A 144179-nucleotide genomic window follows, 5' to 3' on the forward strand; every position below is an offset into this window, starting at 1 on the left:
TGTTGCCATTGTTAACCTATCATTGTTTTATGGTAAGGCATTATATTTTTAATCGAACGTAAATACAAACCGTACATAAAACAGTGTGTAAAAAAAAAGACCCAGCTGATGAATTGTTTCGAAAACATGTTTTGGTCGGTTATACTATGAATTATCTTCTCACGTATAACTCCAGGTTACGCGGAGTACCAAAATGTATTCGCTATTTATTGGCGCAGCGGTGTCAATGCAAAATCGTACGCAGGGATTAGTCGACAGGCCATGGGACAAGAATTGGTTATGTAATAGGTTTGGACGGAATAGCGATATTTTCTAAGCTCGACGCTTCAGCGATTATTCAATTACAACTATATTAAATCATACTAATCGATCCGTATGAATAGCATATGATTTTAACGGTCCAATCGCATCGCGAGACGTTAGTTGACCTAAATCTTTTGTGTCACGTGGATCCCTGCAAAAACAGACAAGAAACCATGAAACCGCAGATCACCTCCAAGCTTACGAACACAAATTGTATTTATTATAGATTACAAATGTTTTTGTACGTTTTGTTCAAGTCCTCAGATATCATTAATTGTGCGCATCACAGCAGAGATGACAGCTTCGTGGGCTCTAATTCTGCAGACGGCAGAAAAGTTTCAGCTTTTGGTCGCTATACGTTCGGAACGGTCTTAAGAAATATTGTATGTCGCTTTGGTCGAAAGTTTTATCGACCATGTAATTGGACTGAAAATTGACCACGGTTTGCGTTTCCCATTGTCGGAACCACATGAGGATTCCGTTGAAAAATCGAGCAACTTCATACAAACACGGTTTATTCCGTTTTCTAATCCTGTTTGACCGTACCATTATCTCGATATGCGAAGCGCATAAAACCGTCGATGTCCCTTCGCACAAATCAGACGTGATACGTTTTTGCTGCAACTGTGCTTTCCTTCACGGTGCACTCAAATTATAACTACTGGTAGACGGTTCATCGTTTCTGCGTTGCATCAATCAGCACTGCACCGCTCTACAGGTTTCGACTCCATAAATGGCCCCACGGACGCGCATAAGTCACCTAGATCGGATCGATTCCCATCGCCGGACACGTCTTTTCAATTTCCAGTCGAATAGTAATCGAAAACGGCCCGTGATGGAACAATAACAGTAGAATAAAATCTTGACCGAAATCATCCCGACTTGTAGCACATGGTGCGAAGTATGTAAGAACGGGGAAAAGTTTATCGTTCCGTGTCCGAACTTACGTTTATCTCGATTTATCTATTTAGATCCATCTTGTTGTTGGTGATATCGTAATGCTTGTACATCAAATGTACATCATGGGCTACACGAAAAATGTAAGCGAAATCGGCGTTTTTATTACAATGCTGATACTGTCAAAGCTAATTTTTTGAACGTTGAAGTTTTTCTTTCGGACCTGATTAACAAATGGATCTCATTTAGAACGACCGGAAAGCGTTACCATTTGGTCAAAATGATATTTCTTCATCTTCATCGGTATGGCGTATGTATATATCTTACATGTAATGATTATAACGGTGTTTACGATTGCATACCGGAAGACCAAAAAGCACGATAAATATTATTTGTATCATACATAGTCTCTCGTGAGTATTTATTAATCTTAATAATATACTTTACCGCATGCAGTTAATCAAATCTAATGAATCATTCTGTATTGGATGTGTTTACTTATTACAGTATTACTATTACAAATTATTAGTTAGTATATACGTATAAAATATAAATGTTATTGACTCAAGGCCGCGGTATTTTCACGATCGATATAATTTAAACTCGTATTAGTTAGGTTACGCATAATTATTTTTAATAATTTACGCAAATCTAAAGTGTATTAAAAAACATCTGCTAAGTATAATTTTTTAAAGTGACTTGGTCATTTGTCGAGTATGAAAATAATTTATTTTTATTTTATATCGTAATGATCACCGATCTTAACATTTATATTATTTATTGAAAATGTAAGCAAATAAAGTTGTATGCCGTCTATTTATACTATGCGTATAGATACAAAAAAAAAAAGAAAAAGAATATACTGTGTAATTCATTTTCTGCGGTCAAAACATAATTAGAACGTACAACCAAAACGTGATTTTCATATTTATTCTAAGCAATGGAAAAAACGAGGATTATACTTATATCTATTAAATGCCATGCAGATTAATATAAATTAAAAAAAATAATAATGCAAATTACACTGGTTTCAACGTAGGTATAATACCTACTTACAATCGAAATACGTACACTCATCAATTAATTATTGTATGCATGCCAATTCAAATCAAAACACATATTCGCTTCGCATTATATGAAGCACGTATATTATGAGTATTCTTTTATTGTTATTTATTCAAAAATGCATTTGTTACTTTGGATTCTTCGACGACTCCATTATTAATATTGTCCGATGTACTGATATGAACTTGATGACAATGGACGTTTAAGATTTTCGATTTGAATGACGTTAGACATTTGTATTGCTTTGTAATATTTCTCATCCATCGCGGTCACTATGAACGCTCCAGTTTACCTGTAAATGTAAAATAATCTACTGGAGCAATCACCCTCCCCTCCACCTCTTCGTTGTGAAAAAAATATAATTTGGCGATTTTCAGATGTCATGATGATTTAGAATATATATATTTAAAATTAATTAAAAATATAATTAATTTAAATAATTAAATAAGTTTTAAGCCCGAGGATAAGCCAATAAAGTGGCTTTTGAATTTTAAAAATTGCTTCTCTCCGTTTTCCTACTGGTCCGTACCGGAAAATAATATAATTTTCGTGCTTCCGTGTGTACCTTATTACACTTAATAAACGCCGTATCACGTTTAAAACGACCCTTGGAAAATATACTCTACCCAGTTTGGTATGAAAAAACGTCAAGTAAATAAACAGAAATCTGCTCTAAGAGTTGTGTTATAATTTTATAGTAGATAAGCAGTTGGCAAATTACGTTTATATCAGTATTGATAATCGGAACGAATAATCGAACATGGAGAACGAATTATTTATAAATCAAGGGTGTATTATTATTATTGATTGTTGTTATCACACTAGTGATAGATCGTTCGTATATTCTATGATTTGTTTTTCTAGACAGTAAAACGTTGACCATTAAAATCATTACTTATTAATATTTCAAATTTCTTGGCAAAAGCTGCGATACGCGTACGATATACGTGTACAAACTCGATTAGATTCACATGGAATCACATTGATACCGAGTATATATATATATATATATATACCTATATATTTTTCAGTTTGATTTACCACGGCAGATTTTTTTGATTTTTTCATCAGCTCTTTTCGTTTACGGTTAATTATCAAAACGCACTCGTAACACCTTTTGTCGTCATGGGAAATCGTACTCTTTTTATATCTCTCACTCTCATTCAGACACACACACACACACACACACACACATACACACCAGTCATATTTACCATTTCATGTTGTCCTCGGACTTATAACAATAATTATTATTTGAAATGTGTTTGTCTAAAATTTTCTCAGCTGAGGCAATATCATTTATGGTAGGTGGTAGTGGGGTGTCGCTGATTTGTGAACTAATTTTAGGCAGTAGGACGGCAAGTTCTAGGCGGTGGAGTGGTAATCGTCAGCTTGTATTTACCTAAGTCTGTAACTAACCTAAAATGCAGATACTGGATCAAATATGACCACCCAACTGATCATCGAAAATGTTTCAATAAATTTCAAATGTACACTTATTTCATATTTATAACTCGATTATACATTTTTCGAGTATATCAAATTTTTGTTTTTATTTTTGGGGATGATCTAAAAAAAAAAAATTTATTTATTCTTGGGGAGAGAGGGGTAGTTTAAAAAGCTTAAGAAACACTTGTCTAAATCGTTTCTAACACGAATTAAATTTCGTTGTCAGTAGATACGATACCATACGAGAATTTCTATTACTCTATTATACAATTATATAACTGTATTTCATCAATTGTTAGGGTAAAAATAAACGTTGTATTTGTTGGTACCACAGACTGTCAGATAAATCAAAAATCCCGATATCGACGGGTATATGATTATACTATTAATTTAGGAGAAACGTGTTGTTTGTGCTTTAATACGGATAATACTACACAATTTTACCGGATGTAATTTACAGTTAGTTAACAATGCACGTATAGATATACGTAGATCTGTTAAATCTGATAAACTTCTATAATTTATATTAAATATCGTGAATAGGTTTTTTGTTTTATTTTTGAATTTACAATACTTCCAACTAGCAAACTCGAAAGTTAATAATATAAATTATGTTTTACATTTTTTTATACAACATGATTATAATATTTCATACGATTTAAGAACAATGCAAGATTATATCCAAAGGAGAAATCCGGCTCAAACTGTACTTAACTTTTTTAATAAATCGCAATATGGGATCCCGCAAAACCATTTAACATAAAAGGTATTTCAATCAATTTCGCCGAGACTACTTATAAACGCTCCTTGGTAGGTTTTATATCTTCCCTTCACAATAACTTAAAACTAATGACTACTACCGCATTAACCAAAACAATGAATAAACGATTTCATCAAAATTTAAGCACGCATAGTAACATATATGTAACATAAATGTCCACCATCGCTTTAACGAAAAACTTGCCATCCAGATTTAAGTGAAAATAGTATAGAGATCAATTAAATTAATGAGGTATTGTAAATGGATTCCTTCTTCAACATTTTATTCCATTAAATTTAATCTTTGGTATCAAATTTGCTCGATGTAATTATTTTTTTTTTGACAAATAATAAATTTACCTACTTATAAATAAAAATAAAGTTTTTGTTTGTTATAATGTTATTTGATAAACATTTTGTAATACAAACATAAATCAAAACATTTGATGGAATCAGAATTCCTGAGAGTGAACTTTTCCAAACATGCATTGTACCAAATATCCAATCAATGGCTTCATTATGTGAAAATATAAAGTTCATTTAATTTCTCTGGTAAAAACGACACACATTTCATTTGTTAGAAAAATGTGTGGAGTACTTAGAACACATTTTTGAAATATTTAAATATTATTAAACAGCAATCGTGATTAATAAACGTTATCTGAGGTAATTTTTTTTATGTCAATTTTCACCTGAAAGTTTCCCCGATGACGTACATTACTACGCTTATGTTAAAATTAATTTTCTTATAAATAAAAAAAAGAAAGAAAAACATTAATAATTTATACTCTTTTGCTTTGCTCAAAATCTAAAATTACATTAATTTAAATCTTACCTATATTTCAAGATTAAAGGAGGCAGGTGCCTACAAGGACATTTCCTTGGAACCCAAATGTTTTAGAAATCTCATTCAAGTTTAATTATAATTATTACTCTTTTTTATTCAATAGGTTTGATTAATATTATGTAATATTTTATTATTTTATCCATATTTTTCACCTTGAAAATAATGATTTAGTCATGAACGAAAGCCGATGAGCCCATAATTTAGATCAGTGATGTCCAACCTCTTTTCCTCGGATGGCCACTTTGGCAAACAATTATCTTAGAGCGGACCATAAAATATAAAAATACTTATAATATTAATATTAATATAATAATTTTATTTTGTTATACATAATAGTTATACAATATACATGTAAGTACATATTGAATTTGTTTTGAAATATTTTATTGATTACTGTAAAGATTAAAGATTGTGATATACGCTGTAAGTACACATTAATTTGATGAGTACACTTTTTTAAGTGTATGGATTTTATCGTGAAATTTCTATTTGAAAATTCTCAAAAATAAAATTTATAAAGTGGAAAAAAATCGTATTTTATAATCATTTTACTTTTTTTTAAAATATTTTGTTTCATTAAAAAAAAACAATGTAATGGGTCACATTGAATACCTTCGTGGATCAAATGTGGCCTGCGAGCAGTACTTTGGGCACACCTGACATAATTTTTAGATCATGGTTATTGGTAAAATAGTAAACACTGTTATTAAAAAGGTTTGATGTTAATAATCAATAACTTGAAATATTAAAATGATAGGTTTAAATGTTTTTAAGTTTTAATCGATATAATTAAATAATGTATAAAAAATTTTGAATAGACATTTTGAAAAAATATCAAAGTATTAAAATGAAAAAAAAAAATGTAGAAAAATTAAATGTTTTCACTTAGGTCTGGTAGAATAAGCAGTATTAATACCATAAATACCATGAATGTTATACCATACATTATGATGCGATGGATAATTATAGATACTTAGGACTCGTAAATCATAAATATTATATATTATTATATAAATTAGTAATCGAAATTTTTTTCTTCCAGTAATTGTGATCATTATCATTTGTAGTCTAGCTTTTAAGCTATTTATTGCTGAAGAAATTATATACTGCATATTACAATTATTTTGAATATTTTTAAAATAAAGCCTAAATATCGATGCACGGAATTATATAAAAGCAACATTTTTACTTGATTATAAAGTAATAAATACAACTGGAAAGAAAATAGATTTAACATTATTAAATTTTGATGGCAAAATTGAAAAAATTTAAAAGTAAATAGATTCCGAGTAGTACTACAAAAAAATTGAAAAGGTCAAAATGTATGATATGACTAAAATGAGAGATGGATAAGAAATTAAAAAATAAATCAGATTAATTATTAAATACATATAAAATAAAAACAAATTATTTTGTTTTTTTTTTCATTTTACAACTTCTTTGTCCAACATCGATGTAAATAGTATAATAAATATAATAAATCATGTCAAAATAGAAAAAATTATCTTTGACGTTACTATTTGAGCGTTTGAAACATTGCCAGGGCTTAACCTAGGTTACATTGGCATTCAATGATATTCTGGTATATATTTTATAAAAGACACATATTGGAGTGAATGTTAAAAAATAATCTTTCCATTGTATTTCCAGATATTATCATGTCTTATAGGATTATTATAATACGCCTCACTATTTCTATTGTTGATTGTACTGTAGAATGGTTTTTCTCGAAAATTAAAAGCAAGTATACTTATTTAATTGCTTCGAATCATTTATCATATTTAATAATATTAATCTACTGAAAGAAACGTTTTATAAAATACCAGTATTGAAAAAAACACTAAATGGTTTTGCTTTACAACAAAAAATAGGTATTCACTCGATAGGAATTGCATTCTTTTTTAAATCATTATTTGTGTGTTGCTTTATATTTATTTGAAATTATTTTACTATAAATATAAGTACCAAGACTATTTAAGATAGATACTGAACATTTTATTTAAATCCAAAGATAATTGAAATAGGTAGTTTCATTACAAAACATCGTTTTTTTTTTTTTTTTTTTTTTTTATATACAATGTAAAGATAAGAATACTTAGTTAATATTTAAGCAAATTCGTACATTAAAGAATTATACCAATATTTAATTAAATTTTTATCCTATTTGGTTGTTACTTATAGAATATAACGATGTTTGATGAAATAAATCTACATCGATGAGAGGACTAGTCATCCGTATTATACAATTTATAAAATAAACGAACACTATCGGAACATTTCGGCCTTATGAAAGTAGTACTTTTTATTATAAATAAATATTATCTCTATAATTTACGTAATAACGATTAAATAAAAATCATTCAAGTAACATACGAGTAAAAAATATTTTTATCTGTATTAAGCTCACGACCAAAATTCCATCACGAAACAATATTACCTTCGTTCTGACTTAAGCCGCGCAGTTTTTTGTCTCGATAAATGCAATAACTATAAATCCCGATAAGAATTATACAAAAATTGGAAGTAACTCAAAATATTTAATCGTTTTAAAACGGTGCTTGTTAAAGATACAACAATTGTGGCGGTAAGAGAATTATCGATGCAATACAGCAGACAAGTTGATACATCGACGTATGAAGAGAAATGATAGTCCCATTGAAGTGAAGTGATAGATTTGTGAGTTTGGGAGAGGGGAATAAAAGAATATGACAGGACTCTTGGTGGGAGATGGTAAACTGCGCCAAAAAAAAATTAACATTATATAATCTGCGGAAAAACTGATAAGATACATTGTACGAACTGCGACAATTTATTTTATATATATATATATATATATATAACATACATACCAATACGATAACTCATATATGTTTATCATTTAATTAGATATAAATGTAATATTACAACTATATAGGTACGCTTTTAATCAGTGACTTAACTTCATGATCGATAATAATTGTACATCGTTTGCTATCTTGTTGCACATATTATTTTTAATAGATTTAAAAAAATTGAAAATTTAAATAATAAATTAATACTACATTATTTTATGTAAATTAACACATTTAATTATTTAGTTAATATATTAAATGTTAAATTAACACACATATTTATTTAACACTTTGTAACATGTATATATTGTTTTTAATAGATTTAGTAATCGTGTAATCAAAAAAATGAAATATTTAAATAATAAATTAATAATACAATAACTGTTTAGGTACTCTTATAAATTTATTTAACATTTTACCGTTTATTCTTAAAACCTACTTTTTTCAAAAATGCATACCTTAAAATTCGTCCATTTTTTTTTTTATTTGTCGTTGTTCGTTTATAAACTTGTATTTTTGCATTGTTCTTTTATTTTTTTGTTCTACTCCACCTTCTTTACTTCCAATTTTTATATAAATGTCAACTTGAATATTCTGTAAAACTTCTATAAATTTATATAGTGATAGATGATGTTCATAAAAGTAATGCATTAAATTTCGAATAGAAATATTCATAGACATTATTCGTTATAATATCTGATTTAAATGCCCGCAAAATAGGAGAGAATATTTCTTGCATATAAGTTCCTGTTAAAAAATCACAAAATTTTACTATTTTATCATTAGATGGCATATTTGCTATTTAATAAAAAACAAATGAATCTTCGACTTCATCAGTTTCGAGGAATGGAAGACCAAAAATATAATTTAAAAATGTTCCTTCATCTGTGTCTTCTTTAATATAAAGTTTAGATAGGCCAAAATTTTATAATTTTCTATACCACGCTTGACTGATATAAAAATTATAACCTCAAATAATAATGTTTGGCCACATACTGCGGACCGCTTCGTGAATTCCAATCTCAAAATAAATTAAAATAAATTACAAACATATTTGGGTTAAGTACGAAACCTACAGTCAAATATACATTACATATTTTATTAAAGAAATGTTCATAAGTTGATGTACTTTTATTGGAAAGCAATGCAAATACTAGAGACGTATACATACCACTTTGAAAACCATGAAGTACAAAAAACTGACAAAAATATTTAGTACAGAACTGGAATGTTCTATCCATAAAAATGTTTTCCATAGAACACGAGTATTTTAAATTAATGAGACATGTAAATATAATTATATTTGTTTCCTTGTTATTAATTAGCAAAAAATGTTCATTCTTGTCAGTCATTATATTCATATTTATTAGAACTTCATGTACTTCATTATATATTCTTGGGAAGTGGTGGGTGATATTTAATATTTTATTACATAAATGTCTACAACCAAATGAAATATTATTAATCAATAATTGTGTATCGTTTCCTATACTACGAAATTCTTTTCTCATTATTTTAGATGGAATTTCGTTTATAATACTTTCGGACATTTTTTGTTTGATACTATTACTTACGGCTTGACGTTCAATTGTAGGATCTGATTCATGATTATAAACAAAAAATGATTTTTCTTGTAGAGTATCATTTTCGTTGTTTAAGACCAATAATTTGGTGACTGCATGTTTTCATTGAGCACGTACTAAATCAAACTTGTGATAATCTTGTACTTGTGAAGTAGCCGATATTTCGTACATCCCGTTAAAAATTAGATATTTCTTACAAATTTATCTCAAATATATTAATTAAATTATATCTGTACATAATAGCACATAGGTATATATGATGCAAATAAATACCTATTTATGTTATCGTACCGGTATGTATATAGTATCTATTGTGACCATATTCCTCCAAAACGGCTTAACCGATTTTAATGAAATTTTGTACTATACATTTTTTTTTTTTTGTTTTTGTATATACATTTGATAGATCTGCGAATAGGTTTTTATCTATTTTTTATTTTTTAAGTGCTATTGTTTAATAAATCGTAGTTTAATTTAATAATTTTTGACCCGGTAGATAACTGTGCAATTCAAAATGAATTATTAAATAATACTATTAAAAAACTATTAAAAAACTATTAAGAACTATTTAAAAGCTGTTAATTTTATTTTTGGTATTAAATGACGGATATTGCATAAATATTTTAAACAACAAAATCCCGCAACAGGTGCCAAAACAAACAAGAATGTTAGTTCGAAGGATTATTACGCATATCGGTTGATGATTAGATGTGATCAGGACAACGTTATTCTACGATATTATGAGCTTTGTCAACAATGTATAGTCGATATTCATGTAGTGTATGTATGTATGTATTAATCGAGCTAATGATTACGATACTTGCGATTCAATCAAAAAAAGTTGCATGCGGAGGGTTCTCAAAACAATTGTTAGACATCCATAATGGGAAAGTTACTACAGATGAAACGAGATGCATACAAATACCGACCGATTTCTGCACAATCATTGATTCACAAGATGCTCTCATTGACCAGATATTTCCCAATGTACACAGACATTACACAAATCATGAGTGGGTGGCAGAAAGAGCAATTTTAGCAGCAAAAAATGTGGACATCAACAAATTGTATCTCAAGATACAACATTTGTTACCAGGGGACTTGATATCATACAAATCTATTGATCCAGTTTACTGAAGCTGTAAATTATCCAACAGAGTTTTTAAATGCATTGGATTTACCAGACATTCCACCGTATAACTTACAACTGAAGGTTGGATTTCCGGTTATTTTGCTTCGTAATTTGAACCTACCACGGTTGTGCAACGGCACGCGATAAGTCGTTAAAAAATTAATGAAAAATGTTATTAAAGCTATCATTTTAAATGGCAAATTCCGAGGTGAAAATATATAATTACAGCGAGTCCTTATTATACCCACAATTTAAACGCCTTCAATTTCCAATTATATTGGCATTTGCAATGATTATCAATTAGTCTCAAGGCCAAACGATGTCTGTCTGTGGCTTAAATTTGAGCACATCATGTTTTTCACACGGACAATTATACATGGCGTGCTCTCGAACCATCCAGTTTATTTGTGTTGGCGAAAGATGGGATAATAAAATATATTGTACACTTTGTTGCATTAAAGGATTGATAGTGTTTTTTACTCATATTGTCATAATTAACGATATATATAATTTTAAAGGATCAATTTTAATAAATTATTAAAAAAATAAATTTTTGATGTTTTTTCATTTTTATATTTCGTCGGCGTTCACAGCACTCCATACCTATTTCACTTATATACCACATCCTTACACACCTATATTAAATTAGTTATTTTTTTTTCCCAGCAAAATATTCTCTAGAAATAATTTATATGACAAAACAACATTTGTCGGGTCAGCTAGTATATTATATATGTAAAATAAATTGTCGCACTTTGTATATGTTAATTTTTCTTTGGCGTGGTTTATTTATAGAATTTTAGAAAAGGTGTAATTCTGTCGCAGTTTACATTCATCCCTCTTGGTGAGCTACAAATCCGGAGATAGAAGGGTGTTTTTAATGGACACTTGTTTTAAGTTTTTGTTCACATAAGATTTTGAACTGATTTAAACACGCAGCATAAATTTTAATTTAAGCAAACGGTGTTTTTAAAAATAACATTTACAATTAGTGCACTTGGTTCATATAATTTATGGACGTTATTTTAATTTTAACTCACCCAAGAAATAAACAGCGTTTTATTTATCGAACCGATGAAACAAATTAATTGAAATCCTTGATTTTTTCTCGAGAACACAATATAATGTGTAAAAAAAAAATGTTCACTAACAAATGAATATTGATATACATAATTATTAATAATTAGATTAATTAAATTAAACTTGATGAGAAAATTTAATATCTAATAGCAAATAATTATTTATTAATAATTGTAATTGCAAAAACTGTTTTATAGCAATATTTCACAACTTATGAGTCGTGACATTTGTTTGATGGATCGAATCACGAGTGTAAATCATAATTTGAATATAAGAAACGTTTGAGATGATTAAAAATGTAAACACTATTCAAAAAGTCATCATTAATTACTATTAATAACACCGATACAACTAAAGTCCGAGAATATTACGTAACAGCGTAATATAATGAGTTTAAATGTACACGAAAATTACATGAAAGTTATACAGGGCGTTGAAAAATATAAATATACGTTTATTTATATTCATTATAGTTATGAGATATTAAAATATTGATTAATATGTTAAAATATTCAATGTTGTTACGAAAATCACTATGAAATCATTTTTGTTTTACTAACCTATTTAGTTTACGGCTAGATAAGAGTAAAAATGCGCAAAAGCGATAAACGCAAAAAAAAAAAAACATAATAAAAAAATAAAAAACCACTAATTCCTGAATATGAATACTATAGATCGATTGTTCATGGTACACCTATTCGCGATGTAGGTTTGAAGTCGGAGTGCACACGTGTGTCGGATATCCGGTAGTCTTTCAACTAAAGGGAATCTGACGTCCAATAGCCTATTTTGATGAACTCGGTCAACATTTTTTTTTTCACATTTAGTGAATATGCTTTAGCCTGGTCCGACGTGTTTTTTTTCCGACAGACAACTATATGTCAATAAAGCCACAGATTAATCTGTTATTTAATTATTTTTCATGTACGGAACCGCAAAAATCCTATTGGCGATAAGACGACAATGTGTGCATAATCAAATATGCTGTGTCTATTTAAAAGGTACAGGTAAACATTAAAATTACTTTAAAAACTGCATAATACTTAGTACAAATGTACCAACCTAACCTTGAGTAGGTGCTTAATCAACGTCACTTTATTACTGACAAAAAGAAATATAAAAATAATAATCGAATTTCGTTCGTACGTTATCAGGTGTACTCGTGTTAACTTTTCGATTAAGGATTTACTTCTGTTGCAATTGAAACGTCTGGAAAAATATTTAATTAGGCGCCTTTGGGGGAAGTCGTGACCAAGTAACATAAGGCGGCTGTTGTATAGATACAGTCTTTGATGGTTTCACGCTCCGGGCAGGAAACGACCATTTTTAGAGAAGAAAGAACTGCCACTGGCTCCTGATCCCTTCTACTTACCAATTAGTTTAATTGTTAACAAAAAATAATTATGGTGACGAAAATAGCTCGGTTGTTTAAGTCTTAATAAATATATAAAAAAAAACTAATAAAAACCAACTGCCCTTTTTTACTTGCAAGTGGTTCACAAAATATTATATTAATTTACATTTTTATAGTTTATCATTATTTTTAATACACTGTTAATAATATTCCTTCTGATACGTTTATTAATTCGTAAAGAATTATGTTGTGACGTTTACTATTTAATTTTACATTGATGATAAGTAAATGCAATCAGTATCAAAATAATCTTAACGTTTTAAGAACATGTACGTACTAATATAGTTCATGGGAATAAGATTTGCAGCGTAAGCCATCACTAGGAATGGTACATAGTGTGTTTGCATTTTACTGCAACAAGTCGACTGGATTACTCGACGAGTCGGTCAGAGACATCATGCACCGTGACTCAAAACGTATCGACATTTATCTCCCAAACGGAATACGTCCGATAAAATTAAGGATTTTTTGTGGAATCATCAACATCGTTGTGTCTTAATGTGCTGCAGTCATGTTTTATATGCATACATACCCTACGTAAATGTTTCAATAGCAGAACGGGAAAAATGTTATGTACGTATATGCGCGTACGGCCGATATTTGAATAGAAAAGCCGGAAAGAAGAAGAGGAGAATACATACAAGAGGAAAATAGGGAGGAATAAACTCTTTGATACTGCGATGATACTTGGAGATACGATGTAAATTAAAAAAAAAGAAAAAAAAAAGTTATAATAATAAATATAATACGCTGCAGCACAATGCACATAATATACCTACTCCGGATGATGCATAATAATCTTGGACTTATAATAAGCCGTTGCTTTGAGTAGAGCTCTGGGGCGAGCCATGAGTGTTTTCTAGTATTAAATTTTTAAGTAATGAATCACATTTCTTTCGGAATACACAGTTACGTATGCGAAACTCGTTTACAAGAAAAAATAACATATTTTTTTTATTATTCAAACTAGTACCGTCAAAGATATATCAACGTATGCCATTTTTACAACCGTTATAGAATATCATAACTGAAACGTCATTATATTTAATAGAACGTAATAGAACGACCTTTGTCATTATAATATTATAAATAATTGACAAATAATAGTGAATAAACAATTATTTACGATTTTGTTTTAAATAATATTTATCACAATTATTAACATGCAACTCTCAACAATAAATTTATTTTATTTTATTATCCAAGTGAATCACTAGCCCTCTTTAAGGATTTTCTGCGCAGTTTACCAATATGATAATATTATTAGATCTAAAATAATCGCATCGATATGATGCTTTACGTATTTCAATCAAACAGTAAAAATAATTTGTTATTTTAAATAATTATAGGCGTCTACATTAAATGTATATTAGAGTAAATTTTACTCTTTTCGATGTTTAAGCGATCCAGTACAGATTATGACATTTATATTATTGTTTAACGAAATTATTGCTTCACTGTATCAGTCGTTTTGATGTGCGACACTGCTAAGGTTTTTTTTGACTCTTTCGATAAAGTGTGATTTGTGCAGGTATACTTTTGCTTACCATAATACTATATTCAACACTAATTGTCCGAATAGGATCCTTCTTAATGCTCTGTGATAAAATTGTCCTTTGCACACCCAAACCTTTTTGCATTATCATATAACGATCGCGTGGTAATTAATTTCTTCGAAAACCAAACGATCGTCCGTATTTTTTTCCTACGTGTCAATAACAGTTTTCCTGTGTGGTTTAAATAATTGTTTTCCCCAAACTATTTATTTATTTTTTCATTTATTATAAAATTTCACTTAGCGCTTTCAACTGTGATACGGATCAACGTGGTTAAAGTAACGAAGAAAAATAATACATGTGTCTTTACACAGCATATATAAGCGGTATTGATTCGCGGATTTCATCGTCACATAGCGGTCTGAAACGTAAAACATTTAGTTTCGTATTTTATTCCAACGTATCGAATATAATGAAATATTATGTATATATTACCTTTGTATAAATTAATAGGTTTATGATACAATAATTGTCATAGGTATTTCATATTATTGAAGCTGCAAACAAATTAACTGGTGTCTGAAAACCTATTGGCCGAGGACGGCTGTAACACGACTGCGCTCCATGAAATATTGATTTGTTGAAATGTCCCTTTAACAATTTTCCAATACGGTGTTTACAATTAATTTAATCCATGGCATGATAAAAATCGTTCAAATATTTTTTTAATAAATTTATTTTTCCAATATATGGACTAAATAAAGACATGTATACTCTAAGACATATTTGCCTAATGGAAGACAAATATAGTAGTATTCACTTACCAAACTAATTCCGGTATATTAAGTATGAATTAAGATGCATTTGCTCTCATATTTTTTCTGGTTCCTCATTTTTATATTCACCAAAACGTTATGATTAACTCAAAATAAGACATACTTTGCAAAAAGGTTTTTATATTTCTTGAATATACTGTTTTTTGACATCAAAATCAACTAAAATTTAAGTAGTTAAATAGATTATAACATTATGTTTAAAATTGACAAATATAAATTGGTTAATATCATTGACTTATTCTAATCGTGATCTTGATTTTGAACAAAGTGTACATAATCTTATTAAAGAAGTCTTTCCAAATATCAAAATTATGGCCTATACGTTTCATTTAGACCAAGGTTGGTGTAGAAAAATTCAAAGCAATAGGAATTTATATTAAAACTATACGATTCGGAGTCGGACAAATGTCATTGGTTAAAATATTTTTTTGCTATTGATTTTTAACCAGAAAATGTATTCAGCGATTTCTCTTAATGTTGAATTGAAAATGATCTTATGGATAACATTAATTTTCCTGATTGTATATTTGAGAATTATATATAATCTGATATAGTTTTTCCGAAAATGTTATAGACCAGTATACCTTTGGAAGAAGTTAGAATGACCAAAATTATTCCACCAAAATTATAACTCGTAGTTTTATACTTTACTTAATAATTCTAGTAAAAAATAACGAGGAAACAATTTGGCTTTTATTAAGCAAACTTGAGAAAAATTATAGCGAAATTAAGTATCTATACAAAAATTATTGTAAAGTAATAGGATCACGATTTTATGCAACAAAATCGTAATTCGTAGCTTTTAACATTGGTAATTTTTTTAGGAATATGTAATCCGTAATTTTACGAAACCTCTGTTCGTCTCGTAACCTTACCGATTTTATCGAATTATTTGAAAATTTTCAAAACATCAGTACTTATATCTAATGGAGTGCAACCGTGTTTCATTTAATGTCAGTTAAAAGGTAAAAAACGAGTGCAATCGTATTGCATTGGCTGATGCGTTATCTCTAAGGCTCTACGACCCTCTCGCAGCAACATTATGTGTACACATTTCATAGCCTAATTCAAACACAAATACCTATGACACGTGTACATTGTATTTACATTGCAAAATATTATAAAGTTATAGGAATATAAAAAAATGTCCGTTCATTGGGTGGTCCGGTTTTGCTATTGTTCTATAGCGCTCCAAACCTACCACACGCATCCGCGTCTAGATGTTTACGCGACGACAATACGCTTTTCGGTTTCTGCACTCTCATGTGCAGACGTTTATGTTTCCGAAACGATAGGCCCACACAGTTGCTTGTACAATATTGTTCTTATATAGGATCGCAGCAATGAAACTCTCTCGATTCTTCAAATTTGTATGAAATATTTATTACACTCGCGCATCTTCCTCTTTACTGCAGTGGAATGAAAACGAAAAGTATTACTTTCATAAAAAATTCACATACGATTTCCGCGTACTGATCTCGTATTAAATAGTAAACGTATTTCGCATTCGTTCAACGAGGAGACGAAAGGAACGCGGATTTGATACGGGGGGGGGGGGGGAGACAGGAATGGAAATGGTATTATGCGGACCCGTATCGAGAGCAGTTAAGCGTATACGATTTTTAACTCTGTGTATAAAAATATTATGATCAAATAGTATTCAATTGGCATATACCACTGCAATGCAGTTTCGTTGGGTAACGAATACTTGTATAGAAAATAAGGAATAATTAATAATAATCTTGTAACGTATGTTCCGCTATGTTCCACAAGTCTCGTAACACTCTGGCAGCGTTTTTTTTATTAAAATATCCTTAACAATTCGGTAATTGTTCATTACGATCCAACACACAACACTGCAAACAGTTCGCTTTTTTATCTCCGATTGGCGAAAGATATTATTATTATACGGTTTTGGTTCGTCAAATATTGTTCGGTGAAATGGATTGTTGTCAAATTCCCCTACTGATTATACTCTCGACTGTGGGAACAATTCGGTGATAAACGATTACTTACGCTTGTACGATTGAGCACGTTTTCTCTACCTGATCCTTAAAAACATTACGGATTGCGTATGACAATGAGTGAAAAGCTGCCTACTTGTAATACAGTAAAAATATTGTTACACAATATTTATCGATGTGTATAATTTATAATTTATTTTTTATTTGGATAATAATCGGAATTGAATATTATTTCATATTGTTTTATAGATCGAAAAATATTGGCCCGGAATATAAGTCACGGTAATGTTTGTGAAATTGTCAAACATAAGCAATGATTTACGAAAACAAGAGTAATGTTGAACGTTTTCGTGATCGTCAGTAACAGCAACGTTGCACTGAGTTCGGGTAGGCAGAATTCACGAAAATTTAATAGTGAAAAAGGACCACGCGCAATCGTAACGGGCCCGAACGATTCACGGACGCGACAACATAAGGGTGTTTAAGGGACACGTTGGTGTTTATTAACATTAATGACCGGCGATATTTTTTTCTTCTTTTGCGAATGCGTCGCGGAGTTTCCTCTGAAACCGTACGATACCATCTTCTTCTTGTCACGGTAAAAAAATAGATTTCCATTCCTCTCTCTCTCTCTCTCTCTCTCTCTCTCTCCAATGCCAGCGTCTTCATATGTGAATACGAGATACCATAGCCGGCGACAATATCGTGAACAATATTGGACGTTGCGTGCACTGCAGGTGCACCGGAGCGACTACTTGAGATGCGTGACGAATGCTGCGACCGTGAGACTTTCTTATTAATCAATCGTCATTTAATTAAGCGTTTTTTTTTTCTTTTTTTCATCGTTATTATTTCATCTCGAACCGATCTCTCACGGTAACGATATACCTGTGCGGTATCCACTCGGTGTACGCCTACGAGCACGATGACGTGCCGTGGACGTCACACCGCGGCGATGCGCGTGTCCATCCGAGTGCATTATAACGTCAAAGATTCTCAAATACAATCTAATAACAATAATAATAATCATAATAATTATAATAATAATAATAGTTTAACCATATTTATGGAAATTATAAAAACGATTAAGTTCTGTTTTTTTCTCTCTCTTTTCTTCTTTCGAACGCACATTAACGATTCTGTCTGCGCGTGATACGGTGTGCGATCTTACGGCACGGAATCTTTACCTGGATTGTTGTATTCATAATCTAATCAACATGCCGGTTCGTATTAAATATGTACGCCGTTTAAATCGTATCAAAATTAACCTGCGCTCGTCCGAACGAAAAATAAAAGATGAAACGAATTAATCCAGCTGTTCCGGATTGATATATTCGTAATCGTGCAGACTCGCCGTTGGTGGTGATGACGATATCCTCGCGAACCCGTTCGTCGGGCGAGACAACATTGCTATCGGATTCTCAGGTGCGAGTTCGAGTTATGAAAACGATATATCAAAATTAAAGACCGGATATAATTGCATTAAAAATATCTTAAAATTGCGCTAAAAATATGTATCAAAATTGCAGTATAAATATGTTAAAATTGCAATGAAATACATTACAATTACATAGTAAAATCATATCAAATATATAATCATTAATTATTTACTTAAATAATATTATGGAAATTTATATAATATTTACAAAATATATCATTTTCTTAAATTAAAATTTATAATTTTATACATCTCTAAATTGTGTTCTTGAAAATTGTATCGTCGTTACTTAAAATATGTTTATATAATGAAAAAGTACGTTCAATGTCGACACTTGTTATCGATGCATATTTTAAATAGTTTAAAACTAGGTGTTATATAAAAATAAACATTTTGATTTCTTGCCATAACCTCAGAATAAGTTTTAATAGTTTTATATCCTGCATTTCTTTCTAAGACATATTTTAATTTATCTTTAACTATTTTTCCATTAGGACCGGGATCATTAATAAAAATATTTATACTAAGTATTTTTATTTAGTGTTTATACTATATATGTTTAAACTATTAAGTAATTGACTATTTTATTCTTTTAAGGTTGTGAGTTTAGTGAATAACCCAGATAAATATAATTTTAAAAATCCTAAGCTACATTTAACTACATGTACAAATTTACATAGTAGTTATATTTTTTTTATAAAATCACTTTGGAAATAATAATTTGTATATTTTATCACATGAAGTATACAAAAATTGAAATAATTGCAAAAAAAATGTGCATTATTAAATTAAATAGAAAGACTGCAATTAATCTGATTCGTATACATATTTGATCAGATTTGATTTACTGGGTATTAATAAAAAATTGCACTATCAATTAAATCCGTTCTTTAATCATAACGTTGAATGAGACAATACGGCACACGTCGCGTTCACGGTAGCCGAGAAGAGTCGACGACTAGGATAACATTGCCATAAATCTGTAGACCGTTGATTACAATATCCCTGTATCCGTGGTTAAACGCGTTCGGATGACGCGATCGGTGGTCAGAAGGGACCGTCAATTGTCGACACCGTGCGTTCACGTCAGAAGTTCCATCGCTCTTCACGCGTGACAAATTTGAAGTAATATGCTTTGTGTACACACTTGTCGTAGAGAAAACGAATTCACAGACCGTGCAAGAAAACGTATCCCGAACCAAAATCGTTTGGAAGGGACTAACACTTTGTATTAATAGCTTAAGAATTAAATACAAATCAGTAACGTAGTGTAGCAGCATTATAATAAAACGTGCAGTACGAATGTGCGCGAAAAATAAATGTTTTGTTCACTTTGACAACGTCAGATATTTTCTTTGTTTTCTAGCTATCTGTAAGCAGGCACCATAGGCGTAGCAATGGGGGGGGGAGTGATCCATGCTCCCCGAATCGGCCGTATCAACGTTTTTGCATGATTATGTTATTGTTTATTTTATACGTTTGAAAAATTCGTTGAATTCGCTTTTGCTCTTAATTCTTCTTAATTTGTTTAATAGTAATTTTATCATCAAAAAATCCTAAAAAATTACAGAAGAAGAAATAATCCTAGTTTTTTCTTCAAAATCTCATCGACGCCTCTTATTATTCGATTGGTTAAAATAATTTTATTAAATTAAAAACACTTTAAACCTAATATAAAATTAACTGTTAATTTTGATTATGTTTTTTTAGTATATTGGGTTTACCCTCCCCCTCATCCGTTTTAAAATCCTGGCTACACCACTGGCAAGCACCCCCAAAGAAAAACTTTTATGTATATCACCCATGTGTAGGGCCGCATTTAGGAGGGGACACTGGCTACAACTGCCCCAGGTGTCAGTTTTTTGGGGGCACCAAAATTTTGTGATCGGAAATTTGCTCACTTGTGAATTATTAAACTTTTAAAATTATTTAGATATTATTATTTTTTTGTTTTTAATAACAGTATCATAAATCAATGTTAATGTATTTAATTTATTAATATATATTATTAATGTATTTATAGCAATATAGCTATCAGCGATACAGAATATTATTAATATACCTAACATTAGTTCCCAAATTTGTTGTTATCGCGTGCGGCGTGCGGTGGCATGCCTACTACATGAAAATAGCATTGATTTTAGAATATTTAAAAGATTCATGAGGATCTATCTCCTATATTTTCCGTGAGTAGGCCCCTTAGGGGGGCGCCAATTTTTTTTTTTTTTTTTGCGTCGGGACACAAAATGTCTAAATATGGCACTGCCCATGTGTAGAGACAGTTCGGATGCGTAGGTCGATTAAATATTACATGATTATTGTGACGGTAGGAGGAAAAAACATTTAAAATTAAAGCATAACAAATATTCGTTTCGCACCTATCGTCGATCAATGAACCTTTACGATATCATTTCAGTCCAGTTCCGTCGATTTAATGTTATAGATTTACCAGCGGTACATTCAAGACTCTTCAAGGGTGGTTTGATTTACAATAAAAATAATTAACGTAATGAAAAATATGATAACGTATCACATTGTTAATTATAGCTACCCAACGATATTCTTATGGAATATGATGCTATTGTACAATTATGTTTCACAGTAATAAGGTATTGAGTTTAAATATAATCTTTTAAGGTAAAAAATCAGTAATGAGAAGGTCATGGAGTTCATGGGAGGGTAAGGTATGAAACGTGAACCTACTAAATGTGAGTAGTACTTTGCAAAGTTCAACGGGACGAATACGTTTTTGAAACTTCAATAACCGTTCAGCGACAAAGGAGAAAAATGTGACGAAAAATAATTGATACAGCGGTGTTATCGTAGTACATCGATCTTGTGTCATCATGATATGTATTTTTCTTAAATGATAGCCGAAAATAAGGAAGATAAATATTTTTAGTTTCAAAATCGTCCAATCGTCCCAAGGATTAAATTAGAGGTTATTTAAGCTTTTTTTTTTTATAAATATCATATGATAGTTATCGAAAAAATTAAAAGAATGTATAGTATAGAGTTCTTTAAAGCAAAAAAAAAAAAAATATATTGAGCCACATTTCTTCTAAAAAATTAAGCTTAGTATCGTTGTGTCATAATTTATCATAACTAAGCTATCAGTTGGTCACGATCGAACCACACGCGTTTAGGACCATGAAAATTAACTACTGCCGCCGTGATAACGATCATGTAATGATAAACAATATTAATAATAATACTACAATTATAATATTATGGTAAGTTCGTGCACATATATTATAGTGATGACATATGAATTTTTCAATTATTTGAAAATGTTTGTAAACTCTAAAACAATTTGTATCGAATGAATAATGGAGTATTAATATTATTACGACGAACAGTACGTTTTATTATGATTAAACACGTTTGGAGTGTTATAAGTAAAAATATAAAATGTAAATAGGGTGATATTCATGTCGTAATAAAAAAATATAATGTTTACAGCCATACCTTTTGCGAGATAAAATAATCATAAGCAGCTGAATTATATAACTGAAAAATCCATTACAACATTGTTATTGTTATCTATAAACCTGAAAATGTTATAATAATAGGTTTACTTTTCATTTTTTCCATCAACATAGGACTACTTCAATTCTGTTTAACAATCATCTGATTTCATTATGTAAAAGAACAAATAAAATACAAATATTTATTTTATATTGTTTAATTTTTAACAGAGATATTAAATTAAAACCTGCAATATTTTCATAGTCTGTTTTAATATGGTTTAATATTTAACTGGTCGAAATATAAAATTTTTTTGTGCCAAATCGGTATTATGAATTACCTATTTATAATTATTTTTAAAATAAATTCTTTGAATATTTTAATTAAATAATAATAACGCTCATTGTATATATATTTTCGCAGAAACATTTCAAAGTACGAATTCCTTCGAACTATTACTCATATTAATTAATTTTAGTTTTAAAACAATCACTTATGTCGGACAATGGAAAACTTTTGCACTTTAATTTTTCAGTATGAGACCTATGGCATGAGTTTGATTGTTATTCGCTGTCCACGTCCCGAGGTTCCCCATTGTTCCCGTTTAATACGAAGAGGTTACTCGTCTGATAGGGCTAACTTTCGACGACGGTCGTCTGAAGAAAATGTACCCCGATATAGATAATTTGTCGAAAAATAAATCAAACAAAACATAGACGTATTCGATGAAGATATTTCGTGCTAATCTATGAACCATTCCTGAGACATTTGCATTTAGACGTTTTTATAAAGACCAACGATCAATGTTAAACATAGTACTTATAATTTCCAATTCTTTCGAATGATGCTCGTGGTTTGAAAATTTACCGAATATACATGCGATGTAAGTCGTCAACACTTGCAACGGGAAAAGGTCCCAGCACTATGTTTTGTCCACGTACTAGATCGTACATCATTTTTATGTATAAAAAAAAAAGGATTGAAATAATGAATATTAAAGGCAATTACCGTTTTAAATTTCTTGTTACAAGTATTCTTCCATTATGTATTATCATTATGTACTATCCATTATGTATTCTCTTTAAATAATAAGAACCGTGCCCCAGCACAAGCTTAGCTTATAGGGGTTCTGCAATTTTTAAGACATATTTTTGTAAATATTGTATATTATGTTCTATTGTTGTAAATATATTATTATTATTATTATTATTATTAAGTATACACCATGGTTGATAAAAAATGATACTGAGAGTGCGACACGTACGACCATTTTCGTTGTACTGGATCTGTCATGCAACTGCACTATCAATTGGGTGCATAGGGGTAACTGTGTGTTCGTATTAAAAATGTGCTACGAATCCAATATCGAATAATGTATTTATGTTAATAGCAGAACACAGAAAGGTGCGATGATCACGTGCGTGTTCTCGTGACTTTTATCGACCACGTAATCCCAAATCCCTTCTAAGTATTAGGCATGTGGTGACATATTGGTGTTAGATTACATATACATTTAATATATGTACGATGATGTCAATATGTTTTACGCGATATTTATTTGATAATTCATCCACGTCAATGTTTTAGTTTTCTTTCTTAATAAAATGTGCATCTTATGTTGTGTGCAAAACATAAAATAAGATACATCATTACAACATTATAAGTAACATGAACGATAACAGTGATAGGAAGCAATCAAGTGGCAAAAACCTCTGTGGTGAGACCCTTTTTACTTCATTTTATTTTCTGATTTAATAATAGTTAGTGTAATATGTAATTATTTCCTTAAGTTATTTTTATAAGAAATCTCAACATAATTTTCGATTTAATCGACACGTTCGGTTAATCATCAGAAAGAATTTCTGTGGAAAGGACTTGTACTATTGATGGTTATTATGATGTTTTTGGCTAATCAATTTATATTATTTATTATACGACCGTTATGAAGAAAGTTATTAGAAATGTAATTAATGTTTAGGTAATGATGTGAAGATTAACAGATTAGAACGACTGAATAGTACGGATTCGAGAATGCTTTGTATCTCCTCAAATATGGATACCTTTGATCCAATTTGGTTGAATATTATTTTGATTTTAATATTGTCCAAAGCTTAGTGCTTACTATTAATTATCATTGTCATTTATATTATATTCTTATTACTCTTATACTAGATATTATAATATTTATCCTTTACGGGCATCTCGCGTTGAACTTGGAACATGGGTATATATAACGACCGATAAGGTAGAGATCGCGTGTCATCGATCACGGACGATTCGAACCAATACGAGAGGACGACGATACGGTGATACGAGGACCGATTAATCATGTACTCGTGGTGTGAGTGTAAAACTCGGCCGATTCGCGGTCTTGGCGTTCGCGACAAATACAATTACCACATTAAACTACGCGAAAATATTTTAATATCAACGTGTAAACATTAACTTGAATCTCGGCAACCGTTTGCACCGCATAAATCCAACCTTGTTTGCGCAATATTACGGCATACCTAAAACAAATAATAATCCGACCGCAGTATCTAACTGACAGATACTCGGTTGAATAGCAATAACTATCTCACCGCTTGGTTCGTAAGCCATATACATATTGCACTGATAATAATTATAATAACACTACGATTATAATACACATCGAAACGTATAAATTACAAAACAAAAAAACCTTAAAACCGTTCATTCTGTTCCCGGGTGGCACTAAGGATTTAATTTCAACGTCACATTCATTAGTATTGTTTTCCTTTCTTCTCCTCTCTACTCCTGAGCGTCAAACTTGTTCCTTCGGTTGTAACCACTTGTCGCCGGTTCTTCGATGCACGAAATGGACGTCAACTTGATCAAACATGAATGGATTTTCCGTCATTCCACGGTCACCCAATTTTAGTGCGTGAATCAAACGATTGTTTGGTAACTGATTTTGAAAAATATTCGTATAGTTTTATTGCATGTTAAGGTTTTTGTCGTCATTGTCAATAGAGAAGGATCATGTTTTTTTTACAAATCATTCAAGTTAAAGATTACGAAACCTTTAAGGTGTTATAAAGATCATTTTATGAGAAGTGTAAAAATGCATTTAATTATAAACATTTATTAATGGACCAACTAAAAGCGAAAAATAATCGCATGCATTTGCATAGTAATGAGTCACTGCCACAATATTATAATAATATAGATTGAGTTATCTTATTGTATTTTATATAAAACTTAAGTAAATGAAATGTAAAAGTAATAAAAAGATCGGATCCCTTCGAACTATGAATAACTCATTTAAAATAAGGAACCGTTTCTGAAGTATCAAAGGCGCCTAGAAGGAATAAAGATGATATTAATACATATGGTTTAATTATTTTAATACTATACGCCATCTAAACACAGATTATACTTATTTTCAATACTCGAATAATTATAATAATTTTCTAAATTATTCTTACCAACAATTACAACCGACGATTAAAATATTTGGCTCTGTACTCATCTATCCCACAAATAGTAAAAGTAATAAATATTATTTAAGTTTCCCGGTATGATTATCATAAATTTTAAAGCATTTGTAAGAATCAGTCAACATAATTGCGTTGCAATATTTACAAGCATTATTTATATTTCATTACAATATGCAATTCGACGGCAAACAAGTTGTTAAACTCTTAAAATTATGTTCGTGTAATTCTTTTTACTTCTTAGAAAAAAAAAAGAATAAAAATATATAAGTATCTTTATACAGGAATCATCAAATATTTAAAACAAATATTATGCAATATTAACCGACGGTCATAAATTATAGAAGTGCCTATTAAATTATTCACAAGGTTTTCAAATAGTTTCGTTTTATGTTCTTTTTCTTTATTTTTAATTCTTTTTTTTTTTTTTTTTTTTTTTATATAGCGTTCGATGTGTATACTACTGGTAATTTGAAAAACTACTTAATGTGTCATACAAATTATCATTTATAGGAAAATTCATGTTTGCACGTATACGCTTTCCGATTTCTTAATCCTCCGATAGGTCTTAAAAAAAACACTTCTGGGCAGTTCTGGTAAAGTCACTGCGTGTTCATATGTTGAAATATTTTATCCGATAAATGCGTTATTCATAATTTTCAATCGACCATTTCGCGTGATTTAGTGGTACGCCATATTTTATAGCGGAAACCGTACTTACAATAATAACGTTTTAAATATTATCCATTGATCGTATACGTTTTGTCTATTCGAATGCTTCAGCGCAATATCCAGTCCATAAGTACTTAAGTCTTCTCGTAAATACATTTAACTGTCAGCATCGTTTATAATATTAAATTCATGAACTTTCGCATTATGACGCCATTAAAGTTTCTCGAATGTTATTTCACATTTATGGTAAAATCCACTGGAATCTTGCTCGTAAATTAGCTCTGATTTGACAATCCGCGATCGCAGTATTATTAAAAAAAGAAGAAAAATGAAACTGAAAACATTAATCAGTTTTATCGTCCAGACGAGCGCAAAAATGTGTTAAGTATCAAATTCTCATTAATTTCGGTGCGGATGTATGTGCGGTGCAAGAGAATATTATTTAGATTCGTGTTAATAACTCGACCAAGAGAAATAAAAATCAAAAAAAAAAATCTATAATAACAATATGAATGATGAACTACAACGGGAAAAGACGGGAAATTACATATTATTTTAAATGGAATAATTGTATGCATTATTTTCATCTACTCTACTTGAAAACGATTGTTTTTGAAATTAAGGATGATCGATAGCATACGCGTTAAGCGCATCGCACGCAATTGTATTTATCAATTACGTTACGCAACCACCAAGTTAACAGCATGCAGTTGAACCAGTTACTCTATGTTTTTTCACTAGTCTTAAAAATACATTCGACAATAAAATACTGTTCGTTATACGAAAAATTGCAGAAAACGGGATGTTTTGCATGAACGTCATTGATTACGATAACAACATACTTGTATAATATTACATAAAATTGAATTGGATATGATCATTACCGAAAGCAACACGTATTCGGTAAATAATTATCGTAACGGCTCCCAAAAACTCTAAAGGTGAATATCGTACGGTACAAAGGGATTGCATTTTGCCCGGTGCAGAGGGTTCTATTAAATTGTCTGAGCGAAATAATAAATTCGATTATTGGTTACTGTTTGTAAGTCAACGGTGGGAAACTTCAAGTTAGTAGACCACCACCATTCTATATTTTTATAATCTAGTAAGCCAGAAAGAAAAAATTAAAACAACGACCGATCTACACAACGTATACGATACACTGTTATGTAAAATAATAAAATGAGTATTAAAAGTGGATATGTTGTATTCAGACATTTAGTGATCAAAGTATAAATAAATTCGATAGCGGACGAAATTATAATAACATTCTACAAACGGTATTATTATACTACTCGTATATAAATTACAGAATTATAAACAAATTCGTAACGTTTCCTCAACATTATATCGAATAGCTCTTATTTTTAAACTGTATAACAATTTTAAAATGTAGTTCTGAAAATATCAAAATGGTACGTAGGCTGGATGCGTTCCCTTGGCCACCAGTTGCTCATCCCTGATTTAAGGTATCAGCACGAATTTTGTTTTCTGTCTTTTCAAAAAGTTTTCTACGACAAAGTGCAATGTTCGTTTTATCAAATAACATTATTACTATAAAACCGTCTCGCGTTCTTAACAAAAGTACACGACTGTGAAACTTAAGTGTACGAGAAATCCTTCGGTCCATTTATCCTGGAAATAATAATATTCGATCTACTTAAAATATCGCTCCACACACATATATCGTACACTCCCACATGCGTGCACGAACACATAAACGCTTACGCACGCATGCACGCACTCGCAGGCGGATAATTTATTGCGTTTAATATTTAACGATAAAAGTTTCAGGACGTCAAGTACATAATTAAGCTACATGTTTTATTTTTACGGCCGTTACGGAAAGATATAAACTTTTGGATTTATCGTCTGTGCTGACGATAAGGGGGGTTGGGGTGGGGAGGGAATCTCGTGGTTGGTCGGGGAACAACGCCGCAATGGAATGGTAAAACACACGATTTTTCATTGCGTATTCATCTTATTAATTTCGGATTCGTATTCTGTTTTATTTATTCATTCGGTTCATGTATTTATTGTTACTGACGCTTTTTTTTTGCTAAAAATTTCAATAAAAAAAATACTGACAAACCAATGGTTAAATGGAAGAAACAGATTAAGAAAATTAAAACAGTTCGGACAGTAGTAAAGTATATAATTTCCGAAAATGTCCGTTGATTAGTTCCTTGGAAACAATAAATGTTTGTCCATGAATTGTCTTAATATGAATTATTACCAAAATCTCGATTGATTCCTATGCATTCATGTGTTCGATTAAAATGGTTTCTCTTATTCAAATGCAATATTATATTATTGTTATTGTGATTATTATTATTATTATTATTGTTGTTAATTTAAAACCATGACTCATGGAACATTATTCTAATGATACATTAACATAACGTATACATCGATAAATTGACGAACGTAATATATAATGAATTTAAGTGTTTAAATTAAACGACAGTTAAACATTTACAAATATATTTATCAAAACGTCGGACCCTCTCCGTGTTGTTACAAATTGCATTTACAATTATACATTATTTATTGTTGGTACACGCTTACAAATAGAGCGAGAGTGACCACTGAATTTATAATTAATTTCAAAATTTGCGTATTTGTATAGAACTGTACAACCGGTACACATAGGTGCCTACAATTATTTAAATTAAGTGAAAATATTATAGCGTTGGACTAAATTAAATTTGAAAACTGCGTAATGTCTAACCTTTGCCGGTGGGTAAAAATGTTTTACTACCACTGTAAATGTTAAATTTAATTCGATATAAAACATTTTATTACGTTCTGTCCCATAATTAAATGTTACGTTTAAGTAAAGTATATTATATTTAACGTACAAATATATGTAATATATATTGCTCGAATTTTCATACTGTCATAACTCAAAAAATTAACGTCTGAACGTTAATACCGGAACTTGTAGGTTTTAATCGAATCGAACAACAAAAAAAAAAAAAAAAGGAAAAATTATGAATAACTGATTTAACAAATCGTGACTTTAACCCAATGCTGTTAGTGAAAAAAATATATATATATTTAAATTTCGGAAAACGTATAACTTCGGCGCGTCGACATATTGAGCAGGAACAATGGCCGACAATATAAAGTTTTAATTTATTTTATTTTTTCCACAAAATGAGTATTTCTTTACCATTGTAAATTTCGGTAAAGCAATTATTTGCGTGCCAAATGATTTACGACTGGAATTCTACTGGTGATATTTCACATTCTGAAGAGCAACATTGTATCAAACACTCGAAACCACCAACACCGTGACACTTGGACCATTCATTAGTTGTCGAGTAATAAAAACGAACGAGCTCTTTTAGTTATATCTAACCGGAAACACTATTTTGCTTGTTTATTTTATTTTCGCAATCGACACAATATTACGAATATAAATGTACGCGCGTGCGGGCATGTGTTCGTGTACCCGGGCCCCGAGCAACGATGCAAGCATTGCGTTTTACAGGTGTGCATAGTCTATTAAAGCGAGATGATGCATTGACTTCGTACGTACGTCCGATCGATATTGCTCAATGATATTTTTTGTTTGACATTTCTGCAGCTTTTTGTTCGTTTGACTAAACTCAATTGGTCGCAAACGATCGTCATCTGTAAAACGTCAAAAGTATAACGTTCCTCTAGTACGAGGTCGGTTCGAAACCGCAATTCACACACCAGGGGCGGCTCCAGGGGAGCACTAGAGGCTGCGGCCCCCTCCCAAGCCCGTATCGTATATATAAAAACATGTATATTGTTAACAAAAAATACATATTATAATATGGACCATGATACGACACGCACAAGTATGTAGATAGAGTCAATAGAGGTATAACCGTTGAAAGAAGTTTCTCCACACTTTGGAGACTAAAAACCTGGCTTCGTTAAGGATGACTGAAGATAGACTATCAGCATTATGCTTAATTAATGTATATCATAAAGTAGATATTTTAGATCAAATAGATCATATTATTGATATTTTTGGCAATTTTAAAAATAGACGACTTTGATTTGTGTTGTAAAAAATTTTCTTTTCTTTTTGTTATAAGATTTGTTAAAAATTATAACTTAGCCCACCCTCCCTTCTAATTAAGGCTCTGGAGCCGCCTCAATTACACATGGAGACAGCGATGACACTCGATCACTACTACACGTAACAACAATACGCACGTCGTAGTGTTATATCAACAGCGAAAAAATCTCATGATGCGGAAGAAACGTTGACGTGCGAAAAATTAAAAAAAAATCAACTACCCCGTCCACTTGTCCCGTCCAGTGTTTATTCATTTTGTAACATTATTATATCACAGCGGGTTGATCTCGCGTTAACGAAGATGATATCGTAGAAATCACGTGGGCGGACCGGAAATGTCTTCTCTTCGGGTCGAGTTCCCCTGTTTGCAATCTACAACGTCGTTTACCGTTTCCCTCCTCTCCCCACCATCCGCAATAACAGTAATGACAATATACACAAACGTTGCAACAGATCAAAGTATTTAAATGACACTCTTAACTCTGGTAAAAACCATTATTAGTACTGTAGGACTGATACTGGAAGCGCCAAGTGCACGGAAAAACATAATATTATCATTATCTTATTATATTGTCATAAACAATTATCATCACCGATCACCATACCGTAGAACTGTTCCTATTCTTTAAATAAGACTCATTTAAGAATGTTCTGTTAATACCAAAAGTTGTACGTCCATTAATGTTTATCAAAACAACTAAACCCTTAAGTTGTTTGTCAATATAATGTATAAGTATAATATGATTTGTGAATGTGATAATATCACTGTTATTGTGTTGTGAATTAAGATTATCAAAATTATAAAGTTCGCCACACACTGCAATGGTGGTGGTTAAATACTTTTGTATTCGCGTTGTCGCGAAATTGTGCCTGCCTTCACATAATGTATGATAACCCCACACTGGTAACCTTATTAACAATAATAATGCTATAATAAATTGTATTAATTTTATTACAATCATGGTTACAACTTACAATGACAAACATGTTTTATCATTTTATATTTGGTTGGATTACGTTATTTGGCTGGTAAAAATGTGATGTTAGGCTTAAATATGGAGGGTTACATTGAGGCTTACATTACTTGACTGGAATAAATTGTAAATTTTTCCGATTCTGGTGGTTTATGTTATGGATTACGTTAATTGGCATTATTTTGCTTATGAGGATTACGTCATTTAAGTTTAAGAAAAATACAATTTTATACCAAAAATACTCATTTGTGGGTTACAATATTTGGCCAGAATGTGTATTGTGTCGAGAATAATATTTAATTATAACCTCACTTTTGAAAATAATGAGGGTTACATCACTTGGCCTTTCCACCGACGATATTATTAAATCGTTCTATTAATAGATGAAAATATTAAGAACAACATACCGAATTTTCAATTTTACTCACTATACCTGACGAATTAATTTCTTTTCAATCGTCAATAACTGATAAAACGATAGTCGTAGTTAGTGGAATACTTCAAATAAATACCTTTCACCGATTCCAATGTTAAGCTATGGTCTAATCACTGAAAAAATATTGAAATTAAGTGTACCGATTCAATATATATTATATATTCATATTTATTAATCATATAAATTCATTAAATCGTAAATGCAGTGATCGTCTTACGTCGTACGTCTTACTATACCGAATAAATGCACCTTTATTATATTATTATATATTATAATAAATATATGCAAACCTACTACAACCGCACAAGTTGTAATATAAACAAAAAATAAAAATCCAAAAACTGCTCTTCTGTGGAGATTTGTTTTTTTTTTGTGACATAGAACTTTTTGTCACTCGGCCATCATCGTACGTTGTGTAATTATAATATTATCAGTTTGATGTTTATTATTTTTTTTTCAAACTATGGTTGTAAACAAACGTGAAGGTATTATATATTTTTAATCGAATAAAAATTGGTTATCTGGATTTTATTTTACTATAATACGATCAATTATAGTAGATTCGTAATATTATGGTTATAGGGCGTGTCACGAATAATTGACAATTATTACCGGAAAACGAAAAAATATAAAATATACGCTTGTAGCTCCCGCACAAGTCCGTCACTCGATCGATAGAAACGACTGTGGAGTGAGGTGGAAATATTATTAATATCATTGAAAATATATAATCAGTGTTATTATTAATAACAACGACTGTTAAATTATTATTATTGAACTATCATTGTCGAAATAACACTACGAATACTCTCTTTTGCCGAGTATTTTATAAAATTGTAAAATGAGTTATAGGCGTAAATCATATACCACCGTGTGCAATGAAGCGAATGAGAACAGAGTGACTTAGGATGGTTCGACAAATGCATTAACTTTTTTTCTGTTTATTATTTTTAATTTTTCCTTTTTTAAAAAAAAAAAATAAATGCTTAGGTCCAGCACTACAACAAACTTGCATTAAAAGACTTTTTTGATGTTTTAAACAAATTTTAAAATTTTAAATTTTATTCTGCGGTTTGAAAAATAATCCAAAAAAGTCATTATGTTTACATTATGTCAGACCAGATATCAAATTTAAATTTATTTAAATCAATTATTGACAAAATGCAAAACATAAGAAATTACAACTAGTTGAAAAACATCAACAAAATGCCTATAACTAGTGAACTTTCATACTTTCATAAATAGCAAGAAACATATCTTTTCATTTTCATTAAATTACATTAATTAATGTAAGTACAATAGTTATTAATAATATTTCAGAAATTTATTTGTATGGTGTATCAATGACAGTTATAAGATGGAATATAAAAAAAAGAACAGATTAAATTGAATTTTGTTTTTATATTAATTACAAAAATCGAATTTATTATAGTTAAATTCAAAAAAAAAACATTGTTAAAAAATATTTTCAATGTATATGTATGTAAAATATGTTTAAATAGGATTAATTTTTTCACAGATGAAAGTTAATAGTTTAACAGTACGTAGTTAAGTTAATTTTAAATTAAAATCTTATAATTATATTAATTATTATAACTAATTTAAACTAATTAAGTATATTAAATAGGTACACAAAATATAAATTATATTAATAATTTATAGAAAAATTACACATCAAAATAAACAAAACCAAATGTTTATTGCCTGAATTTTCTGTATACATTTTTTTGACTCTATTTTAGACCTTATTATGTAAAAGTTTTAATGTATCATTATGTTATACATTTAAAGTGCCCAGTTTTTATAGCATTATTTCTACCTGCTATACCTAATATGCCCTTAAAATTTAGAAATTAAGAAAAAAAAAATAAAGTTTCATTTAATATATATTTTTGATATTAATGAAAAAAAATGCACAATAATTTATAAATATGCCACATAAATTTTAATTAATTTAAATTCATTAATGTATAAACCATAAAAACATAGTGAGTTACTGTGCTATTTCCCCATATTCTACAATAATATATAAATTCAATAAAATCCGATCCCTGTTTATAAATTACCACTTGCATCATATTAAATTTGAGGTTACTTAATTCATATTTTTATAACATTTTTATTTTTGATTGTTTAATCAATAAAATATATTAAGATTTACAAAAGTACTCTGCATAATGCAACCCATCAGTAAATGCTATTATATTTTTAGTTGGTAAAGTGAATGTGGTCAATTTTGTAAAAAAAAAAAAAAATGATTAATGTTAGAAGTCCGATATTTTTTTAACCTTTAACTATTGCATAAAACATCATTAACATTAATGTCAGATTCAGGATAGGGGTCTTTAAAAATTAGTAGTAAGCAAAAAATAAAAAAATAATTGAAAATTTTAAAAATGTGCACATATAAGAGAAAGGGTGAACAAATTGGGATCCTTCCAACTGACATAATTGTAACTTTTTTTTTCTTAAAATAGGAAAGAAAACCACGAAAATTCTATAAATTATATGGAAAATTTAATTTTCATCTGTCTTACTTTATAAACAATAATTAATACAATGTAAAGTCCAAAATTTGTACTAAATTTGTTGTTTTATTTTTTCCTCTTGTTTTTTTTTTTTTTTAATTTTTTAATTTTATTCCTACTATTTATAGCACACTAGAATATTCTAATATACTTAGAGTGTTATTCAAAATTGGTAGAAACACATTGAGAACGAGAAGTTCTCCGAGAAGGTCATACCTTGAAAAGTTCCTTGAAAGAAATTTCATCAATCACATTCAATCATATTCTAAAGTTAAACAAATATTATTATAAACCGATAATTTTAAGACTAAATAAAGTAATAAAAAAATATAATAAAATAGAATTATTATTTTCTTCATTTTAATATTGTTTGCTAATGTATAATTAAATTTAAGAAACAAATAATAATTTTGGCAAATAATCATATACTAATCTTAATGAAATCTTATGTTAAATAAAAATAACCTACAAAAAAAAAAAAAAAAAAAAAAAACAAAAAAATGATGACTTTGCATTATTTAATAATATTATATTCATTATTCAATGATTACATGCATATTTTTGGTTTGAAGGAACCAAAGTTGGAATTTTAGGTTCAAACATTTAAAGATATTAGAGTATATAAAATGTTAGAACCGTACCCTAATTACATTAAATACATTATTTTCTTTTTTTCTTCGCTTATAGTTGATAATTTATCGCCATATATGATTGTACCATACGCTATATACTAAATACTTTTATTAAATATTTTATTGTACATTTGTAATTATCAGACTAATATTTAATAGAAATATTAAAAAATAAAACATTTTTTTTAAAATGAAATAAAATATTTTTATTCAATAATCATTCGCTTATTATGTTTAAGAACCCCCAAACAATATTTCACCACTCGTAATATGAAATAAAGTAATATACTCATATAATAAACTACTCATATACTAATATAATAAAGTAATAAAGTAATATATAATAAGTAAAGTAATATACTCGTATATGAAAATACGATTATTATCGAAGGAAATCAATATGAAATGTGTACCATACAATTTATTACAATTATAAATATTAAATGGAAAATGTATTAAATATTAATCGAATAAATTAGCTTTTTATCATCCTACTTCAATAATAATGACACTGATAGCATGTTTTGTTTATGTTTGGATTAAATTTAAAATGCACAGAATATTTTAAATCATGCACATTATTCCTCGAAATAAATAATCGTAATCACCGATTGTATCTTGATAGAATGTACAATAATTGTACAATAATATTAATTATTAAATTAACATTTTCCAGAACTTTAAAAATTCTTAAGAAATTTATGATTAAATTTCAACAAATTATTTTAAATCCATAATTTTCCTAAAAATTTGATTTACAAAATTTCCATTTTATATTTTTTTTCTAACTGTAGAATATAATTTATAATTTTAAAATTTGAGTTATAAACTGAAAGTTTCTAAATAGACAAGTGTTAGTGTATCTATGTTGTATGTCTACGGTGTATCGAACTCATGATTCATGTGAAAGGTTTCGTAATTAATCATTCGCGCATAAATTAAAAACTAATTGGCATGATCCAAAATATATTTTACTTAAAATACTAATCACTACAGTGTGTTCCTCGACTGAAAGTACAATCATTATAGGTTAGTTTTGTTGTATTATGTTGGTTACGCATTTGTACATAATCTAGATTAGGAAGATGTAAATCAAATAAAACAAAAAAAAATAAAAATGAAAGACTTTTCAATCAAAGACTTTTCAATCAAAGACGCATGCATTATACACTCGTAGTCATGACAGTTTCCTTGTACTTATTTGATATCAATAAAAAAGAATAATATTTAACTCATTAAAAAGAATAAAAAATATAAGACTACATTACTCGTTCGAAAAAAACCGGTTTCGAATTATTATTACTAGCTGTTCTACACACTCAAATAAAATAAGATATTCCACAGCTGCCAAAATCTGAATTTAATACACTAGATAATCCGTTATTCACTGTAACGTACCATTAAAAATAAAACCTTGAACAAAAACATACAAATGTATAATTACTTATTTTCCCCCACAACGTATATCCATTCTTTTTTTATTATAATGATCTTTTTAGATTATTTATTTGAATACCACGATACAACTGTAGCCAATTTTTGTGAAATTAATTTCAGTTCTTAAGCGGTCGGTACTATAGTAGTATAATATACATTGTCTAGTATTGTGAATGACTCTCACAATGCTATTAACGTAACAATATATGTTTATAATGTTATCATACGTATGTCTTTCGTATAATTCTTTTTGTATTCCGAAACACGTTTTGATTCTGGATGACTGAACTAAACGTATTCCTCATTTTCTAAATATATATTAAAAGAAAGAAATTATTTCAAGTTAGAACTCTCATCAATTCATTATTATTTTACATTATTGATTACGATTCCTAATATCTCCGTCGGGACTAAAAGATTTTAGAAAATTAATTTGAAATCCCCTCTCCCACTTTCCGTCTGATCACCAATAGTCTAGAATCATCGACAATCGTTGATATTATTCAAGAAGACTAAAATGAGGGTATCTATTTATTTTATTTTTTAAGAGCAAGTGTGATTAAACGTGCAGTACGGTTTTAAGTTTTACAAATACATACGAAATACTGATCCTTTAATATTAATATAAAAATAATGATATTATTTTTGACAACGTTCAAAGAATATGATTGTTTTATCAATACGATAATGTTAAAATATCTTACAACACATTTTTTTCGGGGAACGTTTATTTCACAGTGACGAAACCGTATTTTGAATACATGATTAAACTTAAATCTTTATTTTTACATACCATTAGCATAATTATATTTCTTTCCAGAAGAAATAATCCGGACAACATTACATATTGTCAAAGTATATCCTCTAATCGGTTATTTAATATTCAAGAGAAAGTACTAGTATATGCGTAGAAGAAAAAAAAATGTAGTAATCTGTTTAACGTTTTACCGCCGGTAAAATCTCGCTACGTATTTGAACGATCGATAAAACGCATAATTCACGTACCGACGGCCGAAACAGTTTAATGTGTAACATACACAGAAACTAATTTTCATAACCACAGAGCAGGTTCAATAGTGTGTTCCAACCCTATTTAAATGAGTGCGCAGAACCTAGGGTGCGTCAAAACCGTTCCCGGAAGATCGGACAACAGAGGTGTTGGAAGCAAATGTGTGTAACAGTAATGTATGTCAACACGTTTTTTTCCCCTGCGAAATCATTACTCGTTCCGGGCTAATCGTCGGGAACTGATCGTTACGGACATTATGTTACAGAGGCTAGCCGAGTCCCATCCGAATTGGTCAAATGTAAACGTCGTGATCGGCAATCGTGGTGCTGAAACGACCGGTACCCGATCGTCGAGTTACCGGAACGAGTCGATGTGTCGATCAGAAACTTATTCGAGAAGGAAGGGGATGAAATGTCATTCTCTTCGCTCAAAATCACAACATTTTACAACGATGAATGATTTTCAACTCGTCGTTCATAGGCTAAAGATGAAATAAAACCTTTTTACGCTCGATCGCCACTCAAATGAAGAGCATTTTTACGGGCGGGTACGGGTAGTTTTACGGGGGTCGCTGGCGCGGCTTAACGTTCGGTCGCGGTCTCGAGATCGAATAGATGACGTATCGCGGACGCTGTTGCGGCGAAACGTTTCCGGGCGAACTCGGATCGGTCCGGCACCGTACGATACCAGTCGACGATCGTTGCGCCGCGCGGACACGCTTCGACACGCATCCGGATGCGATTGCGTTGACCCATTTGAATGCGGTTACGGCGCGATCGCCGTGCACGCCCGGAAACCGGCGGAATATCGAAAGCTGAACACCGCCGAACAGCAGCTCGTTTATAGAAATAAAAATGTTTTTGGAAATATCAAAACGCCGATCGTCGTCGCATCGCGTTTACGTGCAATATCCAAACGGATTTCGGAATGCTGCTGACGGACGCGACAATTCGTTTGTGACGCATTTCGGGCTGAATGGAACACTAAGAAATCTCGTTTACTACAAAAAAACAATAAATAAAATAAAAAAAATTAGTAATAATTGTTAACAATGCGTGTTTTATTAGTATTTTGTGATTCCGGTACGAATAATATTTTATGAACATCTTGATTGAAAAAAAAAAAGACTGAGTTACATTAACGTTGCTGTTGTGTTTTAACGTGATACGAGTGCCTAAACTAGATGGTCTGTTAAGGTTATATGAAAATCCCGTTGGCGTTCTTAATCGTAATATTACATTTTTTAATTCGAGTTTCGAATCCAAATTTACCGAAAATGCCGTGAAAAAATTATCCTGGAAAATAAAGAAAACGACCGAATTTTGTAGCAATGCGAGTACCGCACAGGAAACTTTAGATACAAAGCGCATCGAAATCTCAGCCCTAGTGATGATATATATTCAAAACGCTTTGCTGCTGGATATTTTGATAAAAACATTTTGTACCTTTAGAAATGATTAAACAATAATATTACGCTGGAACGCGATAATGCAGTCGCACGTGTTGAGAGCAAATACCTAGTGCACGTTTTTAAAAAAAATATTCCACGAACCGGATTCGTTCTTCCCAATGCAATGCTCAGTTTGAACACCACATACCTACACTTATAGAACGTGTTATTTATCGAAGAGCATTACGTTTTCAACTATCGATTTTTATCCATATTACGTTACTGTTTGTAAGATTTTCGACATATACTGAGATACGGGAATGTTTTGTCAATATCCTCGTGTATTTAATTTATTTCAATACATTTAAATTACTATTTTAATACAGTCAATACTCTTAATGACTATATTTAAATACGCAGTGCGCGATGGCAATCCATTACGAATTGTGTACACTATTGTTTCGAATAAATACTATAGTTGTGACACAACAAGAAAATAATATATTATAATGAGCTGGTGTATTTACTCGAATTCTCTTACATATATTTATTATTATTACTATTATTTTTCTTAATGCGCGATGCATGTGCACGCATTTTTTATACTCGCAAGCTTTTGATATAAAATCTTGCTATAGAAGTATAATAAGTGATATTATCAACGGAGAAGAAGGGAGCACAAGAGAACTATCTCGACTATTTTTTTCAAAAAAGTACCGTGTGCTTATCTGGGGGGGTAAAACTTGTATGTTATTATTTATTTTTTATTTGCTTTTATTGTTCCAATTCGAGAACCGACTATATATCTTTTTAACATGTAAACTATAAATCTATTTCACCAAATATTTGGTAATATAATATTAACATTTATAATGTGCTTTCAAATTAATATAATACATTTTTGAACGCTCAAAATATTTTTATGAAAAAATTAAATCATCAATTAATTTTATGGAGTAGTTTTTCGATAAAAATAAGTATTTGTGTATTAATAAAATATAAAACTTCAAAGAAATTAAATTTATTTTCAGCTTTTCCTCGGATAAGATAAAATATTATTTAAAATACATTTAAAAATGAATCTTTAGTAAAAAAAAAAAATCCATGCTGTTGTTAGCGAATTGTAATATTATTGAAGGCAAAATATAATAATTGCCAAGTTGTTGATTTTGTTTTAATCAATAAAAGTTTTTTCTACAAAAGTTTTATGGTTTAATTTTAATTTAGTTCAATTTTATTTTGACTGGAAACTCAGATTTTGAGATTCGATATTAATCAAATAGAACTTTGATATTTTATGGGAATAATTATTTTGAAAAACGAAATTAACTGCAATGTGAAAAACCACAGTTGTAGTTTTGTATGTGATATATTCATACATTCAATGGTGCTGTGGAAATAAAAATAAAATTATTTATTTTATTATAACTAATAGAATATGTTTTTAATTTGTTCAACAATTAAAAATTGGAACACACACACATGCACACTCGTTTATAAAAACAATGCGATATCAGAAAAATATTTTGATTAAAGAAAAAAGAAATAACGCTCAGTTATAAATATATTATTTCGGACACAAATCACTAACACTTATTAATTAAGTAAATCCTATTAGCTATGATATAAAAATTAATAAATAGTTAGTATCACATTATAATGAATACGATACTACTTTTAACTATCGTCAAGTGTAATAAAAAATAAAAAAAATGGCTTATTCTCTGTATTTAATTTAAAATCATTTTATCTTTTTTTTTTCAGATAACATAAATAAAGTATATATTTTGAAACAAATGTAAAATGCGTTTAAAGTTTATTATTTCCTAAAAACTTTCCGCTACAACAATAATAAAAATTACCTCATTAATATGCAATAATATAACCATAAGTAAAAACTGTTATAAAAAATCGGTTTTTAGAAAAATGTGAGTATTTTTATTAATTTTTTTTTTTCATTTTAAAATTAATATTACATACATTGGCGTGAAAAACGAATGACCGGCGGATAATGAAAAATATAGCATTATCGGGGAATAATTTATTAATTTACCATTATTAATTAATTTTTAAAAATATCTACGACGTAAATTTAATTTAAAAAATATTTAATATCAGCTTTAATATAATATATTATGGTATATGTATATTTAGGGTGAATTTCAAATATTTTCGAACGATTAAAATATCGTAGGTGCCAGAACTGGATTTTTTGTAATTAAAACACTCTTTTCCCACCCGTCCTCGTCATCTCATCTTCTTCTCTTTCTTCGTCCACGTCATTATCCCCTACAGATGGTTCGCACGTGATCGGAATATCTGTTTTCTTACCAGCATTCACGAACCTTGTTCACTTGCAGGAATGCGCGTCTGCTGCCCAACGTGACGTATGGATAAATATTTATGTAATTAATTGTTAACAATATAAGTGAGTAAAACACTATTATGCTACGCTTCTCCGACAGTGTCGTTCACCGCGTTACCATCGTACGACGGTATACTTTCTAATTTTATGAATTCGAGCCCATAACGCGTTATTTGTTATGTTGATTTCGAGGTAAAGCCGTGGAAAACTGTTGGGGGAGGAAAACAATAATCGTTTTCATGACGTTCCGGTCGTATATTTTTGCCGATGACATTTAAAAAAAATGTACGTTGCATGATCAATAAATTGATTAAGTTCGAGTAATATTTCTCCGCCATTATTAAAGGATTTCTGAAAATAATTTATAGTTAACCATTAAAAACGGCAACTAAACGAAAATAAATAGAGAATTTATTGCGTGTCTAAATTACGAATGGAAGACAAATAAAACAAACAGCATACAATCATTATTTAAGTAAGAAATAAATGTGACATTATACTTTCTATTTAAGCTAGAAGTAATAATAATCTAATACAATCCGTTTTTTTTAACGAATCGTATAAAAAAGCAAGCAAATTAATTTACGAACAAAAAAACATTTTCTAACCATTTTTAAATATATTATTATTTATTATGAAAGTAGAATTGCCCACGATCTGGTCTATGGAATATTATAACTAATTTTTAAGTTATTGCTGATCTAATTTCATGCTATTATTATACTCAAACGTTTACTTCAGAGTTATGCCAAAAAAATATACTTTCAGCATTATGTCGAAATTAATTAATGTTGGAAAATATTATATTCTACTGCTCGACTAAAATAGGTCTACCTAGTTATTTTGTTTTTTTTCGAGATAAAATTTAAAATTATTTTTTCCATCATGCATAACAACGATGGACGAGTAAGCGTACAAGAGAATAAAATAATAATATGCTTGCAAAAATGTTGTTATAAAATAATAACACAATGGTCACAATATATAATGCATACTACATTATATTATTGAATAGACATTATTTAGTAGTTGAGTCTAGTAGCGTTGTTAGATGTTCCGTATACCGATGAATTAGATTTAGATTAGACGTCTGATATAAATAATTATCGTAATGAAGTCCAAGTCTTAAACTAAAGTATAATTTGACATTGGATAATTATAGCTAATTTCCCAACCTTGTAAACTTATTTATTGGCACTACAATAAAAAAAAATAAAAAAACGAATAAAGAAAAGAATATTTTTAACACAGTGTATAGTTATGAATGTTTAATTTATGTAAAATTGTTGATGTAAGTAGAAGAACTGGTTTTGTTTTCATATAAATAATGGTATTATTATTCTAATAACCATATTATTCATTAACAATAATCAAAATTTGTGGAGTTTATTTGAATTAAATAAGTTATTTAAAAATCATGATTTGTAAATATAATAAAATTTTATGTTCAACAATATTTTATATATTTCCACACGACCGTCATAAAGTAAACATATTTTTAAACATATTCGTATATATATATAAGATCGTATATTTAATTTCAAAACATTTATTTTTTATGATTCCTTTTAAAAGCCAAAGTAATATAAAAATTTAAAATATACAGTTTTTTTCAGCCACTACCTACTTTTATGAATAAAATATTCCGACATTTTTATTTAAAATGTAATCATATTTTGTCGGTTTAAAATAGAAAAGTTAATCAAAATTTCAGACACTAATGAATAATAATTATAGGTTGTTGATTATAGCTTTCCATAATATAAACGTATATTTATTGAAATTTAAGTATACTGAACATAAAAAATATAAGTTGATTTTCAGAGAAATAATTAGATTTTATTTAAAATATAAAACACATTAGATATAAATAATATATATATATATATATATATAATTAATAAAACGAAAACCAAGTTCACGATGTGATTTACATATTTAAACTTATCGTATGATAATCACAAAAATTAAATAGTTTCCATTTAGATGAAAAAAAAATATGTACTTAATTAAACGTGATAAATAATTGAAAGTAAATTTCTATAAAAAAAACTTGAACATTTTTATTGCTTTTTTAGACCATTTAATTAATATTTAAACGCGTATGCACGGATAGTTAATTTAAGAAATCGATGGAAAGATTCGAATTCAGTTAAATTTTAACGTTATCGCAACAATAACAATAAAGTATAGTTATTGCTGTATACCAATATTATATAGATTACGTCAAAACTATTTTATAATTTAATCAATTTAATGATAACCTTATTATAATCTCCATAATTAATGAAATGTAATTGAATTGTGTAACATCGTTCGTCCGTATAATTTATAGGCGATTGGTACAGGTATGTATACGTAGTTACTTTCACATTTTTGGTTGCTCAATGTCAAATCGAATGTTATAATAAATATAAAGTAACTGTTCACGAATTCACCAAAGATGTGTAATACTGCTAGGTACGCATTGTGCATGTATATTGAATATTTAATGTAAATTGGTAGTAGAGGGAGAAGGGGAAATAAATAAATAAACATTGATCAAGTTGGAAAGTAATGTGAATGTCAACAGCTCATATAATGTATTTATCGATTTCCTCTTTTTTTTTTTCTGTTTGGAAGTTTACTAATACAAAATACAAAGCGTAATAAAAATGAGCTATTTTAATACTACATAAAACTTAATACTCTTTATATATATGTCAAATATTCGAGAATGGTTTTATATTATTAGGGCTATTAGTAATGAAAATGTTTACTTATCAAATGAAGCACAAACCAGCCTAACAAAGTTTCAGTTTCCTCTTTAGGAGTAGAAAGTTAATGGAAGTACCGTTAAAATGGTTAATGTCTCTTATGACACTATATTGCTTTGGTTATGTTTTATTCCGTTGCTATGGAGTATGTTTATTGGTTAATTAGTTTAAGTAGCAATCACGCAAAAGTGGTAATTTTATAGTTATTTTTTTCATTTACTACACTAATTGCTCAGAAAAAAGAAAATTAACTGAAAAACGCTTTTATCGAATAGGAACGTATTTGTCAATAAACTGTCAACGATCGGTTATAGAAAGATCATTACACTAGACGTTATAAATAATTACGATCAATTGTTTGTTTTATCAAAAATGTAGTATATTTTGTCAGTATTTAATTTTAAAACGAATCAGTGGTTTTTTTTTTCTGAGAACAAAACTCATAACAATATAATATAATCAATACAAAACACTAGACGGACATTTGGCTGACGATTTGTATTAACACAAACCACAATTGTAAATTATTTTTTGTTTAATCGATATTTTCTGCGGTTTATGGGAATAATGAATTCATATTTTTTTTTTAAGTTAAAACCGGTACTGAAGCACAATGAGACACGGACATGAATAATATTTAAATTATAGATTAAATTGAGGTTATAAAACTATCAGAAAAATACATTTGACCGATATATACTAAAAAAATTTTAAATCGTTGTGAATTTTCGTTATTAACAGAAACATGAAATCCAATTTCGGTGTTAACGATGATCCAAATAAATTCATTAAGATGCATGATGCAACACTTTGCAGCTTTCAAATTTAAAATGACAACACATTCTCCTACATATAGCTGATTTGACATTTAATTAATGATTTTAAGTTTTGAGTGGTGAAAGTTATGACGGTCAATAACAGTAAAAGCTAGTCTGGGCGGGTTAAAAACAAAGTAATCAAAAATTCTGAGTATCGTACTATTATATTCGTGTTTATTTATTATTATTATTATTATTTTTTTATTTATATACATTATACTGCAGTATTTTGAATTAAAATACAAACATACAACTCCCGTACTTTTAACTAAACATAAAATAATAAATTTAATAACGCAGCGTTTTTGCTTGTGTTGTAACTTTATTTAATAACAAAAGTTTCATGGGAATAAAATAAAATAAATAAATAAAAATAAACAAAAGACCAACCCTGCAGAAATGGTTGCCGTTGGATACGGCATACTAATCATTATATAAATAAGCCTTTGAACAAATAACGTTACTAATTGCATTCCCGATATCGAATTAATTATATTTTTTATGCGTACACATCGTACTATTATATTATATATCACGATCCGTTCGATGACGAATAAAAAAAAAAAAAAAGAATGACCGTATACGAATTCGACCGCATTTGGGTTACGTTTCATTATTATTATTATTACGATTGTTGTTCGTTGACCAGTTGTACATTAATTGATTGGCAATTACGGTCGATTAGCCATCCGACAGTGTTTCGAACGTCGCAGACGCGTTTTGAAAATTCAATATCGCCAACGGTCTTACCGGATTTCCGATTTCGAAACGTGAACGATTGTCGTCCCTAATAGCGGACACTAACCGTCGCAATAAGTTTTGTCCGAAAAAACAACGTTCTCTGCCGGTGGCGTCCGATGGGTGGACAAGTCGTAGACCACAGCGGTCGGTGTGAGTTTACCTCGTCGAACGCGTCTTCACGACGACGGCTGTGCTCTGCGCTGAAGAATCCGCCGACCGTGTCACATGGTCGGTCTCATCGGCCGATCCTGGAATACGGGATTTCCGCGTGGATGTCGGAAAAAACCGGTGGGGGGGAGGTTGTGGAAGTAAAGATCACGAAAAGGATCTTGATGGTTTTCCCTTTCTTCGTCAAAACGGCACACGATCCAGCGGAAACGCGTGCGACCGACGGGACCGTGTCATAGGTCAGTTGTTCGACGCGCGTTTACGACCATGGCCAGCAATAGCCCCGTGGGATCACGTCAATCGCGCGTCCTGACCGACCTTCGACCGTGCACGTGATCCTGTTGTACGTACGTGCGCACCGCCAATTCCGAGGTGCAGGGATTATACGCGGTCCGTCTGCACGCACCACCTGTTGAAAGGCAGCCACCGCCGTTGCAGTTCGTACCGCGGCCGTCTGCACTCGCTTTCGCCGCACGTATCCTTTTTCGCCCGAAAAGGGATTCTTCGTCACCTCGTCCACCCCCGCGCACTACCACCGAGTGGCCGTCTGTTCGATCGGTACAGTGTGCCCGAAAAGGATAGGGATAAACGAGAACGTGGCGAGATAATGAAAAAAAAAACCGCGATCTCGTCGTCGACGTCGGCAGGTCCTGTGTAGGGCCGTTAACCCCATTCATCGCTTTACCCACCTTCGTCATCGCTCACGATCTCCGTTGCCCATCGAACGGTTTCCCGTTGTTTTTTTTTCGCGGTATCGTAACCCTTGCATGGTTTTATTTTACTTCGCCAGTCCCTCGCGCGTGCATCAACTCACTGGACACGAGTTTGTCTCCTCCACGAACACCGGAATCCTTTGAAAAGATTCTAGTCGAAAAAATAAAACCAAATGTAAAATCATATGTAATTCTCGGCACGCAGGCGCGTACGTAGAATTATTATAACGAGCGATTTGCAGTCGGAGCTTACTCTGCGCACGGATTAGTCGTGAACTGTTCTTTCAGAACCAGTAAAAAAAAAGAGCTCTCGGATTTTTTCCAAATATTACGATTTGCCATTTAATAGTCGACGTGTATGTTGCACATGCTTACACTTGGTGAAACGAAGATCACTGCGTCCGACATTTACTAACCGATTTCACGTACAGAACAAATTATAATTCTGCCGCTGAAACATGTCAACGTCGTCGATGACAATTACTTGTTTTGTGTCATTATCTCTACGTCAGGATCCCTCGATATCATAATATACGTGTACGTATATCGACATATTCCAGCGAACCGATTGATATACAATTAAAACACGCGCTCGGTATTATAGTTTCGACGTTTTTTTTTTTATTTTTTTTTTTTATTCTAAACTTTTTATATTGATAAACGTGCGATAATATTTATAGAATCATCTAATAATAATAATAATGTTCTCATCGACGGTATACACGCGGTGACGATAACGATGATAATGATTGTTATATTAATAATAATAATTACAGTTGGCAGAAAGATATTATTATACAATTGCACCGACTGTTTATTATATTATATTCGGTGTATAATAATTAAACAATGACCAGTGAATAATAGTGGTAGTAGTTGTGGACCAATGATTAATGAGTCCGGTGATGAGTTTTTATTTTTTATTCGTTTATTTTTATTTTTATTTTATTATTGTATAATCGAGAAATAATGTCAGTAATTACCGTGCGCACTTAATGCCGTGGCGATTACTCACCAAACTATCAGAGTACACGTACACAGTTGTACTCGTGGCGTATTAAATTCGTGTTGTCAAACGAGGCATTATATATTATTATTTTTATTATTATTACTGCTGAGTATGTACAATATCACGTACCGATTACTATTATAAAACAAATCATCGTTGTTCAAGTATTTTTATTAAACTTGAAATAAAAAAAATTAAAAAACTCTTTACTATTGTTTATGGATGATTATTTACATAAAATGTATATACATACATTTGTGCGTGCGTGGCACGTATATGCTAAATATTTTATTACAAAAGCAATTAATAATAATGATTATATTAAAATCAAATTTACTGAACTAATGGAAGAGTATACATTTTTAATGATGTATCATATATTTGTTTTGTGAAAAGCAAACCATAAAACAATTTGATGTTTTTCAGTTAAGATATTCATAAATAAATAAAACGTCATTAATTCTGTTTGTATAATTTATACGTAGGAAACGATTCATATTTAGATTTAATTTGTATTATAATGTTCTTATTTTTTTCAGTGTTTTTTCATAATGATTATATTTATATATAATATGTTGTTTTACTATTAGCCTTCAAAATCTCATGAAAATCGTATCTAATTACAAATCGTCAGTGTACTAATTTAATGCAAACTTACTGTTAACAAAAAATCGGTGTGTGGTAACACGAGGAAAAGTAAACCATACTGGTGGTAAATACATCCTAGTGCATAAAAAAAAAAAAAAATAAGTCCATTGCGAAGAAATGTCATCGATCAAAAAAAAGCTCTGTATGGTGTAAAGGGTGGGCCACCGAAGCGTGTTATCCTATTTATGTATAGGGCTTCTAGGTATAATAAATGGTATATAAACGAGCATTAACTCATGGTTTAAAATATTTCAATAGTAATATGTAAATTATACAAAAAGCCAATTTAATGTTCACCTCATTTTCACGATTGTATCGTGGAAATATTTAACATTTAATATATATTTATAAACGCATATATTTGAAAAACCATAAAAATTGTAATATATGTGTAGAAACCCATAAAAAGGAAATACCATTGTCGTTTTATGAACTGGTGGATTCGTTATTTTATGTTTTACATATGTATTATACACGTTTATACATATACATACGTATATATCTATCTGTAACTATATCTTAACGCTTTATCAACATTATAACGTTATATTATTAGTGTTGAATTTGGTAAACAGAGAAGCAAAACAAATCTCGTTCGATATAAATCATTAAATTCGAACGTGCTTTATTTATACGTTCGTATATAATCATTGAAGTTTAGTGTATAAACAAACCAAATTGATTTCGACAATAAACACGTTACGAAAAGTTTCGTGATTGACGTTGCTATACTACTGCAGTGCGGAGACGATGAAATAATAACAGTTTCGTTATTTTCCCCAATAGAGTTAGTGTTAAATAAAAAAATAAAAAAATTAATTGATCCACCATCGTTGGAACTACATTTTTTCTGCGCTACAACGCGAGCTTGGAAATATTATTACAATACCTATCTTTTGTGTAACCGGACGCGCACACAAACGCTTTGACATTGCCAGTCGGTCGGTTTAGACCGTGTTGCAAATATGAATCGCACATAATTATAATAATATTGTTACATCAAATTCGTGTGGTATTAAAATATACTGTAGCGAAAGGGTTCAACACGTAGCTTACAACATCACTATTAATTATTATTTGTTTTTAATTAATGTCGCGTTGAATTTAAACGAATTAAACTGTTTCACGAAATCAGAAAAGTTTAAATTGCTATCACATTTGTTTAATCGCAAGTTTTACGCAACGCGGTTGATTTAAAATTGTAATTAAAATTATTCAGATAGTGACATTCGATTTCGAAACCTCATCTCATTTTTTTTTTTTTACTTTTTGTCCGTCGTTATAAACGTTGCAAATGAAATGCATTCATGATGCTATTATTTTGTCCGTGTGACGTTCCGATTACCGCTCGATGGTTACATCGTTTTCTTTCGGTAGTTCTTCCTTCGTAGTTATTCTACTTTGATGTGAAATATTATTTCAAACGGGTACGTTTAGTGTATGAAACTTAAAATCACAATCACATTACGAAGCTTTCAAGTTTCCTGTAAGAATGCGCTAGCAGACAATTTAGGAGAAACATAAACGCCGGACCGTAGTCCTGATCGACCAATGGTCAAATTGTATACCACGTGATACCATGAACGTTTGTGACTGATAATGAATTATTCATACATTATATTGAGAAATGTATTACATAGGTACTAGAGTTTCGTGAACTCTTATTATCGGATGACTTGGTTTTTATTATAACCTATCTTTTCGGTTGACCATTACGTATTATTATATTATAATATACCATTATTATGTGACCGATTACGTTTTTATGTTCATCGTAATTTTTAATTCCGTTTGCTCGGTCATTAAATTTAGATCGATATTTATAGGACCGTTAAAAATATCTTTGGACCAAGACACTGCGGATCGTTGAACAACGTTTACAAAACAGGTTGTCAGGCGATGATAAATTAAAAATAATTTTTTCCTGTGATTCGTAAATAAAAAAAAAAAAACGTACTTTATGCTATGTTATAAAATAAAAATAATATTATTCTCTTGGCCAGAATATTTACAAAAAAATCCAATTTCATGTTTTATAATAAATAGGTACTAGCTGAATTACTCGGCTTCGCACGGAACTGTCTTATACGGGACATAGTTTATAATGGATTATTACCTTGCACTATTTAAAGCTTAGTTTAGTGTAGCTGTTGGTTATAAATCAAATAAAACAAAATTTCAAATGATTCGGTACGGCAGTTTTGGTCTTACACTGAATTACTCGGTTTTCCATCACGGAACCGTCTTTACCGGTGTCAATATATTTTAAAATAATCTTTTCTCATTGCACGTCTAGAGTATGGGAAAAGGTACTATGTCAAGTTTCAAGTTCATATATTTTGCTTTTTTTAAGATGAACGAGTGAGTGGTATTTGCATTTTTTTAAATAGATTTATATTTATATATCGCTGAACGATCCGGCGTTGTTAGTAAGAAAACTATGAGGGTTCAACTCCGTTTGGGTGTTATTTGCTGTAGAAGCTACATCTTTTCAAGTGTAAATCATCCGAAATAATGGTTTAAATAATAATTTGTAATGCATTGTAATAGGTAAATATTAAATATAGCTATACAATCAAAAGAAGAGGTGACTGTCGTTCTTGGAGAAGATAGTTGTTATTGGAAATCATTCTTAGTAAAATAGACACGTTCATCATTTTTTTTGTTGCACTTTGAAGTGTATGACAGTGATGTTACTTTCTGTTTTTTTGGTTGTTATAACAACAACAAAACAACAACTGTTCGTTCGGGACTTATCAGTTGTATTGATGGTTCCCTTTACTGTTTTCGTGACATAAGATAGCCTATGTTTTTCTCCAATGCCTAATATACTTCTGTACCAAATATTGTTAAAATGGATTTAGTTGTTTAAGGATGAATAAGACACAAATAGAAACAACTTTTGAGTTTTATAGAAAAATATTAATTGTAATAAACGATTTCGACGAAGCTCGTTTTGTTCTTTAACGTTCAACAATCCAAGGTTTGAATTAAAATTAACCTTTGTCAACGCATCTTTGTTCCTAGGAAAATAAATTATTACCTGGGAAAAGAGTAAAGTAATTACAACTATATGATTTTGGAAAAATTTGATCCATGAATTGATATATTTATATCAAATTCAATTTCGTTTAATAATTCGCTTCATTGATGGAACACAGTAACTTGACTTTTGCATGTACTTTATATTTTGATTGGATTGAACTTATCTGAAAATATTCATTTTAGAATAAATATTTTATAATCAAACGAATCCATTTAGACAAATTGGTTTAATTTTAAATGAAAATACAAATCAGTTGATTTAACGATTTCATTAAATTATTTATATTTTTCGTAACACTTTTAGACAAATAATAAATTATTCAGATTCAAGCAATAAATGAAAATTATTTTGATTATTTTCTGGAACGAACTTTCTATCTTTTGAATAAATAATTTCGTTAATTAATCAACACCGAAGTTTTAACCAAGATAAACGTTATAAACACATATTTTTGATATTTGTGAAAACATTTATTTCATTAAAATATGTGCAAATGGAAATATACATCAACATTGAAATGAAAGGAAAAACCAATTACTTGTATAATGTTCTTTGGTATAAATACTGAAAATAATCATTACGATAGTGATTTGAAATGCCTCCGCTCTACAGTCTGAATATTAAAATTTTGTAAAAGCAATATCGATTAGGAAGTAAAATAAATTATAAAATGTTTATGAAATAACCCCGTGGAAAACGATTATGAAAATTATGTTTTTAGTGATAACTTATCACCAACATGAATCAAACTATTTAATATACCCCATCTATATTAAAATAATAATATATTACAGTCGGTTTTTAGATTTTTTTATATTCAAACAATTGGTTGAAATAATTAATCAGCTTAATGTATATATTTAATAAACTAAGCAGCTTTAAAGGATTTATTGGGATACATTTTTTTATTTTTTCAAACATTTACCATGCACAGCAGTATACTTAACTTGTACTTATAAATTATAATTAATATTCAAAAGTAATTTATGAGATTATAAAAATATATTTTACTGTTAAAATACTATTTCCTTATTTTTAATGAAATAATTAACGTGAAGTATATTGTACACTATTGAACAAGCAACTAAATATTGATTAAAATTAATAAAAAATTAATGTTAAAAAAAAAAAAACAATTGATTAAATGACTTAAAATTTATATTTTGAAAAAGTTCACAATAGTGAATTATAATAGCATAAATAGTTATAGTAATTTAACACCGGATAAATTATCATTTTACTGGTACCTAATGTGTATATTGTAATATTATTGTTTTGTTCGACAAAATTACTCCCATTGAATAAGTGTGAATCTCATTAAGAACGATTTATGTATTATTCATTATTTAATTTAAAATATAATTTTAATCATAATATAGATAAACAAAAACTGATATAAATTTCGTTTAATTACAATAATCCATCTTTTTTAATGGCCATTATTACTATGATTATAAAAATTAAATGTTTATATTTCCTTGAGATTTATATTAATCATAAATGTAACCAATTATATTAATAATATTTTCCAAGCGAATTAATCTTATATATTAAAATAGTTCTTCCTAGTGACCTCAATGAAGAATTAAATTATCTATTATCTAAAGTTGGTTAGTGTAAATTATAAAAAAAAAAACCCAACAACAAAACAGTTAATTTAATGATGTTTAAAAGAATAGAGTTTTATTGCATTTTTATAAATAATAAAACAATTAAATTTACAATACAATATTATATTGTTTTCAAGTTGAGCATATAATAATATTAATATCTTTTACTCAAGGTGACCTAGATTGTGTTGAAGTATTAAATATGAATTTTATGTATTTTTCTCACACTTATTATTTTAATGTGTTGATTAACCTACTTGATATCCCTCTTCCTATCTCTCTTGCAGTTGAGCATTTCTTTCCTGGCGATGTAAAATTTGCAATTCAAAAGTACAGTCTCAAGAAATCACTAGGGTTTGACCTAATAACTGCAGAAGTGGCCCGGTCCCTCCCCAAAAGAGCCATTATTCTTCTCACATTTATTTATAATGCGTGTCTGAGATTGTCATATTTTCCCTAGCTTTGGAAATTCCCTGTAACTATTCTAGTTCCAAAACCTAATAAGCCTCCTGACATATCCTCCTCCTATCGACCAATAAGTCTCCACCCCTTCTTCAGCAAAATTTTAGAAAGATTAATTCTTAAAAGAATTCTTCCATACATTTCTGTCAATTCCATATTACCAAACACTCAATTTGGTTTTCGTTCCTCTCATTCCTCAATACATCAACTGCACAGATTAGTCAATGCTATCTCTTTCTCCCTTGAAAAAAAAAAAGTATTTCTCCTGCGTCTTCTTTGATATATCCCAAGCATTCGATAGGGTTTGGCATGAGGGACTGCTATAAAAAATAAAGCCAATATTCCATCCAACTTATTATTTATTAATCAAATCCTACCTCACGGATCGTTACTTTCAGTTCAGAGTTGGCACATCCTTTTCTGGCTTGGCAAAGATTAGTGCAGGTGTTCCACAGGGAGGCATCCTTTCTCCTCTATTATACAACATATACGCTACCGATCAACCCACCTCTCCGTACACAACTGCTGCGCAGTTTGCCGACGACAAGGCTATTATTTCAATCAATGATAATCCTCACATAGCCTCCCTCAATCTACAACTCCACCTCGACCTAATGGCTAATTGGTATAAAAAATGGCATATCAAAGTTAACCAATCCAAATCGCTTCATACAACCTTCACTCTTCGTCTTCCTCCCTCTCCTTTGGTATCCCTAGACAATATTCAAATCCTTTCCTCTCAATCGGTTAAATACTTAGGTCTGACAATTAACCGTCGTCTCATATGGTCATCATATAAACATCATATAAAAATTAAAAGGCTTGCCTTAAATGCACGACTCCGTATCCTCAAAACTCTTATTACAAAAAACAAACACACTCCTTTAAATATTAAACTCTTAGTTTATAAATCCTTGTTTAAGCCTATGTGGACCTATGGTCTTCAACTCTGGGACAATGCCAAAAAATCCAAACTAATAAAATTCAAACCTTCCAAAACAACATCCTTCGTAAAATCATAAATTCTCCTCCTTATATTTCAAACCTAACCTTACACACCGATCTAAAAATTAAAACAGCCCACGAAGAAGCAGTAACTTTTTACAAGCGTTTCCACTCAAAACTCCCTTCTCATATCAACCCTCTCATCTCAAACCTTGCCACTCTCACAAATCTTGGGAACCCTCCCAGGAGGCTCAGAATAAAATGGTGTAGAGATCTTTTCAATGAGTAATTAAAGTAAAAAAAAAAAATCAATTAGGGTAGTGTAACCACTGGGTGACTCCTCCCATCAAGTTTTCATGTTAATATTTTGTTTCTATTATCACATATTCTTATTGTCCTTAAAGGAACAGATTGTATATACCTAATAAAAAATCAAAAAAAAAAAAAAAGATTATTAATCTGCGATAGACATTTCAATATAGATAGACAAAATGTCCATGTTAACATTATACGATGAAGCATTTTACGTCCAAGTTTCGAACAGTGGCGAGTCATCTTTGGGAATACATTTCTAATCTCTGCATTTCATCAGATTTTTTAAGTCAATTCAATATCTGAAACGAGTGCAAGGAAATACAGCGAAATTCGATGTATAATATCATTAAATAATTATTGTAATTATATTTTTTCTTAGCTTGCTGTCGAACTATATCATTACAGTTAATATTCGATAGTACTAATCGTATTAATTTAAAAACGCTTCTCAGCATGCATTTTATTAATACGATTTACATAATGATAATAATTTTCTGACGTTAGATATTATTTTTTGATATTATTTTAGATTTGAAATCATTAGATCCGGAACGAAATTATTAACACTAGAAACAATTTTATACCAGCCATGTTCTAGAATAACCAGATTTTTACCGGTTACCGGATTAATTCGTTTTAATTTTTTTTTGTCGTTTTTTTAAAAAAAAAAATACAAATTCCTATGTTTTTACGTACAATATAATCTGAATGTATTATTAGGTATATTGAAATGAACACGGTAAAGATTACCTAAAATAAATCGTCTCCGATTTCTCTAGAAATATAGTTAAAATTAAATAATCAATTCACTTATGTTGTGTTATCTCTTTTTATGTCTCCAATTTAGACAATTTTATGTGTTATGCAATTATTATTTATAATATAATTATCGGGTTTGTTGAGTTCATTAATGGCATATAAATCAATATTACAATTTAATTAGTAGTAGAAAGTCCAGAATGAAATTTAAAACTCTAATCAAAGTCCAATCAATTCGATGATTATTTGTTAAATCTCTGAAAACTCAATTGAAGCAAGTAAACTAATAAATGTGAAACGTTTTATTATTTTTTACCCCTAGCGTTAAATTATCAATTTTCTTGATACATTTACCTTTAAATAATAATAGATATCTTTTGGAAAAACGGAAATTTGCTTCATAAACTTACTAACGTAGGTGTATTATGATGTGATGGTAGTTAATTTTACTTATTATATTGATAAGTTGGACGCTTTGTGTTTACAGCATGTAGATATTTCTTCTGTAACACAACGCGAAACAACAATAGTTCACTCAATTTCATGGTTGAAATAGTCAATAATATTGTATTCCATCAAGTCACTTTAAACGCGGGATACTTATTTCTTCCTGGTCGATGGTATAGAAAATCGGGCAATGTCTGTAAAAGTTTAGAGAGCATCAGAATGCGCGCAAGTTGGCAAACCCATTTATTTAATGGACTTAGTCGTTTTGTTTATACACACATACAAACACAAACATACACATATATACACAATCCCGTATTTATATATATATATATATATATATGTATATATATATTCATATATATATTATAGATAGAAGAATAAGTAAATACACACACACACACATGCGCACATTTATTTAAATACTCACATTATTCATGCATACATCCCACACAAAGAGAATAATTTATAAACAAAAATGTTTCCCTCTTAAACAGGACTTGTCGATAATATTTTAATTGTATTGAAAAAATATATACATACATTTATATACGTATATGTGCGTGTGTATAAATAAAACAATAAAACTCAACGAAGAGTAATACGAAACGTTCTCGAACAAAAAGCAGCTCAAATAACCTTTTCGAATAATAATTATATGGTATTTCAGAGTAATCAATATTACCAGGGAAACAGAACTCCTTAAAGTTTTATTGACATTTGAATACGCACATCATAAAAAACAAAACTGTCTCATCGTGATACCATTTATTACAGTTTTCATTTTTATTTTATTTTATTTCATTTTTCGTTCCATACGCATCGGCTCATATTTATGCTCTTTACGTTAAAACGGTATATAATGTGCGTTATTTCTCCGCGCCTCCGCATCCTCCCCACCCGACCGCCTACCCACCTATCTCTGCCAACGAAATCCCTTTTTAATCCATGTCTACTCCCGAGCATACATTAATTATTTTCTTAAAGAATGAAAACCAGGTTCGCCGGGATTTAATCACGGGTGCTTCCAGCCCAGTAACTAAGAATATTGCGCTGTGCCGTCTAATCTAATCCCAACAGTTGCCGAGATCTGAAATTCTTGTAAACCGTTTGTCTTATCGGAAAACGGTTGCCCTTGTTTATAAAATATGGGTTGTGCTTGAAATAAGACAGGCGATTTATTCACATTACTGTTGAACAACGAGGCACCAAAGAGTCGGATGACAAAAATTGATAAATGTAAAAATAAAATATACAAGCCTATAAATTTTCTAAATTTCCATCAAAAATATATACACGTATATTTATTTATTGTGTTGTACGCGCGTACATTTATAAAAACGCGTTCCGTCCACGAAAACGAGACGGCAGACAACGACGATCGTGAACGGGTCTATTGTTATTATTTATACGATGACCTCACGGAGATATAATATTATAAGAAATGTGCATTGAATAATGCGTCTAGTTAAGAGTATTTTAATTCCGTTTAAAGGACCAACGTTTCGGTCCATCAAATTAAGAAAAAAAAAAAAATAATAAAATAGAAAAAAAAAATGAATAAATGCGTCCGTCAAAATTGTCTTCCATATTTTATGTATATTATTATTATTTCGGTAACCGGTGTATAACATAAAGTTCGACATAACGTTTTTTTTCGAATACGTTTTCGTCAGTAAAATTCGTTATGGTCCACGTAATCGTACACTATGGTAATTTCGCGTGTTGAGTTATTCATGTTAAACTGGTAAGCGTTTTCCAATTTTCCAAAGAACTACTAGAATATTCAATTGTGACTTAAGTTCTGAATGAAATATGCACGTGGAACGTATAACTGGCGGAAAGCGGTCCGCAACGCTGTACAGTTGTTCAGTAGTACCAATGCGACATATAGTAGTGTTGTAGTATGTTGTCGTTGGCGTCTTGTCGAATCGGTCAAATTTTACCGAATTCCCGTGCAAAAAAAAGTTACAGAAGTTTCTTTGAAACGTTTTGACAAATTTGGAACTTAGAAATTTTCTATTTTATTGTTCATCCCGGATTAAACGTTTATATTAGCATGACGATATACTCGTAATCAAACGATTCAGAAATCAAACAAATACCCATTGTTTTTCACTCGTGAAAAGCAGAGATACGCGTTTTGTTATCCTTATCATCGTTGAACACCGGGCAAATGGCATTTTAAATTTTATAGAACAACGATTATGTTATAGTCAACAGAATACAATAGTAAACCGATTTTATCGTAAAAGTGTTCGGTTTTTAATTATTTCTGTAGCTCGTGATGGACAGTCATAGTTCTACAATGTACGGATGGTAAGATTGCATAAAGATCGAATTATTCGGCCGTTTGCCTGGGGGCAAAGAAAAATGGCTGATGTGACTACATGTCCCCGACATATGCACGTGACAATTATAGACCTATATGTTGCAGAATATTTTTTTATACATATTGGACGATCCGAAAAAGCCGGTTTAAAGAGACATCAACGTTCGGAAAGTCACACGTTTCGGAACTCGGTTAGCAGTAAAACGCAGTTGGAGTGTCATTGTCGATCCGAATTCACGAGAATTCGTAAAACGAAATATTCCGCGGTCGAACTTCGAAAAACTCGATTTACGAAATTCGTGCTCGTATTCCGACCGCTGAAACTTTATTCCAAGCCTACGTGTATAACGCGAAACGCATCGTTGTTGATGGGTCCTATTATACCAGGGGTGGCCAAACGGTCGATCGTGGACGATTTCAGAGTCGATTATGTTAGAATTTATATTTAGGGCACGTGCACGAAAATTAATTCGGTGGTGGTTATGAACAAATTTTCGATAAGTTTTATCAGTATAGTTTTTATTTTTTATTCTGATTTCTAAAAATTTTTTTCAAGAAAGTCGATCTTCAAAGGTAAAATAAATTTTTAGTAGATCGTGGCCGACAAAAGTTTGACCACCTCTGTATTATACCGTGTACTCAAACACCTCGTTCGAGTATAAGGTTTTCGGAGGCCGTAAGATTCGAAACGTTATAATAAGAGCAGTTTCGTTCACGACGTCATTTTCGGACTGTGTTTGTTGACCGAAGTAGATTTATCGATTTTATATCGTCATATATATATCGATTTCGCCGAGTGGAAAAACGCTCGTGGCGATGCACAGTCCGCGACCAAAATAAAAGTTGAAATGTCATAATTATTGCAACATCGATATTTCTCTTGTACGAATTACAATTACTTGGGTTTCGAGAAGCCTCGGGGAATGATACTCTTCTAGAAAATAAAGTAAAAATAATAATATGAATACAAATGAAAAATACAGATATATGTTTTCATACAACAGGCACATTACCAATGCATATATTTGTGTACTTTATCCCGTGTTTCATTTTCAAATTATTCATTATGTTTTTCATATTTTCGTCGAAAATACTGTTTTATTTACTTATACATAAGAAAATAATAAATATATTTCATCGCAAAGTAAATAATTATACCATGTTAATTTCGTGTCCAAAAGTATTTTATATTTTACGTAATTCAAACATTTTGAACCCAAATACAACGTAACAGAATTAATGCTCCTGGAAAACCAAATGGTAAACAAATGAAAAATAATGTTATTATTGTAATATAACTAATTAAAATAACATAACACTTCACATAAATAATAATGAAAATAATTAAAAAGGCTCGTAGAAATAATTATTAAAATACAGTAATTATTTCTAATGTTGTTAAACATATTTATTTGAAAATAACAATAAATCAATAGTTTATTATCATTGAAGGACATCGTGGGACAAACTTTATTCATGTGTTCTTATTAAAACCATAAGACTCAAATCACAAAATTCACAACTTATTTTATCCCTAAATATTAAAAATAATAATAATAATTATAATTCATTGGTTTTTAAAAAAAAAAAAAAACTATTCTTAAAATCTTTGAAAAAAAATTTAATTAATTTACTGTTTTAAACATTGAACGATTATAAAAAATTAGTAATTGTTCTATAATTCAAATACCAGGTAAAATGTCTTTAAATTATCTTCTGTGTACCTTGTTTTCAATCCAAACTACTAATTTAATTAAAATAAAATATTTCATCATAAAAAATTGTTTCCAATTATTTTATCGAAAAAACTAGGTACATAAAAACTTTTGAATGACAAAATTGTGAGAAAATAATTTTCAATTGAAATCGTTGCTTTCGGTGTAGATTTATAAGAAAAAAAAATTCGACCGCAAAAAATAAAAATAATAAACATTTGGAATCAACGCACGTTCGAGAAATGTGACTCCCAAAATTTGATTAACACATCGACAGCTGGTAAAATGTTTTTGAGTGTCAATTAAATTAAAAAAATAAAATTAATTTATAATAAATAATAAGTAAATTAATTAAATTAAATTAATTAACGACTACGGTCGTTTAATTAATATAGTATAATAATAAAATTACGTATTATGCATATCTGCTTGGAAAATTCAGGTTTGACGAACACGATAGATAATCAACATTATACTCTGAAAAAAATGTAAGACAATGGTCACGATGGTGTAAGTTCATCTTCGTATCATATTCTTCGCAATGGATTTGCGGTTTTATCGACATGTTAAATAAGTGTTGCATTTCAAAAGGAACATCGTTTTATCTGACGAAAATACTATTCCTAGTCTGCTGGCGATGCTGATACCACCACCGGCTTTTACCTTAAACTGCTCCGGATTCTCGTTCGGTTCATTTACTCGTTTTGGGCGTGTATGAGACGTAGAAGACTTGTGGGGCCATGGGATTGTACGCCCACAATTGTTTCGGTCGTTGAATCATCACGGTGATTCAAATCTCAAAAAAGGAAAGAAGACGATTCGATTAGGTGCCTTGGTGGTTATTCAAGTCGTTTGGTTCGAGTTATCGAACTTGATTGTTTATAGACTTTCGTAAATATTTACAATAGCTTTACACTCCATCTAACATTTTGTCTATATATTAATTATACTTGTCCTTATTGAATCGGTCGTAAATGGTCGGACTCAAATTGCATCCACCGGACGGTTCACAATTGGCATAATTTCTCCAAGCGCTTTTACGACATTTAATTTTACTGTTTTCAAATGACCGATAATGAGGTACTCATGTACAGAGCACTACACGCGTACTTGATGACTGTACTGACGACTCCGATATCAAATTCGTTAAGTTTTTATACTGTGGACTTTGTTCAGATATATATATAATTTAACGTTTTTGAAGTATAATCGAATAAAAATTTAATAACGACAACTGCCAAACGAAATTTGATAATATCATAAAAGAAAAATAGTATGCACTTATATACGTGTAACTAGTTGATGAGCTTAATGATCCGAACGCAAAAGTCATTGAGGCATATATCTATTACTCTAAGTTTTTAAGGTTAATCTAAAACTAGAATAGTAATCTATCGAGTTGATGATTTGAAATTTTTTCCACTGAATCTTTTCATGACACGAATCGTATCGTTATTTTTGTAAAAAAAAAAAAAAATACAAGAGTTCAAGAACTGTTGAAACATTGCTCAACTAAGTATACTTGATTTGTTTGTTCACCAAACATTTGTGAATCGTTGATAATTTTCGTGTTCCAAATCATTTATTATCCATACTCAGAGAAATTATAGAGTCCATTCCACGATTGAATTACAAAATTAAATTTAAACTTCGATAATTGAGCTTCGACGCACATGATTTATTCTATGTTAACTATTTCGGTAATATAATATCAGGCCAAATGTTAATTGGTTAAGTTTCGCTGAAACGAACCAAAAATGTAACCGGATACTCCTAAAACGTATTTCGTTAACGAACAATATTAGTGTTCATATAATAAACGTACTGATACTTTTAAATGTGTAAGTATTGTGTTTTCAAAAATTATAATTCCAAATATGAATTTAAATTACGTTGGTGTCGTGCTTAACAGAAACTTTAAATATTATTCCAATTACGTCGCATTAACCAATATTGAACAATGTATTGTTATGTTTTACGTGATAATAGACACATAACGATCATAGACAGACGTAGGTTTTAATTACTATTTTTTTGGTATACTATCAAAATTGAGCCGGGACTTGTTTTCACGTCGTACATGTAAGTATAAAAATCATAGATATCTATTGTTTTTAAATTTATCGAAGGTGTATTAGTTGGTTACCTAAATCTTAACATACTCGGTAGCAGAAAATAGTATTAAAGTCCAAGATTAATTTTCCGAAATATTTTCCATGTTAAATTAACGAACAAATGGCTAGTACACGATGACGATTCACTGATTTGTTTTATCGGGTCAATAAAACGGTATACGTGGTAACGTGGTGTTGAAAACAAAACAAAATCTAGTAAAAAAATAAAAAAAAAATTAGTTATTATGTTCAATGGGCAGAAAGTATTATGTATTTAACTGTTGTGTGACCAACGGATAAAGTAACTATACATATATACCTGTGATATGGATAATACAGTGATTTCACGACCCATTGCTGGACAGACGATAAAAATGTCGACGATTCGTGTACACACATGAAACGAGCGAAGGGGTCGTGATGATATTTGCTGTAGGTAGTCGGAAAAAAACTCTGCAAATATTGCATAACTTTTGGAGTACGCTGATTTAAATCAGTTTGTAAGGATTAAAAAATTAAAAAATATTCAAACTACTATATCCCTCGTCTTTGACGTCTTGACGTTTAGTTCCTGGTTAAAAAAAAAAAAAAAAAAAAAAAATTTAAACGAACCGTTATATCATTGTATCAAGTCTGAACAAATCCGGATTACATCACAATTTAATTAAAACTTCTACAAAAATACCAATGATTCTATATTTTGTGTTAGAATTCACGATTAATGTTAGATTTATTGATGGAGTCTTATGTAATTATTACATAAAGATATATATAAATGTTACCGGGAATCGTATGGATAATCCGGTGTCACGCACAAAATATTATTATAAAACGACAATAAAAAATGAGGCACTATACATATGTTCTCTATACGTCCTATAAGCTATATGAATTATAATTATAAAATTAATGTGATAGATATTATTACAAAATATCATGGCTGACGCGCGTCAAATCATTCAACGGAATTCAAACGGAAATAAGCATGTAGAAAGGATCGTCAACGGACAGTGATGTTTTGGTGATAAGGCTAACGATCGCATGTAATACTTGTACTCGAGTAAATTCGAAAAACCATTGTACTACGGCGAGCAAGCGAGTCTAGAAATTCAAAATGTGCCCGGAATTCAAAGGATTACACTGAAATGCATGTCTAAAGGGATTCAGATGCTAAGCTTCCAACCTCTAAGTTTCATTTTTAGCGTCCGCCAATGAAGATTGCGTTCTAATAAAAACGTGTACGTTAATATTATTGTTGTTTAACTATACTAACGTGTATAATCATGACACCCTTACGAGAGGGACCGGACCCGCTAATCGGAAAATGATACTATAATACCGAATGCTCTCTCTGTAGTTCTGCATCAAAGCGTTGTGACATATTTCGTTCGAAGACAAATTTATGAAACACAATGATTAGGGCAAAACGAGGTGCTCGTTTGATTCAGTGGTGATTTAAATAACACTATGAATATAGGTCTTGTGTTAACATTGTAATAATTAATTATATTACGTGTAATGGGTATTACCGATCAAATCCAATTTGACATTCATCGACAAATACTTAAACGGCAATGCTGCAGGCACCCGCTGAGTTGTACATAACCGGTCGTTGCAGAATAGTGATCTACTACGAGTTAAAATGCGGATCAAAATGACCGATTGTGTTTGGGTATTTTTCTTTTTTTTTTTGAGAGAGAAACGTCACGTTATATGTATAAATGCGGTGCATTACTATCGGCATTATTGGCCAGGCAAATAGTCAAAAATAGTCAATGATGAACGAAAATAAGATACCGATATGAACACGCAAAACGCAAAGACGAACAATGAAGTTTTTCTTGGATAATATTATTGTACGCACGCGTAAAGGCAATCGCGTGGATTTTTACAGGTCTAACCGTGACGATGATCGGATGCCGTGTATTTTAACGGGACTTTATAGAGCTTCTAATTTTGATTCTACTTCGTCCTGTTACATACGGAAGCTACAACGTGCACACTTGCACGATTGACCAGTTAGTATTGTTTCGTTCTTCCACCAGCAAAATTGTCCTGTGCCGCAGTCGAATACTACTCGCGCATTCAACTGTACGTTCGGACTCCGAATCGTTTGTTACCAAACAAAAAACGACAACTGCGACCGTATAGGCGAAACTGCGGTCCGGGTCATTAGGCCAATGCCAATAATCTAATGCTCACAGGAGATTGAAATTAAGAATGCACTCTGATTTTATTCACGAAAATGCGACGGGACACAGTACACCATGAAGTACAAACTGTCTATATGGCATCAAGTGATACGGGCGGGTTGAATATCGAAAGCTTGTTGTATGTATGCGCACCAACTTGCGGTGTATCAGGTCGAAGTTCACACGTATCAGTTGTGCTGTCTAGGGCTACCTAGACAGGTCTTACCACGTCGGAGACGAAAACGAGACTACAGTCGGCCCGTGGCTGTCTTTTATCGGTAGGATTTGGTAACGATACATAATATTTTAAGCGTGTTCTGGCTCGATTGTTTTGTTCTGGACTGCGAACCCGCAAAAGTGCCGCCGCCGATAAGACGATAGTATTCATTTGGGAATCGTATCTAGCCGAACAAAGAAAACTTATTATTAATTCATTCTTGGTACAAAATTACCTTTTATAACATAATAACATAAACACATAGCACTGTTGAAAAACGTATTTCACGGATAAGTGCCTGTAACAATGATCTTTTATGAGAATATAATAAAAAGCTCTTCTCGAACCGGTGGATTGTGAAGGCGTGTTCTTGCAAGGGTAATTTTTCTATCCGCTACCGTTCTTAAGATCAACGAATTCTTTAATCAGTGAAATTATGTTGTGTACATCCATTATCATCCGGAGAGGAGCATACGTACGTAGCTGCTGGACGACACGCAATAATTTCGTTTAGAAATCGTTAGAATCCGTTGCATAATAACTTGTATAGTTTATAAGACCGCCACCGAAGTCTTTCAAAGAAAAGAGTCAAACGTGAATTAGAAAAAAAAAATAATATATATAAAATAAACCCGCCTTTTAATCGCGTTCTAACTCGTCGAGAATATCACACGCCTACGCATAAAATATGTCATAACATTATATGAACGCAAAACAATATATTATTATACGAACAAACGTAAACAGGATCATTGTACATGCACGTCAGATACAATATATTTTATGAGTATACGCGCAGGACTTGAAATAACTGCGACCTGATGTTAATATGTTATTAGTAGTTATGGCCGTCACGATCGCCCGAAGAACGGTATCGTGTTCAGCAGGCGAATACGAATACAATGTATTTTTAAACTGATCGCGTATGAATATCGTTATGAGTGGTTCCACGGTTGTCCATAATCCTACACGTTTTCGGTTGTAAATCGCGAGAACGATTTTTTTCGACGACACCGCTACAAGCAGGGACTGGAACCGTTACGGTTTTAAGGGTTTCGAATTCGATTCCAGTTATTTAAAATATAAAATCTCGGTTCGGATTAAAATAAGTTTTAACCAGTTCCAAATTATTTCGCCAACACGGTAAAAAGTACATTACAAACATGTTGCTGTGAAATATTACACTATTTTATTAAAAAAAAAAATTTTAATTCTATCATAATAGTACAAAATCATTACAATTATGAAATACAATTGTAGGTTATCTGTGCATACCTGTGATGATTTTGCTATCAAGTTAAATTTATGAAAGACTTTAAACGGTTTTGATTTGTTCTTCATTAAAACTCCTTAGGTTATTATAATTTACAACACTTTTGGTTTTATCTTTTACGAAAAATTCAAAAAATTTTAATGCAGTTATAATATAAGTAAAAAATTATGTTGGTAATTTATGCATTAATTATATACATCACAAAAACATAAAATTGTTATAATATTATATTTGTTATACCATAATTTAAAAATTTGTTGCAGTATATTAAAATAATAATAGCAAGGCAAAATGTATTATATTTAAGTATAATATTTATATATGGTGATATTAATACTAGGAAAAAATATTTTTTTTTATTTTTTTTTTTCAGTTTTGTTAAGAAATATTTTTTACGTGATACTCTTTTATGTGAAGTTGTAAATTTTGTTTTTTTGATCTTTGTTAGCAATAAAAAAAATGTATAAATAGTTTTTATACATTTTTAAATTTTAGTTAGAATGAAATTAGTTCTTAGAATCAAAATTACATTTTTATAGTCATTACTTTTTGTGTTATCTTTAAGTTCAGTTTTCTAAAATAATCTGTTGGTACGCATTAATAATTGATCTTGTTTTTTTTAACTTATATAAAACTTATATAATTACATTACGCTATTCATACTAACAAACAGAGTGTCCCATGATAATTCAACAAATACAATACATTTTGGTCTGTTTATAAATTAAAATTAAATAATAATTAAAATATTTTTATGAAATTTAGGAATCAAATTTTAAAATTTAAAATTTTATTCTAGAATTTGAAAAGAACCAATATAGCCATTTTGTAAACCGGGTATTTAAAAAAATATTTGTGTTCAAAATATTAATAAAGTTAGATCGGTTAATATTCTAAGATTTTTTAAATTTTGTGAAAAAGTTAACAATATTATTACAATATTATTGTATAATAACTGATCGAAATTAAATTTATTCCAAGATTTTTGCTGTCTTTTGTAGCTATTATCTTACTAGCATTAATATTAATATTTAATTAATATTTACTTTATAACCCCAAGTATTTAATATGGGTACGTAATGTATGAATAATCAAAAATACCAGAAATCCCTGAAAATTTAAATTTGCTAGTTCATAATCGAAATAAATTAAAAGTTTTTACAGATGGGATTTTTACTTTTAAAATAATTAGTATTTATAATATCACTTAAATCATTTGCATCACAATGTTGTTACGTGCTACGTTCTTTGGAACATTTGTCTTTTACTCTTGTGTGAAATCGAATAACTGCAGAGAAAACCTACTTATGCAATTTATAAATGTGACACTTAAATAGTGTATAGTGCCATTTGAAGAAAATTGTTCATCCAACTTAAAATATAGTGTTTACATTATGTCAAAGCGGAAATCCAATTTAAATTTATTTCTAATCATTTATTGAAAAAAGGAAAATTTAAAAAATGATATATTGTTATAAAACAAAGAAAAAATTGCCTATAACTAGTGCACTATAATATTTATAAACATCAAGAAACAAATCATAATGGAATTTTTAAAAGATTACATTATTTAACGTAAATACGACAATTATTAATAATATACTTCTAGATACCAATACAATATTTAGTGTAGTATGTATTAATATCATTTCAGAAATGTATTTCTATGGTATATCAGTGAGAGTTATAAGATATGTATCGAATATCAAAAATAAGTAGATGAGATATTGTTTATGTATTTACAAGTATCTTATTTAATATGTCTTAATTATCATAGATAAATTGAAATAAATGTATTTTTAATGTGGTAATTTTATGTCTGTATAATATGTTGAAATAGGATTAATATTTTCAAGTTGGTAATTCATACTAGGTAGTTAAGTTACTTTTAATTTAAAATCGAATAAGTTATAATTAACTAAGTGTTCTCAAAATATAAAACAGAATTATATTTATAAATTATTGAAAAAGTACAGTACACATCAAAATGAGTAAAACCAAAAGTATGATAATATTGCCTGAATTTGCTGTACACATTTTCTGATTGTTTCAAACCTTATTGTTAAAGTATTAATAATATATTATTAGATTATATATTTAAAGGACCCGGTTTTATAGCATTATTTATGTATACTATTATGAAATGAAAATTTAGAAATTAAGAAAAAAACAATGTTTTATTTAATATATATTTTTGATTGTAATGAGAAAAAGACATAAAAGTCTATAAATATGCGACATACATATAAATCATTAAAATTCATTAATGCATAAACCATAAGAACATAGTGGATTACTGGGCTATTTTCCCATGTCATATAATAATATATAAATACTAAAAAATCCAAGCCATGTTTATTAATTACCACTTTCATCATATTAACTTTGAGATTATTTAATGAATGTCTTTTTTACAATTTTTATCTGTATTTTTTTAATCACTAAAATATATTAAGATTTACAAAAGTACACAGTATAATTCAATCTGTCAGTATATGCTATTATACGAGAGTTAATATTAATTTGGGAAATTGAATGTGGTCAATTTTATAAAAAAAAAATTTGATTTATGTTAGAAATCCAATATTTTTATCATTTGACTATTGTTCAAAAAATAATTGACATTAGTGTCAGATACAGGGAAAAGGTCTTAAAAAAATAATTATGAAACAAAATATAAAAAAAATAACTATAAATTTTAATAATGTGCACGTATTAGAAAAAGGGTAGACCAAAACTTTTGGGATCCATCCAACTGACATTGTTGTAATTTCTTTTTTCCTAAAATATAAAAGAAAATCATGAAAATACTATAAATGTTATGGAAAATCTAATTTTCATTTTATTAACTTTCTAAACAATAATTATAATAATATAAATTCCACAATTTGTTAATTTATACTTGTATTTATTATTCATTTGTACCAGTATGTACACAATTATATAGCAAACCAATTTTTAAAAAATGTGTCGTTTTATTTTTTTTTTTTTTTTTGTTCCTTATTCCGCTTAGGGTGTTTTATGAAAGTTGTTGGAGCACATTGAAAAATTCTCGATTATACCTACCTTAAAAAGTTCTCTGAAAGAAATCAATCGATACAATCAACATATTCTAATGATAAACAAATATTATACCAAATAGATTATATTTAAGATTTAATTAAATAATAAAAAATTTAACTAAATTAAAAAATTATTAATAATAAATAATATTTTATTAAAAAAAAAAATAAAAAAATAGTTCATAATTATATTTTCTATATTCAAAATATAACAAAATGCCATTACGAGTATGATCTTATTTTTTTATTATTTGCTCAAGTGTGACTAAATTCAAGGAACAATTATAATAATTTTGGCAAATAATTATATACTAATATTAATGAAAACTTATGTAAAAACAATTCATTATTCAATAATTACATGCATTTTTTTGGTTTGAAGGTATAAAGAAGCTGGAGTTTTAGTTGCAAACATTTAAAGATATATAAGTATATGAACTGTTAGAACAGTACGCTATATTACACACATTATTTTATATTTACTTTTTCTCAATTATTCAATTATTCAATTCTCAATTGCTTCAAGCATAATAATAAATAATCAATATTTTATCCGGGTTGTATTATGTGATTAAATATACCTGTACAAAACGCCTATTTTATTCGATATATTATTGTTCATTCGTAATAATCAGATTGATATTTAAAATAAAACATTTCTATTTGAATAATGATTTGTTTATCATTTTTGAGGACCCCCAAACAATATTACTCGACCCCTAGGTTGAAAATATGATTATTATCGAATGAAACCAATATAAAATGTATGCTATGAAATTTGTTACAATTATAAATATTAAATGAAATAATTATTTAATGTTAATCGTATAATTAATTACCTTCATGTATAAACCTACTTTAATAATAATGATACTCGTAGCATTTTTGTTTATGTTTGGATTAAATTTGTAATGCACAGAATATTTTAAATCACCTAAATGATTGCATGGAAAAATAAATCGTTAATATTAGGGTTCGGATTTATATGTATTATATAAACAAAAATATGTAAATATATATGTAATAAAATAAATCACTATATATGTAATTAAAAATTAAAATATGGAATATAAAAAATTACAAAAAAACATTACAGGAAAAAAAAATTAAAAATATCTTTACAAATGCCAAAAAATGACTCTAACAAAGGTTACGGGTGCAATTCATATTTGCAATATCCACATGAATAAGCTTAGTCTGCAATTTTATGCTATTTATTTCTCCTGCAATGGATATCTCCATTCAATTTTAGGCGTTTTAATCCAAGATTTTTATATAATACACTGTGCATATTTTTTTTTATTACCACTTCCAACTAATCTAACCTTGTATTTATTCCATACATTTTACAGTTTCTTCTATGAGTTCTAACTAAACTACTTTTGAACTAATGTCAATTTTCTTTTTTCTAGTCGTTTTATTGTATCCTCCAAAAATCCAAAATTAACAGATTTATAGATTAAATTATTTTTAATATCATCTTTGTTTTATAGTTTTTTCGCTTTTTGAATAGAAATAGATGGAGTAGGAATTTGTATTTTATCGAAGTTCGTTAATGTAGGTATATTGACCTGCTATCAGTACTTCAAACGCAAACACGTATTAATATATCATTATCATTATCAATCGTTTATCGAGGTCATAAATCTCAAACCTATATTGAGTATAGACTAATTTCAATTATTGTTATTATTTTATTTACGTATTTTTGGAGACATGGGAAATTGTCTGTATTAAAATATACAATCTTATACAATAATTTTATATGAACAAATCGTCAAAATATGTAGGAAAAAATGGAATTATTGAAAATGTAAATAAAACATGTACTAATGAAGAAATATGTAAAATTAATTATAGTTCATAATTTTATTGAAAATCTCTTGAAATTAATTTATCATGTGAAATTTTAGGTAAGTTTTTGTTTATAAATGGGAGTCCTTGTTATCATCAATTTTATCTTGATAAAACGTACAATAATTTTAATTATAAAATTCACCTTTTCAAAAACTTCAAAAATTATTAATAAATCAATGGTTAACCTTAATCACATTATTTTAAAATTAAAAAACTTTTTCTAGTAATCCGATTAAAAAAGGGCTATTTTGGATTTTTTTTTCAAACTGAAAAATGAAATTTAAATTCTAAATATCAAAATAATCTTTCAATACAATGTTGTTGTAACACAGAATCCAATTATTTGTTTAAAAATATAATAAACGGAATAAAAATAATTCTATTTCTTTATCATCCTAGGACAATGTGTATTAAATGCGTATCATTTTCGTTTTAAACGCTTATACATAATAAATACATAATAACAGAAAAAATGTTTTAAAGTCTTAAACCTAACGTAAAAGTCATAAAATTTTTTTGATATTTGAGAGTTTCAGTTCTGATTTGAGTTCTTTTAATTGAAGGTTCTTTAAGGTTCTTTGAAGGTTACGGCTCTATAATAACTGTTATTTTTGTTTTGGTTCCAGCTTTTATCTACAAGTTCCAAAATATTCGAGTGTGATTAAATTAATTGAACCTACCGGTTAGGAATATTTTCTCCCCTGAAATATATTAGAAAACAATTACTCTCTGACTTTACCAATGTTTAGTGGTTATTGCGATTGCGATACTCTTATGGGTGTTCGATTTGTTTTGTCGATTGCATCTCATTTTATATATTGTGTTGGAGAAATTTTTATATTTTTAAATATTTAAATAATCTGAACTATAAATATAATGTTACAGGTTGAGTATTTATTTATTTTATATAATAACTATCTATTTATATATTGATTTACGCCTGTTGACCATCTAATAATTTTATTTTACATTTTATTATTTTATTATTTAAAATAAAATATTACGTGACTATGTTATTCTGCAATACGCAAAACCAATTCTCGTTATGTTTATTTTAGTTTTAAATCCTATAAGGCAAAAAAAAATGAAATTATATTATAAATTAAGCCGAAGTCTGGGAGATTTACTTCTACTTTATTTATTATTATTATTTAAATTTTTAATTGAAAAAGTTTTTAAATGTATTTACTTATTTATTTATGTCTACGAAATAAAATCTATAAAGATATTATAATGTGTACGTATAGATAAAAATGTTGGTACAACAATATAATAGTGACGTTTTAAACGATTATTTAGTAACATTTTCTTTTTAATAACCATTAACAAAAGGATAAAGCATTTATTATATTTTTAATTATTCCGTTCACAAAGTAACTCTTATTTTAAAGCCATGCGCGTGTGTGTATTTGTGTGAGTGTGTGCATGTGTGTATTTGTGTGTCGAGTAAATCCTTTTTATCACATCATGTTCCTGTGCAATAATTTATCGTCGCTCACGGTATAATTTATACGCAACGTCGAACATTCTACTGTCGGTAATCCAAAATTATAAAACGCCCATTAAACATAAACGTATTTCGCTTAAAAACATACCAAGAAAATAACTATGCTGTATATATTTTAAAATAGGGAATTCGTTCAGTTAAAGTTTTTGATTATATTAAAGGCTAACAGACTCAAGGTACTGCTACTCGTGTGCACCTCTCTCCATGATGTATAAGTATTATCACAATTTTACTATCTATTTTCGGTTAGAAGACGCGGGAATATAATTGTCTATTAAATAATAAGTAAACCTTCTATTGGGTTTCGACGTTCTTGCCAATATATCGATTAACTTGTACACCAAAATCATTTCGGCAAGTCAATTTTTTCCACACTGTCAAGACTTAAAGCAGGTATCCCGATTGCGCCATAATTATTTTTGCAGAACCGGCTTAATAAAGGCAGTGGGATAATTTCGGCAAATTATTTTCCCTTATATGATGATGGGTAATCCGTTACAATGCTGAATTGTATTAGGTACTTTTTTATTCCGCTGTAACGACTAATGCAGACTAAGGCCATGCTAACATGTTTGGAGCCCTGTGAAAAATCGTCGTTCTAAACGAGATTAATTTATATTATATTTATTATGGTTTAGGTACTTTGTATTAACAATGAAACATTTCACTATCAATTATAATAATATTCCAATAATTTTATTTTCAACATATTTTTCAGGTATTTGAATTACGTAGGTACCGCGTTAGACCGGCTACCGAGTGTTGATCATACAACTAGTTTCATCATAAAATCGATCCTGTTGTGTTACGGGATCTATTCGTGTATGACGTTCATAATATGAGTAGAAACGTCGACGAGTAAAAACTCCGACGGAAAAAAAAATGTCCTTTTTAAATGTTCCGCCTCTCCAAAACGTGTCGCCTATATTGTCTGCAAGTAAATACACCATACACAGCATTGAGACACTTTATCGATGCATAAGTGAACGCGTAGTCTCTCGGCCTATCGTCCGTTCAGAAAAATGCATTGGTTTTTTTTTTTTTTTTAAAACAACATTAATATTTTAAAGCAGTGAGCAAAAGTGAAAAATTGAAATCATCAAGGTACTACAAGTCATAAACGGGAATCATATTGGGCCACGGGCGATTTCGACAGTTATAAGTATTATTTAGTTTTTACTTCTTCTACTAAGCGGATAATAAGTTTTCGTCTTGCGATTATTTTAGCCCCTTCGGTGGCTGATCAACCTACAGTCGCTCCGAGTTAAAATGTTTTTATTACTGTACAGACACTTTGCCATCAACAGTCACCGAAATAAAAAACGGTACGTTGATAAAACGCAATTATGCTCAATTATAACTTGTAGGTATAACTACATATACTAATGGAACTCTCTAGAAAAACGATTTGTTCGCCGTTGAATACACCATAAGTCGAGCGCGGTTTTCGCAGATCGGACGCGCGAAACGTGAGCCCCACACATTCGTCCGAATGCACAACCAAACTAAAGCATATTCTTAATAAATAATGTTTGTTTAATTCGCATTGTCGCAACTTCGTTTCATTTTCCTACATTAACGTTAACGCACCCGGAAAGTTGCCGAAACAATATGTTTTTTCCATTACGAATTTCACGTCATAACCTGCTGTGATGCATCGAATTTGATATTAACGTGTATCCTTTTTTCAGTAACATTTTCTCGGATCCAACGCTACTTCGTGAATCACAATCATATGCTTTGCATAGCAATAAAATTATTTCTTAATAAACATGATGTCACAATCGTGTGTTGTTAAAAAAAAATCGAGATCGTTTACATTTTGCAACAAACTTGATTTATTTTCAATTTTTTCGAGACTTCAAAAACAACAGAACAAATATTTAAAACACTAAATAATAATACTCAATAAGCAAATTTTATTTCATAAAATGTTTCGATATTACCTTGTGTTCAAATCATATACAATCGGACTTGAAGTACCTTCGTGAAAAATATCAATGATACGCGCAATTGAGTGGCGTACTGTAATGTTGTGTAATGAATGATTGCTGAACCAATTCGGTCACGATTTTTGTTTTAAAACGCTGACCGTGATAACCGCTATAGTATAAAACAATAAATAATACGAACAGAAGTGGAATTATATTATACATTCGTTCGACTCGATTCGATTCGTGCGAAAGTTCGATAATAATTTATTGTAGCGATCGGAATTTGATTACTTTTTATACGGTGCGATCGGTAATAATAATCAATTCGTTTAGTCGAGATCGGCAACATATCCATACGGATTTTATCGATTTATATTTGGGATGTAGAACAGCAAAGTACACGAAACGATAAGGAACTCAGCAGCTGGATCGTAGTAGCTCGTGTGGTTATGACGATATTCTTGGGTTGCGTTCAATATTGTCGGAATCAATTTTCATTTGGGTACACACGTGTTTCGCGTCGAGAAAAACAACAAAAATAAATAAAAAAAAAAAAAAAAAAAAAAACAATGAATCTTGTACGGTCGAGATGCATTATAATACAGGTGTATGCACACTGTGTAATGGAAAGAATGGCTTCATTGGTAATTATATCAATGAAAACGTTGATTGAGAGACGGAGAGTCGAGGGAAACTCCAAATTATACTCATCCGACGAGACGTCATACCGTTTGATTAGACATAACGTAGTAATGAATATTATCTCTCTCTCTCTATATTTTTATATATACATATATGTATAGTCATAAAACTCATTTTCGAAACAGATTATAACATATATTATCAATCTCTGTCCGGACCAGAAGGAAATGTCTGTAATTTACCCGGCCTGGCATACACACACGTATATATACGAGTACGTATATATATACAGCGCATGCGATGTGCTTTAATATTGAACTGAAGCCGCTGCGGTCGTTGATTCCGTTTAATTATACAACCGTTACACTGTTCTAATTCAGTTACTTTGGAATAATGATAAAAAATAAATTTAAAAAAAAAACAGCACTAGACAAACAGATAAAGACCAAACGCGACTGAAACAATCGAAATAATTCGTTTTTAATGCACCGATGTTATTGCCTACCAATTTGTTTTGAGAAGTGTGGAAACCGTTGACGGAATAAAAAAAAATTGTTGCCCGAGCGCCACGGATTATACGTAGAGTTTTCCAGTCGGAGTTATTTCATTGTCAGTCCCGTGGAAATTTAGATTCGCTATCTAGTGTGAGTTTACGGTCTCAATTCCGTCTGTATCAACAGCGAAAACTTCTGTTAATTATCAAATTATCATAATGTTCAGCCGGCAAAGCTTTTCACGCCGTGTGCAGTCTTATCATTCGCTTTACAGCAGTTTTTCCGACCACGCGCATCTCGTGCGCACTCTCCTTTGCTTTCAGATTAACTAACCTATAAATTATGGTACACACGCACGCATACACGTACGCACACAGACAAACACACATAACACACTTGCACACTTGATTTTTAGATCCGTTTTCGAAAAATTCCTAAATACCTCGTCGCAGTTAGAACGTGGTTGTTCTTCTTTACCAACTGTAGAAAATGCGGTCATATAGGCCATGATTAGGTATTGTTCCAAATATTATTAACAGTGCGGTTACGGTCAATATCTAAAATCGTAAACATTCTATAGTTATTATTATTTTCAGTATTCAGAATTATTACAATTATTATTATTATTATTATTATTTTTTTTTTAATCTAATGTTTGTTCATTGTTATTACCATTTTTTATAATTATTAAGTACGAATTGTTGTTGAGAATTCCATACAATGTATTACTATTCTTTATTATTTTTATTATTGTTATTTCTATTGTTTTTGTCGTTAACAATTTGTTATTTCTATAAACTCTACCGTAGTTGAAAAATAACAAAAATGATAACTACATAAATCGATTCAAATAAATTTGCTCGTTATTAATCTGTTAAAATTATTTGGTTATATACATAAAAAAATACTGTTCATCAAATTCTTTAGTAGGTGTCAACCCGATAAGCATATTATTTTAACTTCAGAAATATATATATTTTTTTTTAAATAGACATAAAATAAATAATATTGTATGAGTAATATAATATTTTATACAATAATAAGTATTAAAATAATATTATATGCTAAAATCAACGAGGAATAGCCGTGCAATGTACCTCCGTGAATGCTATGTGGCTCTTATGTACTAATATGAACTCTGAATAATTAATATGAACATTGATTATTGATGTGTTAAGAAATTAGGTGAATTTCCAACGAAATAATGTCTCTCTCTAACTTGTTAAAAGTGAGTATCTACAATAATAATCATTCCGGTTATTGATACGTTGCTTAAAAGAAAATTTTTAAAATTAAAACAATACCAGTAAAATAATTGAGAAATTCCGTTAATAATGAATATCAATCGTGAAATATTGGAATACGCATTTAACATTGAAAACTAACGTGCTCTGTTAATATAAGATGTACCGAGAAAAAATTGGGTCAGATTAGTTCTAAGCCTCAGATGACTTTTTTTTTTTTCTTCAAAGCCATAGTATTTACTCAGTAATATTTCCGGTTAAATTAATTAATTTTTAGACATTTCAAATACAGAAAGACGTATTCTGTAACCTTATCATTTTTCAGACGGATGTAAGAAAATCAACATTTCTTCGCAATATCTTTACCATAGTAATCTTTCATTTACATTCAAGGGTTACGAGTATACTACGATACTGTAAATCTGTCACGTCCACGTCGTAACAGAACTTACATAGGCCCGTCGACGAGTTTATTATATGTACCTTTCCTGACAGGGCCGTTCAGATGGGGGTGGGAGGCATTTTACCCCAGGCCCCGTTGTTGGAATATTTTTTAAAGGGCCCCCATAAAGTTTTGTTGTATAATAAAGCCTTGACTACACTGAGCAATCTTACACGCTGCGTGTCGGCGATTAAAGTCGTGCGCGTATGAGCGCGTACCGACTTGTCCGAATACAATAAGCGATTAAATTGTAAATAATACGATTATTACGATAAATAATTCAATTCTATTATGTAAGTCCGCAATGCGGTGTATGAATTTAAATGAGCTTGATTGGTAAAGGTTTGAAAAAATACGTTTACAAGAATTTTGTTACTCTCAGCGAGTATTTTGTTTATCCATAACTTATAATTATAGTCGAAGTGCCCCCAAATTGATTTACTCCTGGCTCCGAAGCATCTTAGAACGGCTCTGCTTCTCGGTACTCGTTGGTTGAATTTTACCGACAAGTTGTGTTCACGGTGTTCTACCGATTTGTTTTTCCGTCCGTTCGATCGGTGTTGTTTTTACTTACGATTCACGCGAGCGTACACTGTACACTAGTGCTCTGCATGGTCCGGTTTAGTACGGTTCTAACATGCAAAAACTATTGAATCGTCGGTTTGGTCCGATTCAATAATTTTTAGGAGTTGTTCGGTCCAGTCCTCAGATCAAATGCATTATTTTCAGTCCGATCCGGTCTCAGTCCGATTCCAATCGTGGTACTTAAAATCTAAATATAGATATTGTTATGCAAAAAAACAAAACGAAAAAAAACCTACAACTTTAGGTATATATTATAAAGTTGGGTAGTCCGGTCCAGTGTAATACTAAGCACATTATATGGTACGGTCTGGGCTAATAAAAACTAAACCTTAACGGACTAAATGGACTAAACTGTCCAAATTTTTTTAAGATCGGACCGACGGTCCGATCCACGGTCTACTTTATTAAATGTTATTTAATTACTGGTCCGGTCCGGTCTAAAAATAATATGAAGCCGTCGGTTCGGTCCAATTTTGGTCTTTGATTAACGTTTAAGTGTAGTCCGGTCCAACTACGGTCCCCTGGTAAAGTTTGAAGTCCGTTCTTGTCCTTAAAATAACGTACTGTGCAGAGCACTACTGTGGGTACACATTGAGCACGTCGAAATTCTTTGACCCGTATGGAACGTTACGGACGCACGCGCGCAGTGATTTACGCGTCTATAAAACACACAGTTAGTTACCTACCGGTCGGCTTACTTACACCATCGAATCGTGTAAAAATTATATTCGATATTATTTAAAAGTACTTACGAGCACGTGTTTTACGTACGACGCGAACAGCGGTACAATGTTATTTTATTCCGTACGGTCTGAACCGTAAGCAGTTGTCGATATTTTATAACGTTTCATTATCTCCGTTCGTTTTATCGTCGGCCATTACATAAAAATAAAAGAAATGTCCATAAGTAACCTTGTCTCTGTGTAATCATATACAACACTCTAATACACGGGATAAAAAAATAAAATATACGATCGCATTAAATATTTTCGTTCGATATTCCATTAAATATTTTATTACGGGTCCACGACTACGTGAACAAAGATAAATATGATTTAACCGTGAGTTCACGACCGATACACAACTTTTATGCGATAGACGCTGGAAATCAGAAAATACCTATGCGTTAACATGTGGCTTTTTAGATGTTTAGTCCGGGAATAAAGGAAAAAAATAATGTTATACACTTTAAGTGGACTCGCACGCTATTGAATCGATTAGTAAAACGTTAACTTATCCGGGATCAATTATTTAGTTGGTTTCAATTTTAAATATAAAAAACGTAGGGGATCCCATCGATTAGAGATATCACGTTACACTAAATAATGAAAAACGTGGTTAAACGAATTTTTGTCGATGATGAGCGAAACGTTAAATAACGAAATCACAATCCGTAGTCTGAGACCGATATAACACGTAGCCAAGTTAGTTAGTCACGTACACAAAAGGAGATTTTAGGGGTTCAACACTCGTTTCTAGAAAATTATAACATATGTTTTTATAGATTAAAAGAGGTTTATAGATTATATAAGTATAAAAATGTACAACCTGAAAACCCCCCCAAATTTTGTTTTATGTACCCGCCTGCACGTGGTACCAGTTCTTTTGAACATCAGTTCGATTTTACAATCAGTCTACGTCAGTTATTTAATGTTGGTATACGTCTTTCGTTGCTCTAAAAGCTCTTAGAAACTTTGAAATTCTTATAATGAGCTTTGTAAAACTAATAACATTAATAATTATGCATGTTAGAGAGCATAGGTGGTAAATTTGAAAAACAAAATTGATAATTTATCGTTTTCATCTTTTCGTGTCAAGGACATTGCAAAATTAATAATAATGTATAATTATAAATTAATAATGGACAAGTCCGTATTTAAAAATTTGGCTCCCCCGGGCATTTTATTTATGCCCCCCCCCCAATATATATAATAATAATATAACACTTATTATTTCGTCCATAATCGAGATTCCTTAATATTAAAATTCAACTTATAAATGAAAATTTTTTAATACGAGTACTTCTTTTAACTAACAAATTATAATATGATAAAAAATATAATTTTTTTTTTTTTAATTTACAAATTATTACAATATAATACATACTATTTTCTTGTATTCAATGTAATTTTTTTTTAAGGATCAATTTTAATAAATTATTAAAAAAATAAATGTTTGATGTTTTTACTTTTTTAATATTTCGTCATCGTTCACAGTAGTCCATACCTCTTCCACTTATATAACACATCCTTACACACCTATATGAAATTAGTTATTTTTTTTCTAGCAAAATATTCTCGAAAAATAATTTATATGACAAAATAACGTTTGTGTCATTGTCAATGTTATATTACATATATACGAGTATATATGTTTTCATGTCCATAACTAATTAGTATATTTATTAAAAAAATAAAATTTTTAAAAATAAAAACGATAAAATGCGGACATGTACGTAAACATTTATTTATATATACGTATAAATATTAATTAAATAACCAAATACCAATATGTTATATTTTTATTATTTTAGAACATGTGGCTGATAATAGTAATTATAGATGCAGTTTTAATAGTCTGCATAGAATAAACGGCATTGAAACTTAATATAACGCAAGGTAGAGAACAACTATCAAAACATAGCTTAAATATTGGTACTAAAATATTAGTATAGGTAATTAAAAAAAAAAAAAAATGTACAATAATAGTTATATCATCTCGGCTGATTGTTTGCAGTGTTCTTGTGTCTTTTTTATCGAATATCTAGATAAAACAAAATGTAATATCTGTGTTTTATGAATTTTATTCATATTATAATATAAAGTTTAACATGAAAGTTACATAAATATTTGAACCAACAGATTCCAGGAGATTACAAGTTTGAAAGTTTTACTCTTATTTAAGAAACTTGTATATACAGCAGTAACGTTCTAACGATTTATTTGCTTAAACAAAAACCGTTTTCGCAAGTGTTTTGTTTTTAATAATTATTTGTTGTTTATGTGTGTGTGTGGACGTATATACATGTATAATAATGCGATTTGCAGAATAACGTTCAGAAAATATCTCATAATTCATGACTAGGGCTAGGAACTTCATGCTCTAAAAAACCTTAAAATATATATGTATTTATTCCCTTAAAATTTATCATACATGCTCTCTAAAAATATGCTCTTAAAAATAATTTATTTTTTCATTAAAATACCAAAATACACAAACTAATTTATGATTAATTATTATTATTTATAATTTTAATTTATTCTTCTTTAAGCTTCTTTTAAATAAAACAAAAACGAAAATTTCAACTATAAGTACATATTGCATTCATGATTAAATAATTATTAAAATCTCGCCCAAATTAATTGCATTGTTTGATTAAAATTGTACGAATATTTCCAAGTATTAATGAACCACAATTGGTTTGCTAATAAATGTACCACGAAAATGAAAGCTTGACAGACATCAACAGAGGTTATTGGATAGAATTTCTAATACTTAGTACAAGTCTTCAAAATTGCCCATTGAATTGTCTGTTTGTTTTAAAATATTAGAAATGTTTTCAATCATTTCATAACCTTAATTTTTTGACAGTCCGTTTTAAATATTTTTTATAAATAGCTTTTCCTTTTTCTCTTTTTTTATTTTTATTGTTTTCCCAACGTAAAACATATATTATCAACAATAAGTCCATAGTCCCATCCAATACAATCACATACCTTGGGCTCATTCTTGACCCAAAGCTCAGATGGGTCCCGCATTTCAACTATCTCAAATGCATAATTTCTAAATGGTCTAATTTGCTCAGAGCGTTAGCAGGCACTTGGTGGGGAGCGCACCCATCTTCACTATTATTAGTATATAAATCTATTATCCGTTCTAAAGTTGACTACGGTTCTTTTTTGTTCTCATCCGCGTCCCGTTCACACCGCAACAATCTGAATGCTATGTTAACTTCGTGCCTCCGCACAGTAATCGGTGCTGTACGATCTGCTCCAAACATTTGCTTGGAAGTGGAATGTAGTTGTCCACCTATAGAAATTCGGTCACGTCGACTTGCAGGAAAGTTTTTATTAAAGCACATTTCTAACTCTCCCAATTCTATTTTTAATAAGTTTTCAGCTCTGGCTACTCGTTGGCGATACGTTCCAAAAACTCTCCCGATTTTAGCTTCCATTGCCTTTTCTATCAACCACTTCACCTCCTCTGTCATTTTACCTCAAAAATGTCTTCATTGTTTTGATATCCCGTTTGAAGCTCTCACATTTATTTCTCGAGTTCATATATTACTACTCTTTAAGGATTGCAAATATAATAGCGATAGAGTCAATATGCCTTCTTTCTCTGTCAATCACATCTTCAATGAATTTATAGAATTAAATTTCCATAATTACTGTTTGGTTTATACTGATGGCTCAGTGTCAACCAACTCTGCAGGTTTCTCATTCTTTATCCCTGAACGGATGGTCAAATACTCCGATACCTTACCCCAGGTTGTTTGTTCTTTTACGGCAGAGTGCTATGCGATTGCGACAGCTCTTGGATATATCAAATCTTTAAACATTAAAAAATGCTTGATTGTCTCGGATTTCCAAGCAGCTCTTTGCGCTATTAATTCTACCTCAATTTCTGCGGCCACGTCTCCCCTTATTCTTAAAATCAAAGCTTCGCTTTTTGAATTATACTCTCAGGATATAATAATCGAATTCTTGTGGGTCCCAGGCCATTCGGGAATCTCAGGCAATGAAGTTGCTGATCTCCTAGCCTCATCCACCAAATATAGCTTAAACCCATCTGTGCGTAAAATCCCGTCCTCGGATCTTTTTAATATTTTACAAAATAATTACAAACAGGCTTGGCAAGATAGATGGTCATCAGTGGCTCCTGATTTCGCTAAGTGGTATAGATCCATAACCCTCACTATTCCACAACACCCATGGTTTATTAACCAGCCCCTTGACAGGTCCCAAATCGTCCGATTCACCAGGCTCAGGCTTGGTCACAATTTACTTCCCGCACATGCCTTCCACCTCGACTTGAACGACTCCCCGTTGTGCACTCGTCATGCAGAAGAATCAATCTGCGACTTCTCACTCATTCTCGCCGATTGTTCAGCACTCTCCATTTCCCGATCTAAATTGCTTCGTTTTTTACATAATAATAATATTATGTCTTTAGAACTTACAGTTATCCTTAATTATTTTTCAAGAGCCATTATCATTTTTATTTTGAAATTCTTCGAAAATGCTGGATTCTCTATTTGATTATATTGATTTTAATCTGTTTTTTTTGTTGTTTTTTTTTTTCTTTTGTTTATTTTTTTTTTGTTGTTGTAGGTTTGAGTTTGTTAACTTTCTAATCTCTGATTGTTTTCTTTTTTTTTTTTTTTTTTTTGTCATTATATATTCTTTTTAGGCCTATTTATATCTTGTATTATTAGTTGTTAACATATCTTTAGCTGTAATGGTTAAGCTGTAATAATTTTATATTGGTAGCTTAAATAAAAAAAAAAAAAAAAAAAAACATATATTGATTGTCAAAAATATCTTCAGATTTCTGGATGTTTCTCGCATTGTTTTCATCATACTTGTTAACTTCTTAACGCTCACAATAACAACCATCCGCGTGTAATCGTATTTCCCAAAGTGTCGAAATCCGTCGTGGTAGCAATGGGATGTCAAGAATTTAATTTATAAATTATATACGAGTTTGAAATGACGCTTTCATAAGAATTTTTTTACACTAAATATTATTTAAATGTGTTAAAATATGAACATACTTTTTCGGTCAAATGATGAAATGCATATACTATACATGAAAAGTGCTTGAATTGCTTTTCTCGATTTCACTCTAAAAGTTAGTTAATAAAACTCCAATAATAGCATTGGATGCGTCGTCTTGTCATATTTTTGTTATTTGATACGTTATTTCATATTTTTCTAAAACTATCCCAATAACTAGGACTCGAATCTTTATGCAATTAAAATAGCTGTAATATATATGCACTTATTCGCCCGATAATTACTAAATGCATTCAAAATATGTACAAAAACACATGAAATATTAACTATAGCTAAAAAAAACTACAAAATTTGCAGAATAAAATTTTTTTTATCTTTTATTATTATTATTATTATTATTTTATCAGTATTAAAAACTAATAAATTACTATAGTTTTCTAAGTATTTAATTTTTATTAATTGTTATTTTTACATATATATATAGTTTTTTAACACTAATTTAAAATATGAGCAACTACACTGTGATATAATAGTGTTTTTTAATTTGATCAAACCCGAATTCAAAAATACTTGGGAGAAACACAGTTACACAAGTCGATAATTTATCATTTAACTGCTCGTCAATTTAATTTAAAAAAATCAAAAAATGTACTAAAATATACATTTATACTCTTTAAATCCCAAGAATATGCATTTAAAATTTAAGACTATAAAATATGCAATAATTTACAAAATAAAAATTGTATAATTTGTTTCAGTAGAACATGAATTCAATTTGTAACTAGGTCTATATTAATTTAGATTAAAAAAAAAAAAAATTGCAATTTCATAAACATCCAGCTCGGATAGAGCTCCTATGGATAACATTTATCTACATAGTCTCCACGAAAAGTGACCTCTTTCGAAATTTCTTTTCCTGTATACTCTTATAAAAATGCTCTACGTTTTCTATTTTTAACGATGTAATAACGTGTGATCGGAAAGTCGCGCACACCAAAATAGAAATGTTTCTAAATAGTAGTTGTGATAAATAAATTTTATCGGTTATTTCAAAATAACACTATGGGTATTCTCGACATTTAATCTAGACGTCATTATTATATGTATTTTTGATACGACGCTTTTAGTAGTGCTTTGATTATTTCTCTGTGAACATGTCGTTTTCCCAAGACCAACGTGTGTTTATTGTTGAACATTATTTTGCTAGCCGTTCTTATGCTTGTGTAGTTGATGAATTTCGAGTGAAATATCCGAATATAGCAGTACCTAACAATTCAACCATAACGAGATTAATCGCCCGTTTCCGTGAAACCGGATCAGTTTCAGACAAGAAGAGAACCGGGAGACCTACCGTTTTGACTGACGCTAAACTAGCCGAGGTAAGAAATGTGATGCTGCGTTCACCATCAAAAAGCTTGAGAAGACTATCAGCACACTCACAAATTTCATATGGTAGTGCTCAAAAAGCGATGAAGAAATTAAAATTTCATGCATATCATGTTCGTAGTGTTCATGAATTAAAAGAACCTGATAAAGAAAAGCGCCTTTTGTACTGTAGATGGTTTCGTTCATTTATCGATAGCAATGGAATTGGAGAACTTGACCGTGTTTTTTTCAGTGACGAGGCATGGTTTCATCTGAGTGGATATGTGAATAGTCAAAATTCTAGAATTTGGTCCACCGAAAATCCGCATGCCCTTCACGAAACCCCTTTGCACAGTCAGAAAATTGGAGTTTGGTGTGCCATATCACGTCGTCGAATAGTGGGCCCTATTTTCTTTGAAACAACAGTGAACAGTGTTGTATACCAAGACATTATAACACAATTTATTTCGTTGCTTGAAATCGATGAAGGAGATTGTTGGTTGCAACAAGATAATGCCACATGTCATACATCCAATAGAACAATGAATTTTTTACGCGAGTTTTTTGGCGAGCGCATCATATCCAAAGGATTATGGCCTCCCCGTTCTCCCGACTTAACACCTCCAGATTTCTTCCTATGGGGTTATCTTAAAGGAAGGGTTTATAAAAATAGACCACAAACATTGGATGAATTGAAGAGTAACATAACAACGGAGATAAACTTAATCAATGTGAGCGTATTGCACAAAGTGGCCACAAACGTGGTAAAACGGGTTCGTGCATGCATTAATGAACAAGGCAGCCATTTTGAGTATATGTTATAAAACATGTTAAATGAATATTTATAAATTAATTTGGAATATTTTTGTATTTGTGTTTATAAATAAAAGTAAAAGTAATTCAATAAAAATACTATTAACAAACACATTCATTTTGATGTGCGCGACTTCTCGATCACACGTTATTAAAAAATAATATGGTTTCACATAAATCTTTGTTGAACTGACATTTTTTGGTTGGTGGATTACATTCAAGCTGTTGACTTTTTTATGGCTTATCAATTCGGTTAACTGACTTGATATATTTTCCGATTTCAAGATGTCGCGAAACAGTAAAACATTTTTCAGCAATAGCTTCAATTTCACATAGTTTATTAAATAGTTTTGATTGATCAATTAAAAATACCGAACTAAATTGATTTCTTGAACATAAGCAAATTTATATATTTGTTTTTAGTTTAGGTGTTTTAAATTAAAATTTCACAAAAAAAAACCTTACCTACATTATATCTATAAGTATCTAATAATTATAATCTATTATAATATTATACTAACTATATTAGTGTAAGGCGAAGACCGCATGATATGAACAAAATAATTGGCATGAAGTGATGGAATTCGACGTATCTTTTATGGATTGATTTTGTATTTTTCACAACACATAAATAACTGGAAAAACACACGGTAGATGGATTATTTAATAACTTAAATTTAATCAATTTAATTATTTTTTTTTTTACAATTTCTAAAAATTGCATATAAAAATATTGTATGAGTAAAATATCTAGTATGTGTAATGTATTATTTTCTACGTAACTTACTGTTTTAAATTTATTTTTAAATAAAATATGTATTAAAATATTCAAATTCAAATATAACGAAATATGCACTTATAGGGGAAAAAAAGCTCAACATGCAAAATATGTAAAGTAAAAATGATTATTTATTACTCCCAGTACTATGAAACAAATTTATACAAGACTTAGATGTGTTTCGAAAGATTATTGAAAAACGTACAAGCTCCTAAAAGTCCTTACCCATAACTATTGGAATCGTGGAACGGTTGTACGAGTAAAGTGCACGAACATAAATTTGAAATCTTAACGACTATTTGTATATATTGGGGAGGGGAATAAAAATTTAAAAAAGAGGAAAACGTTAGAAAAACACTAAGAATTATGATTCTATCCGAGTCGCATGTTTTTAAATTGCATTTATTCTGCAAATCAGCCGTGTGTGCTTCGCGCGTATAAATATAGACTTATGGTGTACTGTAGTAGTGCTTTATTTACGCAGACTTATTTATTCCATTGAATGTTCGACAACAAAAGAAAATGTCCTTCTGCCACTATAGCTATATCAAATCATCATACGTACCCAAATAAACGTATGGTAGAAGTCAAAATAAGAGTATTAATTTTCAGATCGAACACGTGAGTGCAGATTAAAAAATATAGAACGAAAACGATGTCGTTTGCTGTGCGCATCGGCTTGATCTGTATACAATTTGCGTTATTTTCATCTAAACAATGTTTTCGGTTTACGGTCACTTTTATCATTTACAAATATACACTAGACGTCAATTATATTATTTTTATACGTCCACCCCCGACGCCTTGTAATCGTCAACTGATTTGATATATATTTTCCTATTTTTATCGTGAAGACACGTGCCGTGCAACTCGCGGACGAGGTTTCGTCATTCAGCAAAGCAATTTCAGTATTTTATAAGGGGGTGAAAAAATTTTTCCACTCCTTTCCCACCAGGCAAACTGTTGAATAATTTTTCTTTCTCCTGAAATAATACTCGTACGTTTTCACATCATTATACAATAATTACGTTACACGTTTGAAATTTTCGTTGACAATACGCAATGCGGTTGTGAACCTTCACAAATCCCATATAATCCATTAATCCAAAAGGTCAAGATTAACGTTCGAAAAATCAATACACACCTGTGATCGATCGTGGATAAAATTCGCAATGGGGATGCCGCTTCCCAAACGGTGCCTCAGGAATCACGTAATCCAGTTTGTATTTATCGTGACGATTTTAATCGCAAGGTACACGTATCCACGCATATTTATATGACGCGTTGAGCGTTCGTTTGTCCATGATTTCGCGTAATTCATAAGATTGTAAATTCGTCGCGAACTAGGAGACGATTGGTGGAGGTGTCGGCGAAAACGTCGACGTGCATTAGAAGTAATTATTCCATAAGTTGAATTTTGATTAAAAAAAAAAAAAAAAAACCACAAGTATTAAGGATTCATCAGATTTAAATATTACCAAACGCTCATCTGGGAGTCACCCACCCCCCTAGGAGTAAGTCTAAATACGCCCCTGCCGGGTCGAAGGCAATAATCATTATTGCGACACACGCGCAACGGTCTAATTTCCCTTAGGTATACCGATCAACACAAATCGTCGCGCGGAACGATAATGAGTGAGATTACATCTGGTGCAGATATCGGAGGATGGCGTATGCACGCTGTACATTATTTTAGAAATTCATACGACCTGCTGTTGTTCGATCTTTTCCGCGGTCTGCAAATGTGATCATTACGTTGTAGACCACGCATGAATTATAACGTCGTAATATATATTAGAATCATCCCGTATGCATAAAATCTATTGTGCACACGTCGTCCAGTGGTAACCGATCTCGATCCCGAGACGAGTATTCGTTCGACTTTCGCAATCAAAACGAGTTGTACGACCATTGTTGTTTTTGACATCGGACACGGAGGAGAGGAGGAGACGCATTAAGCAAATGACCGTTCTTGAAGAGGGGAAATTGTTAAATTTATGAAAATACTATTGCTGCTGCTGTTATCGTCGCGGGTAATCGATGACGTTATGTGATGAAAAATAAAATAATTTATAGCTTTTAAGGATTTTCTTTTCAACGACTTCTAGATTATCATTGAAATAAATTATATATACAGGACTTTGTCAAGTGACTAAGCGAAATCTTATTCAATTCGTATTTTATCGCAGGGTTTCAATCGATACTTCATTTTAAACACACATGCGTGTGCACGCTTATATCAGCTATATGTACACATATTCTATGTATATATATATATATATATGTATGTGTGTGTGTATTTGGACCGCACGCAAGTCGTATTTCAAATGGTTTTTTTTTTCTTCTTTCCCGTCATTCTTTATTTATTTCTATATTCATTTGTGTACATTGACGCGCTGCAGGGTAATGGAAACGCGTATTGTCGTCTCGTAAGATTTAGTCGTATTCACCTTGAATCCGATCCGATGAGGCCCACTAGATATCACCGGACCGCCGGCGGAGTCATGAGGATTTTGAAGCCAGAAAGCGCACACCAGCAACTTTAGATCGGGTCCGGAGAAGAAAAATGCGAGCTACGTCGCCGTTGCGGCTGCCGGGAAAAGTCGACTGTAAAACTAGAAAATTCACGTGGCCAGAAATACCTACGCGTATTGGATGTGCCAAAAACAAACCAGGAGAGTACGATAAGTGCCTGGCCGTGAGGTACATTACGATTCCTTTCCGGGATTGCCGTTGAGTTGCGAAAAATAATTTCAGTCACAAAACGGGACCCGAAAACCCCTACCAAGACCATCAGTACAACATAATTATGTGTTGCGATGACGTGAAATCGATGGATCATCATCATGATTTTGCGTATGCTCGTCCGGTACGAGAGCCCTGGAGAGAGAAATGGGGTTGTGCTGAACATTTAAATGTTGTTTAGTGCGAATTCGATTTTTCAATTGCTACACGCTGATCGCGACCGTGTTGGTTTCGAAGGATATATTTTATTTTTTCAGAAAAGCTGCCGTTTGCTCGATTGATCAAAAATAACGAACATTTAACGTTTTCGAAGTTATCTTGGCGCAATGCTGTGTCATCATAATAACGCTCTTGTTCCGTAAACGAAATAATCATATTGTATTTTTCCCTTGTTTATTTTTCTTTTTAATTTAAATATTCACATGTACCACGTTGAGCGTAATAAATCAGACCTACAAAACTTTTAGATTATATTTAAAACAATAGAATAAATCTTATAAATGGTTAAAATACATTTCATAACCTCTTTTACATAACACAAAATAATAACTCCTCGAAATTTGCATACAATATTTTCACATAATTATTATGTCGTTCATAAAAAAAAAAAAAGGATGAAAAAATTACAATTATAACGAAAACAATTATAATGCTAAAGATACGGGGAGAATTTATAATTGTTCAGTAAGAATTATATACGATATTAATTGTTTTTCTCAACAGATGAATTAATACTACTATATTATGACGTTCGTTTATTATTATAATATTACGCATTGGACAAAAATCAGTTGTGGTAACGAGTTATCGATAAAATTGTGCAAAGCCACTGGTAAACAGTTTATACCTAATCAATGTGTCCGTCGACCGATAATGTCGCCGTATACTTAGATTGCGTTTTTGTACGTACTGGGAAGGGTTGCATATGTAATCGAAAAAAAATATGACGGTTATCAACAGCGTTCAAGTCGGTACCCGGATTGACCAAAAATCGCATACGAAAAAATGAAAGTCGAAATTCGAAGAGCTACAACAGAGCATTAGCGCGATTTTTTTGATTTTTTATTCGTAAAATATTCACAATGCTCGCGGTCGATGAATTAGTCCGTGTGTCATTCGTCTGTCGGGTATTTACCCGTACTCCCTCCTTGCAAACGGATAATATCTAAACCCTGCGGTGTAGTGATGCTTAGTGAGAAGAGGGAGTAGGTGATAATGGTCAAGGAACCACTCACTCAATAGTCCGTGTTTAATTCACAAACTATAAATACATAATGAATCATTTGGTACACCGATGATACGTTAACAATGGGAAAACTAGTCGTTTTATAAAAGACGACATAAACATATAATATTCATTTCGGTTTCTCTCGGGGGTCATAACTTTGCAAATATTAGTGCTATTCAATTATTTAAATTGCTAAAATTCATCAATACAAACCATAAATTAACATATGAGGAATAGAAAAAAAAACTAAGCATTTTATTGCTTAAATACTAACAGATTTTGTTAATGTTTTGTTTACGACGTAAAACTCTGGATAGAAAACATGTAGAATCGATAAATGTAAAGATTATATTCGAACGAAAATATATATAATGACAGTTAGGTGATTTTTGAGACTTTTACATCGTTTATAAACCACCAGACGCACTTAAAGTTAAATATTAAATGCACTTTTTGTCACTATTGTTACTTTAATTTTCATAGACGTAAATTTACTTGGTCCATGATATTTAAATAAAAAATATATTATACGTTACGTACGACGCACACCCGATCCGACCAAAACGTCTCATTTCACGGGTTTCTGTTTATATAAAATGTAGATTTACGGTTTGTCAGTACCAAAGAAATCGGACCGTTTCACAAGTATTTCGGTTACCACCGATCGGTTCAGCCTCGGACGAATTTCACTGTACACGTCGTACTATACCGTTTCGTGATGTTTTCTAAATGTTTTAAAACACAATGTACGTATGGTATATTATGTACAGAATTTTGAACGACAGCTTTGATACACGGAATGTGTTTATGTCGTTTTTGACAATCCGTAAAAATCGGTAAAATACATTTGTTCCTGTATCTCCTTGACCCGTTTGTACGCGTGCACAGTTTTCGGTTTTTCTCGCGGCTAACGTGTATCAACGTTTCATTCACTTCACAGTAGATGTGCACCGGAGTAGGCGGGCGCATTCGTTATACATTGCAGTGTAAATCAACGAAAACGCTTCCGGACAAATCATTCGATTTATGGTAAATATTATTTTACTTTTTGTCCTGTACGCGAATAAATTGTTATCGCCGACAACGGGAATTCAGTCGCCACACGTCGTTACTATCTGAACGTACGATAGGTACTAGGACCATCGGCAATAGTATTATTATTCCGCGTTTTCGTGCCCTGTCAAAATCCCAGTTGCACCGTTTAAACGATGAAGTAACCTCATCGAAACGGACACCGATATAGATTCGAGAACAGAACACTTGTCCACGACGGATGGGTAGTATCTTCGGATTGCTAAGAAAAAATCGCAACGTCCTAATGCTCCGTTTCGGATGCGCACGCAAAAGACGTACGCGTAGATGGGACTACTGGGTAAGGACGAACTACAATAATCTGTGTATCTGTTCATACGCCGCACTATAAGGTCATGTCCGAGTCTACACAGAACTCACACGAAAATTATACTAACAATAACGAGTTGCCGTTTATACATTACAAAAATATTGATCGATAGGCACGGAACATCGTACGATTGCGTTTCGACAATGGTGGTTGGATTTTAAATTAACAGTTTGATAAGAAAAATGGGAAATATTTGTGCTCAAGACTTGTTGACAGAACAATGTTTCGCAATTCTATTGCTAACCATATCTACTGAGGATGGTCTATCGTTGACTGCGCTTTCTAAGGCGTTAGGCAGTCAGGCCTTAGCGTCTTAAAGAAGTGAGACCTACTATCTGCCGATTACGGCCACACAGTATTTTTCAAATCTTAAAAAAAAGAATATTTCGTGTTAGATTACGCGTGACCCAACTTTTTTGTTACAGACCAGAAAGCTGAAAAATGTCGCACCACCGATACCATAACAGTTAAGAGCGTAAACGTTGTTCTAAAAAAATCTAAAATATTTAATATGATCGCGTAAAGATAAACCATAAATTTCGACGACACCTCTTGATTGCTGCATCAACATGTCTTTTAAATTAACTATAATGAAACGATTGTTGTTGTAACGGTCCATAAGTGCCACTATAGATTTTATCGCTCTTAAACAGACCAAGAAGCGAATTCTGCTACAGAAATTATTTGGAAAATCGATATAACAAGCAGAACCTATTATTAATTCATTTCAACTTGTGTTATGCTTTTATAAAAGCAATTATATCAATTTATAGTGTCCGCTAAAATACAAATTTCGGATACCGTAACAGTAATAGTTTAAGATTTTTCTTGAACATAAAAAAAAAAAAAATCATAACTGAACAGCTTATTAATTAGTAGTTATAACTTATAAATAAGCATCGTTTGAAATCCGCTTGCCAGAAATCTTACCGTGAAATGTATTATCCTCGTGTGGTCATGTGGAAAACGTTGGTCTCAGGAGAATTTCCGAACTCGAGGTCTTGAATCGTCGCAGTCGATCGGTTCGGCAACGCACAATCATGGACCCGAGACACCCGTGATCTTTTGCTGGATCGCTAAATGTTCCCCTCGCTCAAGTGCAAAACCGGTAAATTGGAGCACCCGGAAGTATAGCGAGACACATGTTGTGCGTTTTATCAGTGTTTCGCACCGGACAAAAGGATTTGACCGCTTCGAACACAATCATCGGAAATCCATAAACGATTTTTTAGTATCAAATTACGGACGACCAAGAATGTTAAATGGTGTTAAAGACGTGTGCTCTCATGTATTATTACGGCCGGCAATCAATTTCCGTGAATCCGTGATTAAAAAAGTTATTATTATTATGATTATTATTATTATTTAGTTACAAATGATTCGGCAATTCGTTCCGTAATATCCCGATTGGTTAATTCGTTATTATTCCCGACTATGGTGTAATACAGCGTATTGCGTGGGTCGTTATCACGAACATTGGTATTCAAACGTTCTGTAGAATAATATACGATTATTTAATCAATAAGGTCATTAACCAAAATAATCCGTTATTGACGAGAACATAGCTAATATCTGTGAATCGGAAAATACCGTTGTATCACATGAGACCTACAATTGCTTGCCGTCAACGCTGTACATTATACTGTTGAATAGATAATAAATAAATAAAACGCTAAAAACGCAGCACATGACTAAATAATATAAAAAATAAATAAATTAAATACAGTTTGTTTCAAGTTTTACTTGTTTTAAAAGTTTGTTACAATCAGAATGATCTTCAATTGAAATACACGCACTTGTAAGTTTGTCCTTTAAAGAACCCATATTAAGACAAGGGGTGGCAGCAGGACTCGTCTCTTGCTGTTCGCCATAAATTCTGTTCGTTACAATACGTACACATATATGTACATATACTTAGTGAATATGCTAAATGTGTTTAATCCTATTATACCTAGTTGTAGTTAGTTCTGAGGAAATAATATTTTTTGTTTGTGAAGTTTTTCATTTGCTCGAGTTTAGTTTATAACTGTACGCACCTTTAACATTTATATTCATTACGAGAACAATGTTTTACCTATCGTTTGTATAAATAAAAATAAAATGGAGGTTTGATATTATATAATATAATAATAATAATATTCACTTATTATTACATATTACGTATTACTTTTAATAATATATAATATTAATTTTATACTACTACTCGATTTTCTTCACTAGCGGAGTTTACATGCACCCATTCCATATAATTAACGATCGTATAACAAAAATTAAATTCTGAGATTCTATTTCATAAATATTCGTCACTTGACAATTTGAGATAAGACAATAGTACGTGTATTAATAGATTGAAAACTATAAATTCCAAATACGGATATCGATCGCACATTTAATAAACACATCTTCAGAAAGGGGCCAAAAAATGTTGGCCCCCTTATAGAAATATGTCTGATTACGTGCCTGCTCAGCAGAGATCCTCCTTACACCATGCGTGACCTGCCCATATAAGTCGTCTCACGGTGATGTCTTGCATAATACTTGGATTTTGATATAACATTTTAGGTTCTCTATTTATTCATTCTCTAGTATTTACGTCTTTACATGAGCCATGTCATTTTCTGAATACTTTTTTTTCGAAAATAGCTAGTGAATTTTCATCTGTTTTCCGTAGCGTCCATGATATGTGATTTTATTAATGTCTGATATAATTGAATTTTTAAGTTTGTAGAAAGTAATCTAGACCATAGTAACTTTGACAGACTGAAGTAGCACTTATTACCGGCTTCAATTCTCGCCTTTACTTCATTGTACACATCGTTTTGTTGGGTTAATATAACACTCAAGTATTTGAATTGTTGAGCTCTTCTGAATCAATGACCTTCTACTTTCAGCCAGTTATTTTGAATATTTATAAATTTATTTAGGAACTTTTCTTTGGACTACTATGTACTCTTTTTTTTCTGCATTTATTTCCAATCCTAAATTCTTCGCATTCTCTATCAGATTTTTAGATTGACTTTTGAGTTTTTCTTGATTTTCCGCCAGTAGAACTAAGTCGCCCACATAGGCTTAAAGTGCGATTTTTGACTATCCTAATCTGACACCTCCTTGATCTATTCCTATATTTCTAATTACTTTTTTTAATGCTATTATATTGAATAAGATAAGAGATAAGGAATTACCCTGTCTTAACCCACTTGTCACTTTTATTGCATTTGATGTCGTTTTTCTTACCTTAACATTAATATCAATATGTTCGATGCTCATTTTTATGAGGCTTACCAACTTCTAGGTCATTTTAAACTCCTTTAGTACATTAATCAAGGATTCTCTGTATATTGAATCGTAAGCTTTTTTAAAGTCAATAAATAACATGTGAATACTTTTGTTATACTCCTACATTTTTTGTAGAATTTGTCGAATAATGAATATTTGATCAATAGTGGAGCGGTTTTGTCTAAATATGACCTGGAAATCTCCTAATATCCCCTTTGCCCATGGCTTGATTCTATCGAGAAAGCAGTAAAAAACCTAGACCCACAAAAAACCTGGAAACTAAATTCATCAATCTATAACATTTGCGATGTGTAACGAACAAAAATTATATTCGTACTTACACAACTATTATTTTGTAGATACAGAAAATTAATCAAATTCCATACAAAGTACGTTTACTTTGGGTGTGGATCGTATATCTTTATTTTATCTACGCAGCCCATACAATTATTATACTGCATAAGTACATTTAAATTTGAATTATAACGTTCAAGTGCAATATGAATATCGTAATTAAATAAAAACTCCAAGAAATAATGTTTGAATAAAATTAGCATATAATAAACTTCCAAATTATTTTACAATGAACTTCTGGTGCACGCTTACTCTATACCTAAACGTGAAATTGCTTTACTAACGCAATGTAGGGAATATTTTATTTTATTTCGAACAATCGATGAAATGGACAAGGGGTTCATAAATTTCATGAATTCATTTGTAAGTATACCTTTTGTACGATTAATGGAATTGACATTAAATTATACTCCAGTTTATAAATTAAACGACTATTTTTCATTTTTTTTTTTATTCATTCAATTCCATGATAAATATTTCTCATATGACACATTATTTTACAATGTCCTTGGTAAAATATTTTCCATAAAATGTATTGAATGTGAAACGTGTATTTTATGAAAACGATTTTCCTCGAAAAATTTAGTTTAAAGTAATAATAAAATAATAAAAAGTCATATAAGTAATAAGAAAATTTAAAAGAAATGTATAAGTAGAAGTTTTTGGAAAAGTCGTAAAACATGCATTTTCATATGAAATACAACTTTAACGTTTTGTTAAATCCGTACATTACACAAACCTCCATTCAAATGGGTTTTAATCGTCGAATTATTTTATTATTATTATTTTCCAATAAAGTACGAGTATAGAGGCCGTTGCTATTTTTTCCCGTGCGCGAGACATATTACAATACTTTACAACAATGCATAAATAAAATATATATATATATATATATATATATATATCATACATTCGACTCGATTTTAATAAAACCGTCGTTAACGATAATTTTCCTTCGTTAATTTTATGCATATTTAATGAAGTCTTTAATTGTTTAAAACGTATTTTTCCGCACATAACTGCCGTCGCCGACGACGACTTTTAATCATCCGGATGCCGTAATATTTCGAGCGCGATATAACCAACACGTACTATATCCGTTTCGATCTAGTCGACGATTTCGGTTTTCGAAGCCCAAAAAAATTACGATTTCTTGGGTTTTTCAGCTGCAGTTGACAAATCACCCGTTCGCCCGAAACGTGGACAAATGTATTATGTTACTTAAATGCATTATTTTCATCATCGTAACACGTGTGTAATACAGGTTGTGACCTGTAGACCCCCGTCCATCTCACCCACGCACGTTAAAAAATAAATACATGTATTTCGTACATTTACGTCCGCGGTATGTACCTAAACAACATCGTGGTTTTACATTATTTCGGGTGCACTGTTTGTTTTCGTTCGTTCCATTAAGATGATTTACCATGTTGTCAGCCCGTGGCTTTAAATAAAATAAATGTGTCATCTGCATAACTGTATTATGATTGATTGTAATATTTTCGTTTGTTATTGTTTAAAATGTATACGTGCGTTCGCGTGTGCGCGTGGAATATAAATCATTAATATCCATCAAAAATACTTCACTTTGAATTAGAGTAGATAACCGGAATAGTGTTAATATTAATGCTACGTATAATTATTATGATTGCTTTTATACACACATAGGCATACGTTCTATACATATTATACATTATATTCGTATATAATAGGTGAATATAAGCACGATCGATCTTTTCGAATCAAATTCCTTTGAAAAATTAACAATATTATTAAGTCATTAATTATTTCATTTTCCCGGACGATCGGTTGACTACAGGCGCGGATCTAAAAATGAAAAACTTGAAAAGAGGCTGGACGAAAACGTTTACTTCAAGTTCACAAAATAATAATCATACATACACATACATTCATATTTAAAATAATTCGAAAAATTTGATGTTATATCTAAATAAACATTTTGAGTTCCAGTCATAAACTCTGAATGAGTTTGAATAGTTATATTTTAATTTATCTTTAACTTTTTTCCATTAGGACCGCGAATATTCATATAAATATTTTCGATTTCACTAAATATGTTTAAACAATTAAATAATTGACTATTTGATTCTACAAAAAAAACTTGTGAGTTTAGTTGATAAATATAATTACTATATTTACTCAGATAAATATAATTTTAAAAATTCTAAACTACATATAACTACATGTAAAAATGCACGTCTTAGTTATATTTTTTTTTTGTAAAATAAATTTGGAAATAATTATTTGTATATTTAATCACATAAAGTATACAAAATTTCAATAATTGCAAAAATTACAAAATCGTTGAAAATTGCAAAAAATTACATTATTAAATTAAATAAGAAGACTGTAATTAATCTGATTCGTATACAAATTTAATCAAATTTGATTTACCGGGTGTCAATAAAAGGTGCAATACCAATTAAATCCGGTCTTTAATTATAACATACGCGAAAGTGCAAAATATGTATTAGTTGAAGAAAAACACAGCTTATTAGTAAATTAACTTAACCTAATCATCTGTTTTATCACGATTACTAATCACTTCTAAATATCAATGATTAATATAATATAAATTATTATTAGAATAATATTGGTCCTTCTTATTTTAATTAAAAAATAGAAAATTAAGGTAATATTCGAAATATTTTAAGTAGCTAAGGTTTAAGGGAGAAGGGGATGATTAAGCCCCCATCGCCCTCACCTCTTGTGTTCATGTGAAATTGGCTATATTATGGTAAGGTGCACACGTATTATTCGTCTGGTACAACTGTAATACTATTTTATTATTTACCTCCAATCGCTTTCCAACAATATTTATTATTTCGTAGAATACGTCTTGATTTACGCATTTTGCAAATTCGACCAGTTAGTTATTTTGGTGTGTGGTATGGGTATGCAGCGAAAATAAGAGTATAATTTTCTACGAATACTCGATTACTGATTATAGGACGAGTCAAGTATTTTCTATTTGCAGGCTACAAAAGTAAAAAAACGATATTATTTAGCAGTGCAAATATAACATAATGACACTTTAATTGATTATATTTAGTACTCGTATTATATTTTTAATATAGCTTTTGAGAGGTCGCACAAGTACTCTGTTAAATAAATATATAAATAATTTAATATCAATAAGAATAATAATTATAATTAATATAACTAATAATGTTATAAACTTGATTACAGAATATCCAGAGTCATGTATAGGCAACTTATCAATATTCTATTATCGATTCAAACTATAATATGTACTTCCTCGTTAATGGAAATTCTACGGAGAAAAAAAACCTATTTCTTCTTATTAAAAGTTATTTACACGGAATTTTTCAAGTATAATTTATGACATAATGCATTGTAATAACTTCGTAAATTTAATTAATTTGTTTAGTCTATAATTTAGTTCGGCCTTCAGCGTACATGTACATTACAACATTAATCACAATTAATTACAAAAATGCTTTGGTACGAAATTAGACGTATATTTTGTATTTTATTAACGTAAGCTTTTTTTGTTTCGCGTTTTACCAGCGGCTATAGCGTAAGAATTATTTATATTTTTCCATATTTTATTGATCATCGTAGTAGTGGACCAATACACACGGCAACGGTCAAGTATTTCAATACATGTCCTTGAAGCAATTAAGATTTAACGACACAATGTTTAGTCTACAACACACCAGCGCGTAAATGTATAATATTACTTAAGGAGAATAAAAATCCATAACAAGACCGAGTACACAATGTATGACCGCACGCGCAGTATGGTCCGCTCGTTCCAAAATGAAAATTGATTAAATATTAAACAAATACGAAAATAATGGTATTTCATTTTAGAGAACACTGAAAACATTGATTATTTTTTAGTAATTCTATAGTGATGGGTTTTTAACCATTAGCTTTAAAACCATATACACACATAATACACAGTGCTCGATAAATTTTAAATTATTACTATAATTATTATTGCGCTCGGTGGGATTTAATGTTCATTTTTTCACCATAGGATTCAGTGCACGAGACATTTTAACCACGGATTACTTATTCAGGATTTCGTGCGTATATTTATATATACATGTACGAGAATCGACGGTTATTGCAGTACATTATTAAAGCGTAATTAATATAAACAGCGCATTGTCATTCGACAAATAATTATGCAATTAGTAATATTCTTTAATTCCAATATTATTATTATTATTATTACCGTACTTTAATTATTACTGTAGGATATTTTTTATTTCTTTTTTTAATTTAAGTTCACGACCTACGCGCTTACGTCTACAATTGTCTCGTGTTAAATTTATTATATGCCAACTATTAGTAAAAAATTATCGGACAAAGGAATATAGAAAATGTCGACACGCGTTAATATTGCTATATTATTTATATTGATAGGTTCGTTTTCGGTATACAAAACTACACAATGTGAGTATACAGTGCACTGCTATAATTCACGCGCCGAGCGTAGATTGAGAATTTCAATTGGAGAGAAGGGAGAGATGATGAGGCCATTCAGTGGTTCGTATAAATACAACGTAGTATGATTCATTGAAATGTAATTTAATTATTCGAAATTCAAGAGAAAGAGAAAGAGGAAGGGCAAAAGTAGAAAGCTTTGGGTAATTTTGTCCACGTGCCTGATTCCTAACAAGTATAATAGTTAGAACTTGGATTTAAAAAAAAATTTGTGATTTACATACAGAAACAAATTATTTTTTAGTGGAACGGTATATTATATAAAACGTCAAAAAACTTGCTGTAAAAAATTTTCAGACAACTTAACGGCAACAAATTTTTGGTGAGAAAAATACGATGAAACGGTTAACAACGAGAATCGCAATAAGTTTTTATATAGAATAATAATAGCAATAATTGGGTTTAAAGTGAAGAGTGTAGGTAATTACACCCGTACACGACAATGTAGTTCATAAAACATAACGACTTCCACCGAAACGAATTTCAGACGGTTTCGTCGTGGACTTATACCGCGAGCACCCAGGGACGGGTTTTATCAATAACCAAGGGAGGGGCTAATGGAGGCCTAAGAATTTAGTTAATTGGTTTTTTTAAATCTATATGAAATTTTAAATTACAGAATATGTTTTTGAGTCCCTCATAAGTAAGTCATTTTTTTCACAATAATGACAAAGTTTAAATAGTTACATTATTGGTATCAATTTTAATCTGAAACCATTTTAAAATATAGATAAATACGTATAATTAACAAAAAAGTGAGCTATTTATTTATAAAAAAATATATAAAATAGGTACCATATTCATCAATGACCATTGAAGATATTTTATTATAATTATTAATATATAATAATATTTTACTTTGTAAAATAGATAATTGCTAGCTTAGTCTCAAGGTGGAGGAGGCTAATGCCCCCTTGGCCATCACCTTAAACTCGCCCATGTGAGCACCATTATTATCGTTCGGAGATAAAAACGAACTCTGTACGTCGCACATTTTTATCCGCTAACGGATACGAATCTGAACACAGTCCGATCGGTGCGATTATCATTTGGTTGACCGAAACAGTGTTCGGGAAAAAATAGCATGTGCTCGTGGACAGTGGCGTGTACAGGGGGTAGGGATTATGTGGGATATATCCCCCTATGGGCTTTTTTTTTTAGTCTTAAACATTTAAAAACGTATTAAGAAATACGATGGGATACAGTCACGGTTAAATGGATTGCCGTTAATGAACATACATCGAGACATTCTATTACAGAACAAATAATTGATGAATTTGGTTTAAGAGCCAGAAGGATAAATTTCCGCCCTGATTGAATTTTTTTTTTATAATAAAGAATAGAGATTGAAAATAATACATTTATATTTACGACATACTCCCCCATACCAAATTCCTGCGCACGCCACTGCCCTACGTAACATTTCGCACAACGGTTTTCTAGAATCCCGGTGCCGGTTTGACGACATCACGCGTAACAGTGCTCGACGGATAATTGTTGGCGATGAAACCGCAGAGATCCGAACGTAAGAACGAATCCGTTCAATTTCGATTTATCGATTATAACTTTTGAGGGAGCGTCCCCTCCTTATCATCCTCAGGATCGCGTGTGTTTGACGACAAAATATGCCCGTGTCGTGCACTCGTAAGCAAACGTAGGGCAGTATAATTCATTTGAGACGGTCTCCTAGGAACCAGTTGAATGCACAACGGGAAATTGTATTGCGCTGGAAAAACAATTTTAATTGTGACAAAAAATTTAAAAAATTAATAAAAATTGTACACTGCAACGTGCGTTTTTGAATTTTCATCACATATTATTTTACCCCCTTCGAAAAATCGTCGATTTCTGTTTGTTACATATTTTTTTGATTTTAGAATAGAGGATGTCCTCGATTTTGTTGAAATAATGTAACGTTTCGTCAGAATCATCAAAAGATGCGATTAATCTTCTTAACTCATTAACACTATCAAGTGCATTTGTAACCGGGAGAGTCGGTGTTGTATCATTCCCTTCCTCATCATTGCTTTCTTCCGCTTTAGATGTTACAACAGCCGATGAAATTTTATCAGTAATTATTTGGTAAACGCTTATAATGTTACTCGTATTTCAGCACGCCTCGGGAAATCCTCCAATTCTTGAAAATCTTCGCTGCATTTCTTTTTTTATTCGTAATCTTTTTTAAAAGTAAGGTATTTCTTTAAATTTTATATTTGTATATATTTTAACAACATCAACAATTTGGTGGGTGATGTCGATAACCTTATGGTGATTCTCTCTGTGAGATGTGCTGTTGTCAATCTAAAATATACAATACCCACGAATCTATATGATGATAGCACGAAACAAAATGACATCAAACGGGTGGGCAAACGCTCTCGGGCCTTATCGATAAAAATGACCCTTTAAAGGGATACCCAATCACTGAAAATGAGAGACGTTGTAATAATCAAGGGATTCGTAAAAAATGAGATATTAGGCGCAGTTCTTGAATTAGGGGGGGACTCAGGGGGACGGAGTTTCCCTTCTAAATTTTACTTAGTTAGTGGTATGAAAAATTTTAAAATGCTAATTGAACATTTGTATGCTCTGTATCACCAAAAAAAATGAATGAGTTTAATATGTATGCTACATCAATGGAACATAACTCACAACGTATTGAACATTTTTACAGTTCGATGAATGGTTTCAAGTGAAAGAACAATAAAAGCTGTATAGAACAACTTTCCAACACTATACCAACATTTTACAACTGCTGCTAATGATGATTTAAGAACATAAAAAAAAAGTCAAAGTACTTAGGACTTAAAAAACATTTGGCATCAATAGAATTTGTCACTAATCTTAGTAAGTAAAATTTTAAATTTAATTAATTATAATTTAAACATGTAATTTAATTAGATTTTTTTATATTGTGTTATAGGTATTATGTATGATACTTTATGTGAATTAGCTGACTTCTCCGCATCACTACAAAATATGAGTCAAACATTGACTCAAGCAAATCGTTGTATTCAACGTGTAATAATGGTTTTCGATTCAATGGCTGAAAATTATGGTACTAAAACAAAAGAAGTTATTATTTAAAGGCATTCCGCTCACTAGTAATAAAGCTACATCAAAGATTAATGAATTGCAGTTTTTTAGAAGTCTATCTAGTAATTTAAAAAATGAATTGATCATAACACAATCATCAATTCGAAAGAGCTTTCAGTTTAATGAATAATCAAGTTTCTGCTAAAAGAAATGCTCTGAACCCAAAGAGTATTTCTTCTCTTGTGCTGATTAATTGTGTAGGGCCACCAGTGCACATTTTTGTACCTGAGTCATAAGTTGTATCATAGATACAGAAGAGCAAACAATGATCTGATGAAGTTAACTGCCCTAAACGAAAAAAAAATGTAGAGAACCATTCATATCTAGAGCTATGGTATGTATTAAAAATTTAAATAATTATATTTTGTATTTAAAAATAAAATAAAAGTTTTATTTTTATTTATTGTTTTAGTGTATATATTGAATAGTTGTAATAGCTTTTTGACTGTTGTCGATAATACTATTTGGGGGGCTTGGAGGGCTTGGTCCCCCCACGGGTTAGGTTGATTTCAATTATTGAGTGGAACGCTAATTTATTTTACGTCGGGAGTCCCCTTTCTTTTATTTTTTCAATTGGAACACTGATTAGGCGGGAAGTGGTTATAAGTGACAGCGTCTTTAACGGGTTTTACTGTAATAGCTGTAATAGATGTGTGTAAATACATATAATATTCGTTTTTTGCGTTGGGCGTAAAGCGATGGGATCGATAAGACATTGTGCTGCGTAGCAATTTCCAAGCATATCGATCCCAATAAATATACGTTTGGATAATTCCTAAAATATCATCGGGCGCATGCCAAATGTTTATTTTTACGTTTTTTTTTTATATACTCCCGTCATTATTTCAATCATACACTGTTCGACGTTTGTACGTCTGTTGCATCACGCGCAATATGTCCATGTATAGATATCCAGGTTCAATAACCGCTCATACGATTTCTATGTGAGAAAAAAACGTCAAATATTCCATCCTATTCAAATTTTTAATCAATGTCGTCGATAATTTTTGACAACACATCTCTCGACTATAAAATAATAATAATAATAACAATTCGCTCTAAATAATAGCAATGGACAATAATTTATGTCACGATGGATTTACTACCAAACTATTTTACTTGAAGTGCTACCACTAAAACGAAGTTTAGCATTTGGCTGTGTTCAAAATAACTTGTAACAATTATGGTATCTTCGGTGGACCGTTAACTACGTATTGAAGACATAAGCAGTGGCGTACCATTTATAGCAATCGGTTCATGTACGAGCTATTGTTCGATGTGGAAATTTTGTTTTTCTATTTGAAAACAGCCAATTAATGACGACAACAGGTTAATTTCAACGGTTATGTTTACGTCTATCTCGCTACAATAACGATACGAGCTCAAGGTACCATGTATTAAATATGTTTGGTTCTTACGAATTTGTGTGCGGCCGTAGTGGACGGTAAAAAGAATAATTAAAAGCGCCCGGGTCAAGGAGCAATAGTCCGTTTTCAGAAGGAGAGTAGAAAGCCAATCCGGATTGGATGTGGACAGAGCCACTTTTTTCCGAAAAGATTTTCGCGTATACACCCTAGAAAACGGTTAAAACCAACAATAATCGCGTTGTTTAATGGTTTTCATCAAAACCACTGCGGTCATCAGTGGGGTTTAGTTTTTTTCCATTATCTATCGGTTTAGTGTGCTACTCAAACGGAATTCACGGTCGAACAACGGACCGGAAAAATCCGCGGAAAATTTGGGGCGAAAACATTGCAATTATGGCACAGAATTTGTTAATTTACACGAGGTAAAATAATATATATGTATATCGTTTTTTTGGTACTTGTTTTCGCTGGTAGGCCTGTGAAAACACGCTGCTCCAGTCGACTAAAATCTATACGGTTGTTGATTATTATTTCTAAGATACAATTCATGTTTAAAATTGAGTTTTTCAAATTCAGCGGAAGTCAAACGTTAATCTTCAATTTATATAATTTTTATCGTACTTTTCGGATAAAGGTCCGTGTGAAACGTCTGTGGTATACGAATCGATTTCAATAAATTTCCTTCGTCCCACAAAACGTGACGCCATAGGCGCGCATCGGTGAATATGCTACTGGTCACCGTTTCGCGGGAGTTGATTGCCGTCAGTTTATTAAAACGTAGACCTTGAGCGGTTTTGGAAACACATTATTGTTACTGTTGTTTAATGTACACGACGTACGACGTATTGAAATGTGAATTTATAGACCAACGTTGTTCGTAATGGTTTTTCGAAAAATACGTTTGTCCGCGGCGAACACATGTAGATACATCGTGTCCCAATAACACATACACGAATCCGAAAAATGACCGTTAATTTATTGTCTCATCCATTGTCTCTGCCGCAGCCACCGGTCGCATCATCTCATTGTTTCGCCGTGTAATAATGTTACGTGTCCGTACACATTTTTTGATACGAGAGCACACGTGTAGTACCTACGCAGTGAATTTGCGCAGACGGTTTTCCTTTTTTTTTTTTTTTTACTCGTTTATCCTCCTTCTTATTTTTCAAATGGAAAATGGAAAAAAAAATCAAATTACGAGTTAACCTCCAGTAAATATATATAAATAATTCGTAAGTGCAGTACGAATATTGCCTTCGGAGTCAAATATTCGTTACCCGCTGACATTCCGGAATGGTTAAAGCGTCCTGTAATATGCTAAAATGTGTATGTGTGTGTGTATTTCTCTTTTACGATTTAGAAATAAACATTAAAATTTGGTCGGTCAGATGTCAAAAAAATAGAAACAGTATTATATATACTCTTCCTTATACTTTATCATATAATATCATGTTGTTTAATATAAATATGCAATGATGTAAATTGTATAATACATATTGTATAATATTGTATTGTACAGGCGTATTATACGTCGAGTATAAAAAAGTAAAATACAAGTGATATAAAAAAAAATCAGTGATAATTGATAATAGTAATAAAACAACGAAGCACGGCCACACAAATAACATGGTTATTGATAGGTTGTTGCCGGTTGGCATTGATCATAGAAAAGAGATTATAGAGAATAAGCATCATTGTCCATTATTAAGAACTATTCTAGTCATAGACGATAGACCTATTAAATTAAGTTCTATGATTCTAGTCGAAATATTTGTAAATCGTAGTGATAAGTGCGATAAGTGCTAAGTCATAAACTCAAATCATAAGTCATAATCGTAGACAGTATACTGCAGTATAATATTGTACTAAATTCTATTAATTCTATTTAATTACCTACAGGCTACAAGTTACAATTAATTAAAGTTCCTAAACATTAGTTACTGTTTCTTTTTACTATGGGTCGACCTAATAATGTCTAATATTATTAATCTTACATTCTTATTACACTTTGGCAGATATATTTAATAATTATGTAAACACCATAAATTGTTTGTAAATACTGTATTATACACATATAATACATGTATAATACACGTATTATACATGTATAATACACGTATTATACAATTCAAAAATAAAATACGGTATTTTTACATCACTGTAAATATGTAATAATAAAACATAGAAATTAGATCCAAAAAAAACAAATTATAAGCATCATCAACTTCTTACGTTTTAATTTTTACTTTATGTCATACTTATAAGTACATAAAAATATATGAACATACATATTGTAATTGTTCGAAATGAACGTATTATCTTGTTGATATTAGTAAATTTCACGTAACAATATTAAAATATACATTAGACGTACTTTTGAAAAGCATAGAAACGCATTTTTTAACACACAGAGATACGCAAAGCATTTTATCTAGAATTAAAATGTTTTGACCCTTATAGGTTCAAAGACATATAGAAAAATTATATTCCATCAAATGCACTAAAAAAAAAAATTGTCAACTATTGTCTACTTTAGATGCAAGTAAACTTAAAAAATAACTTGTATGACTCCCTTTATCGTAACCATTGATATGTAAAACAGATTTGCATAATGCATTTTATAATTTAATTGAAGTTAATGTCGAAGATGGAATGGGTAGTAATGGATATTGATAAACCTAAAATATGTAATAAATATGAAGTATATAATGGATGTTTGAAATGTGCTTATCATATATTAACAGAGTTTAATCTGTATTCTATACAGTATAAAGAATTGTACAGTCTTTATAAATATCTACTTACTCTTGCCACTCACACAAGTAACATGTTAACATTAATTTTCAAAGCTAAAACTTTTAAAGAGAAGATTGAGGTCTAAAACTTCACAGAAAAATGTAAAGTGATTATTTTGATGCAACGTAAAGCAGATATTTTAAACCAAGTCGACGGAAATCATAAGGTTGATAAGATATGTTCTTCGAGCCAAGAAATAAATCAATTATTTTCATTTTAAATTATAAAAACTTTGTTTTCTGAATTTATTATTTAATTATTATATAAAAGCAAATTTCTAATTATACTAAACAAAAGTTAGTACATATATATAAATATATACATAGGTATATTGAAATTATATTTATTTATATTTTATAGTACAAAGCAACAAGTAAAATTAAAATTTTTTAATTTGTAATATACTAGACCGTAATTTAAAGGATTAAATAACAAAAATAAAGGCACACTTAAGTGTTTTGAAACCATCCTAGAGCAGCCAGTATGAACCTGGTCCTAGATCAGTAGGGTAATGATAGGGTGGCATGATGAGTAATGAGCCACGGGCCCATGACTTTAGACAATAGTCTCGAGAGAGCCTATTTGGGAATGTTGAGAATCTAAGAGACCGATCACCGTTATTACAAAATTTAAAAATACCATAATCTTTAGAAAAAAATATGATCTTATAAAATTGATTTACTATCAAATAGATAACTGATGCACGCTCATAGATTGTTTTATGTGCAATGTTTTCTCGTCTGCGATATTAGTACATATAAATATGATAATAATTTTTGAAGAGATATGACCAGTGGCGTAGCCAAGAGGGTGGGGGGCTAAGGGGGCTATAGCTCCCCCCCCATGGGCCGTGTTTATATGTAAAATGTATCTTTGACTATTTAATAGAATCAATGGATGCTCCTTTTAATCAAAGGTTTATTGATGTTATGCCACTTGAAGGACTTATTCCGGCCAATTTAAATATGTATAACTATAAAAATATTATAAAAGCTGCTAAAATATATGTCCAAGATTTCCATGATGATACTTCATCTACAATCAGAGCTGACCTGTTCATATGGAGGCAACAATGGAGTCAAAATACTATTCCAGAACCGAATTCTGCTCTTGATTCACTCTCTCATCGCACCAATCTTCGACCTAACATTAAAATACTTTTATAATTATTCGCCACGTTACCAGTTACCCCTTTCACTCCGGAAAGAACGTTTTCAGCACTTAATCGCTTGAACATTTTTTTAAAAAGCACCATGTCGGAAAACAGACTGAATGGGTTAGCTATGGCTAATATAAATAAAAAAGAGCAATTCGATGAAAGTGAAATAATAACTGAATTTGCCAGAAATTCGCTTAAGAGGATGTAGCTGTCAGAATGGAGCAAGTGACTGAACACTAAAACCAAAATTATTATTATAAATTATATATTAATAAATAAAACTATACTAAAATGCTTGAATTACGTTTAGAAACTTGGTGGTAGATGGTGGGGGTTAAGGGTGAATTCTCATATCCTCTCTTACCTTACTTATCCAAAAAAGTGGTTAGCCCCCCCCCCATTTAAAAATCCTGGCTACGACACTGGATATGACGTTATCAATTCCTATACAATATCGTTTAAATGGCCTGTCATTAATTTCAAGAGCACAAGAAACATATATAAATGTAAAGAAGTTTTAATTGATAAGTCGATATGTCCGAGCGTTTGTAATCGTAAGACGCGTACGGGCGATGCCCGTTTCCACCAAAAGTAGACCTTTCCCTTTTCCACCAATATCCGTTTCCACCAAATGAGATATTGACCATGTTTTTACCAAAACAATTGTATACTACGCTTAAATTAAAAGCTATAACACAGAAATAACTTTATTTACCATATACTATTATTCAATGATTTTAAAGGCATTATATAATATATACAATATAAGTTGGAAAATGTAAAATTTTATTTAAAAAAATAGGCAGATATAAAAAGATGAAAAAATAATATATTATATTATATGATACCTTAGTTATGTGAATTGCAACTATATATATATAATTAGTTGATATTTGTTAACTAATCCAATAAAAAATTTAAAGTTGTTTAGTATTAGTGTTTTATTTCCACGTTTTTTTTCGTTAACTTTAGGCATCATAGAATTATAAATTTTAAAATTTACATTTTATTTTAACACACACGCAGTTGTAATACATTATTTATACTGTGCCATCTTTTCACTTGTTCATAAAGTATTTGACTATTTAAATATTATAATGGTTAATGGACATAAAAGTACATGCATAAGTACGATAACGGTTTAACATACAATTAAATGCAATAAATGTACAATATACATTGATTATATTGTGTGTATATTTATATATATTTTACATCAATTCGAAAAAATCATGAAAAGTAAAAGTATTTTATCTTATTTGGTGGAAACGGATGTTGGTAGAAAAGGGAAAGATACACTTTTGGTGGAAACGTATTACGCCCGTGCGTACAACGGTAGTTCGCGATTTAAGTTCAGTTGCAGAATACGGATTGTACCCATGTGCACATTATACATGATACCCCGGTTTTACTGGTCAGTCGATTAAATATTGTAATTGTACTTGTATAAAACGGATAATAATTAAATAACTGATAACGGTAAACGTTTTGGGTAAGAGCTAATTTCATTCTGTACTAATTTGCATACGTCTTAGGAACCATGTGCGTAAATATTTTACAGAAACAGATGTACACGTTATGGTTATTTTTCACAATACAATTTCAATTAACTGTTCATCGGATGTATATATTAAGAACAAAAGTAAGTGTTGCATTTCTTGTGTATACGTTACTTACATTTTTTATTTTCTTATAAAAGTGCGCCTTTGTTCGATTATTTCAGTGAAATCCCCGGTAAAAAGTTTTTTGGAAATACAACTCAATCATTCCATTGATAGTATAATTTGCTAACCGCTCGGAAAAAGAATAATATATTATATGTAATGAGTACTCGTTTGTTTAAACGGATTTTTCAATTTTCTTGACACATAGATCAGAACTCGCCGTATATTCTCAATTGGTCACAGTAATTACAGTGCTGTTCGATACGCATATGCGTTTAATTATAATAATGCATGTACGTTCCGGTGATAACGAACATTTATTTCACCGCAAATAATTAAGGTCGAGTTTAATTAAAACAAAAAGGACGTACATTATACCTCCATGCGTACACTTCCAGAAAACTAATAACTCGATATTATCGTTTTACATAATTCAAAGAGGAAAACATACAAGGTACCTAATGCACGGATTGTCTCTACAATCGAATTGAAATTAACTAACAATAATTTACGAGTTTGCGGTGAATATATAGAATTTGCGATAACAGACGAACAAAATGAATACGAAATGTATTATTTATATCAGAAAAAACCTATTCGAGACCTTGTGAGTCAAAAAAAAAAAGAATACACTGACCTATTCATATACACGATTACTAAAACGTGGGGATGAATATTAAAACAAATACGCGTCCCTGCACCGTTATTACGAGTATACATGATACATTTAATGATGGAACGATATATTTATAACAATAATAATAATATATATGTTTTATTAATTGATAATTTCGGGTTTCGTGCATTCTGTAATTTGTATTTCCAAATGGTATCCAAATGGAAATACGTTTAAATTATGTTCTCCTCTTCTCTTATTGCGTATATGAATTAATTTTCTTCGATAAAATTCTTTTTTGATAAAATTAATTGATTTCTAAGCACACTGTTTATTAAATGTCAGTTTCACGTTAGTAAGCGTTTACATATTTAATAAGTGTGTTCAATATTTTTGATTCTAATCGAATGCGTGTTACCACGAACATGACTCTGTATTATAGCATCCGATCGTTTTTTTCTCTGGAACAAAATTATAATACAAAACATTTTTCTACTGTACACATGGTGTATGGTTTCCAAGGAAATGGCAAAAAATGAAATCCGTCAAAAATCTTGTGCGCGTTGCGGTGTTTTCGATTTTTTTATAATTATTATTATTTTTTTTTTCAAGCATTCAACTTAAAAAATTTGATATTGAACTAAAGACTTTATTTTACAAATTACTTCTTGAAAGTTATATAAACAAAAACATACCACACGATGAAGAATATATATATTGATATTTCTGAGAGCTTTTAAACTTTTCATTATTTATGGCTTAAATCTTTTCTCGTATTTTCATTTTTATCGTTAAATATGTAATATTATAGTTTTTCGCTCGGCGAATACAATTTAAATGCGCATATACGATATTTAATTTCGTTTATGTCTCATACTTTATCTATCTATCAATCTCTCATAATCTCTCAACCCGTATTCCACATATGTTGTGTATTGTATTATAATGTAGTCGAAAGATTAAATCAAATTGTACTCTTATTTTTTCTTTTTTTTTTTTTATTCAATCAATTTTTCTTTATTGCATACGCTGTTCGCGTACATTGTATAAAGCATCAAGTCGCAATGCAAACAGTATTTTCGTATAAACATAGCTCATGTACTGCTGAATTATCTCCACCCCGTCGGGTCGATTGTTCGGTTTTTATTTTTATATTTACTTTGTTGTTTGTCTTTCATAGTAATGCTAGTACATTGAAACGTTTTCAATTAAAAAAAAATATTCTGAACGATCGAAAAAAAGTAATTCCGACGTACAATTACTGTACACATCATATTTTATTTCATAGACTTACGGGATGATCTGTTTCGTATGTTTCGATCACTTGACTCTGTAATAATTTTATTAAACGGTTCTTTAGTTTTTTTTGAACAACGTTTTCATAAAATAAACGTTATTTTTTCCGTGGCTGATCCGTTTCTATTCATACCAATCATTTACGCGAGAACGTGATACTCTGATTCCCGAATCGAAAAGGTTACCGTTCACAAATAATAAGCATGTTATTTAAAAATTAAAATATAAGAGAACCATTTACATGCAGTAAACCTATTATTCTCTACAGTGTACAAAAATATTTAATTTATTTTCCATGTGTATTAACCGTACGTTAAATGCTAGAAAGTTATCTCACCTTTTTATATGATCATAATATATGATGCTAACGCACCGACACGTCCAAAAGTCCTAGTGAATGTGAGTTTGTAAATAAATTGTGTATGATAGTCCCTTGATTTAGAATGAGATCATAATATTAATTGGATCTACTATTCAAAATTGTACAATTTATAGAGTTAAAAAATCTATTTTTTTTTACTGTTCTTGCTGACGAAACCTCAGATGTATGAGGTATTGAACAGTTTTCTTTATATCTCCGGTATACGAGTATGAATGATGAACTAAATGAATTTAGGGAAGGCTTTATAAAATTTGTTCCTATAACTGATGTATTTAGAAAAAGTTTAGCTGGTACAATATAAAAAGAGCTCCTGTATTTTGTACTTGATTTGAAGAATCTAGAGGAGAAGGCTATGATGGAGCTGCGGCTATTAATGATTCATTTAATGGAATCCAAGCATTAATATCAAAATAATATCCATCAGCTATTTATACACATTGTTTATCACATTTTCTTAATCTTGTGTTAAACGATTCCTCAACGCTTCAAACTATAAGAAATACCATTGGAACAATACGAGAAGTTAGTATATTTTTAAGGGCCTTGGTTAGAAGAACAAATGGAGGGGAGGGGAGCATATTAAGGAGTCTAAAATAATAATTTTTTTTTTTTTAAATCTAAATTAATAAAATGTATTTTAATTATTGAGGTTGATGAACTACTTTCATACACGATAGACATGAAGCCATTGCGCTGTTCAAAGATAATATGTTGCCTATTATAACATCTCCAGAACAAATAATGACTGACAATAATGACGATGGTTCAATGGGTCGCTCATTCCATAAAAATATCTATGATCTTGAATTTATTATTATTCTATTTACTGTTGATAAATTTTAAGCTATAACGTACCAAGTATCTGTTAATCTCAAAAGCCTAACATTGATTTATGTACTGCTGTTGAAAGTATAAAAGTTGTCCAATCAGTCATCAGTGAGATAAGATCATATGTCAAAAGAGAATAATTCTTTAAATTATTTAAAAAGTATTTAAATCTGAGCTTAATGCAGCTCATAATCTCGGTGTTACAACATTTATGACAAGAATTTTCGGAATACAAAATCATAGACAAAACTATTCTACTGATTATACGGAAGTGTATTTTAGGATTAGTTTGTTTATTCCATATCTTTATGAGCTATCTATCTATATCATTAACAAACAGATTTACCAAACATAAAAGTGTTTTTTTAAGTCTTCAACATATTGTACAACTTTATGTCATTAATTCTAATTATACTAATATATCCAATTCCATTAACTTTTACCAAACTGATTTTAAATATAGCTATAATCCATCAATTGGAGAAGGTGAATGAAGACTATAGAGAAGTAAATGAAAATTATTTTGTTTAAATTCATCTGAAAGCATTCCAAAAAATACTGTTGAAGCCTTAAAAAAAATGTAACAACGATGAATTTCCAACAATTTATGTGCAGTTGAAAATATTATGTACCATCTCTGTTACTACTGCATCTGTCGAAAGGAGTTTTTCAACACTTGATCGACTTTTTTTAGAAATCAACAAGGAAACGATAGATTATCGGGTCTTGCGTTGATGACAATTCATTGTAACATACCTTTAAATGTTGAAGAAATCGTTAATATTATTATAAAAAAAAAAAAAAAAAAAAATGAATTTCACATAATATTAAATCAGTTAAACGTTTCCATGTCGATTCCTCAAAAATATTTAAGTCTACATAGCGCTTGAAAATTCTTCATTTATTGTATATTTTCTCATGTAATGATAAATATGTATTAATAAATTTAAATTCCTATGTTTGTATTTTGTACTATTTATGTCATTGTTAGAACCACCTGGCCCCTAAACAAATTTCTAGTTGCAGTTATGGTTGTAGTAAATTGGCTCAAAGTGAAAATAATTCCCATGTACACCACTGGAACGAGTGATACGTAAGTTTATGAGACAAAAGGAAGAAACGAAATGATCTCAACGGGACAATGGCCGGGACCGGAACAACATTTTTTATTCGACGAACATAATATCGATTACGTAAACAATTAAAGTTACGAATAACATACAACCTTTCGGAACAGTCGTGTTGCGCTGATTATAACACAGTGGAAGGGAAAACGTATCGGGTGGCGACCATCGGTGTAAAATTATTGTTTTTGATCCTTACGCCAGTAAAATCAACGAGACGAAGTGCGATGAAAAGGTGCGTAGAGGATCGACAGAGCTGCGTTTCGTCTATCGTGTTATTGAATATTTATCGCGTTTTCAACGATAGATTATGATTAATAACTAAAAAAAATGAAAAGAAAAGAAATGCTAAACGCACAGCCGCCGATATATTACCGAAAATGATTTTCATACAACATTCCTCCGGTAATTTTCCGCTCGTAAATTCTTTGCGAGTTACATTGTTGTCCGGGAATTATTTAGTCGGTAATAAATATTCAGAAAGTAAATACATTTACAGTTACGGTATGTGTATGCGTTCGCTCCTCGTTGTATATGTATACACGCACATATTACGCGCGTGTAAATTATAATATAATAAGGAACAACGAGGTTTTCGGGTGTTGTATAGAATTCGATTCGAAACTGGTGCACAAGAGTTGTTTGCCGGAGGCGAAGTGAAAAAAAAAAGTAGTATCTGATTAAATATTTCGAAAATTTTGAAATTTTAAACTCGATGCCGGCGTGCGCTCGAAGTGAACGAAAACACGCGCACGGGGAACGTTATCCGCCCTCCGCGATTGTACAGTCGCCACTGTACTCTCGCGTACAGTCGCTCACACCACCTCTACTAGCCTCTACTACTGCTACTGTTATTGCTGATATACAACTACAGCTACTGCTGCTGTGATACATGCCATTCTCGTCTCCTCATCGCCCGACTTTAAACGACCGAATCAATAGAATATCTAACATCGTTATTCATATTGATTTTCCTTCCACCCTTCCGATGTGTTTTTTCCCCCGTCTCCTTTATCATGTTAAAAGGAAAACTACTAATATCACTAATAATACTACTATCGTTATTACTACTACTACTACTACTACTACTACTACTACTACTACTACTACTACTACTACTACTACTACTACTACTACTACTACACTTCTGAACTTAATACTATTACTAATACTGTATTATATACTGCACGTGTATGTACACGACGTAAATGAATAAATAAAATTATAAATTATAAACAATCCACAAAACGGTCACCCCTTGTATATAGATTTTTATTTTAACGGCTGACTTCGACGGATGGCAGAAAAATGCCGTCCGTTCATTTTTCAATTTTATACACTAGTCGGCATTGCGAGTAGCGATTAGTTTCCGGTATAATTGCAATCGTGTCATATGAACGCTGGTCCGTACAAATTCGAATGAAAAAAATAAACTATTCAACGTTAACAAATAAATGCACACATAACTCAAATAACAGGTACATTACACAGTTTCGATAAATTCACAAACTTTTATAATACTGATTTCCACTACTCTTTCTTATTTTAATATTCTATGCTATAATGGGAATTAATTATTTACGGTGTCAATCGACGAAGTTCTCGGTTAAAAAAAAAAGCAATTGATGGCTATGAATAATAATTGCATAGGAAATAATCACTATTAAATCTAACTATTACGGGTCGATAATTGTTGTAATAATGCTACTCATTCAAGAGTAGTGTGCAACCGTCACGAATTGTAAACAGTTATAATGAATTATTGATAACGTAAGATGTAGTGCATGTTTATTTATGCATAAATTATAAGCAATCAGGTGAAATGTTTCAGCAATATATATAAAAATGTTCTATCTATTTTGGCTTATGTCAGAGATCAATATAAGTGTGCCGTTCAAAAGTTAAAAAATATTTATATTTAACTAATGTTCGTTTCTTGATCAGTAGTAATAACTATAATACACGTAATTTTGATATAAAAAAAAAAAAAATCAATAATTTAAACTTTGAATCGTTGTTCTTCCAATTCGTTAACACATTTCAATGCTATTTATTTCGTTTCTATTGAACCGTTTACTTTAGGTTGGTTTTAATTAAATTATTGTATAATACTTGTATAAAAACATACGCTGAACATTGAACACACATAACACGATTATATATATTTTATATTTTATTATACCTCAGCGATAATATATTATTTAGACTGATTTAAATTTATTTATTCAATGGTCAGTTTATTTCATCGTTAAGAGTAAAAAAATCAAAAAAATCACAAAACCACGTTATCTTTTCATCAAAGTAGTTTTATATGCTAATATTTCATGTGTTTTATACTTTTATACTATATATTTCAAATGTTTTATGTTATAAAACATTTAAGTAACAAAGTTAGATCATTTCGTCCTTTCACTAGAAATGTATAACGTCATAGATTTTGTTTACCATATGAATTATTTTTTAATTTTTATTTTCATGATTCTCATTTATTTAAATTTTAACACAATCATTAGATTTCATTATTACTTCATATATAAATGTTTAACATTTATTATACTTCATTTGATTTAAATACTATTAAAATGGTAATAAAACTAGCGAAAATATAAAATTCAATATGTTTTTAAAAAATACATTATATTCGGTCGGTAGGAAAGTAAGGTAAGTAAGTCTTGTTGCATAAGTTATTAATTTATGTCAACATTTTTTACTGTAATATAATTCACAATTATAAGAAAAGATTATTATTATTATTTTTTTTTTTTTTTTTGTACCCAAAAGTTAGTCAACAGTTACTGTTAAAATAACCTCTTACGTGAAAATCTACTAGTTAAAACTGGACTTGAATAAATAATAACTTTTATGTAGTCGTAGAATATAAGATGCCAAAATTAGAAAACGTAGCTACAATCGATAACTCCCTTAAATGTAAGTGTTAACTGTGGTTTTAGCGGTAAATAGGATTACGGGTTGAAGTTGAGAGAATTTGAGATACTATAACTTATCTTACATAGTGGTCGGTTAATACGTTGAGTGATCTACCGAATACGTCAAAGAAGTATGAAGGATTGTCTAATAAAAGGCATAGGACTTTCATGTATATTTCTATACATATACACATCCATAACATTCAATTTATTGAAAACGAATAGTTCGCAAAATTAAATTAAAACTTTTCCTACCGTGTAATAAAATTTTTATTAAAAACGTAACATACTAATGAACGAAGAACATTTTAATTAAACAGAATTTTCGAAAGTTAATAAAACTCGTTTACCTACCCATGTACATATTGTATTAATAATTTTGTTATAATTATTACAGTGTTTTAGAATACACACATAAAATGAAATCCATTTAATATCTATATTGATGTTGAAAAAAATCTAACACGATTCACTTAATTTATAATAGTAATGTGTTAAGAGCTATCTGACAGCGTGTATTTCTTCCGATAATTTCCGCTAACCAGTTTTATTTCTTAGCATCTGATTTATTCATAGTTTCTTGGTTGCGATTTATTTATTCATTTTTTTTTTTTTATGTCATCTAAAGGTATATTCTGATTGATTATTAAAGAGGCCACCACGAGGTCATAATACAAAAATTACTTTTACGATTAAACATGTTACGTTTCTGATTCTTGTTCAATGTCTTGATTTTTGAGTAACATAAAAAAAACATCTTTATGACGTATTTAAAATGTTTATTTTTAAAAGATAAAAACAGTCCTGCATATATTTATTATTAATAATAATGCTATTATGACGGTATTTAATCGAGTTATTTAATGTTATCTGATCATGCGACGGTCTAGGAATCTCAACTATTTTAATAACGATGTAACATGCGTTTAGTTTGATATACTTTGTTAGGATATCAAAAGTGGTAACAATTTCAATAATAATTATTTCGAATACCTACCGCAGTACAACAACACAGCTATAAAACTCCATAAACGGTGTACAATTTTAAACGTACACATAATCTGTTGAGTGGTGCATTATTTCCGACTTTTTTACATTCTGTGTTAGCACGTGAATCGTAAGTTAAATGGTTATCATATAAATATACTTTCGCACGCCGTCGCAGTAATAAATCGATAACGTTTCGGTGACAACATTTTTGAACAATGGTATAAATCGTCCTTTGGACGAACCACGTATTGTCAGTAGACAATAGTATAATACATTAATTGATAACATTTTAACATCCGAAAGAGTTACACATATCGTACATCAAACGTTGTGTAAACACATGGTCGGATAATAGTGTTGTAAAAATACGCAAACTGCGTACGGTCATCATAATGTTCTTAGTGGTATTTTTACAAACCGTTTCAACAACGCATCCAATAATAGTAAATAATATGTTTTGTGTACGTATGTAAATAATATAATATAGTTCACGTTTTTACGTTGTACAATATAAAGCAGTCTAGGACGAATTAATAAAAATAATTTGAACATTTCGGCGATATTTTCAAATTAATCCCTCGGATACGAAAATATCTCAATTATTTCTATCATCGTCGTATACTTAATGATTTATTCATTAAAATTTTGTTATTACATTACTTTAATAAAGTTATTTCTATAGTTTGAATGAAATATTTTGTACTATCTCGTCGGGGTATATGTATATACAGCTTTTCTCAGATGTTGAGTTTTGTTTGTACGGTTCTAAATTTATTAATATTCCTTAATCTTTTGTGAAAAGTTTGCTGCGGAGTTAGAAACTTGAATATATAATTATTTTATTAAGAACGAATAATAGTTCGAGTTTAAGGATTTCAGAAATGAATAACATTTTATTGCAATCTATAAATATTCCTTATTCGAACCGAAACACTAAAGTTCAATTAAAATATTTACATATCCATCGAATTATTTTACATAATGAAGGAATTAATGCAGGACAAAAAAATTACCTCTGTTCACCTATTAAACGATTTAACGAGTGTGTATTATATTATATTATAATATGCGTACAAATAGAAAAAATACTAATGCACTCCTATCTATCTATCTATATAAAAATGAATCCCTATTTCCCTTGGTCACGCCATCACACGTCAACGGATGGACGGATTCTGCTAATTATTTTTGTTGTTGTGTTTGTTATTATCAGGAGAAGATTCCTATGAAAGAAAAAATTAAGAAAATTGCTTGTAAATTAAAAAATTTAAGAATTATTAACCACCATATAAAATTATTTCTAATCTAATCTTAGCGCTTTGGACAATATAAACTTTTTTATATAACCTTTTAACATTTGAAATAGAATTGACAAAATGCCTGCTGCAAATAAAGAGGATGTAAAAAAACTGAATATGGTTAAAACAGATGTTTCATTCAGAGTTATTTTAATGAAAAAAAAAAATACATGTATTATTAATATATCTAATAAATATATCTAAGATAACTATTGCAACAGAGTAAATTCATAGTTTGGGATGAGTGCACAATGACACACAAAAAAATCTTTGAAAGCATTAGACTGCACGTTACCAGATTTACGGAAAATCAAAACCGGTTTGGTGGTGCAATGATTTTATTGGCAGGTGATTTTCGCCAAACACTACCAGTTATAACTCGATCAACGCCAGCCGACGAACTTAACACATGTTTAAAGTTATCCATTTTATGGAAATACGTTAAAACGCTCAAATTAAATATGAACAAGCGAATCCATTTGCAGATTAACGACCAATTTGGAGTTTTTTTTTAAATAATTGCTCGATATTGGTAATGGCAAAATACCTGTTGAATCATCGTTTGAATACCTCTTATTTCCTACCATTTTTTTGTCACTATACTGAAACTAAGACCTAATTCATCGAAATGGTTTTCTCAAACATTGTTGTACAATGGTACAATGGTGAACAGAGGTAATTTTTTTGTCCTGCATTAATTCCTTCATTATGTAAAATAATTCGATGGATATGTAAAAATTACAAAGATCATGTATGTTGAGCGAAAAATTTATATTGTCTGCAAAAAACCTTGATGTAAACGTAATAAATTTTCAGATCCGAAATAAGATAACTGGCGAATTAATGACATACAGATTGATTGATACCGTTACTAACCATGATGATATCGACTATCCAACGAAGTTTTTGAACTCTCTGGGATTTATAATATTACTGCTGTGTGATAATTGTTGGACATAAGGAATGGGAAAATAGCAGTCGATGAGTTAATACAAAGCATTGCCAACAGATATCTGTGAAATCATAGAAACCACCGACGAGTTAATTGACAAAGTTTTCCGAGGTATAGCATAAAATCATGGTAATGGTCAGTGGTTGTGATTTACGGGCTATTTTAGCAGAGAAAAACAACGTTGGCAAAAACAATACATTTCAGTGTCCAAAACGGATTCCTAGGCGACACGATAATGTGCAAGTCTGTCGATACCGTAATAAGTCTAGACGAAGTTGTCGGTTATTCGACTGAAATCTTAAATTCACACGGTTTGCCGGGTTAATGTTGTCACCGCAGATTCTTACGTTGAAAATTAGCTCGTCCATCATTGTTCTACGAAACACCAATCCACCACAAACGGTTACAGGCTTTCGGTGAAAAAGTTGACGAACAAAACTATCGAAGCTACGATTTCAAACGGAAAATCTAAAGGTAAAGATGTTTCCACGCAGTCCAATGATTCCAATAGATATGTCATTCGAATTCAAGCGTTTGCCGTTTTCGGTGCGATTCGCCTTTACGATGACCATCAACGAAGTACAAAAGGATTATCGCTACAATTGTGAAGACTAAATTTAGAAAATCATCTTCATGCTTCTCACGTGGTTAGCTGAATGTGGCCTGCTCATGTGTTGGAAACCCTGATTTATTTGTGTACGTACCGAAAGCAAAAACAAAAAAAAATGTCCAAATGCACTTCGATAAATAGTATTCAATCGAAAACTACATAAACTAAAAATTCATAAAAAATAAAATGGATATAGTTGCAACTTGTGTGACTTTAAATTTAGTAAACTGCACAGCAAGGTGTGTACATAGACACATAGGCCTAACAATAGTGTAAGGTAATAATCTATTAAAAGCTATGTGCCGACCAAGACTATTCCGTGCAAAACCGGATAATTTAATTCTATATTTACATACTGTTATAATTAGCAATGTCGCATTTTGGGTTAAATAATTTATAACAATATTAGTATCCTAACAGTAGATTGAATAGTATAATACATCAACCGAATCGCCAAAATAAATCGCAACTAATATATATATATATATATAGTGTGTGTGTGTGTGTAGCCATATATAGCCACATAACCATATATATAGTGTTATGTGAGTAGGTGTTATCATAAGGCTTATCGATAAATAATAAACGACCGATCGCAACGCAGATTTGGTAAATTCAAATAGACTTCAAACAAACCATACTTTAGCAGGCATATTTTTTTACAATAGGTAAAATAAATGATTAATAATTAAAAAAAAAAATCCTGAGAATGACCAACATCAAAACACGTATAACAATTATTTAATGGACACATTTTGTTATGCGACTACTTACCAAAATCTATCTTATACACATTCAAAACTATAACATTAACTATATAATATTTTGAAAGGTAGGAAACTATTTTAACTTATAATGATTAGCATTCTACGATACTTGTCAAACGATAAACGTTACCGTTATAACATTACCAGTCCTTCGTGGAGTTATGATAAAATTGATTTAGGTACCTACCAATTAACATTTTCGGAAATAATAAAATTAAAAATTCGACGGCAAACATTCGACTGTAATCCTAAATTATTATTTAACTTTATACTGTCTATTGTGTAATACTTGTGCAGTTTTGCTCGGCATATTCTCAGAAAAGTTTCTGTAACAATAATAAACTATTAGACAGTTTTAAATCCAGTCGTTTGTATTCTCGCGATAATTAATGACTGTAATATTTTGCTTAAAACAATATTATTATAATAATTTTAGATATAAGTAAATTATAGTTCTATATATTTTGGTATATAATACTTTCAAAATGCTTTATAATGAACGGAATAAAATTCAAATATAATAGAAAACGACCGTAATTTTATTTCATTAATTTTAACAAAGAATAAAACACGAAAGCAGCGGATGACAGGTTTTGAATTATGGTGTTGTTCAGAAGAAAGGTCGCGATGAGATACAAGTGATGTATTTTTAAAAATGAATATTATATATATATATATATATATATATATATACATATTTATTTATGTATAATATAATATGATATATATATATAATACTTTGTGCGTATACGTCGAAAGTTTTCAAATATTAAATAAGTGATCTTTCTTACACGTCATAACATTTGGCATGTACAAGTAAGTTGCACTTTTGCATGAAAGTCTTTTCGATCAATAAGGTAGCTATAGTTTCTTTTGAGAATGATGGTAATAATATTTTACATTAATTTGTATTTTAAAGTAACAGCTTATCGTAACCTTGGTAACAATATAACCATAAATTATACCGCAATTAACATATACATAAGTATACGTAGTTGAAATGTAGAACACTTTTTATTTTGATTGCGGTCGACTCCTGATATTTTAAAATTAATTTGATTTAAAATTTTAATTATCATTAATTTGTATTTTTTTATTTTCACATTATAATATATTCTTTATTTGACATATTTTAATTAATTAATTGAATATTTTTATCAACTTTAAACAATATTAATAAATATTATACTATAAAATGTAAATTAAATTAAATTTATTGTCGAAACTATATTTTGGAAAAGTATAAAGTAGGTAATTTTAAGCTGAAAAATTACATTGTATTTTTTTAATTAATGTTATTAATACTGCATTAAATTAATTAATTCTTGGCAATTGTACATTATGATGAGTACGATATGCTAATAGATTTTTTGATGTTTTCTAAATCAAACTGACTCGGTAAGCGCAAAATAATAAACATTAATATTTAATACATTGAAATAACGAAGTACACTGCACATAGTGTGACTATACCGAGTGGTGATAAAATAATAAAATAAAATAATAAATATACCATTAATGTACATCAACAGTTCTATGATGGCGCAAAAATAAGTTAAGCACATTTATACGCGATTGAACTGAAAATGTTGTAAAATAAGCAATGTGTATGTCGTGTATGCTTTTTACGTCATATTATACAACGTAGGACTTACTAATACGTGTGCACCGAGTGTGGAGCGTGAGTTGTGTATATCTAATCATTTTTAGTGCAACCATTAACAAATAAAAATAATAAAATCGTACGGATTTAATCGTAGTGAATCGTAAACTTTAGTTTCGTACGATTTCCCTTGTAGCAAATGCATTCGAATTCGGAAATTTTGAATTTAATTTCAATCCATCGTCTCACGATACGTGATGTATTATTTTACGATATTTACCGATTTAGAACGTTCAACCGATCAATAATAATATTTTCAAGCGTATCATTATAGAAACTACAAACCATAACGTGTTCATGTTTCCGAAATGATGATATAACATATAGTCGTACGTTATGACTCATAAACATTAGATTGAACATGCCAATTTATATTTATAAAAACGTCGAGTATACAATTAAGTGTATGTTTTCCGTGAAAATTGTTGATTAATATCGTCGTTGATGCACATTTAATAATTATATTCTAAATAGAACTGAGACATTGTTTAAATTAAATGTTTTTTCCGTTGGACCCTTTCGATACACAGCAAACCAAGATACAAATACGAATATGTATATTCGTAGTCAGGATCAGAAACCAGTGTCGTAGGCAAAGGGAGTTGAGTTGATTAATCCCCCCACCCCATTACCAAAATCCTAGTAAATAAATAAGTATTAATAAAAATAATTATCACATAAATATATCAAATATTTCTCCCATAAACAACTTTTACCCTTGCCAGAAACTAAAATATTCACTTGACGTTTTATTTAATTGTATCCCATTTTTTTAGAGAACAATCGTTAATACATTTTATTAATTTTCCATGCATGCAAATAGAAATAATATTAAGTATTGTAGTCAGGAGCGTGCCCAAGAATTTTTTATGGGGGTGGGATCCAAAATTTTTATTTTATTTGATAATGGGAAATTAAAATACACTATATACTATTATTATACCATTTACTATTAAACAGTTGAGTATGTAGAAATTTCAATGGGGAGTTCTGAACCCGAACCCCCCCCCCTTGGATACGCCCTTGATTGTAGTGATAAAGTTAGTTGGTTCGACAAATTTTTCTGTTAATTTAGTAAAAACTACAATCGCTATATTGACGCATTCGGTCTAAGGAAATCGTGTGAGATGTCAAAAAGTGTGTCATTAAACCAGGGCTTGAAATCGATTTCAAATATCTATAAAAATCTTTTAGAAAATCAAAATCGTTAATGGTTGGTAATGATTATCAAAATTTAATCAATTTAATCAAAAAAAAATTAAAATCGATATTTTCTTTCAAAATCAAAATCATTTTAATAATTAAAACTACTTTTAATCAAATTAATTTCAATTAATTCAACAGCCAACAGGTCCATTTATATTGACAATTCGTAGACTGCCATATTTGGTAATAATATTGATTATACATAATAATAAATAACTAGTACCTATTTTGTTTTCTTAGAATATTTACGATAAGGAATTAGTGTTCGATGAGCGATTATTGTTATTATACACACGATTTATTCAGTATTATATACTATATATAGAAATGTTGTAGTTTATTATTATGAATATGATATTAATTTATAATACTCCATTGGCTGTCACCCGCGAGTTATACTTTTAACCAATAATATACAATCAAATAACCTAAAATAGTTTTGTTATGTACTTTTACAGTTTTGCTAGGCGTCGTCATATTTGTCCCACTTATAATTTAAAACGTTGTTCTCATATTTAGTTAAATTATGTCAGAGTCCATGAATAAAAACTTTATTTTACATTTTAATTATTTCATACAGATATATCCCAAGTTTACTTCATTTTAGCTTCACTTTCATATTATGTTTTTTCATTTTTGAGAAACTTTAATAATAATTGTAGTTGGTACGAAATGTTTTATAACATAGGTAATAAAAAAAAAGGATTTAAATATATACTACCTACATCAGTAGCTTGTCGCTACAGCTTACAATACTATTATGCTGATGATGTACTAACATTTGAGAATTTATTATAAGTCATGGGTAACATTCTGTTGTGAACCCGAAATCGAAAAAAATAAATACTGATTTCTGAAATCGAAATTTAAAAAAATGAATATCGATATTTGAAATCAAAAACGAAATTGCAAAAAATAAGTATCAATATTCGAAACCAAAATCGAAATTAAAAAAAACTAATATCAATAATCAAAATTGAAATTAAAATCGAAATTTTTTATATCGATTTCAAGCCCTGAATTTAACGTGTTTGTTTAAATTCAGTAAACCGCAACGACAATCGACGACATAGCCGGCATAGCCGGCTCGATGATAACGGTTAAAAATTATGATATATCACGTTTTGAAACAGGTAAATGGGAAAAATGGAAAATGTCTGTTGATTTAAATATTATATCAAAAAACATAACATATGATGTACAAAACCAAGCCTTTTTCTTGCATAAGGGTAGCATGTTGTCAGATATTTTTTTCTCGCTACCGAACCATGGAAATGTGTCATAAGAAAAAATCATGTATAAACATTCTTGACGATTATTTTATACAAAAAAAATAAAGAATTTTTGAGAGATATTCTTCTAAACGAATGAAGCGATTAAATGTTAAAAATTCCAATCAGTTTATCTGTAGGTTAAGACATCAAGTAAATAAGTGCATATTATCTAAAGTTGGTAATGAAATTAGAGAACAAATTATTCCATACTGCTCATCAGTAGAATTAAGCAAACGTTACTTAGAAAAAATCAAAAATCAATATTAAGCATATATCAAGAGATGACAAAGTTTCTGAAAAATGATGTAGTTATGGAAGTAATGAACCGTTAAAGAATGCATTAAAAATTACAATTTTAATTAAAATAAGGGACTGTGAAGTAATTTCCGCAGACTTTTTCTTTGTCAGAGAAGAGAATGCTGCTCTACTCGTATTAAGTAAATTTACTGATATTGAATTAGATATACTGTAGACTGGATGACATGTAAATGATATATGAGTAAACCAGAAAAAACATCTATAAAACAAAATTTCCAGATTTGTTAAAAGTTATAGGGAAATATAAACATATTTACCTTCACACTGATGAAACAATACAACCAGTATCATATCAATATAAACGTATACATCTCAGACTTCAAGTAGAAAAATATTACTTAAAAGACTAGAAAAAATAGATGTTTTAGAAAAAGTCACTGATCCGACCTCATGGGTATTCCCATTAGTATTTGTTCCAAAAAATAATGGTGACATACGTTTACATGTGGACATGCGCGTCGAACCAACACGATTATGAAAGACATGATACACCAACAATAAGTGATATGTGCTATAAATGGATCCACTGTGTTCTCTAAACCTGATCTCAATGTAGGCTATCATCAGTTAGAATCTGATGACCAATCAAGGTACATAACAACATTTAGTAACCATGTAGGTAAAAAAAAAAAAAAAAAAAGGAATAAATTCAGCAGCAGCAATTTTTCAAAATCCCATACGATAACTGTTAATTAACATTCCTAACGTGTTAAATGATAGCGATGATATGATGTATGGCAAGACACAGAAAGTTCATGATGTTACTCTGTAAGAGATACCTATTACTGTATTGAACGTTAATGAATAGTTATTGTCGTTACACAATAAAGTTAGTTAGACAAATGGCGTTGTTCATTTACTAAGAACTTTAATCATTACAGGTAGAGTTGGAGAGAAATGTCCGTGGGCATAAATGTTTTTTTCATATGATGGGTTGAATATATTTTAGGCGACTGGACTAATTAATAACCTCTCGTACCGTGTTGCTCCGAGTGATTAATTAAATTTATTCAAATAAACTATGGATGTATAATACTATACATTTAAATGTTATAACTTTTTGAAATAAAATTGGTATTAATTTCTAAATACGAGTATTACTGAACTTCGGTTTGTCGATTGATGGCACCTAATAATCAATTAAATGTTTATAAAATAATTATTGTTTGATATCATGACGGTTAATCTGCACTAGTAATTCAATGATGTGTTTTCGCATAATTAATTGTTAACGTATTGCCATGCATATCGAACATGCTTTGGTTAATCAACACATATTTTTTTGTTCTATATTTAAATTCTCACATAACCGTACAACAAGCGAGATAACACGTTTGAAACTAATAGGTATTCAATAAACCTCAAATAGTATCCTCCTCCTCGATTTAAAAATGTTTTTTAAAACTTTGTAGACATTCAGGTACTTACTTTTGTACTTGTTTTGACATGGTGCATTACGTTACAATAAACCATTTTGCGAAAAACTTCAAGTATCGACTTTCAATTCATGAACACTTCCCGACTGTCGCATTGTACAAAGGAACTGGACGAAATGTTGTGGGATAATGTTCCTCGTGAGCGTACGTGTGCCCGCGTCTATAATCACGCACGTGGTGATGATCTAGTGTACGGTAAATTAACGCCAATTATTCGGGTTTAGCATTATACCCAGGTTTATGTGAACAGTTTACAGACCACCACGGCCATCACATTACGGTGAACGTGTTGGTCGTATTATTTGCGCTTTTGAACGGCGTTTGTATTCATACACTGTGTATATACGACGGTGCAACGTGCATGTTTTTTTAACATATAAGGTGGGAAAAACGGTAATCGCTTGTTTGCGAATTATTGTTGGACTGCAGATTTTCGTATGCACTTGTGAACAATAATAAATATATCATATTATACAAGCGTGGTATCAGTTTGTATAATATTGCTTTTTTTTTTCACTGAAAGATCCGTCCTATGGGTTTTCAAATTCGTTGTAACCCGCACTTTTAAAATTACGTACAAAAATCAATTATTGTGTACACTTTTATAACAGATATCAATACATTCGGTGGCATGTTTTCATTTTTTTTTTTTTGAGAGAGAGGGGGCTTAAAATTTTTTTAATTTTAAAAATAAATAGTTCATTTATTTATAAACATGTAATAGATTAATGTTATTTTTCTCTGTACTTTCGTAACAAGTCATTCATGACTTTAACTTTTTTTCTTCTTGGGGGAGGGGTCGATACTCACGAAGTTCTCCTAAAAAAGTACATCGCTAAATGGATTTACAATATATGTATTTTTATATTATATTATTCACTTTGAATATCACGATTTGAAAACAAAATGATTACATCACGAATTAAATTACTACATATTTTACGAATATTACTTTGGAGTAAAAAAGTTAATTCAGAGATGAAATAACTTGTATATTTATTCTCGCAATAACTTAATAGTTTTTTACAAACAAAAGTAAATACACATTTTATTAATTTACGAGAGTATTTTATAATTCGATATATAAACACTAATTTAATTAATTTTACTTAGCTGTATACTTTATATTATTCGCACTTGAAACATTGAAACTCAGATACAATAAAAATAATTTGAAAAAATAATGATATGCATATTATATAATTTTATTATTTCGCAAGGTACAATTTTCCAACGGAATAAAATTAAAACACAACCTCTGTTTGTTTTTTGAAACTGCCGTTGTGTTCGAACTACGAAATTAAATGTAGTATTTTAGATTAGGTAACTAAATTAAATTCCGGATAAAAAAAAAAAAAATGGAAAACAAAAAACGACAAAAACCTTGGTTAAATAATTAAACTTTTTTTCGTCCTTATTTCCAACAACAAAAAAAACATACAATTTCAGTAATACATTGTTAGAGAAATAACGTATTTGTTTTAAATGATAACATCAACAGTACAACGGGAGAACGGTATAAGGGAACGACGATGGTCATAATAAATATATTAGGTAAATTTCTACCAAACATCGTAACGTATTTTTTAACAGTAGAATATTGTAGTACGGTTACATTATTAGCTACCGTTAAAACGTGTTCCTATTAATATGTTTATGTATCCGTAAGTCTTATAACACACAAACACCCATACGAATATGGTAGATATAATGCAGAACCACAAATCACGGTTGTAGTTAACGGATAAAAATATGAAAATATTATGAAAAAATTAAGATACGCAGCGTGGAGACGATATAACAATATCGGTGACCGTTTGATGTTACACGCTCAGGAGACAAACTGAAAACCATTAACATTTTGTTGGATAACAAATGTGTTCGAAAAACAAACAGCGGAGTTCGTAACGAAAGAGAATTAATCTGTTTTTTATCTCCGACAGCGAAAATTAATTAAACCTAAACATACTTAAGTCAATGTTATGTAATTATGTGTAAATAAAATACCGTAGTGAAGTATGCAAAGGGATTGTTTTTTTTTTTTTTTTTTCGCGTGGGACGAGGAGAAGACACACAAATTCGTTTGCACAGCGTTTACTCGTGCTTGTACTAACTCTGTACGAGTTCTCTCTCAACACTTTTCTCTCGACCCGCTCGCCTACCGTACTCCCGTTTTATACTTCTCGCTCCCTCGCCCGGTAGCTCAGCTCCGTCTATCTTTACATATGGGTTTGTTTGCTTTCAACAGAACATGTCGGTCGTGTATTGTTATGTTGCTTAGTCAAAATTTATGGTATTTTACTCATTAAAAAAAATAAAAAAATATGAAAAAAAAAACCAAAAATAAACACAAACAAATTATAATGAAACTGTACTAGTGGAAATTGAAAACCTATACAATACGGAATAAAACACATTTATTATTCGACCGCGACACATCGTAACCGCTCCCCTCGTTCCAAACTACTACGTTTGCACGTGCACAACAATGTACAATATTATAACCAAGCGTGTATCGTATTCCTACATCTGCGGAATGAAATCAAATTATACGCGTAAAGCTCGATTCGATCCCGTTGCAGTTTCGCGTTTAATCATTACAATTACCGCTGTTATTAGTGTTGCTCGTCGTTCCTGTGACCGCTTGATCTCGATGCGTGTATTTCATTTATAGTACATACTCTTCTGGCGCGTCTCAATCAAAACGTTAACCAACTCCTGAGTAACGGTATAATCACGATCACGCGTGCTCTTTCGCTTTCCGTCGCTCTGTCTTACTGTTCGTTTTCCGATCGCAAATCGTACCGTCACCGATGACAATAATTATTGACACTGCGTAATTGTTGAAATAGGTATCGCTGACGCAGCCACTAGTCGTTGTTGTTGTCGACGACCGCTCGCATGTTTCGGTAAGTTGACCGGTGATTGTGATACAGACGAAAGCGATGGTGTTTTCAGAGTAAACGTCAAAACGAATATGTTTAGAAAATTAACCGATCTATATTTATTATTCAGACGTGTTTGGTATTGTGTTACCAGCGATTTAACGAAAAACCATTACCACATCTTCATGTTCCGATTTTCGACAGCGCACGAATACGATGTAGATTATACGGGACGCTTTGATAGCAATAAAGTTGAATGACTTCAAGTTATCTTCGATACATTTGAGTCAAATGAGATTATGTGGAATAATGAGTTCATTTCAATTCGTCGATTGTGTTTTTTTTTTCCTGTGCGTCATCCATACGGTTGCTGATTTATTTCATAGTTATATTTGACAACCTACTGAGTACGTATTCGATTTTTAAATATGACATCGATTCTCTCCCCCCCCTCCCCCAATTATGAAACAGACAAAATTATGTTAGAAAGCCTATTTTTAATAACGTCTTTCCTATGAAAATAAAAACTACTTGGAAAAAGTGCAGTTACGTATACTTCTGTTGCACGCTGACAATCGTTGAGTTCTGTATTAAAAAGTTAAAAAAAAAATTGACTATCGCTAAACCGAGGATTTATCTGCATTTGCATATTTACTCTCAATGGTCGTATGATATGCTAAGTTAGCACAACATTTGTTTCATGGCATAACGATTAAGCAATTAAACTTTTTTAGTGAATATTTTTGCATATTTTAATATTAACTAATTTTTTTTATTTTTTGTTTCAAGCGATTATTTTATGATTTCAATTGCATATTTCATCTTTAAGTGCATTTTTCGATGTTTTTATTTAGATATTTTTGAAGTATTTACTAAGTATTTTAATATAAAGGGTAAATCTGTTTATGAATAATTTAGAAAAGTACTATCAAAAAAAGGAAATATACGATACACTTGCTAAAATATTAAACATTTTAAATGATGAAAATGAAACAATTCAAATCAGCACACTTAATACACTTACTCTCGTAAACGAGGAAAAGTTATTTTCTAGATATAAGAATTTGTTGATAAACGCCAACCAATGTTTTTTGAAAATATAGCTAAAATGATTGTCGTGCAATACAATTCACATTTAGGTAAAAAAATTCTTTTAAGATACATTTTTAAAATTAATCGTTTCCTTTTTTTCTTGTATATTAAAACTACCTACAAAATGATGATGGTAAATAAATTTAAAAATATGAAGAAATAAAAATATAGTTCTGTAGTTTTAAATGAAATATTTTAATTAAATGTTCGAAAAATTAATGTTTTTTTCTGCTAAATTTTAGTTTTTTTTTATGTATATTTTAACATTTAAGGACATATATTTGTAAGTAATTAAGATTTTTAGCCCATATTTGGTTGGTTTTAAATCCATATAAATCTGCACATTGTATTATGCAGCTTAAGATATTTACAACCATGTCGAAGGAGACACATGGTATGATATGCTTTATATTGGAGTTCACATTATATGTTTACCTCCAAGACTCAGAAAATGTAATCAAGTAGTGGACAAACACACATGATTAACGTGTATGATGAATGTGTATACGGGGGTAAAGCAAGCGATTATCGATGACAAAATGGCTGTTGAAAGACTTATACATGCTCACAGAACGCTGTACACATAAGTAGTCCTAAGTAATATTTTAACACTTACATCTTATACGTATTGTTGTGTGAAAATACTATTTTTTTCCGATGTCGTTTGATTATTGCCCTTGTGGGTACTGCGCTCGTAGAATTTACAAATTCGCCATCTAATTGTTAAAATTACGTGGAAGACGATGCTGCAATCGAAGTTGGACAGAAAAAAAAAATAATCAAAATTAGGAATGGAAAATTTAACCATTAATAATGGATTATTTTATGAATAAAGAATAATATACATATTATTTTAAATAGTTTCCGTATTGAGTAAAAGTAAATAAATAAATATTTTAATTTGTGAATAAATAAATTTAATTAATTGTCAATAATATTGTAACAAGATAATAATAACAATATATCTTTATATCAATGCAAATAATAATATCAATAAAATAATTATAACAAAATAAAAAATAATAAATAATAATTAATTTAATTTTAATTTATCATAATATAATTATAGTTGGGAGTTAGTGAAATTGTGAAATGAAATCATTAATAAAATGATTCGATTAATTATTTGTTTTTAAAAAGTTATCTTTATTCGTTTACTTTTAATTTGATTAAATTTGTTTATTTTTATTCATAGTTTTAATTTTTACAATTATTCATTGTTCATTATTTCAGATCTGTTTATTTATTAGATTATTTATTGTTTGATTATTCCTTATTCATTATTCAACTATTCATTATTTATTATTATAATGAATAATGATAATAACATTTATTGACACCAAGATTTCAATAAATAATACAAATGGAACGATATATAATATGACTGAGAATCTGGTATTAATTTTAAAAACAACACTTGTACTGAATTGAGAGAGTTCGTTATAAAAAATTAAATACATTTTTTTTCTTTTTAATGAAAATTTACAAAATTAAATAATTATATAAAATGATAAAAAATCATAGTTAAAATATTAGAACCTAAATGTACGAATTGCATGTGTAACAATTTTGTAAAAAAGTAAATATTTTATCATTACATCATATATACTCGTATCACACTATTATGAATAATATCTTAACTAACTAGCTGACCCAACAGACCTTTTCCTGTCTTAATTATAAATATTGAATTCGAATTGGTATAATTAATAAAAAAAATTTTTCAAAATAAGTGTTATTATTTTAATGCTTTATGATATACAACATTTTTAGTTTTTTTTTCTTACGCGTACATGTATAGTTTTGTTGGTATTCTGACACAGGAACAGGCGACGTATAACTGACCATGTGAAAAACATGGATTTTCAAGATTGATGCCACAAACACTTAGCGACTGCTTTGAGATTTATTTATCGACATTGCAAATGCCAGCCACACTAGAAATTGCAACCGTTTAAAGTCAAATGGCATGTCGTTCGGAATCAAAGGAATCCTTGGAATCAAAACGTCTTCGCCTTTGTACTTCCCTTTCAAAACTTCCATGACGTTGTTCATTAATTTCTTCACCGCAAGTCGGGTGCCATTACAAAGTCGTGGCTGGTTTATATTCCGCAATGTAATGGTTGCCGAACCGATTTTTAATTTCAGATTATGAGGTGGTAATCCAGGTAATTCCAGCGAATTCAAAAACTCTGTTGGATAGTTTACAGCATCATCTTGGTTAGTAACGGAATCAATCGATTTGTATGTCATTAATTATCCAGCTATCTTAAATTGAAATTTTTTCGTTGACATCAACGTTTTTTAAAACCAATATAACTCTTTCACTCAACCATACACGATCTTTGTAATTTTGAGCAATGGTTGAGAAAACCTTCTCGATGAGTTCGATCTTAGTTTCAGTATAGTGACAAAAATTGTTAGGAAATATGATTTATCCAGACGATATGTCAAATGGTATTTTGCCATTACCAATAACGAGCAATTGTTTGGAAAAAACTTCTCCAGATCGGTCGTTCTGCAATTCAACTTGCATGTCGAACTTTTAATATTAGACGTGATGGCTCTGAACTGATGGTGAGGTACACTAAGAAATTCAGTGATCTTATATAGATACTTTAATAGATATATTAATTAGACCGAAACATCTGTTTTAAATGATATTCAGTTTTTCTACATCCTCTTTGATGATATTTGCAGCACGCATTCTGTTAATTCTATGTCAAACGTCAAAATGTTACATTAAAAAGTTTATATTGTCCAAAGCGCTAAGTTTATATTAGAAATAATTTTATATGGTAGATAAGAATTATTAAATTTTCTTATTTTCCGAGCAATTTTCTTATTTTTTTCTTTCGTAAGAACCTTCTCCTAATAATAACAAACACAACAAAAAAAAAAAAAAAAATTAGAGAAATCAGTCAAGCCGTTCACGCATGACCAAGGGAAATAGGGATTCATTTATATATAGATAAGGATATATTTTGTTAGGTTTATATTAAAATTAAAATTTCTAACATTCAATGTTTATCTTTCAAACTATACAAAATCCCATAAAATTCTGCACCGTGTCTCAAAACCCGTCAGAAACGGCAGTGGTCATATGGCGTTGAATAAGTACGTATTGGTGAATTATAAAATGCGATACGTACACAAGAAAATCAAAACGGAACGGAGTCACGAAGGACTTCATGAGTATTCTGTATTAGGCAGATTTTCGACTTAATCGTTTTGGATCCGTGTTATAAATTGTGTCCGGAATTGAACGTATAGTTTTCAATATGCATAAATTTTTTTCGGTGTACGTACACAAAGTCGCTGAAATTTCATGTTATAGTGAATGCTGTATATAGATACTGATTTGTAAATGTACTACTGCGTTTAATATTATAATTATAATTATCGATACGAGTACAAATATATGGCGTGTGGGTGTATTGCGTGGTTGCTAGTGAACCATTTAGGATTTACTTTGGATTTTTTTTTGTTTTATCGAACAAAAACTTGATATGATGGTCGAAATAAAAATTTAAAAATTAAACACTATACAAATTCTGTATTTGTGAATTCCGTTTAAAATAATGTATATTCGCAAGAAAATAATGTCTTACAGCTATTCCGACATTTTCTTGACATTTGTTTATGGATACCAAATCTGATTTCCTTGAATTTTAAAAATGAATTTATAGTGTAGACATTATAAAGAGGTTTTTATACATTTTTTCATCACCCCATTACAGAAAATTAAATAATAATATTGTGAATATTTATTTATCATGATGTGATTTAATTGTGTATATAAAAAATCTGATTTATGACAAAAAGAAAAAGAGAAAATTAGTATTTTTTCCTTGAAACAAAATAAATAAAAACACTGGATTGTACACATAATAAATAAATAAATGTTGTTAATATATAAATAGCAATATCTCTAAACGCATAAGATCAATATCGGCATTCATTTATTAAAAAATAATAAAAACTACCGGTTGTAAATAAAGTAAAATAAATAATAACTCTATGGGTTTGAATCCGTCTAGCAGTTATCTATTTCGCGAATAATAAAATCGTTTCAATAATTGCGTCCCTAATGTTAATTTGGGTTTATTTTGGTTCAATGTGTTATGGTTCACTTTTGAAATCATATTCAAAACATGCTTCTTCGTATTTGCCTAAGGTATTACAGTACAGTTCGATTATAATATTCTATCTTGATAACATGAAAATGTTGACATTGTGACGGACACTGTAAAATAAGTATGATCATACTTGACGATTAAGGATCACATTATCAGTAAACTACAGTAATGAGTATACGTTTTATTTAGCTTTGATCACATCGCATGACTCATCATTAATTTCAGGTTTTAAAATGTTTTTTGAAAGATGCCGTAAATTGTAACTGATAAATGCCACCCACTCCGTTGATGTAATAAACACTACTATACTTATCGAAACATGTTTTTTTTTTTCATTGGCCCTCTTAAATGTTAAATGTTCATATTAAAGTTAAAATAATAGTTAATCATTTGATATCACAATATTACAATGATAAAATTAAATGTAAGTTACATTATTGTGATTGGTAAGAACGTAAGGTTATCTATTTTCGATGAGACCTCTTGTTAATTTTATTTATATAATACCAATATTTATTTCGAAATTAAGACATTTACAATGAATCGATACAAAAAGTATTAAATAAAGAAAATCATAAAATGTCAAACTTTTTACGAATTCGATAAAACAAACAGAAAACGTATTTTTCACGCGTTCAAAACGATTGAAATAGTACATAAAACGATTCTAAGTGACATTACGTTGGAAGCAATGAAGGTAAAATCTCGAATACTATATCGGATCTCGAAATTTCGAAAAGTGTTCATGCATACATTATATTACAGACAGTTTTATCCATTAAATGTGTATACAAACTAAGTGTTTTATTGGACTCGAATAACGACTTTATATTACTGTTTTCGTTCGAAATCGCCGTAGAAATGTAAATTTATTAGCAATGATCTTCTTCCCTTGGATTTCATCGTTTTCTCTCGCACAACGCCATTTGTGTGCGCGTATGTTCGAATTAATCTCGACGGAACACAATTATTAACAGGTATACGGTATGAGTGTAATATTATTATCGTACGCGCACGATAGGCGTCATTTCGTCTCGACCATTTGTCGTGACGCTAATTTACATTATTTTCCAATCGTCGATTGCTTACGCCTATTTGCTTATCACGTACGCGAACGGGTCGCGATTTGTATGTCTGTGGTCCTGTTGTTTCCATTCATGTATACTTGCGTATTATATTCTTGTTCCGCAGAATTGGCCGACCAAATGACTTTTCCAGCGTGACGCGCAAACGTTTCGCCCCTTTGTCCGACCCGCGAGATGCGCAACCTTACGCGCCCTGCGTCCTTCGTTTCATTATACCATTTCTCGTCCCTAAACACTCACTTCCCCCGTACCCAGCCCTTTTCTCGTTTTTACCCCTTCTACCATGTAACGCTGAATAATTCTCGAATAATTTTACATACTTTTCTAACCTTCTTGTCCTGCCAACACATTTATCTTATTTACGGTGTTTCGTTCCACGTGTCGTCAGTGTTGCCTCACATATTCTCGAATGTCACCGCGGACAATCGAACGTCTTATTATATTACATCTATTTCTTGTGAGTTCTGTTGAACAATCTTCAAAACGAGTTCTTAACGGACTAAGTACAACGTGGCGCGAGTACGAAACAATTATGAATTTTTCCCGAAATCCGCACGTACGAAGTAGTAATTACTGTGTAATGTACCTTTATAATTACGCGAGTGAACTTTGAATAGTTGCATGAATATATTTAAGCTTTATTACTTTATAGCGAGAAATTAAAATTGCTAAAGTATTCACTAATACTTTGAAAATATTTGTTTTATACTTATACGTCATGTCGTGGCAATAAAACATTGATACTATTGATACGATATTGAAATTGAAACGAAACTGTAAAAATAATATTGCTCTAAGGCAAAATAAATGCGATTAACAATAAGTGATATGATATTGAACGATAAATTTAGATATTCTACGATTAATTAACACTGCTTTTAAACGTTTTGCGTTTAAATGTCCCATCGGCCAAACTGTCACATCCAAATGCTTCAGATCGATAACTCTTAGTATGCATTCAAAGTAAACATTTTCAGTGATATGATATTAACATGTGACTAAATAATATATATGTACACGTTGCAAACAGTTGCCTTGGCAGTAGAAACATTTAAAGTGCAACATTTTGCGGCCGAAGACGATATAAAACTTGTTGAACCATTGTTCGTGGGACAAGTGTTCAAGTATTAAATTTTTCATCCGGTGATTAGGCATACTTTAGGTTACATTTATTGATGGTTTTTTTTTCTCTTAGCACAGTGCAACATTTGTTATCTTTTCATAATCCGTGAAATCGCGTAAAATCTACACGAAATATTATTTAAGTAAATACCACCCTTGAGTTGTTCAAGACCTTGTCACAATTTATAACGTCAAAACACCTAACATTGGAATCGTCTCGGTCCCATGCGATGGTTATTATCGACCAGTACCCCATTCGTTGGGTGTTTTTTTTCTTTCTGCGGACTTTGATAGATTTTTGTTTTTATTTTGTTTCGGGAACCGTATCTTGATATCGATCAATGTTTTCGGATGTGCTGTTCTTTTAGATCCAATAGCGATTAATTATGGCGTTTATGAAACGATATTCTGAAGTTCAATACTACAGAAATGAACTATACTATCCGAACTATGAACTCGACATCACAACGCGTGCCCGTTCGCGTTTGTAACGATGAAATGTCTCAAAATGTGTCATCCCCGACTGTACTATAATTCAATATCAAATTACACTATTAATTAAATAACAAGTTTTTCGTGTATACTTAGGAAGTCCGTGTATTCAAATGTTGTGTGTCCTAACTTTTCTTTTACGCTATTTATAAAGTTATTTCCAAAAAAATCTAGTGCGCATTATTGTTTTCGTCATAAGATTGATGGATTTTTTTCCCCGTCGAGTACAGTTTGCATCTTATACATTATGGACATTTTTTGAAACATCACTTTTGTCAGACTAGTCATGTGATGTATTGAAAAATGAAAATTAAGTTTTTTTTTTTAATAAAATTTAAACCCATCTCGAAATGCTGAATACAATCACTCTAAGAAATCTCAATGGCTTTGAATTAAATATGTTAATAACACGACTTAATATTCAGAGTATACATAATTAATTTTAAAACATTGCGTTTCAATTTGCAAGTTTGTACACTAGTAATTCAAACATCTTTGATGTCTGATGATAAATATGAACCCGTAGTTCACCAAACAAATATTTTTTTTATGTATGTGTATGTTTAAGTATTTTTAATAAATTTTGCTGTAATACGGTTTTAAAATAAATTTATAAATAAATAATTTTTTTTCTCATGAATAATTCAGTAAATCTTATTACATAAAATGCTGCTAAATATTGATTATATAGTTTGAATTAAACTATAGTTGAATATCAGCTGTATAATTCTTATTTTATGTTAAACCGTTACCTACCAATAAATTCTTTGTTTCCGTATATTATACGTACTCTACGTGCATTTTGAGTTTATTTTATAAATGTAATTTATCCATTAGTATTATGAACACTAATAAAGAGTAGTGTGATCAAATTTGCTTATCAACTATTAGAAAACAATAAATAGGTATGCTACGTATAATTTAATTTATCAAAAAATGTTTAACATTCATTATTTTTTTCTCGGCCAACATGATCTCACCGACTATTTTTGAATATTTGAATGAGAAGTAAGAGAAATATACATTAGTATAATGTTTTGTTTTTAGTTTTTATTGTTGTGAAAATTACAGGTTTGCATTTCAACACTTATCTGTATTATTTTTACCAAGTATCGAAAGTAAAAATAAATTTGTGCTTGTTTTTTTTTATTGTAATCCGTAATAACATTTTGTCAAGTATAAAACATGTAATTAAACATTGTATTCGACTTAAATGTTTAAATATGACGTAAACGGCCTACGAATAATATCAAAATTAATCAGTTTTTACAATATTATTATAATAGATCAATATTGTTTAGAAAGGGTTTATTTACAATTATAATAAGTGTATGCATGTATGATATGATATTAACAATATTTTAGTTGTCGTGATGACAGAACGTATACATCGTTAATGTTTGCGACGGTGAGTGTTCTCTTTTTAAGAACAAATTATATTGTGGAGAAAAAACTCTTACAACGACTTACAAGCGAAAACTGGACACTAACTACTTAATAACTGAATTAAACGAAATACTCGTTTTTCGAGAAAATCATTACACGGTCGTACGTAAAATCAATCGATACACTATGAGATATTAACGGTTTCTGATGGAATATCAGACATTTTAAATGAGTAAGCCTAAACTCGTCAGATTTTCTCGGATTCAGTCATCGTACCTATACGAATGTATAAAATGTACGCGCACCATTCGTAAAGCTTTATCGAGCGACGACACGATTGTCAATCAAAGTTAATAATAAATATTTCGAATGGATTCAATGTTACGTAATTATGTCGAATTTCTCACTTGGTAGTAGGCTGCCGAATATCAGTTTTTTCGCTGTACCAGAAGTACGTGATACCGGTATAGTGGTGTAAAAAACACGGACACGGCGGACAATAATCAGTATAGTCGCGGGACGTTATAAATGTTTTTAACGCATTCGGTTGAGAAATCGTTACTTTCGCAACGATTTGGGAATAGGAAATGATAATACTGTTACGCTTATAGTGGTGTAGACGATATTTTTATGGATTCATTGTCGTCCGGGATTATGTTGAGTACCTATGGGCGTTCATCATAATTATTATTATACGAACACTACGCGTTACATATTATTATTATCATTATTATTACAACCTAAAGTAATGATTCGTTCGGTCGACTATTAGACGACACCGCACAACGCGTGTTTCGTATACTCGTACACTTTATCTTCCTACAACACGGTCGAGTACGAATACGCGTTTATTATTTATACAACGATATCTATTTACTACAACTGCACAACAACGACATTTACGATTAAACTAATAATTCATTCTTACATAACAGTATAAGGATCTAACTGCTTAATCCTTTTTTAATTAATTACACTACTGTTTTTAAGTTATTCATGTTCCGAATGTAACCTAATTTCATAACACACGTCAACTAATTTACCATTTTCGTAAAAGTACAACACATTATATATTATACGATATTGTAATAACGTGTAAAAACAGTGTTTAATAACCATGTAATAATTATTAGTATACCGGACGAGTAAATTCACCTGAACTGTTGAACAAACTCGAATCAATGCGTGTATAGGTATTTACTATTGTTCGTGTGATACAGTTTTATTTTTTATTTTTTGATAATTATTCAATTCTGTTTGAAAATTTGGTGATTTCTATGTGTTCGCCGTTTTGTTATAAATTCGAAAAATCTTACGCTAAAATATCCAGTTGAATAATTGCCAACAACAATGCACGCGTCGGTATATTATATAATTTTGCGGTCGCGATTTATTTCAAAGATAATATTTAACCAACATAAACGCAATTTACCGACGTATACATACTTTATGGGCGACATTATCCGGGGTCCGAGACATTTCTCGAAGTATTTATTTTTTTATTCCGTCGCAAAAAAAATCGTTTCAACAGAAAATTATATAGGTATAATAAACCATGAACGAATAGTTGTAATTATTGATTTTTAAGCTCCAAGTATTGTGTAAAAATATCAGAAAAATAATTTTTCAAATAGGTTTCTCAAACGTATAATAATAATAATAATTATTGTTACGTTTTATAAGCTTTTATTAATAAATCTAGCTCAACAATTATAAAATTATTTTCGTTTATTTTAACCAATATTCATCGTTGTATCCGAGCTTTAAATAAACCATTAAATATAATGGTCATTGCTTGTATAATTATAAATTGGACTATTATTTTATCGTTTTATTTTTATAATTTTGCGGATGATATACACTCTAGAAAATTATAATTTTAAGTATTCTTGTGCAACTTAAATCAATATAAATGGCATTATTAGTAATGGCAAAAATCACACATAATTACATCAAACATTTTTTATGGTCACTGAATATTTTGCACTCTTCTCATTGTCGAAGTATACGAGTTATTGTAAACAAATTTATGATGACCATTACAATTAAAATTGTATAATTTTTAAAATGCATAAAATTATGAATTAATTAAAATTGATTCATAATTGTAATTTTTGTAATTTTAATCTAGACTTTGTTGTTTCTACTTTATTATTGTATATTATATTTTCTAGATTATCATTTTTTTTTTTTTATGTACAGAACATTAATTAAATTGGACTATTTTTATTTTATTTTTAATCAACAGTCTTTTTTTATTATTATTTAAGGATATTAAAGCGTCATCCAATTATTATCAGTTTTTAATATAAAAAAAAAAATTAATTTTTTAATTGAAATGTTATTTCTCTGATATTCTAACACAACGGTGAAGATATATACGATGCAACATGTATACATATTCATTTTGTTATGCAAATGTAAAAATAAAGTAACAATAAAAAAATAAAAATAAATTGAAAAGAAAGATTGGATATTTTTAAACGTTCATTTTCTTGATCAAAATTAATGTTTTATAAACCAATATACTCTGAAATATACGTCATATTATATTAAATCGATTCTTTCAAGTCAAATAATAAAGGGTAATAATTTTGCATAATAGTTATTATCCTCCACGGTGATATTAATATTAAACTTTCCATCGTCAATTCTATTTAATATTGTTCATAAACTACATTCATTGTTATTTCCAGATCATATTATCGTTACGAAAAATGGTAATATCATCGCGCCCGTTTTAAATAAATTGAAGTAAAAATGTGATTTTATCGAATTTGTAATATTAGGATATTAAATAATAATAAGTAACGATACTGTATTATGTCAACTAAGACAACCCGACGAAAACCTAAACCATTTACAACGCGAAAGTGAAGTTTTTGAAATAATACTGTACATACATACGAGTATAACAGTTGTTATATTTTATTGCGTTTAAGCACCATTGGAAAAATACATTCGGAGTCATAGTATTAATATGAAAATCAATTACTATAAGAAAATTAGGCGTGTAAAATGTAGAGCAAAAGGTTGATAACTAATTTTTTTAACGGAATAAATGTTTAAATTGATATTTATTTTATTTTTAAATGTTTGTAAAATATAAAGATTTATATTTATGAATATCAGTAACCACTTTGGGCTCCCAAAAAAATTATATCTATATAAAAAAAACGAGTGTTGACTGTACTATAAAAATGTCAGCGTATTATAAAAATATGTGTATTATAATTGGCTTAAAATAATTTTCGAAAATAATTACGAAATTGGTAGGCGCTTTCAAGCATGAAATTATCATATCGATGATATTTTAAGTTTTTAGTTTAAGATAAAATGTTGTTATAAAAAACTTATTATTCCGATTAATGCGTAAGTACATGGCTATCAAAATATTTTAAATGTTAATTGCATTTTGTACACGTTATATGCAAAAATGACATTCATGAATATTCTTATATTAAATAATAATTGATAAAATAAAATAAAATAATATATCATTGTAATATTTTTAATGGTTAATTATAAAACTATATAATTATTTAAATTTACTGCGACAAACACGGGTCTGAAACATAATTAAGATCCAATAAATGAATAATTTTACATTTTTATTTATAAAATTCTCCAATTATTAACACAATATGTTTTAAATGCTGCTCAACCCAAAAATGATATAAGTTTGGAATACAATACTTAATTTAGAAGCTAGTGGCTGGGAGTATATTTTTAAATTTCTAAATTATTTATTTGATTTAAATGTATGTTTAAAGACTTTACTATCACTATCAGGGTGAAAATATAATTTGAATATTTATATTTAAAATCAAATCAAATGTTTTAATTTAAAATTATTTTTATTCAATTTAAAATAATAATAAAGACTTAGGTTCATTTTAAAATCCTTTAATGTTCTTTTTTTGTAAACTATTTTAACTTAAAATATATATTTCGGACGACACGAAAATTTGATACAGAATGTCCTTGTTTATATTTAATCGTGCATTTATCCGAGTATGGTGCACTTTGTAATATTCAAAAATTATAATAATTTAGTATCTAATAAATCTATATAACTATATAGAAAGTATTGCATGACGTATTTATTGTCATCGAGAAACATTTAACTTAAATTATATTTATAGATTCGTATTGTATTATTTCGTTTTTTTTTTTTTTTTTGTTTTTAGTTGTTTATCTCAAAATTAAATATTTCTGTTGCACACAGACACAGAAATAAGTAAACGAAAATGATAATAAATAGTATCAATACAAAATCTGAGATCTAATTTGCATCTGTAAAATTAAATATATCTTTGAATACAGACATGTATAAAAAAATATATTTTAATAATATCGTATAGCTTTATATAATTTAAAAAACGTAATACTCGTCATAAATCATTCTAACCTTGTTCTCGAGTACTCGTTTTAACCAAA

The 144179-nt window shown here is 30.2% G+C and overlaps 2 protein-coding genes and 1 pseudogene across 2 annotated transcripts; 1 reads left to right on the plus strand and 2 right to left on the minus strand.

Moving 5' to 3' along the window:
- Window positions 1-9076: 9076 nt before the first annotated feature.
- LOC112693234 lies at window positions 9077-75807 on the minus strand (annotated as a pseudogene).
- A 6091-nt stretch (window positions 75808-81898) lies between these two features.
- Window positions 81899-82831, plus strand: LOC112693235. Its single transcript, XM_025568217.1, has one exon. It carries the CDS (start codon window positions 81899-81901, stop codon window positions 82829-82831), a length of 933 nt encoding a protein of 310 aa, XP_025424002.1.
- A 50571-nt stretch (window positions 82832-133402) lies between these two features.
- Window positions 133403-133768, minus strand: LOC112693236. The gene has a single exon (XM_025568218.1). The coding sequence runs from the start codon at window positions 133766-133768 to the stop codon at window positions 133403-133405; it is 366 nt and encodes a 121-aa protein (XP_025424003.1).
- Window positions 133769-144179: the final 10411 nt, after the last annotated feature.

The sequence above is a fragment of the Sipha flava genome, unplaced genomic scaffold, assembly GCF_003268045.1.
Source record: "Sipha flava isolate LNK unplaced genomic scaffold, YSA_version1 82_pilon_pilon, whole genome shotgun sequence".
Taxonomy (NCBI): domain Eukaryota; kingdom Metazoa; phylum Arthropoda; class Insecta; order Hemiptera; family Aphididae; genus Sipha; species Sipha flava.

What these genes read in the sequence shown, in the direction of transcription:
- LOC112693236 (XM_025568218.1), bottom strand. Translation starts at nt 133,768, where the DNA reads ATGACATACAAATCGATTGATTCCGTTACTAACCAAGATGATGCTGTA.
- LOC112693235 (XM_025568217.1), top strand. Translation starts at nt 81,899, where the DNA reads ATGCCTTCTTTCTCTGTCAATCACATCTTCAATGAATTTATAGAATTA.